Source organism: Diplotaxodon limnothrissa, linkage group LG8 (assembly GCF_057381915.1).
Source record: "Diplotaxodon limnothrissa isolate DT_005_m linkage group LG8, D_limnothrissa_male_GT1.1, whole genome shotgun sequence".
Lineage (NCBI taxonomy): Eukaryota > Metazoa > Chordata > Actinopteri > Cichliformes > Cichlidae > Diplotaxodon > Diplotaxodon limnothrissa.
Window position 1 is genome coordinate 17,101,462 of NC_140603.1, and position 101,268 is coordinate 17,202,729.

At 40.2% G+C, this 101,268-nt stretch overlaps 6 protein-coding genes across 8 annotated transcripts; 5 read left to right on the forward strand and 1 right to left on the reverse strand.

Moving 5' to 3' along the window:
- Positions 1-33,958: 33,958 nt before the first annotated feature.
- On the forward strand, positions 33,959-41,284 carry slc4a1b (solute carrier family 4 member 1b (Diego blood group)). The gene is made up of 16 exons (XM_085360726.1): positions 33,959-34,151; positions 34,578-34,713; positions 35,540-35,609; positions 35,736-35,778; positions 36,620-36,804; positions 37,445-37,649; positions 37,794-37,997; positions 38,086-38,234; positions 38,364-38,558; positions 38,968-39,216; positions 39,352-39,441; positions 39,765-39,931; positions 40,029-40,270; positions 40,392-40,561; positions 40,938-41,111; positions 41,204-41,284. The coding sequence occupies exons 1-16, from the start codon at positions 33,959-33,961 to the stop codon at positions 41,282-41,284; spliced, it is 2,553 nt and encodes an 850-aa protein (XP_085216852.1).
- A 1,251-nt stretch (positions 41,285-42,535) lies between these two features.
- Positions 42,536-50,542, forward strand: LOC146626676 (nucleolar transcription factor 1-like). Its single transcript, XM_085360727.1, has 15 exons — positions 42,536-42,747; positions 42,860-43,035; positions 43,193-43,270; positions 46,840-46,995; positions 47,088-47,152; positions 47,262-47,369; positions 47,865-48,003; positions 48,131-48,172; positions 48,262-48,330; positions 48,801-48,856; positions 48,955-49,144; positions 49,226-49,273; positions 49,351-49,422; positions 49,706-49,774; positions 49,871-50,542. Exons 1-15 carry the CDS (start codon positions 42,714-42,716, stop codon positions 49,919-49,921), a joined length of 1,353 nt encoding a protein of 450 aa, XP_085216853.1. The 5' UTR covers positions 42,536-42,713; the 3' UTR covers positions 49,922-50,542.
- A 1,612-nt stretch (positions 50,543-52,154) lies between these two features.
- On the forward strand, positions 52,155-58,000 carry atxn7l3b (ataxin 7 like 3b). Its single transcript, XM_085360729.1, has 9 exons — positions 52,155-52,204; positions 52,825-52,873; positions 52,959-53,082; positions 53,219-53,351; positions 53,487-53,658; positions 55,261-55,361; positions 55,464-55,486; positions 55,616-55,661; positions 57,702-58,000. Exons 3-9 carry the CDS (start codon positions 53,032-53,034, stop codon positions 57,779-57,781), a joined length of 606 nt encoding a protein of 201 aa, XP_085216855.1. The 5' UTR covers positions 52,155-52,204; positions 52,825-52,873; positions 52,959-53,031; the 3' UTR covers positions 57,782-58,000.
- Positions 58,001-60,935: 2,935 nt separating this feature from the next.
- Positions 60,936-71,128, forward strand: smarcd2 (SWI/SNF related BAF chromatin remodeling complex subunit D2). The gene is made up of 13 exons (XM_085360728.1): positions 60,936-61,359; positions 63,744-63,943; positions 66,144-66,186; positions 66,271-66,393; positions 66,992-67,111; positions 67,793-67,888; positions 68,313-68,414; positions 68,513-68,674; positions 68,897-68,994; positions 69,210-69,345; positions 69,448-69,570; positions 70,120-70,221; positions 70,426-71,128. The coding sequence occupies exons 1-13, from the start codon at positions 61,207-61,209 to the stop codon at positions 70,477-70,479; spliced, it is 1,512 nt and encodes a 503-aa protein (XP_085216854.1). The 5' UTR covers positions 60,936-61,206; the 3' UTR covers positions 70,480-71,128.
- A 1,451-nt stretch (positions 71,129-72,579) lies between these two features.
- psmc5 (proteasome 26S subunit, ATPase 5) lies at positions 72,580-77,073 on the forward strand. Of its 2 annotated transcripts, none has more exons than XM_085360730.1 (12): positions 72,580-72,608; positions 74,454-74,528; positions 74,608-74,677; positions 74,768-74,865; positions 74,952-75,008; positions 75,161-75,391; positions 75,624-75,750; positions 75,844-76,034; positions 76,379-76,477; positions 76,555-76,665; positions 76,752-76,838; positions 76,916-77,073. In XM_085360730.1, the coding sequence occupies exons 1-12, from the start codon at positions 72,585-72,587 to the stop codon at positions 76,967-76,969; spliced, it is 1,224 nt and encodes a 407-aa protein (XP_085216856.1). In that variant the 5' UTR covers positions 72,580-72,584; the 3' UTR covers positions 76,970-77,073. The 2 variants fall into 2 exon arrangements, with proteins under 2 accessions (XP_085216856.1, XP_085216858.1); XM_085360732.1 differs by having other exon boundaries at positions 72,585-72,608; positions 74,457-74,528.
- A 505-nt stretch (positions 77,074-77,578) lies between these two features.
- Positions 77,579-89,587, reverse strand: LOC146626680 (MAGUK p55 subfamily member 3-like). Of its 2 annotated transcripts, none has more exons than XM_085360734.1 (19): positions 89,551-89,587; positions 89,138-89,256; positions 88,223-88,300; positions 88,047-88,127; positions 87,463-87,600; positions 85,939-86,020; positions 85,439-85,524; positions 85,265-85,339; positions 84,372-84,568; positions 84,202-84,266; positions 83,700-83,717; positions 83,373-83,414; positions 81,576-81,641; positions 81,196-81,354; positions 80,058-80,138; positions 79,202-79,295; positions 78,964-79,072; positions 78,282-78,401; positions 77,579-77,758 (listed from the first exon to the last, which is right to left on the reverse strand). In XM_085360734.1, the coding sequence occupies exons 1-19, from the start codon at positions 89,585-89,587 to the stop codon at positions 77,579-77,581; spliced, it is 1,827 nt and encodes a 608-aa protein (XP_085216860.1). The 2 variants fall into 2 exon arrangements, with proteins under 2 accessions (XP_085216860.1, XP_085216859.1); XM_085360733.1 differs by having other exon boundaries at positions 81,576-81,630; positions 83,356-83,414.
- Positions 89,588-101,268: the final 11,681 nt, after the last annotated feature.

The following is a 101,268-nucleotide window of genomic DNA, read 5'->3' on the forward strand; positions in this document are numbered from 1 at the left end:
TGAGATGAAGAATAAGTTACATGGATTTGTATCTTGCTATGCTTTTATACATGTTTTATTTATCTGTTTATCAGTTTTTAACTTTTTCAGGTGCTTTAGGTGATATTTCCAGAAATACAACTTACTGTTGGTTAACTGTGAATCAGTTGCTGTTAAAAATTTGGATATTATTTAATTGTTTGATATAAATACTAAAATGAGTAAACAGCTTCAAAATGAACCACAGGGTGAAATACAGTGGGATGCAAAAGTTTGGGCAACCTTGTTAATAGTCATTATTTTCCTGTATAAATTGTTGGTTGTTACAATAAAAAAATGTCAGTTAAATATATCATATAGGAGACACATACAGTTATATTTGAGAAGTGAAATGAAGTTTATTGGATTTACAGAAAGTGTGCAATAATTGTTTAAACAAAATCAGGCAGCTGCATAAATTTGGGCACCACAAAAAAAGAAATGAAATCAATATTTAGTAGATCCGCCTTTTGCAGAAATTACAGCCTCTAAATGCTTCCTGTAGGTTCCAATGAGAGTCTGGATTGTGGTTGACGGTATTTTGGACCATTCCTCTTTACAAAACATCTCTAGTTCATTCAGGTTTGATGGCTTCCGAGCATGGACAGCTCTCTTTAACTCACACCACAGATTTTCAATAATATTCAGGCCTGGGGACTGAGATGGCCGTTCCAGAACGTTGTACTTGTTCCTCTGCATGAATGCCTTAGTGGATTTTGAGCAGTGTTTCGGGTCGTTGTCTTGTTGAAAGATCCAGCCCCGGTGCAGCTTCAGCTTTGTCACTGATTCCTGGACATTGGTCTCCAGAATCTGCTGATACTGAGTAGAATCCATGTGTCCCTCAACTTTGACAAGATTCCCAGTCCCTGCACTGGCCACACAGCCCCACAGCATGATGGAACCACCACCATATTTTACTGTAGGTAGCAGGTGTTTTTCTTGGAATGCTGTGTTCTTTTTCCTCCATGTATAACGCCCCTTGTTATGCTCAAATAGCTCAATTTTAGTTTCATCAGTCCACAGCACCTTATTCCAGAATGAAGCTGGCTTGTCCAAATGTGCTTTAGCAAACCTCAAGCGACTCTGTTTGCACTGTGAGCAGAGAAAAGGCTTCCTCTGCATCACTCTCACGTACAGCATCTCCTTGTGTAAAGTGTGCCGAATGCTTGAACGATGCACAGTGACTCCATCTGCTGCAAGATGATGTTGTAGGTCTTTGGTGCTGGTCTGTGGGTTGACTCTGACTGTTCTCACCATTCGTTGCTTCTGTCTATCTGAGATTTTTCTTGGTCTGCCACTTCGAGCCTTAACTTGACTGAGCCTGTGGTCTTCAATTTTCTCAATATGATCCTAACTGTGGAAACAGACAGCTTAAATCTCTGAGACAACTTTCTGTGTCCTTCCCCTAAACCATGATGGTGAACAATCTTTGTCTTCAGGTCATTTGAGAGTTGTTTTGAGACCCCCATGTTGCTACTCTTCAGAGAAAATTAAAAGAGGAGGGAAACTTACAACTAACCCCCTTAAATACTCTTTCTTATTATTGGATTCACCTGTGTATGTAGGTCAGGGGTCACTGAGCTTACCAAGCCAATTTGAGTTCCAATAATTAGTTCTAAAGGTTTTGGAATCAATAAAATGACAACAGTGCCCAAATTTATGCAGCTGCCTGATTTTGTTTAAACAATTATTGCACACTTTCTGTAAATCCAATAAACTTCATTTCACTTCTCAAATATCACTGTTTGTCTCCTATATGATATATTTAACTGACATCTTTTATTGTAACAACCAACGATTTATACAGGAAAATAATGACTATTAAAAGGTTGCCCAAACTTTTGATCCCACTGTAAAAGGGCAAAGAGTTGGATCCAGAATTGTTTTGCTAATCAAATCCTTGAAGTCAAATGAGTTCTTGAAGTGAAATGTTCAAGGAGAAAAACGTGGGATTCAATATAATATTCATATAATATATAACAATTGCAAATAGGGCTCAGGAAGTCTTTGGATTTGATGTTTACAGAACCCTGACTTATTTACATAACATTCATTAATTCATAAAAAAAGGAGGATCTGATTAATATTTTCAATCACTGTAAGTGTGTGAAGCTTGCTGAAATGCCCTGAACGTTTAAAAAGTGGAATGAAAAGTTTAGCTCCAACATCAGCAAGGAGGTCTTGAATAAGGAGTCCTTTGTCTGCCACGTCTTGGTCTCCTGGCTCCAGCCAGGGAAGCACTCCACTGATGCTTGTCATCTCCTTATCAGAGATGCAGACAGTATACAGAGGTGAGATGAATTCCAACCCACTGGGAGAAACACCCATCAGCCCTTTCAGAGTCATCCTGATCTTGCAATTGGAGAATGTTTGTGACTTTAAGGTCAGAGAAGAGGATGTCTCCTGTGCGATCGCCAGGCAGTCTAGCATGACAGTCACATTCTGGCAGCATCTCTGGAATTTGAGGGGCATAGTGGCCTTGACCTTTTCCCTGCCGATCCAGATAGGAAGGAAGGACAGCATGATGAATGAATAGATAATTGGTCCAGGTGATGGCAATTTGGCATTGCTCACAATAAACATGTCAGCAGCTCCATGAACACCCCTCAAAGAGTCCATCAGAAACTCATCTATTAATGGCGTGGCGTGAGGGTTCTAGGCAGGCTTCCTCACCAGTTTTCTTTGTTTAGTCTAGCCCACTGTCAATAAGCAGATGGACTCCTAAAACCTCCCGAAGACACTGTCAGATGGAAATTTAGTGTAGAATCCTGTTAGGTCATCAGATGACCGATATCTGCGGAAGAGGACAGGAGATGGCAGGGCTTCTTCTTCCAACCTGGCTTCCAGGTCTTGGATGTAGTCCACAGCCTCATCCAGGGCACCTGTAGAGATAAAAAGACTAAAGAAAATAAGGTGATCGTCTTGACATATTTATTACTGCTTATCTACACATCCCATAACAATAATGATATGCAAAACATCTCTAACAACATCACTGCAGATTCCGGTTTCTGTTTTCCACAGCTAGAAAACCACAACAGCCTAACTCTATTACAATACCATGTGCTGATGAACCTGTTGATACACTGAACAAAAATATAAACGCAACACTTTTGTTTTTGCTCCCATTCCCCATGGGATGGACGTAGAGACCTAAAATTCATTCCAGATACACAATATAACCATCCCTCCCAAACAGTGGTCACAAATCAGTCCAAATGTGTGGTAGTGGGCACATCTGCTATATTGAGATAATCCATCCCACCTCACAGGTGTGCCACATCAGGATGCTGATCTGACATCATGAGTAGTGCACAGGTGTACCTCAGACTGCCCACAACAAAAGGCCACCCTGGAATGTGCAGTTTTTTGCGCTATTGGGGGTCTGGGGACCCAGAACCGGTCAGTATCTGGTGTGACCACCATTTGCCTCATGCAGTGCAACACATCGTCGCATGGAGTCTATCAGATTGTCAATTGTGGCCTGTGGAATGTTGGTCCACTCCACTTCAATGGCTGTGCGAGGTTGTTGGATATTCGTGGGAACTGGTACACGCTGTCGTATACGCCGGTCAAGCACATCCCGAACATGCTCAATGGGTGACATGTCCGGTGAGTATGCTGGCCATGCAAGAACTGGGACATTCTCAGCTGCCATCTGCCCTGAACAATGTGAACCATGATTCATCCGTGAAGCGCACACCTCCCCAACGTGCCAGACGCCATCGAATGTGAGCATTTGCCCACACAAGTCTGTTACGGCGACGAGCTGGAGTCAGGTCAAGACCCCGATGAGGACGACGGGCATGCAGTTGAGCGTCCCTCAGACGGTTTCTGACAGTTTGTGCAGAAATTGTTTGGTTGTGCAAACCAATTGTTCCAGCAGCTGTCTGGGTGGCTGGTCTCAGACGATCTTGGAGGTGAACCTGCTGGATGTGGAGGTCCTGGGCTGGTGTGGTTACACGAGGTCTGCGGTTGTGAGGCCGGTTGGATGTGCTGCCATATTCTCTGAAACGCCTGTGGAGACGGCTTATGGTTGAGAAATGAACATTCAATGCACGGGCGACAGATCTGGTTGACATTCCTGCTGTCAGCATGCCAATTGCACGCTCCCTCATTGCTTGTGGCATCTGTGGCATTTTGCTGTGAGACAAAACTGCACATTCCAGGGTGGCCTTTTGTTGTGGGCAGTCTGAGGTACACCTGTGCACTACTCATGATGTCAGATCAGCATCCTGATGTGGCACACCTGTGAGGTGGGATGGATTATCTCAATATAGCAGATGTGCCCACTACCACACATTTGGACTGATTTGTGACCACTGTTTGGGAGGGATGGTTATATTGTGTATCTGGAATGAATTTTAGGTCTCTACGTCCATCCCATGGGGAATGGGAGCAAAAACAAAAGTGTTGCGTTTATATTTTTGTTCAGTGTATATTTACAGTACTTGTCAAGTTGACCTCACTAAAACATATGTATCTAGTGACTGAACTCTGTGACTGAAAAACAAAAGACAAGCACATTGCTACATTTATAATTTCTGTGACCAGGTTATGTAACAGAGATCATACTTTCAATGTATAACTTACACAAAGAACAACAATAATTCATATCAAGCGTAAACCCATCCAATGTCTTTTTAACTGGGTATATACCCATTTCGTAGTTTGTTTGTTTTTTTTGTTTTTTTTTTGTCTCGCCTGTCCCATTTGGTTCTTTAGCCATCAGAATTGTTGTCTGAAGACCAACAAGGATACCCAATGGATTTACTTTGCCAAATGGATCATCGTGGCATTGCCGTATTGGTCCATTTGGTCGATCTTTGTTTTTATTATTTATTATATTTTATTTTCAGATGTTACAGACGGGACAGACATGAGTGAGAGATAGGAAAGGGAGAAAGAAAGAGGAAGGAAAGGAAAAACAGAAGGGGAGAGGGACAGTGAGAAAGGGGGGGAGAAAAAAAATAAAAATCTCCTGGATCACCTGTTGAGAGAAGAATAGAAAACAAGCAAAAAAAGGCAAAAAAAAAACAAAAAAACAAAGCAACATACTAAACACAACACCATCGCATTAATCTAGCTAAGTGTAAACAGCAGTAAATACTAAATATTCAATGTTGTTGTGCAGCACGCAGGACAGATGTGCTTCGAAGTAGCAGCCAAGAAAGGTGTAATTTGGGTCTACGAGCAGTGAACACCCATGTGCATACCTGTGTGGATCAGCGCGCTTGTATTCCAAAGGTTTCTCCATGTAACGATCTGCTAGGGAGTGTGGGGGGGCCACAGCCCCGTCCTCCAGGGTGTGAAGCAGGTATGGAGGAGATCAAAACTCCAGACATCCAGAGGCCCCCAGAACACAAGAAACCATGGAAGACCAACAGAGGGGCAGCCGCGCCACTGTTCCAGTAAGAGCTGAGGAGAGTCCCAGATGAGGGTTCACTCAGCAGCCGCGGACCAGAAGCCAGGGGGAGTTGCAGTGACGCGCCCGTGAGCTCCGCCGGCCGCCAGCTGCGCCTGAGTGACCGAGCCCCAGGCCGAGAGGCCGGGGGCACCCCACCCCCGAAGGGGCCCGAGCGAGCCCCAGGCTCCAGGCCCCGATAAGCGGCCGCCAAGGAGTGAGCCGGTGTGTACCTGGACGCCCACCCCCAGACACAAGGAACCACCAACGCACCGACACCTGAGGGAGTCCGCCACCGGCAGGGGAAGTGGTGGTAGGTGGAGATAGGCCTCCAAACCTTGGAGGGCCTGAGGTGTCCCCAGAGAGGTGGCGTCTGATACCCAACCTGACATATAGACACAGACATACAGGCACACACAGACACAAACATCCATTCCCCCCCTCATGCTCTCATATGCACTCACTCCACACTCAACCAACATGGAGACAGACATAAAGAGACGCTGTACACACGATCACACTCCCCAAGCGTACTCTACAAACCGGGTCTAGGTACCCTTGCCCCTGGAGGGGGGAACTTCACCCAGACCCAGGTGGTGTTACCCTTTTCCCTGCGGTGGGGAGAGGCAGACCACCCCGACTCCGTAGCAGCAGGGAGGCCCCACACTCCAGACCGCAGTCGGACGGCCAACTCCACCTACCCCTCCCGCTCCAGCAGGCCGCAGAGAATGGGGGTGGGAGAAGACTCCAAACCTCCCTCCACCCGCTCATTGTAGTGTTGATGCATGTGTGTTCTAAGGTGCAATTAAAACCCAGGAGGGCATGGAGCTACCTGCCAAGGAGCAGCAGGTAAGCGCATAGTCCCTCCTGATAGCCCTCAATGTCTAAGTGTATTTAAAATTGAGAGGTGGGCAACGACGCCAGGGGTGAGGTGTACACCCTGATGGTAATTTGGACTCCGTGATTGTGCCCAACCCCAAGATCCTATATGTATGTGTAATGAGAGTGTGAATAATGTGAATGTCTAAGTTGTGGGATAAAATTGAGGCAGAGGCAGCCAGAAGGAGACAGAGGGGGGCTAGCCTCCTCTGCACCCTGGTGACATACCCCTACTCCAAGGCCCTGCATGTGTGGGTGGTTGTGGTGGAGCGGGAAGAGAGAGGCAGCTGGAGATGGGGAGGGAAGGAAGGGAGGGGCAGGTAACCCCTCCCTGGGGCCAGCTCCCCCGCTGACCCCAGTAGGCACTCCCACACTCCGCGACCCGCCAGGGAAAGGGGGCCCAGGCCCATCCAGACCGGGGCCCAGTGCAGCAGCGCCTCCCGGCCCCACAGAGCCCGGGACAGTCCACCCAACCCCACCACAGAGAAAACTGCACCCACCCCACCATCCACTCATCTTCCAGACTACATAAGACAGTAAACGCCCAGGCTGAGATCTTCCTCCACCTCTCCTGTATCTCCCCCTCCTGCAGAGAGAGTTCCTGAAGAGAGGAAAGCTCCTGCAAGATGTGACCATCTCCCCCACCAGTTGAAGAGCCCCCCAGGCGGTTCGACGCACCGGCGGCACCCTGCTCCAGGGCCGGGCCCCCATGCACCCACCCGCCCACAACCCCGGCAACACACCAACCAGGATACAAGCCCCCGAGGCCCGGCCCGGGCCCCAGCCCAGAGACGGAGCGCCCCCAGAACCTCACGCCCATCCCGGACCCACCCAGGGCCAGCCAGGCTACCAGGTCAGTAACCCACGTCCGTCAGCACAGACCCTCCCCTAGCCCCGCTGCACGCAGCCGCGAGGAAACAGTCACCTGAGAGCCAACAGAGCCCCCAACCGGACATGACCGCTACCCCGGGTTGAGCCCCCCAAGGAAGATGCCTCCGGGGAACCCCCCGACGCCCTAAGCCTGTCCCTACCCCCACACCAATCACAACAGTGAAGGTGGGACCAAATTATGACCCCCCACCCCCACTAGGTGATGGAGCTGATAAAAGGAGTCCAGAGCAATTGATCTGATGTGGTGGCAGAGGCTGTATCAAGACTAATGTAATCTAATAGATAATTTCTATATTGGTTAGAATTAAGATTATTTTTATTTTTCCAGTTCATGAGGACTGTTTTCTTGGCTATGCATAGGGCAGTGAAAATCATATGGGCTATATTCTTTTCTGAAGTGACATTATCTAAGCTGCCCAGTAAACACACTAAGGGGGAGGTTGGAATGTTACATTTCAGACACTTTGATAAGTCTTCACATATCTCGCGCCAAAACTTTTGCACTGGTGGACAGAACCAAAGAGCGTGGATGTAATTGTCTGGTGTATTGCCTTGACAGTGTGAGCAGTTGTTGGAAGATGTAAAGCCCATCTTGAACATCCGATGACCTGTATAGTGCACTCTATGTAGTATTTTGTATTGTATTAATTGCAGACTGGGATTTTTAATTAATTTAAAGGTTTTTAAGCAAATCTGAGACCAGAAGTTTTGGTCTAAGCTGACTGATAAATCTGCTTCCCACTTTGCAATAGGAAGGGATATTGATTCATCTAATTTAGAAAGTGTTCTGTATATTTTAGATAATAATTTGGGGGATTTAAGAGTAAGAAAATGTGCCGCACTTAGTGGTGTTTGTAATTCAACTTGACTGAGGTTAAATTTCTTTTTTACTATGGATTTAATTTGTTGATATTCTAAAAAGCTTGTCTTGTTGATCCCATATTGTGCAACTAGTCTGTCAAATGGAATAAATTCTGTTCCCTCTAATATATGTTCTAAGTATTTAATTCCTTTACAACTCCATTCTGGGAAATTAATCATATTATTGTTTTGTAATATGTCAGGGTTATTCCAGATAGGTGTACGTTTGCATGGGATTGATGAAGACTCCGTTATTTTTAGAAACTCCCACCATGCTGTCAGAGAAAAGCTGATGTTGATACTTTTAAAGCATTCATGTCTTTTGACGTTTGAGCTAATAAATGGTAGGTCTGAAATCTCTAGATCCTTGCATAGTGCCTGTTCAACATCTAGCCAGGGCTCAACTAAGAAGGTATGTTTTAACCATTCTGAGATGAACTGAAGCCTGTTGGCTAAGAAGTATTGGTGAAAATTAGGCAGATCTAATCCTCCTCTATCCTTGGTTCTTTGTAGCGTTTTTAAGCTGATACGCGGGGATTTATCTTTCCAAAGGAATTTGGAAATATGTGAATCCAGAGATCTGAACCAATCTTGTGATGGTTTGTTAGGGATCATCAAAAATAAGTAATTTATTTTTGGCAAGATCATCATTTTTATAGTGGCGACCCTTCCCATGAGTGATATGGGTAAAGATTTCCATCTAGTCAGATCGCCTTCTACTTTCTTTAGAAGTGGGATGTGGTTTAATTTAGTTAAGTCTGAAAGCTTAGGAGAGACATTAATACCTAAATATTTAATATTTCCGGATTGCAGTGGGGCAGAGGAAGAGTTATGGAAGGAGCAGTTAATGGGGAGAACTGTAGATTTTGGCCAGTTAATTGAATAATCTGAAACTCTTGAAAACCAGTTTATTAAAGTAATTACCTCAGAGAGGTTGGTTTGTGTGTTTTGCAGAAAAAGCAACACATCGTCCGCATAGAGACTGATTTTATGTTCTATGTTCTTACATTTTATGCCCTTAATTGTTGTAGCCTGTCTAAATGCTGCTGCTAGAGGTTCGATAAAAATTGCAAAAAGTGAAGGGGAGAGTGGGCATCCCTGTCTGGTGCCCCTCAGGAGATAGAAGCTGGAGGATGTCTGGTCATTTGTTCTGATACGAGCTGTTGGGGAATTGTATAATATTCTTATCCAGTTTATGAAAGAGTTTCCAAAACCAAATTTGTGTAAAGTTGCGAATAAAAATTTCCAGTTAACTCTGTCAAATGCTTTTTCTGCATCTAGAGATAATATTATGGTTTCGATGTTTTTATCGTATGAGTAGTCTATTAAATTAAGTAATCTACGAGTGTTTGTTGAGGAGTGCCGACCTTTTATGAAACCAGTTTGGTCAGGATGAATTAAGAGGGGGGTCATTTTCTCTAATCTCTTTGAGAGAGCTTTGCAGATTATTTTAAGGTCTACATTTAAAAGAGAAATTGGACGATAGCTTGAGGGAAATAAAGGGTCTTTGCCTGGTTTTAGCAGGAGACTAATGTTGGCAGAATTCATATTTGGTGGTAGTCTGCCATTTTCCTCGATTTCCTGCAACATGCCGTGGAATACTGGTGCCAAAATTATCCAGAATTCTTTGTAGAATTCTGCAGGGAAGCCGTCTGGACCTGGAGCCTTATTATTGGGCATACTTATCAGGGCTTCCTGGAGTTCACTTGGCGTCAGTGGCGAATCCAGTTCCATTGCTTGACTATCTAGTAATTTTGGAAGAGTTACGTTGTCAAGAAACAGATCAATTTCATTTTTAGATGGGTTTATTTGTGGTGAGTATAAAGTTTCATAGAAATCCCTAAAAATGTTGTTTATTCTTCCAGGATCATATATTATGTTCCCCGATAAATCTTTAGCAGCACATATAGTTGTTTTTTCTTTATTTATTTTTAGCTGGTTAGCTAGAAATCGACCTGATTTGTTACTGTGTTCAAAATTCTGCAAGCGAAGTCTTTGTATAAGGAATTGTGTTTTTTTATTAATAATTTCATTTAATTCTAGTTTTGTTTTGCATATTTTGTTCAATGTTTCCTGATCTTGGTCGCACACGTAGGCTTCTTCTAGTGATTTGATGTTTTTTTCTAATTCCTGAATATTTTTGTTTTCTTCTTTCTTTTTGTGTGATGAGAAAGAAATTATTTTACCTCTCATCACAGCTTTCCCTGCTTCCCATAGAACAGAAGCAGATATTCTGGGAGTGTCATTAAAGTCTAAATATGAAGTCCATTCCTTTTTAAAATATTTAATAAAGTCTTCATCTTTAAGTAGTGATATATTAAATCTCCAGTTTTTTCTTGGCGTAGTGTTATTCTTGTGCATTAGTGTTAAAGATACAGGAGCATGATCGCTGACAGCTATAGGATGAATCTCAGTGTCTGAAATGTCACACAGCAGTGAGCTGCTGACCAAAAAATAATCCAGACGAGAGTAAGAGTGATGAACATGCGAGAAAAAAGTATATTCCTTACTGGTGGGGTGAAGAGAGCGCCATGCATCGCAAAGACCAAAGTCGCTCATATACTGTTTGATTATATTTGTGGACTGCCAATTGCGCTGAGTTCCTGTTGTGTTGAGCCTATCCATGTCTTCATTTAGTCCAAGGTTGAGGTCACCGCCAAGAATGAGTGTGCAATCAAGGTGTTCAGAGAGTGCACTAAAAAATCCGTGGAAGAATGAGGGTTCATCAACATTTGGACCGTATATACTTACAATACATAGTTTTTTGTTCAATATTGATAGTTTAATAATTAGAAATCTACCCTCTGGATCTATAACTGTATCGAGTACTGTAAAATTAACATTTTTATGTATTAAAATTGCTACTCCCCGTTGTCTAGAATTATAACAGGCTGCAAACACGTTAGGAAACTCAGGTGTTTTAAGTTCGTTTAAACCTGTGACAGGTTTGTGAGTTTCTTGTAATAAAACAACATCTGCCTGTAGTTTTTTAAGCTGGTTAAATATTTTTAACCTCTTTCCTCTGGAGCCAGCTCCATTTACATTCCATGTGACAAACCTCAGCATGCCCATAATTGTGTGTGTATGTCTAATGAAGTATGCTGGGTGTTTCGTTTAGACAGGTGGAGAGAATGTGGAAACATCCCTTGTTTGTAAATAGAAAGAGAAAAAGAAGTGTGGTGAGAGGCTCCATAAGTCTGACTATGTGTGTGAATATTCACTAATATGAACAAGCGTGGCTTGCTTATGTGTCCTGCAAGTCTGTGCGTGCTGTGAGGCTGTTGTGAATGTGCTGCCGTTGAGCTGATGTGTTTGCGTGATCGTGGTGTGAAAATATGGAGAAATAGAGGGTGTTGTTTGTAGGTGAGTGGGGAAGTAGGTGATCACAGCAGTGAAAGACAAGAGAAAGAAAGAAACCACATGAACTGTGAGCAACAACAACAAAAAAGAAACGAAACGGAAACATTCCAATTAAAGCAATGACGGAGGGTGGCGGTGTTATATCTGCTATGACATCATATTGATATTACTAGGTTAAACCCATGTTAAAAGAGAAAGTGTGAATGAATAAGAAAAGAGTGTAGCGGGTTCTTATCTGGAGTGCAGTCAATACAACCACGGTGTGGTGCCGGGGTCGCGGTAGAGCTGTCCGTCCACGTAGAGCCGGTCCACGGCGATGACAGCACGGGAGCCTTTCTGGGTGAAGCTACGTCGAACTGGGAACAGGACCTTGCGTCGTTCCAGGATCTCTTTGGGGAACTGGTCGTTCACGCTGAAGTCCGTTCCTTTCAGCTCTCTGCCGCGACTCTTCACCTGTTCCTTCTGTTTGAATTGACCGAATTTGGCCACAATAGGCCGTGGTCTCCCGGTCCGCGACCGCACGCCCCCCAAGCGATGTACTCTATCGAAGTTGATGTTCTTTACGGTGTCCTCCGGCATTTCGTAGTATTTTAAAAGAAACCTTCATAACATTATTGGTTAAGCAGAATTTTCCTCTATGTAGCCAAAATGTATCACTAATTAGAATGTTGGCTATTGTGCCTCAAAAAACTTACAGCACACGTCTTGACAGAGCCTCAAACACCACTGCATATACTTTGATTATAACAGGTATGTTAATCTTGGATAAACCTGGATAAACTTAAAGATTTCCCTCGGCGCCAAAGAAATGTTTAAGTAGCACAATATCATTTTCAACTCGATTTTAATAATAAAGTGACTTGTTCTTATAAAGTATATTTCCATTATTATATACATTAATAACTTTTTGGAGAGAAGTTAGGTTTGCATGCAAGCTTCCAAGCCAAAAGAGCTTGTTTATGAGAACTAGATAACTTTAAAGGTTTTTTTTTTAATCTTGTAACTACATTCAGGTAAAAATAAATCAATCAATTAAAAATTACAAAAAGATTGTTTGAAAAGGTATTCCAAATCGTGCCTTTGTCATTGAATAAGTTGGTAAACCACTTCACCTCAAAGGAATTATTTAAAATTAAAAATTTCAAATGATCGATTCAAATATTGATAGTATCGATATCAATGCTGGTATCAGTATCAGATCGATACAAACGCATCTGGATCAATTTTTTTGCTTCTGTCGTCAAAGTCCAGTATGAATCCCACTGAACTGTGTTTAATACATATTTATTATCATTTTTTAAATGAAAAAATGTACCTCAAACAAGCACTATGAAAAAAACTTTGTTGTCTGTCACATCAACTCTTTATAGCCTATAGCACACTAAAACAGCAGAAGCTGACCCAAAGTCCTTTAAAGACAGGCACATTTCCAAAAACACAGTAACGAAAGCTGAAAGGTATTTCTTTTACTGGTAAGGTATTTTTAATGTGGATAGTAAAATCACAACACTGTCATTTTATGGTCATTAAAATGTGTTCAGAATTTGGTAAATGTAGGATGACTTAGCTCGTACATTTCATGACACACTGCTCTTCCACATAAGCTTCTACATAAGCTCCCCTAAAAGATACTTAAAAGTATTAGTATCAGTATTGGTATTGGCAATACAGCCCTTAATTTATTTGGTATCCAATCGACACCAAAATCTGCTGTATGACACAGAACTAGTTGCTATATGACAGGAAGTCCCGTTGCCAAATTTCAGCGACCCCTGATGTGAGAGTGTGGAAATAACAGGATGGTGGCCGCTGTAGGACAAACAACTGTTGCCGCCGTTGATCTGAAGAGCGTGTAGGCTGCAAGTCTGCAGTTCACCTCTGCTGTCAATATGTTTCCACATCTATTTACTCTGAAGGAGGGTGTAAAACTTTGTAAAAGGAAAGGATGAACCAGTGAAGCTCACTTCTGTCGGATGACGGCGACACTGAGGTGAGTTTTTAAGGATATCTTTATCCTTACCCACTTTTCAGAGGGTAAGACTGCTTTGTTTGCTTTGGGGGGGTTTTGTTTTGCTTTTTGTGGAGGATTTTTTTTGTGTGTGTGATATTTTTGCTGCTGTTAGTGAAGTGGACTGTTGGACTCGGATGCTATGTGAGAATTTAATCAAAGTGTTTGTCAGAAGAAAATTGTGATTTTTAGAACCTAACATATCTGTCATAATGTCCGCTAATAACCACAGTCTAAAAACTTAATGCTTTACACATCACGTGTTATTTTTCTTAAAAGTAATGCAGTACTTTGCGTAATTCGTTACACTGCTCGTTGCATTACTTTCACACTTCGCAATGAATTGACACGCATTGTCTCGCAATTACTAGTTAACAGTATTAACCTTAGGCTACAGTGCCAGTGTCAACACAAATCTCTAGCTAGCTAGATGCTTGCAGAGAGCAGCAGTATAATGCAGCTGTTTCTGTCTTGGAGGCAGTTTTCAGTTTGTCCTTTCATGCAATTAAAATAACTGTAATGTAAGCTCCACCATTTCCCTCCTTCATCTGCACATGGACTGAAATCAGCTGATTGTAGGTAGCATGCAGGAAACAAAAAGGCACATTTATTTGTTTGTTTGTTTTCTTTCCTCCACCCCTGTGCAGATAACTGAAGAACCTTTGTAACTCATACAGTTAACAGTGATGTAATTACCGAACATAGCAGAGTAACGTTAGCTTACTGTGTTATTGACAAATGTAACGGGATTACAGTAACATCTTGCTTTGACACGCTTTACACCAGCAGTTACACCAGCTTATAACCAGCTGTTGTTGTTTAGCCGGTTCATTGTCAGCTGTCTGGAGACAGGAGTCATATGTCTAATCTGCTGACAGTAATTAATTCTGACAATATCGGGAATAAATGAGCGTGTTTATTCAGGTTTTCATGTGTTTAATGGCTTCAGTTCAGGAGATGAGGCTTGAAGTAAGAAGGAAGAGGGTGAGGTGAAAATGAAGGAGGAGACAGAGCAGTGGTGGAGGAAGAGAAAAATATAATGAGAAGAGATAATGAAGATATATATGTACATATGGTCATATATGATTTGAAAGATGTATGAGCTTTAAATTGAAAGTAACCTATAAGGTGTGCTAAGGCTTGTCTGTAATAACATAAATAAAATGTGATTAGGCACAATTACAAGCACAATCATGTCAGGAGAAAAAGAAAACATAAACAAGTAGAGCAGGACAATATGACCAAAAATATTTATCACGATATGCATTTGAAAATTTGCGATAACGATATAACTGACGATATAATTGACACTAGACAAAATACTTTACAACTCCACATAGGGCTGTTCGATATAAGATATATATCGGATGACGATATAAAAACGTCTATTGTTTCATTTTACGCTATCGTTTGTTTTGTGGTGTTGCAAAATAAACTGTTTACGGCAATATTTTTTCATCGTTTTGATGGTCACTGTAGTGGCTATATTAATTTCTTAAAGTTCTCTGTTTGTCTTATATTTAATATAACCACACTACAGACGGACAAGCGCCTGTTTTTATGCATTGTTGTTAGCAACAACAATGGTAAAACCATCACGTGTCCGCTTGTTTATTTTCTACATAAACCTTTCACAATAAAGCTCAAGATCCTGTTGAGACTTTTCAAAATAAACAGAATCACATGAAAGAGTATGCAGAGTATTTACCGATGAGAAGCAAAAAAGAGCCGTCAGGTGCTAAAAAATAAACCTTAGACTCAAACGTTAGAACAGGCTTTTCCAAAACTGCAGCACGCTGTGTAATAAATACTCGCAAAGAAAACGGCGGCTGTTACAACCTATGTCTAAAAATGTGTAGTTTCCTGCATCGGTAAAACACTCGACACCAGATACACGACGCCCAGCTGGAAACACTTCAGCTGCCCGAGATTTACAGAATTTACAGATAATGTTAAATTTTTGTGATTTATATCGTTATCGGACGATAGATGTTTTATATCGGGATATGAGATTTTGGTCATATCGCACAGCCCTAACTCCACGACTTTATTAGTGCAAAAAAACCCCCCAAAAACATCAATGTGTTTTCACTTAAACAAGCAGCTGTTTTTTATGTGCATTAAAGTTATATAAAAATGTAACAGTGCAAATGCAAATTCCTTGCTGACAGTTTAACCAAAAGGCATTTCCAGTGGAAATTGGCCAAAATATCCTCAGTAATGCTCCGGGCTGTGCTCCGACAATCCATCAAGCCGATTTTCAGAAAAATCAAAGGATTGATTTTAAGTGTGCCGTATTTTCCAAAAAACACGGTAATAACGACGGCCCGCTAGCACGCGCTACCAAAAATAGTGCTTTGTTGTGTATCTGACGGACGAAAGCTAAACCAGTTCCACACCACTGAAGTTGCAGCATTTTTACAAACCAATTCTGGTTCATCCGTTTCATTCAACGATCCACTTTCGCTCTTCTCATTCTCTGTTGCCGGCATGCTTTTTCCGCCATGTGCGTATGAAAACAAAGGCACTGCACATGCGCGTTTTACCCATATTCTATTGCGATATTTCATTTTCTTATCATTGCCCGACCCAGTGTGTGAATGTGTGTGTGAATGGGTGGATGACTGGATATGTAAAGCGCTTTGGGGTCCGTAGGGACTAGTAAAGCGCTATATAAATACAGGCCATTTACCATTATACCGGTATTACTGTGAACGGTATGATATGGCCCAGCCCTATAAACAAGTATCTTAAATTAACTCGATTAACTTTAGAAGGGTTTATTTTATATGTACAGCTAGTACGTATTAAGGCATTCTTCTTTTCCCAGTCAGAATGGAACAATTTTTTTTTAAATCATTTTTAAATGCAACAGAAGCTTTAGCAACCTTAAAAAATCCTGGATTGAAAACAAGAAACTTAAATAATTTTCAAATTCCTTTCTCCATCCAGTTTTTGTAAAAAAAAAAAAAAAAAGCATTCATTTGTCAGAAGGCACAATTGCACACTCGTCTATATAACCCTGCTTTATGGTTTTGTAATAAACTCTAATTCAGTGCATAAAAAATTAAAAAATTAGCCTTTGACAGGAAGAATCTAAAAGACCCTGCACAGTTCTCGAAATGTCTTTGGACGGATGAAGCCAACATTAACTTACTAACTTGTTATCTTATGGCATGAGTATGCATGGCTGCCAGTGAAACAGGCTCAACAGTGTTTAATGATGATATGACTGAAGTAACTGCATGAATTCTGAAGTGCACGAGGCTGTACTCTCTGCTCAGATTCAGTCAAATGCTGAAGAACAGATGAACTGTGATCATGGTGCAAATGCATAATTACCCAAAGCAAACTGCTTGCAAAGTGATGTGCGATACCACTGATTTCCTTTCCGATCCGATACCAAGTAAAATTCAGGGTGGTATCGGCGATACTGATCCGATACCGATACTCTGTACAAAAACTTAATGTTTCATTGCATTTCATAATACAATATATAATTGTATTATGTAATTGTAATAATAACATAACCATATTGCTTCATAATGATTAGAGGACATCAGACAACTTTTTTTATTGCTTAATAATGCAGAATAATCATATAGAAATAAAAAAAACTGACGTTGTGCGCTATTTGAGCATGTTGCCTGCCTGCAGCACAAAAGGACTCTGCGAGAGACGTCTGTCTCGCCCTAACAGCACCTGTCCCTGTCCTCCTCTTCAGTTTGCCTCAACATAAGCTTATCATATTCTGTGATGTGATTTACTCCGAGGTGTTTGACGAGGTCAGTGGTGTTGCCACAACAACGTGACCACACAGGACTCTGTTTGCGCTCAGCCATTGTTGTGAGTGTGCACGCCAGGGGCTGCAACACATTTATACAGCCGTATTCTGCATATGACTATGAAAGGCGTAAGAGGAAGTAGTTCCTTCCAAATTAGACGATCCGAATTGTATAGTTTCTTTCCACTGCGTTCATTTTAATGGAAAAACTACAAATTTACCCCAGAGTACTAAAATATCGATATTATAATATGAGAATCGATTCTAGAACATAAATTGCTGGTATCGGAAGAATCGATATTTCAGTATCGATCCGCACACCACTAGGAAATACAGCATTAGTGATATCCATTGGTTCTAGACTTCAGGTAATCATTGACTGTGAAGGGATTTCATTCAAGTATTGAAAATCAATCATTATGTTTAAAATTCTGCTAGTCTGTGAAATTTATTTTGACCCTCTGGAAATAGGTAGCTGTGCATAAAAATGGTCTTAACTCCTAAACAGCTAATGCAAGATATACAATGGCATGTAAAAGAAACTGGCTGAATACATTAGGCTATGGTAATAAAATTACTTCCACCTCTCTAAATGTATTTTACAGGTAAACTACTTCATTGGAAATTTCAATCGTGTTTTTGACCAAGAATAAATAAGCTATTAAGAAAGTCAGTTTCTGCCTTTGTTTCCTTCTAATGCCCTATAGGTTCTCCCTGGAAAATATGTGCAAACAAGTACAAGATTGTGAGATTACTCAACATAAGCAAAAGCTGGTTAGGGTGTCTGATAAGAACCGTGCAAAACTCAACAGTGTTACTCAACCCCTTTAAAGAAATGGCACTAATCACTATTTACACAACTGTGTATTATGAAAAAATAAGCTTTTCTCACTTGGTGTAGGGATTATCTCTAGAACTGCTATTTCACTGACAGCTAAGAAGATCTGCAAGAGCTGCAAGATCAAACTTCCCCAAAATGTATGGAAACACATATGCAGACTTTCAGAAGGAATGTTTGGATCAGATAGGGTTCAGCGTGTTTGGCTTGGAGCTGAACCATCACTGTAAATGCTCTTTGTGTAACATAGTGTGAGCTGATAAGCGGCTGCAAAGGAGTTGACATTTATAGATTGGTCTGTAAATGCTTGTCTACGCAAATAATGAATAAAAATACAACTCCGTGTCTAAAGACAATCATCCCAAACACACTTAAACAGTTACACAAGAGAAAAGTATAAAATATTTATTGACCTAGCACATATCTTAGTGTGAATCCATTAATAGTAGTTTTATTTTAAGCTGAAGGTTGAGAAACAGAAATAGACTCACATCTGTCCTCAGATTTGTGCGAGACCAATACACGGTTGAGTATAATGGATATAATTACTTTGATCTTTGACCTTTTGACCCATTCTGTTTTGAAACTCTTTATGTGAAAACTATAACCATTGTTTGCTCAATAATCAGTGTGTTTCTTTATGCTACACCTCAGATACACCAAAGAAGAACACTTGACAGTAGTTAGCACCAGAGAGTTAAAATGATCTGAAATTTAAATTTGGATCCCTGTACACTCAGTGCTAAGCAACTGACAAAAAAAACAAACAACTGACAACTGTTCATAAAATGAAATATATTGAGAAAAGGCTGCCATGTTAACTATTATAAGGACACAGGTTTTTGGCTGTTTTGGGGCTGAGTTTTTCCAGCCTTGCCTGGAGCCGTGGAAAAAAGATCACAATGTTTGGTTGTGTTTGGCTGACTTTTAAGCTTTGTGACAGTTAATGCGATCGGGTTTATTCTTCACGCTATCAAAGATGTTTTAGGTTTTATTTCAGTGTTTTATTTTCACAGTCTAACTGTGCTAATCTTAAAAAAACAAAAATCTAAAAGGTAACAGTGTAACATTTATTACGTTATTGGAGGCAAATTCTGACCAATCACAACTCACATTGACCAATACCTTTTAAATCTGAGCAAACAAGCAGCAGTTCAGAGGTGACTCAGCGGAGGATAAAAGAACTGTCCTTAACTTTATTATCAACATTTACTGTACTGTGGATGTCAGATATTGTGACTGAAGTTTTGGTTACCCAGAACCTGCTTGCCTCTCTCCTGGTGTTAATGGAATAGTTGCACCAGATGTGGCATTCAGAATTTAAAACAAGGTAAGAAAAGAAATCTCATTTATCATAAGCATTGTCAAGAAATACATCACATGTAATGATGTGCTTTCTTGCGTTTTTTGGGTTGTTGTTTTTTTTTTTTTTTTTTGTTATACAGTTTTGTGACTACTTGAGTTTCTGGCTGTTCAGGTTACACTGAAGATGAAGGCATTTCATGCAGCAATTTTTTAGCAGTCATTTTCTGTTGAAAGTAGTAGTAGGAGTTTTGGTAGAGTAATAGAAAAAACCAGAGAACAGACAAGAGTTGGAGATTCAAATTTTTACATATTTTAGTTTCTCATTGAAAGCAAAGGTTGTTTCAATTGCGATGATTTAATGAATTTCAAACGCAGTGTGCTATTCTCTCTCTCACTGTATCGCTCTCTCTCTTCTTATGTAAGTCAGTATAGCTTTCTCTTTCTCCCATCTATATGACAGTAATCATCTGAATTAGAGATGGCACGATACCACTTTTTTATGTCCGATACCGATACCGATATCATAAATTTGGATATCTGCCGATACCGATATGAATCCGATATAGTGTTTTTTTAATCAACAAAACTGTTTTTTAAAATATCTTGCTGCATTTTGCAAGTCTGCAAGTTCATACTCAAGTTTAAAACAACAACTACACTAAAGCTGTTCTGTTATACCTGTATACAAAAAAAATATTTCATAGTTCAGCAATACTGATCAATCTAATAAACTTAAACCTACACCATCCTCCCTATTCTGGTATTTTAAAGAGTACTTAGTGTAAATATTAAGCAACCTAACTAATAGGGTTCCAACTCCCAGCAACAACAAAAATAAATAAATAAAAAATAAGGAACCACCCCTCACACGCCACCTCATGATGCTTAATCGACGTAATCAACCTTAATTTGATGCAGTGTGAAAGAAAATGCACAGAAATCAATTATTTTTCAAGAAATATTAAATAGATTCAACATCTTTCTTCAACAAAATTGCAGACTGCACAGATGGTACCTTCCCAAAGTAAAAAGTACTATAGCTTACTAGGGTATATATATTAGACTTAATAGTCACTATATACAGTAATTGATTTCTATTCATTTTACATCAAATTAAAACTTTGGGTGTCAGATAATTATTTATTAAAAGCTCGACATTTTAAATGAGAATAAGAAAGAAAAGTATTTCTTTGTGCCCCCTTTTCCCTGTTCATGCCCTATCGGCCCCCCTGGCTAAACTTTGCTAGATCCGCCCCTGCACAGTTACCAGCCGTCAGCTACGTAGAAAAAGATCCTCGAGTAGAAAGTAATATTAAATAAATTCTAACAACAGCTTATCAAGCTTAAACGTGCTGCTGTTGTTCAGCCGCTGGTTTCCTCTTTCTGGTGCAAAGTGGACCAAAAACAAACAAGAGAGACGGACTCGCACAGAAAAGCCGATCAGCTGATCATTTAAGCAGTTTCACGATTGAAGTAGGAGCCGGAGAGCGAGAGGCAGTCGCTCGTTAAGCTTAATGCAGGAATGCTTTACAAACATTCAGAGATGGACTTACACACTTGCTTTACTTCTCTCGGGATAACTTTGTCGGAGATGAAATGCTGGGTTGCTAGCGAAGCTCCACATGCTATCCAGACCACCGACAGGTCCCGCATGCCACAGCCGCTCTATCACGTGATGCATACTGCTCCTACGTGCTAACTTCTGAGGTGAGTTACGGCGTGTTGCAAGTTTTGTGAGGTGCTTTCGTGATATTTAATGGATCGGATTACATTTTTTATTTTTCTCCGATATCCGATCCAGTAATTTAGGTCAGTATCTGACCGATACCGATACGTAATATCGGATCGGTCCATCTCTAATCTGAATATGACAATATTTATTAGGGGTGCAACGATACGGTTCGATACTTTGGTGTCACGGTTCGATATTTTTTCGATACAAAAGAATGTTCATGCCTTTTTAATTTGTCATTTGTTAAAATTATAAATATATATTTTAACTCAAAAGTACAGTTTTTAAATTTAATGTTGCTGAAACAAGAAAAAAAATTTTTTTTAAATCTATCTGATTGAGGAATCACTCATCTTTGGATGCGTGGGGCTGGACGACGTCAACACGTTAACGAGCTATTGCCACTAACGCACTAGTTCCCACCAATGTAATTGAGCATTGCGTGGCATATCCGACATACTGTTTTACTTTTGTCCATGACGTGCTTACCTTCAGGGTCATGCTTCACATGAAAACCTAAATAGTTCCAAACGCCAGATGTGAATGAGGGTGGGGGAGGTTCAATTTCGGGTAGTGTTGAGGCAGTTGCCATGTTGCAACGAGCTTAACTTCTGTCTCGCTAGCTTGCCCCCACACACACACACATCTGCACTCGACAGTGCAGCCTAGGCGGAGTAGTCGAACGCAGATCCACTGAGCTCTCAACACAGACAGCATCGTCAGAAGAAAAGTTGATAAAATAAATTAAAAATTTTGTATTGTTTGATACATATGCGTACCGAACCGAAAGCACTGTCCCGTTTAGCACAGAAAGCCTCCTTTATGAAAGGAGAGGAGCAAATACCGTCCTATAAGGCGATTTATTGTGATGTTACAGTTCCAGGGTGATCTACTAACTGTATGCTATCCTTTGTGTACAAAGATGTGGGTAGAAATTTACCAAAATTATCCAGTGTAAGCTCAGGTTTCACGCATGTGTTTTTCTCTGAAAACAGTAATCCGGTTGAGATAAATTAATTGTGTTACAGATTCAGCAGTGACGGTAACTTGCTTTGTGCACACTGCTGAAAAAAAGACAGCTCGGCTCTGATGATTTCTGCTCTTTTTTATGACAATCCCAGTATTACTTATGACCAATAAGCGGAGCTTACCTCTCATCCAGACTGAGTGAAGAGTTTTAGGACAGAGACAGTTTGGGCAGCCTTAAGCCATCCACCCAAAATACTGAGTAAGCACTTCTTGTTTCTTGATTTTTTTCAGGACTAGATTTGTAAAAATGCAGTAAATTGTGTCCCTCAGATTTTATAATTCACATTTTCGTGAGTCGTGTAAACATTTTTCTCCTGAAAGGAAAGCTCCTACAAATACATATGCTGAGATGCTAAGGCCAGCAGCAAAAATACTCCCGTTCACAACTTTCAGTCACAAACACTGTGCCTATTTAAGTAAGCTTATAAACATCAAAAGATGGCTTTACTCTGCCGCAGACACAAGTAGTAGTAAATTTGAGAAAAAATGCTTTTTCTCTAAAATTCCAACCTTGGTGTATTAAGATGCATTCTGTAATCTTTCTTCTGCACACACTGGTTTCAACATATAAGGAGACTAGTGTTAGGTGATTCTGATTCTCAACGGACTGCTGTTCTCTTTATCTTCCTTATCATTGCTCCTTCTCACATTTCTTTGACCTTGATAAAAAGGTCACCAAGGTCAAAGAAGAGGTTAGGAAAAGGAGACAGGAGGTGCTTTTGGAACAGAGCCCACGATCACAGTCAAAAATGTTGGTTTGAAACAGCTGATTAAAGTGAGTGACCCTCGTTACCAACTCCATGGCCATACGCATTTGTCTCTACACGTGTCATGGCAGAGAGACCGTTGAACACTTGTGGGTTTTTTTCAGTATGAGCCTTTCAGTATGGCATTTTATCTCATAACATATTGGTTGCTCTGAGCTCAAGTAATCAGCATATTATATTTGAGTATTTGCCAAAGTGATATATTATGTGTTTACTGTGTTTGGATATTACATGTTGCACATCATCAGAGCACCTGTGGTGAGAAATAGTGAAGTGTTGCAGGTCACAGTGACCCCTTAATGATAGTAAATGAGGGCTGAAAAATTCCAGTTTTGTCCAGAATCTGCACCCCTACAGGGTTGAGATCGTGGAGTGGAAATTTACAGAGAGGATGAGGGGCTTTTTTGTATAAAAGCGAGAGCCCCCAAGGGTTCGGGGCAGTTTGTCTTTTGTTGTCGAGGAACACTTTGCTTTTTGTCTATGCTTTTTTTATAAGTTCATCGTTTCAATATTTTAACCTGTGACTGAACCTCCATGTCCAGAGGGAATTTTTTGTTGTTGTTTTTTGGGGAGTTGGACATAGAGATCATTTAAAAATATTGAGCAGAGTGTAAATCCTCAGTTGAGTTCCTCAGAAATCCTCAGTTATGCAGATATTTTTAAAAGAAAGTGTGCCCTGACTTGTATACCATTAACATTGCAGTTTGGGGTCTTTGTTTTAAATGTAGCCAAACAAATCTGCTTGTTTGATTATGTAATCCACTTCATGGTTTTGGAAGAAAAAAATATATCCAATGTGTGTCACCAATTTAAACTTTAAATGTAGCATCCCTGGGTGATGGTTAACCAAAGTTAACTAGTAACTACTCAAGTCAAAGTTTGCCAGGTAACATAATCTATATGTATGTAATATAATTTAATCTACAATTCACACATCTGAATTTACAGTAGTGGTTCCAGTCGCTACAATTATACATGAGGAAGGTTCAAAGAATCTCCTGTTTTAAAGATTTCTGCTTAAATGTGCTTAGTGATATGTACACAGAGAAATGAGTTCTGGTTGCACATGAACCTGAAGAACCTCAGCGATTTTATCACAGTCACTTTCAATAATCCTTTAAAGAATGCTGCCCCCTGCTGTGCTAAAGATGATTATTCTCCATGGGACTGTTCCCATTCAGTGGAGTCAGTTTTAACTTTAAGGAAGTGTTCCTGAAGTATTAAAGCACTTGCCATACATATAATCCAGTTTATTATTACCCCTCATAAAAGGCTGAGGATGTGTATTTGTCCCGCTGGGTGAGCAGGTGGGCAACGTAGGAGTTTGAAATTGATACCATTAGTGTATCTACTAAAAATTACAGTGACCTCGAGTCCCCTCAAGTTGTGCTCATTGACAAAAACTAATTTAGACTGATGGCAACGTCCTAGCAGTCTGTCTGTATTTATAAATAAGACAGCATTTATCGTTATTATTGTCATTTTTATTTTATGTAGATGCACGGAGCCTGCTGTCCTATTTGTACCTGTGTGACTGAGCCATTAGCTTGCTCTGCATTAGGAAGTCCAGTGTTGGATGGTTTCACAGATGAATTAATTCAACAGTGCAGTGGCACGCTGTTTAGCACTGTTGATTGTTTGCTTGGGTCATCCCCGGGTACTCCGGTTTCCTCCCACAGTCCAAAGACATGCAGTTAGTGGGAATAAGTTAATTGGAAACACTAAATTGCCCATAGGTGGGAATGTGAGCACGAATGGTTGTCTATGTGTTAGCCCTGTGACAGACTGGCGACCTGTCCAGGGTGTACCCTGCCTCTCGCCCTAAGACAGCTGGGTAGGCGCCAGCCCCCCCCCCCCCCCCCCCTTCCCCCCCCGCGACATATAAGCAGAAGTGAATGGATGGATTAATTCAGTGTATTTTCCTATTATCTCAGGATGGTGGTGCATGGGATAGCCCTCTTGATCATAGTATTCCCAAAGTATTTTAACAACATGTCTATATGTGGTGTCCCTGTATTGATATTGCATTACTATGTTGTATCATTTTTTTGTCTCCTGCCCCTACTTTTTTGAAGTAGTGCCAGTTATTTTCTTAACCTAAAGTTAGTTAATTTAATAGGACACACTGAATGAAGTTTGTAAGTAACAATATATAAGAACAAATGCCTCTTCTTTTGCATTTTTACTTTCAGACACTGTCAGACTCCACCTGACCATCTGCTGATCATCTGTTGTCTCCTGTCATCAGTCTGCTGCCTACACATATGCTGCTCAGCTTTAGCGTGTAGAAAGCAGAAAGCTGTTTTTCTGATGCTTTTGGCCAGAATGTTGTCTGGCTAAAGTCTTTCCTTCCTGCTTCCTACTTGCTTCCTCATCTGACCGAGCGTGGCTGATGTCTTGCCTGCCCACCTATTATCAGCTGTAAGATCATTGTTAAAACAGTGAACTTCCTTTTAACGCTTTAAATGCTCATTGAAAAGAATTTGGGCATTTCTTGTCTTTTTCCATCCTTGCATGATGACTTTTCCACCCTGTGACCACTTTCTGTGATGGTACTTTATAGTAGAAACAGTGCTCAAGGGCTGTGCTATACTTCTGTTATCACTTGTCAGCATTATAAAGAATGCGAAATGTGGAAAGCAGTACAAGTAAAGAAACTGTCTTTTTTTTTTTAAAGATTACAGTATAAGCAAGGTGCCATAAAGTATCCAAGCATATCGGCTAATAAAAGGTTTCCTTAATATTAGAATTGTTTACTAAATTTTCGTTCATTTTTTAACTATAACTTTATATAAAAGATGGATGTAGCCACCATCATGTCACCTATTTATTTCTGAACTCTGAAGTGTTATGGTAACAGATAAAACTACTGTATATATAATAATATTTATGGAATGAATTTATTCAGCTGTACCATGATCTGGATGCTGGCATGCTGCCAAACACACAGTAAGGATTTCCCTCCCTGAGTTTGTTTAGCATAGTCTCAGTTGCCCTGCACACATACCAAGCATATTAGTGACAGCTGTAGCAACTGGGCTGGAATCACTTCTGCTGGTATTGAATTGCTGATTTGGTGAATTTTTAAATGGGATTTTGCTACCAGCATTTTTGCACCATTTCTGTATCTATTTGCACGTCAAAGTGCATTGTTTGGTCATTGTTTTACAAACCTCAAATACGACAGAAAGAGTAGAAGACCATCTGGGACTCCACCAACTGCTCTTAGAACTGAAGAAACTTCTTGGATGAGAGATGAAAAGTCTTCAAGAAACTTTAAAAAGTCCAGATGCTTTTCTTTCCAAGCTCCTTAGAGTACGATGACCTGAGAGCCTCCACAGTCCTATAACCAGCCCAACTGGTAGTCAGTGTGGGCCAAAGTAGCTTAGCCCCAGTTAGCGCTCCCTTGGCTGGTCCTCTCGAGCAGCCAGGAAATCAGGCTGCATTGGGTGACCTCCAGTACTCCACCAACCTTAACTAGGAAACTTTTTGGGGAAACCTGGTCTTGTTAGGAGATGTTAGATAGAGAAGCTCTCTTTTTTCCTGAAATCTGGCTGAATTTATTAAACACCCCAAAACATGACTATCCAGACTTGGGACCAGTTGCAATCTTATATGTTTCTCTGCATTTTTTTATCGATTATATCTTATTAATATTGTAGCATCTGCACTGCGTATGACCCTGGATTCTGTGTTTTCTCTGAAAAAGAAGGCAGTACATTACAGATGCTTGATTGCTTGACTCCCTGGTAACTCACAAACTTCCACCTTGAAGTAGATAATGGATAGGCTGAAGAAGAATTGGTGTTACACTTTTGGCCTAAAAAAATAGTTTGTTATTCTACAAAAGCCCTCAGTAAAGCTAGGACATCTTACTATTCGTGACAAATTAACTTCAGCACTGTAGCCAGGCTGAGAAAAAGTCCAATTTTTAATGAGCTAAGTCTGTTAACCTTAACTAGCAATGACTTTAGGAATTTCTTCCCAGATGAAACTGTAATAATTAGAGAAAAAATTATTTACAGCTATCCCACAGATGTGCCTTAAAGTACAGCAACTTTAATAACTGATATTTGATTGATGTTTACTTGGACCCCTTCACTTCGATCAGCCTCTCTGAGTTAATGTCTTCATCTAAACCCTAGGTCACCAATAGACAGAGTGCGGGCTGGATCTGCATCTAGATGTTTCTCCATTCTAACAGATCTATTACTAGATTTTGATGGACTGTTTCTAATTTACTCTGCACAGCATTTCTTGTATTTACGGTAAGGTTATTTTAATCTGTGCAGCCTTTTCCTTTGTCTTTGGTGGTCAATGTATATACAAAGGCAACACACAGACGAGTCACATGCTTTGTAACTCATCCCACATAACATTACTTAGCAAATCAAATGCTTTATTCAGGGCATGTGTGAAAACAGAAAACTCATGGGGGAAACACATAGGGAGAAAATAATATTCAAAGTTGAGATGGTTTACAGAAATGGGGTGATTCAAACAACACCTTTATTAAAATTAAGCAAATCTAAAATCGAAGCCTTATTTTACTTGAAATGAGAAAATAAATAATTTTTAAAATTTATTTTCTTACTAACTGAAAATGAATAATAAACATTGTTGAAATACTATTGAATTGTAATTTATTTCAATTACTTGAGAGCCAGATGTTGACTGTACTGTGGTAGCACTGTGCTCCACTTGCTTGAATCATATCAATCTTATGAATTCCAATTTTTGTATGTAAATGGTGAATCTTTCTCACACACAAAGGTTTGTCATGGAGTTCCACAGGGTTCCATGCTGGGAACAATACTTTTCACATTATTCACCCTTTATCAGGCCGGTTGCGGCAGATTGCTCCTTCCCTGAGCCTAGTTCTGACAAAGGTTTCTTCCTGTTAAAAGGGAGTTTTTCCTTCCTACTGTTGCCAAGTGCTTGCTCATAAGAGATTGTGTGATTGCTGAGTTTCTTTCTAATCGAAGCTTGTTCTGTTATGAATTGGTACTATATAAATAAAATTTAATTAAACTGTACTGATTGAACACTAGCTGCATTAGTTGGCTACCTTTCATTCATAAATGAGATATTTACATGAGGGTAAAAAACTCCCTTTGTGTGTCCTTCACAACCGACAACTACTTTCAGCTACTCCCTTATTTCCCAGGGGTTTCAATGGCACATGATACCACATGTTGATTTTTTTTTTTCTAAACGCCCTTCCTGACACAACCGTTCCATTTATCCAGGCTTGGGACCAGCAATGAAAATTATGACCTCTGAGGCTGGGCTTGTGTCTCCTTCTGGTCTTGAACTGGATGTTTTCCACCTTTAAGGCAAATGTGTTAACCACAACACTACAGAAAAGGCTAAAAAAAAAGCAGTCTCTGCTTTGTAATTTAATATTGCATGAAAACTCAAAAGCCTGTGCTTGCATCAACTGTTATGTATAGTGTATACATGTATTAATGTCTATCAAGTATTCACACCGATGCCTTTCTTGGAGACTGATGTCACTGCTAAACATTTCTTGGAGGAATGAAATGTTATGTTAACGGATATAATGAAGGATATCAGCCAGGTTGCATTTACACTTTCATACAAAGTATGACACATTTGTGCAGATGAAACTGCTTAACAGCACATAAATGCAACCATAATAACAATAATAATCCAATAATGCTATATAGTAGTATACATTGCTAATTCCTAGTTTTCTTGCTTTTGCAAAGAGTAATTTGATAGATTTACATCCATATTGGTTTTTAGAATTACATTAGGAGATTGCTGCTGTTGCAGAATTACACTTTAGTGAATGTCAGTTTTGCTTGATGCATGAAACAGAAAAGATAGTAAAACATACATTAAAAAAATTATTTTGCTTATAGATTCTTTATACTTGTAATGGGAGATACATCAGAGGATTTGGGATGCAGAGGCCTCTGAGCTTCTGTTCAGGACAAACACATGCAGACACTATTAAATATATCAGCGTGCAGAGAAACAATGCTTTCAGATTTGCATATAGGAAGAGGACTTCTCGTATTTCGTCACTCATGTTGGTGACTGACAACCCAGTGTCAAGAAAAAAATAGTCTCAATGGATTCCAGACAGTTACATAATGAGGTACAGTGACAGAAACAAGATGCAGGATGATAACATTTACCGTCAACAGAAGGTATGCAAATATTTCTTTTCTTTACATTAAAGTTTATTAAACACAGCACACCTCTGTTATGATATGCTTTACAACTTGATTATTATGTTATTAAAAAACTAACAAGCATAAGCTTCCAGGAATTGCCCTGTGCAGAACCACTCATTTTTTTTACATAATCCAGCCGAGTCATTAAAGTGAGCTCAAGAAACATAAATCTTTCAAAAAGCAGAAAGTTGCATTACAGGAAATGTAATATCACACTTTTTTAAAGATTAAAACAATTTGGGGAATAAGAATTAGTCTCTAACGACTTCTTAAAATCACCCTCTAATGACTAGAAGAGTTAAATGTCACCTAATGTTTGCAGTTAATGAGTGGAATTGTTTTGAATTTGTTGTTTGTGTGTCTAGTTCAGAAGAAAAGTCAGCCCAAAATGACAGTCGGGCAGCAGTTTCCGCTATATATGCAATCATAAATGTGATTAATACACCTCAGTTTTATGCTGATCGTCTTAAGGTGGGAGGAAGAAAAGCAGATGAAAGCCAGCTTTAAGCAAATGTTTTACTCCAGCAAGACTGAAGGTGACCAGGCCCAGCAGAGAAGTCTAAGCCCTTGTTGTCCTCTAAACACAGACATTAAATATGATAAGATGCGGGCTGGATAATGACACAGTTTGACTAGTTTTCTTCCATACCAAGCCACTGTATTCACTATCAATATTATGGGTGAGACCGGAACACATTGCTCTGCTGGATTTGCGCTTCGAGAGAATTAGAGTGCACGTGTCCATGTGTGTGTGCATGCATGTATTAGTCCCACCCATTATCGAGAAGCATGCACACACACATCGGCACCGAAGAAGCTTTAAATAGGTGGTGCGTATGAAGTCACAATTTTTTTGCCATTCTGGGGTCAGTCACTTGCCACTGCTGTCAGTTTAAGCAGTGACTGCAGGAGGTAAGTGTCAGCTTTTCTGCTACAGCTATGAATGGTATTTGTCCAAAAATTAAGTTAAGCTGTTGCTTTGAAGCATGAAAATATGGGAATGGAGCACTTCATTGAAGTTGCACACTTAATGTTGTTGTGATGTGTGTTAGAGTCACTGCTGCAGTGGAATAATCTTTATTGGTTAATTGAAGAAATTTAACAGTCATTGCAAAACAGAATGTGGCAATATCAGTCATGTTGTGTAAAACAACAAGTCACTTTTTATGGAATACATGCCCAGATGATTAAGTATGCACAAACAATAAGATAAGAATGCTTTTCTCATCTGCAATTTTAATGATCTTTGAGACACTTGCAAAGATGCAGATTTTTTTTTTGCAAAAAAATGGTGCAGCAATTTATATAAAAGTGTCAAAATAAATGGAGATACTATATATAAAGCCAAAACAGAAATATATGATTCCAGAGCTTGAGAGTGTATAATTGGTATGACCATATTTATTCGTCAGCACAGCCTGAACACTCTTAGAGAAGCGTTCTTGTCATTTCTTTGAGTAGTCTCCAGGAATAGTTCTCCAGGTTTATAATGGACATTTAAGGCGCTTCTTTAGATGTCTTTATGCAAGATGATCCCACACTGCTTCATCTTTAGCTTCAGACTCTTGGGAGGCCAATCCATGACTGGTAGTGTACCACTATGTGTGTTTTCTATCCAGGTATGCTTTTAATACATTGGCAGGCAGTGTGTTTGTGTCATTGTCATGCTAAAAACATGAAGCTGCTGCCAATCAAAATGGAACAAAAGCTGACATTTCTGCTTTTATAATTTCATCAATTTTGACAAGAGCTCAACACCACTGGCTGAAATGTAGCAGCAAACCATGACAGAGGCTCCACTGTGTTTTGCAGATGCTGTGGACACTCACTGCTTTATCTAGCTCCTGAACTTCTCTGTACATCCTTAAAATGATTTGAACAAAAGAATATTCATCATTGCATAGATAGGGCATGACTTTTCAATACTGTTCACCTGCTGTAGGTTTTTTTTGTCTTTTTTTTTGTCTTCCGTGTGTCAAGTTTCTTTAAGGGCACACTGTACACCATGCCAAGATATGGGAATAACCGTTTTGGTGCCAAAATACAATTTTAGTTCTGTCAGACTGCATTATCTTTAGATTTTTTTATTTTATAATTTTTTTTTTGTAGATTTAGGAAATTGGAGGAAATTTCATGTTTTTGCGACAGGCCACCGGTAACAAAACGCCTAAAGACACAATTTCATATTGGTTCTTTGCTAAGTTTTCTGTTATGTGTAGACACAACACGGGTTCATTCCATGAGTCGCTCAAGACCAATTTCAAAAATTTATAAGAAAGTCTGGCAACTTGGAAGCAAAATTAAAAAAAAAAAGAGGAGTGACTCATGACTTTCACAGAATACTGTATATTTGCAGAAAAATGCACCTGTTATGCACCTACAGCTACCCATCTAACATTTGCTCCTTGTACATATAAAGAATCTGCACATAAACACTTAATGATTCACATATATGCACACACATACACACAAGGTTGAACAGGTGACGCTACACTTTGATTCAGCCTCATACTTATCTTAACTTCTACCTCTGCCTCTGTAACCCTACTGTTACAGCCAGACCTTAAACTTGACTGTCTTCACTGTTAAATGCATTGATTTACATTCTGGTGACTAGCATTTTGTCCTCAAAAGAAAAGAGAGGATGCACAATGTTACTTATTTAGCACACCACATATTTTGTTTTATAAGTACACACCCATGCACTTTAAACACTGTCTAGTCAGGCTAAGCTGAATTCTGCCCTTTTGCTCAGTTCTGTTTTGTAAATAATGTATTTTCCGTCTTTTCCAGCTGCCTAGAACTGAAACATTGACAGTAACCTCATTGCAAAGTGTCAGGTAAGGGTCACCCCCCCCCCCCACACACACACACACACACACACACACTGTATACCCACTCTAGATGCTCGACATGTATTGACACTCGAAACATGGGTGTCCAGTCGTGTACACACCGGAAACTCATTTTGACTCAGAGGTCTGGAGCCTGGCGGTTGTTGAGGCGAGAAAACCGTGTTTACCTTTTAGACATGAAAGTGTCAGCTGGACATCACCTTCCCACATTTTCATGATCCGTGTCCACTTCCCTCGCAATATTAAAATAAAAATAATAAAAATCGGGAAAAAAGCTGTAAAGCCTTTATGTCTTTACTCAGCTGAGTAACAGTGTGATTTATCAAGACAAAACAAGGTGTTGTTCTATTTAGGATTATCATTCAGTAGAACTTCTGTGTTTGAACTCCTGTTTGAACTGTAACAGCTGTAACAGTCAGCAGTCGCCTCATTGTTCTGACACACACATAAAAAAATTTGACTACACTACACACTAACTACACAAGATTTGCGCTAAACTTTGCAAATCTCTCACATCTCAAAACACCACCGTCACTCCTAAAACTTCCCCCTTCCTAAACAACTAAATGCAATGTTGCCATATTTTTTTGATTGGTCGACATGGTACTTTTTTCGACCAATAGGAAAGGGTGGGGTTTTTTTGGTTTTGTTTTTGCTCACAGGCGGAGAGCGCTTTCAAGCGTTTTCCTTATAAAACGCCGTTTTTACCGTTTCTTCCCACAGTAAATATAAACAACGATAGTATTCAGGAAGAAAACCGAACATTGCAGATATTTTTATCATAACTCTGGTTTTACGTGGCCTATCAACACAATTTAAAAACTTATATAAAGTCCACACTTTTTCTGTCAATTGTTCCGTCTGTCCTGCTCACATCTCCAATGGTTGTACACGTTGTGTGGCTTCACTCCACATCAGCCACGCCGCTTTGCTAGCTAAAGCACCGGTGTCGGCACATAAGGACGCTGTCATAGCCTGTCAACGACATTGATTAGCTGCGTATATACGAATGTGAATCGCATTATTGGCTGGACTATGGGATAAGGTGGCATCGTTCTAATCCCATAGGGGAGCAGCCAGTCACTTACTCACTAACACTACAAAACAGAATTGTTAAAGTTTTAATTTTAATTTCAATTCAGGTTAGATTTTATTTTTTGTGCGCAACGCAGATTTTCTGTGCGCAGAGACCGTGCCAGCAGTGCGCAATTGCGCACGTGCGCAGCTTAGAGGGAACATTGCTCCTAAGCCTTCTGAACCTACGCCCATGTATGTGCAATGACCTTAGTTAGACCTTTGCTTACTGCTATATTGCTCTTTTAACTACACTATTCATTGATGCAGTAACAGTAAGTAAAACATTAACTCAACCAAATTAAAATAAATAATGATGATGATGTTGAAATTAGCCTTCTTACAGTGGCAGTCACTGGAAAACAACACTCATAATGTCTTTAATGTTTTTGTTTTGTAATGAAGCATGACCAGGATTTATCTGATTCTGCCTGAAGAGAGTAAAGCACACTTGGGAATCATATGGCATGAAAAATATTGTTTTCTTAACCTTGAAGTAAAATTTGCAAATAAAGGTTTTTTATTATTTATTCGTTTTGGTTTGTTTAAAATCATTTTTGGAACTGTATGTAAAGTCAAAAAATGAATGAGGTAAGATTTTAAAACCTGGAATTAAAAAAGGCAAGCAGTAACAAGTCATAGTAGCTGGAAACAATCACCTCGGATAAACCATCTTTTATTTATTTTTTTTACTATTACTATTTGCTACAAAAAGACATGTCCTAAATTTGTAGACGACTTTAAATGTAAGAGATTACTGAAACCACAGTTGTGCAGTTGTAGGCCTACACCTCATGCTCACATGTTGCACTGCAAGGAGGGGGGTGGGGGTGAGGGAGTGGGGGTGGGGGTGGGGGTGGTGAGCAGCTCTATATCATCCACCTGCCTTGTCTAAAATTCACTTGCCTCACAGACACAAATTATCCTTGCACCTTTGTCCTGTGCTTATGTTACTCTCTGTCTACAAGAAGCTGAAGGAACAAATGAAGGAGCAGGAGCAGCAGGGCTACTGGCAGGAGAAGGGCCGATGGGTGGGTTATGAGGAGAGCTTTGACCCTCAAGCGCAGGTGTGGGTGCCCACTCCCATCTCTTGCCTCACCTTCAGGAGCCTTATCCAGCTCAGACACACCATGAGCCCAGGTCAGTGAGCAAAACATGAGCATTTACAGGTTTTTTTTTTACACTATTTATAATTATTTTCAATTTTCTGAAGTGCTTTACTTTTATAGGATTTAAAGGTACTGATATTTTATGTAAATCCATGCTGTGTCACACTCCTCCCTGTTACAGTGTGATCAAAGGAAAACTGTGCTGCAGTCTATACTTATATTCCAGTTTACTAAATGCTTTGCTGATTTAGATTGTTGTTGCAAAATATCATTATCAAAAAAGCTATTTTAGATTAGCATCTGTAAAATTCAGTCTTAGCCAACCTGACACATATAGCTTTAGTTCTAGTGCTTCTTTAGTGGCTTTTACTTCTAAAGTCCCTTCTTAAACCACAGCAGCAGTTCTTTCCCTTTTATTGAACATGACCACATATGTTTCTAAATTGTGTTTGCCAAGGTGTGACCATTTTAGACTGTGAGGAGAAGACCCTGGATACCATCACAGAGAAGATGGTCAGTGAGATGGTTAACAAGAAGGAAATCAGGTCAGGAGATCGGGAAGGAGTGCTGAACTCTCTGCTGCAAAACCACAGGTATCGTCTGAGACACCATCCACAAATACAAACACAAATACAAATGAAATACACTCAGGCATTCAGCCGGCTATTATCCAAGACTCCAAAAGGAAAAGACTGCATTAGCTTGCTCAGAGTGGTTGACACTATTGTAGCTGTTGTGGAATCCAAACTATAATTATGAATCATCATCCCTGACCATCAAACCCTTTTGTCTGCCTGTTGAATCCTTTATTATACACAGACAATGGACACTGTCATAACTGTTTTGTGCGGTGCAGTCTGAGAGTTAAATCACAAAGATAACAAAATAAGCATAACAAACCCTCTGATTGTGAGAACACCCACTGGGTAACAAGTCAGAAAGCTTGTGGTCCCAACCTCAAAATAGGTCTGGACCATAGCTTTATTCATTTAAAGCTATGGATTGTTGTTTTTATACTTTGATATTTTTTGTGCAGAATAAACAAAATACAATGTGAAAAAAACGTTCTTGATATCCATAAGTCAACACAGTTAGGTTATTATGTCAAAATTTCAACTTAAGGACTCATTTATTACATTTCTAGCAATTTCTCTTAAAGTTTTTCAAATATTGAATAGGTCATTTTGTGCATTTGAAAACTCCTGTTTTTTCTAAATAAACTTAACAATATTACAAAAAAAGTTTCAATCAAATATGACATTTCTACCACTTTTCAGTCTTGTTTTCTTTTCTTGTTTTTTGTAAACTATTCAATGAACAGAGAACTACCAATGAATAGTTTACTGTTTGTAGTTTGCCGCTGTAGTTTCAGTTATGGGTCACAGAGACAATGACAGTGACGTGCTGCTCTCATTTCAGCCAAACAACTGACCCAGAAAGCCAAATGTTGACTGGGACTGACCTGCAAAAGTTTTCTGTCAAGGAGAGAGTAAGTTGTCCCACTGGTATTATCATTTATTTAAGCATAACTGACAAAAGCAGCATGTTTAAAAGTTGGTTCTGTTGCACAAAGTCTTGAATAGAAAAGTCTTTTTTCCTTTCTGCCTTACCTTAGACTGATGAATCTGAGCATGTTGAGGCCTCCATGGTGCTAGTGGGTAAGCTGCTTTTTTCATGTTTGATGTGGAGTACAGTGTTGGTGTTTACATTCTGATTGCTGCACACGTGTACCTAATGCAAAAAGTGTCAAATTACAACAACAGCAACCTCAAGGCGCAACAATATTAGGGAGAAATCCACAAAAATCAGACAAACACCTATGAGCAAGCAACCGGCAAGAGTGAGAAGGAAGAACTCTCTTTTAAGAGGGAGGAACCTCCAGCACAACCAAGCAGTTAATGCACACATGCATAGACTGTGACCTTTGGCCCGCCCCCATAGTTCAGTATCCCTGGCAGTGACATTGTGGATGGTAAACAAATGGATAAAGAAATGGTATTCTGAATGGCAGGTTCAGCTTTAAAGCTTTTCCAGATGGACCAAGGTTATTTGAGTTGATCTGAACTAAGTTACCACCATAGTACATTGAGTCTCAAGCACACAGCTGATGCAGAGAGCCTTCCTCCCCCACACCAAAGGAAAAGCATGCTGGATAGCTTTCAGCTGAGAATCTAAATTGAAAAAAAAAAAAAAACTTTCAACAGTGAATAAGTACATGGGTGGCTTTAGCTTGCAGGCAGTTAGATTGTGTGGGAGTACATGGTTAAGTACACTTTTGGTGTATTTTATGACCATGCAGCATCTCTGAGGTTCTTCTGGAGAATATTCTGGGCCTTAGTATAAACATAAATGTGAATAAAGAAAATGGATTTGTCCATAAGAATATAAGAAACATGAAAAATGTCCTGTTAAGGTACATTTAGAACAGATGAAAAAAAAATCTGTGATTAATATGCAGTTAAACGCAAGTTAACTAATGCAGGGTCCTCTTTTGACCAGGAACCCTGGATTTTCTGGAGAAGCCCACAGCTGTCTTTGTGCGTCTGAAGGAAGCAGTAGCACTGGACTCAGCGTTGGAAGCCCCAGAGCCTGTACGCTTTGTCTTTCTTCTGATTGGCCCCAGCAGCAGCGACATGGACTACTATGAGACTGGGCGTGCTATGGCAGCACTAATGGCTAATAAAGTGAGTTGACTGAGGCTTTTAAAAGACAAAAAATACTACTCAGTGCAAAAACAGCATTCAAGTCTTCGCTCTCTGTTCAGGCTCTTTCAGCAAAAGAGAAAGTAGCAAGGGTTAATGTGGCTTAACGGTGACATTACTGAGAAGAAAGCAGAAAGCTTAAGAAATATTTTTCCTCTTTTGTGACTTTTTTTTACTCACATTTGTGCTCTAAAGCAATTTCATTCCAATCTAGGTTTTTTTGTTGCAACTGTAACAGGCAATTACCAGTGGTATCATTTTTCAGGAAACGTATTACTCCGTCACATCAAAGGACATCGACAATTATCTTTTTTTCTTTAATTATACCGAGGCACATCCAGAGGCAATTGCCTATGGATGGCTTTATCTTGTTTTAGATTGTTTCCACTGCCCCCAAGTGGCAAAAGGAGTTATTGCAGGTTGCAAGTCCAAGTTCAAAATGCAATTTAAATGAGCCAACACTAAATAAAGTTAATTGAACAAAGGTTTTAATATTTTTTTCTATTTATTTATCATCCCGTGAAATAATATTTGATTAACAGTTTCTATTGGAAAATTCATTTTTAAGAAAGAATCCTGCAATCTTCAGATTTCATATCTGTCTCTGCTCAATCTGTGCTAGGTGTTTAATCAGACAGCCCTTCAGGCAAAGAGTGCTCGAGAGCTGATCAACGCTGTGTCCAAGTTCATGGACTGCAGCATCGTGATCCCACCCACCGAGATCAAGAGTGAGGCGATGCTCAGCTCAGTCATCAACTTTCAGAAGAAACTGCTACAGGACAAACTGCAAAGCTATGACCTCGTCAACAACGCCAAAGTTTGCAGTGGTGAGTCATACGCATTTACCATGTTGGCTGACATTTTAACTAATAAGATAAACAGATTATTTGCTTGCCAGCTTTTAGTTTCTTATTTGGATAACTATTTGGGATCTGATAGTGGCTTAAGCTCAGATTTCACATTTTCCCCAGATTCAATCGTTTCCAGACCTCCTATTGAAGATCCCCTTTCTCGTACTGGTCGACCGTTTGGGGGGATGATTCGAGACATAAAAAGGCGCTACCAGTACTACAAGAGTGACATCACCGATGCTCTAAACGCACAGGTCCTTGCTGCCATCATTTTCATCTACTTTGCTGCCCTGTCTCCTGCCATCACATTTGGAGGCCTCCTGGGTGTGTATGACTGTGGTACCATTTTTTTTTCTTCTGTTTTTTGTATTTTTGGAGATCCTATAAATTGTTTTTTTATCTTTGCCTGTAGCTTATAAGGTGGACAACATGATGGGTGTGCCAGAGCTCCTCATTTCCACCAGCATTCAGGGAATTATATTCTGCTTTGTTGCCGCGCAGCCCGTCCTGGTTATTGGGTTTTCTGGTCCACTGTTGGTATTTGAGGAGGCCTTCTATGCAGTGAGTTAAAAAGCCTTTTTATTAACCCTAACAAACATTACAACTCCATTATTGTCTTTTTTTAATTCAATTAATATTTTTTCATTCATTAATACTACATTCAAATCATCATTCATTTCCATCATTCAGTTCTGCAAGTCCCAGGGCATTGAGTATATTGTTGGGAGAGTTTGGGTGGGAGCGTGGCTGGTCGTCATTGTGGTGATCATTGTGGCCCTTGAGGGCAGCTTCCTGGTTCGCTTCATTTCACGATTCACCCAGGAAATCTTCTCCATCCTCATCTCCCTCATTTTCATCTATGAAACTTTTGCCAAACTTGGGAGGGTAAACAATCTTTATTCATTACACACACACACACACACACACACCAATCAGCCACAATTTTAAAACTTCAAGCCAAATATTGCGCAAGTTACTCTCATTCCACAAAAATAGCTCTGACTTACCGGGGCAAAGAAACAAGACCTCTGGGGACCCTGTGGTGTCTGGCACTGGGTGTTTGGCATCAGGTCCTTTTGGTCTTATTGGTTGTAGGCCTAGAGTATTGGATTTAACACATGACTTTTTACATCATTGGTGCAGTGCTGTTCAACTGATCTTTCAGTGGTTTTATTTATTGTGGCTAAAAAGTGTGTGTCACATGTTGTAATAAAATCTGAAACATTTCTCATCTGCGATTTATTTGTTGAACATAAGCCGTCATTTTCACCTATGCTCTTGAACTTTTCTTTAGATCTTCAAGGCGCATCCACTAATTCTAAATTACGAACACGTGAATGCAAGTGCCGAGTATCCCTGGCACCCAAAGGTCGAAGAGATTGTCACGTATGACAATTCTACCGGCAACAAAACTCTAATTGTCAACACCATCAAGCCATCTTACCCCAACACAGCCCTGCTCTCTATGTGCCTCATGATGGGCTGTTTCTTTATTGCTTACTTCCTGCGTCAGTTCAAGAACGGGACATTCCTTCCTGGAAAGGTGAGCTCATGCCCAGAAGGTTTCACTCCATTTATGAGGTCACCTTTACTTTAAAATAATAGGATTAAAAGAAACCAAATGAAATGAAATGAAATTCAAATAGTAGACTTGATGTCGGTGATGTGTGTTTAACAGATCAGGCGTTTGATCGGTGACTTTGGTGTTCCTATTGCCATTGTCCTCATGACGCTTGTGGACTACAACGTTCAGGATACGTACACTCAGGTTAGCGTGTGACTCCAAACTACAAAGGCACACTCATAAACATGAAGCAATAATTTAAAGTAAAATGCATCGAAATATATGAAAATCAAAGGTTTATTTGTTCAAATGATTCATCTTTACGGAAAAGAAGCTTGGTATAAACTCAATGTTTACCAATTAACTAAATTTAATTTGACCAGATTCCATTAAATTAAATGTTTACATTGTAACAAAATTACATGGAAAATTTAAAGTGGATTTAGGAAGCAGCTCGAACCATTAACTTTTTTATACATGTTGCAGTGTAACATATTTGAAAATGTTGTTGTTTTTTTTCTTTATAGAAACTAATCGTTCCCAGAGGTCTGACGGTGTCCAATCCTGAAAAAAGAGGCTGGCTCATCAATCCTTTCGGAGAGCACAAACCTTTCCCTGTGTGGCTGATGTTTGCTTCCTGCATCCCAGCCGTGCTTGTGTTTATTCTCATCTTTCTGGAGTCTCAGATCACAACGTGAGTCATCGTTGGTCTTATTAGCTGACACGAACCATAGAAAAAGTGACAATTCATGACTTTAATGAGCGTCTCCCTTCTTTATGGCTCTAAACAGTCTGATAGTGAGTAAACCTGAGAGGAAGATGGTCAAAGGCTCCGGGTTTCACTTTGACTTGCTGGTTTTAGTTGGCATGGGAGGCCTCAGCGCGATATTCGGTGTGCCGTGGCTCAGCGCTGCCACAGTGCGGTCTGTCACACATGCCAACGCTCTCACTGTCATGAGCAAAGGACCAAAACCGGTGATAGAGAAAGTGATGGAGCAGAGAATAAGCGGCATTGTGGTGGCCTTGCTTGTTGGTAGGTGCTGTCTAATCACCCAGTTCTGTCTACAAAAGCATTGCTAGACTTATACTTTGCATTCAAACTGATGTGTGTGTACGATCCTTTATCATTTATCTGAATGTATGCTTGTATCAAGGTCTGTCAGTTCTCATGGAGCCCATCCTAAAGATGATTCCCATGGCAGCCTTGTTTGGGATCTTCCTCTACATGGGAATCACGTCGTTAAATGGCATTCAGCTGTGGGATCGTGTGCAGCTTCTTCTCATTCCAAAGAAATACCATCCTAATGAACCCTATGCTACCAGAGTAAGCTTCTCATCACTGCATGATACATGAGGTCCATGGCGCTAGCATAAGCGGGGCAAACAGAAGGTTTCTCATGGGGAAAATAATGAAGTTGTGGTTTTGCAAGACTAAACACAATGAGATGTTACTGTGTTACCTATTATATTTATTAATTTTTACCCAGCTTGAGACTGTAGTGATAAAATCATGTTCTGTGTAAAACTGCTGGGAGGTATTTGCCAGATGCACATTTATATACCTAAGGCTATTTCTATGATTTAAATTTTATTATGCTTTTAATTTGTCCTTGAACTAGGCATGTGTTGGCAGGTTTCCAAAGCTACTTAAAATCGTCAGTTACTTGTGTTTGGCTGACGTCTGTCTGTCTTGGTTACAGGTGAGCACAGGACGAATGCACCTGTACACGGCCATCCAGGTTGTGTGTCTAGGAGTTTTGTGGCTTGTGAAGTCCAGTCAGATGTCTCTGGCGCTTCCCTTCATTCTCATCCTCACCATTCCTCTGCGCATGCTTATGACCGGGCATCTCTTCACCGAACTGGAAATGAAATGCGTAAGCTGAACGCTGTGGAAAGTTCAGACCTTTTTAGATGGTATGTGTGTTGCAGTGTGTTTAAAACGGTTCTTTCTGTGCTTGTGTTTCAGTTGGATGCTGATGATGCCAAAGTGACATTTGAGGAGGAGCCTGGGAAGGACGTGTACTGTGAATCTCAGATGCCATTGTAGATGTTTTTCATGACAGACTTTTTTAATGAATGGATATTTATTTTATAAGTGGCTTAATTTTTTTTCTCTTAGCGCAAAAATACTTAAAATGTTGGGGGTTTTCCACATACCTGTAAAACTGTTAAAGCCAACTGCTAAACTGTAAATTTAGCTGTTGTAAACTGCCACTCAGGTAAATCATTTGCATAACTGAACCTGGAAATATTCTCATTTACATGTTTTTACAAAAAAAGAGAAAAAAAGGATGTGCAAGATGTCAGAGAAGCAATTCTACATGTGCCTTTTGTCCAGAAGCAGAGAGCTTGAAAGCTGAGTGTAAAATTGTAGGTATAAAAGCTATAAAAGTTTGTTTTTTTTCCCAAACAACTGCACACTGAATGTAAAAAATGGACGCTTAAGTTATTATCTAAGAGCTAAAATCTGTATGAATATTGTGTAATATATGATGATAAATGATGTGTATACACTGTTGCTGGAATGATAGAAGAGCTTATGCTGGAAAGAAAAAAGGAGTGTGTGGCAATACGAGGAGAGATATAATATTGTGTATAAAGTAATTATATTGTGTGTTCGGCTTTCTTCTTTTCATATCTCTGTAATTAAAAAACGATCTTCTGTAAAAAAAAAACCTCTCCGCTTTCATTTTTACTAAGTGTTATTAACTTTTGCTGGAGACAGTTCTCTTTAGATTCTCTGAATTCCAGATAAACACTTTGTCCGAGACACCAGAAAAGGAGGCGTCGCCAATTCTCCAAGTACTGCTGTGTATTAATATTTATTTATATTAGTGTTAGCGGCTCAAGTTTGGGATGTTTGTGTTTTAGCTGTAGCGGAAGGAGATACAACCCCAATTCAAGAAAATCTGAAAATTGTGTAAAATGTAACTGGAAAAACAGAATGCAGTGATTTGCAAATCTTATTAGTGGTACTAAGAAGAAACAGCTGAAAGAACATTTTGTAGTTTATTTGATTTATAAGCTACAAAATGGTTTAGGGTAACTCATTTTTTGTGATCGTATAAAATGACACAAAAAAAAAAAAGAGTTCCCATTAATCTACCGTCTGATCAACAATCCACCAGATAAAGGCAGTGTTGCGCCAATTTGTGCAATTATTCGTGAAGACGACGAAGAAGAAGGGCGGGGAAACCCGTAGAAGAAGAAGAATGTCACTTTTCATTGGCTAGTTGGCACGCGTTTACTTCCTGCCCAACAGAGCAGCGTGTGTTTTACGCCTTGTTTCGTACTGTTGGGTGAGCAGCAGCAGTAAAGTAAAAACTTTTTAACTTAAGCTAGATCAGTCTGATAGCTTAGCGAACTAGCTAACTTTGCCACGCAGAATAACGTGGTTTAGTTTAAATGTCTGGGTAGTTTGTGTGCAGCCGGTACATCCAAGGACTTGTGTGAATGAAACAAGCTCTGTTTGAAACATGAGCCTCGCTGGAAAGAATGCAGAAGAGTCTGGTGGGTATATGCAGTTTTCTTCCCAGCATGAGAGTGCCTTTGCAAGCTCACATCTCGTTAATGGCCGTTGGATCCTTTGTCGTGGTTGACTGTGCTTTCTGTACGTGTGCAGGATGGTGCAAGAAAAACCTCCAGAAACTTCTCGCTGCAATGAAAGCCAACATCCTGGATGACAAGAAAGAGCTCAGTTATACCCATGGAGAGAGAACTCTAGACTGGGAGAAAGTGGCCTTCCCTCCTTTTTCTCCGGAGGAATGCAAACAAAAGTGGAAAGAGGTTATTCAGAAGGTGGGTCAAATTCACATTTACTAGTTCAGTATCCCTAACTATTCTTTAGCAGATGTTCAAATCTTCAGTTTCACTTCAGCATTGCCTGTTTCACTGCTAAGAGCCAGACTTGAGCAAATATATGATTTACACTGTACATATCCTTGTTGTTTCTCAGATGCGGAAGGTTCGCAACCTCACAGAGCTCATTGTGGAAGCTGAAAGTGTCCTTTCTGATCCCCTCAATAACGCAAAGGTAGGTACTAGAGATGGCACGATACCACTTTAAGTCCGATACCGATATCATAAATTTGGATATCTGCCGATACCGATATGAATCCGATATAGTGTGTTTTTTAATCAATAAAACTGTTTTTGTTTTAATATCGTGCTGCATTTTGTATAAGTTCATACTCAAGTTTAAATAAACAACAACAGTAATGCTATTCTGTTATACCTGTATGTAAAAAATACACTGCACCCAAAATATTTCATAGTTCAGCAATACTGATCAATCTAATGACCTTAAACCTACTCCATCCTTCCTATTCTGGTATTTTAAAGAGTACTTAGTAGAAATATTAAGCAACTTAACTAATAGGGTTGCAAACTCCCAGCGAAAAAAAATAGGGAACCACCCTCCACCTCATGATGCTTAAAACACTTAAACTCCCAGAGAGCAGCCATTTGGCTTTTCTACCTATAAAACCTGGAGAGCAGCCAAATGGCTGGTAGGCTTTTAGCTAAGCTTTAGCTTCAGCCAAGTGGAAGCTAAATTGGGTAGTCATTCATATGTATATTAGGTTGTTACCTGGGAATTCTGGAGGGAGGGGAGTGGGGGTGTGTGATTGAGGGGCTGGGGGAGCTGCTAAAAGCTGTGCACTTCCTTTTATGTTTCATCTTGATGCATTCTCAATCATCCAGGGAAATAAATCTCCAAAAGTCACCAACTTGGAGTGTTTCAGTTTGCCATCTTAGGGAGAAATCAACACACCGTCTAAGAAGTTTTTGCGCAAGTGAAAGCGATGTGAAAAAAATTGTCCGTGGTAACATTTCTGCCCTTGTCTAGGAATGGTTCCATCAGCCTCATTACTACATTTTCAGAAAGTCTCTCCCCAGTGGGACGATTGGGGTCCTTGCCAAGATATGGGAAGACATTGCAAATGTACTTGGATTTTAGGTCGCAAGCCACCCAAAACTTGATCCCAAACTTGTCAGGTTTACTTGCAATATACTGCAGGAAACAGCACCGAGTCTTTGATGGGAAAAGCTGTTCATCAACGGTGATATGTAGACCAGGGTTGTAGCACGTGATGCAGTTGGTGACAAATGATCCCCACACACTGGAAATTGCAGCGAACATGATTGACATGGCAGCACTGAATGCACATGTGCTGTATCAAGCATGCACCGGGACGAAGGAAAGACGGGTGGACTTCCTGGTGGAGCTTGCAAGAGAGTTGGCTCACTCTCATGTAGCTGCGAAGAAGGCAAGAAAAGAACAGTTGCTTTGGACACAACCCTCCACACCTAGCCCTGGAAAAAGAGCCATGTGTCAGGTCAAACACAAATGCAAGAACAATCATGCCACTGTGCGATGTGTTCACTGCTACAGATACACATGTGGTAAATGCAGACTACAGATACCATGGCAGTGCCAGGATTGTGAGTGATTGCTGAAAATGTTGAAATGTACTCACTCACTTTTTATAATTATTTGTAAAAATGTGTACAAATGGTTGGTTTTTTGTACTGTTTTTATCAATAAATCTCAGCAACAAAGGACATACACCCATGTGTGTTGATTCTCCCTAAGATGGCAAACTGAAACACTCCAAGTTGGTGACTTTTGGAGATTTATTTCCCTGGATGATTGAGAATGCATCAAGATGAAACACAAAAGGAAGTTCACAGCTTTTAGCAGCTCCCCCACCCCCTCAATCACACACCCCCACTCCCCTCCCTCCAGAATTCCCAGGTAACAACCTAATATACATATGAATGACTAGCCAATTTAGCTTTCGACGTAATCAACTTTAATTTGATGCAGTGTGGGGAAAAAATGCACAGAAATAAATTATTTTTCAAGAATAATTAAATAGATTCAACATCTTTCTTCAACAGAATTGCACACTGCACAGATGGTATCTTCCCAAAGGAAAAAGTACTATAGCTTACTAGGGTATATTAGACTTAATAGTTACTATATACAGTAATGGACTGATATACATTTTACATCAGATTAAAACTCTGGGTGTAAGATTCGGATAATTATTTATTAAAAGCTAGACATTTTAAATGAGAATAAGAAAGAAAAGTATGTCTTTGTGCCCCCTTTTCCCTGTTCATGCCCTATCGGCCCCCCTGGCTAAACTTTGCTAGATCCGCCCCTACACAATTACCAGCTGTCAGCTACATAGAAAAAGATCCTGGTGTAGAAAGTAATATTAAATAAATTCTAACAACAGCTTATCAAACTTAAACGTGCTGCTGTTGTTCAGCCGCTGGTTTCCTCTTTCTGGTGCAAAGTGGGCCAAAAACAAACAAGAGAGACGGACTCGAGACAGAAATGCCGATCAGCTGATCATTAATCAGTTTCACGATTAATAGCAGCAGGACAGGGAGGGAGAGAAAAGAGGAAGTCGCTCCATATATCGGTTGTTAAGCTTAACGTGGGAATGCTTTACAAACATTTAGAGATGAACTTACACACTTGCTTTACTTCTCTCTGGGATCACTTCCTCGGAGATGAAATGCTGGTACACACAGCCGCTCTATCACGTGAGCACACTGCTCCGACGTGCTACGGTTATGAGCCGAGTTACGCTGTGTCGCAAGTTTTGTGAGGTGCTTTTTTGATATTTAATGGATCGGATTACATTTTTTATTTCTCTCCGATATCCGATCCAGTAATTTACGTCAGTATCGGACCGATACGTAATATCGGATCGGTCCATCTCTAGTAGGTACAGAATCATAACAATTTCTATACCTCCAGTTTGTGAATAAAAATGGCCTGTGGAAAGCTGTCTTTTAAATGTCATGTGAATCGCTTTATTTACAAAAAAAAATAAATTTTTTTTATCAAAAGCGCCTCCTCAGTCTTACGCAGGACCAAAATCCAAAAGTAATGGGCTGCTTTAAAGCTCTCAGTGAATTCCAGTGTGGTTCTGTGATAGGATGCCACCCATGCAACAAGTGCAGTTGTGAAATTTTGTCGCTATTATTTATTTATTTTTTTTGCAGAGTCACTCTCTAGACATCTCCAAACTTCTTATTCAGATTAGATCAAAAAAAGAGGGTAGAGAGCTTTGAAGAGTGCATTTCCATGGCTTAGCAGCTGCATCCAAGCCTCACACCACCAAGTGCAATCATTTTTCTCTGTGTGACAATCTGATGGATGAGTCTGGGTTAGGCGTTCAGTGTGGGGTTGTTCTCTGGCCCTTAATCTCAGTGACAGAAAAGTTTAGTGCTTTAGCATACCAAAGCAATTTGCACAATTTCATGGTCCCAGCTTTTTAAGAACAGTTTGGGGACGTCCCCTTCCTGTTCCAAAAAGACTGTTTCAGCCAAATAGACCGTTTGTACCATTTTAATTTTTTACCTAGTAAAAGATTATGCTTGAAATGTTTACACAGCAAGCCATGTATGTGTACTGCAGAACAACAGCTGACTGTTATAGCATTGGAACATGCCATGGCTCTGGGCAGTATCTCCTTGGCCACATGGATTACACACTGCTGGTCAGGTGCATAGCGTTAAATGTGTATTCCTTTGTTGCTTGTACTTGCCCTCTACTGAGTATTCACATTTCCGAAAAATTAGCTCCATCCAGAGTACCCGAAGAGACCCATGCCCGTAAATACCTGGTATTACAAGGAAGTCTTTTCCAAGATTAAGAAGAAGAATCCAGGGATGAGCTGTGCAGGTTTGATGAAAATCGCAAGCAAAGAATTCAGTCTGCTCCCCGACAAAAAGAAGGTAAAGTATATCAGGAGCTGTCACTACAACACTGCCTGTTCCCATCGTCAGAAAAGCTCACATTTTAAGTCATGAATTATTTACTTTTTCAGGCATTTTATCTGGAGAAATACAGGAACGCATATAAAGAATTCACGAATAAGAGGGTGGAGTTGAGGTAAAAGACAAACATACGTTCCCAGCTGTGTATGTGTGGGATTGGCCCAGTAGCCTGCCTGTACAAGAAGAAGGGGGGGGAAAGCCAAACAAATGTTTTTGTCTTTCAGGGAAAAATATGGCAAATCCCTTCAGAAGAGCAAAAGGAAGAAGGTGGTCCCTGAAAGCACCAGTGAGTCAGAGGAGGACTTTGAGGGTCTGCCTGTCAAGCCACCTATGTAAGCCATACATACACACACTTGGCTTGGCAACTGTCATGTTCATTTTATTTATAGCCTATGGCACATTTAATCAGTTCTCTCCATTACATAAGCTGTCTTTTATAGGTTAAGTTTTGATATGTGTATTTGTTTCTGCAACACAGGCCCTTTATTTACTTGGTATTGATACCAGAAATTGGTGTATTGCATAGCTCTGGTTTTCTATTCAAATTTTATGTTTGTGTTCAGTGCGTATGTTTAGCGTATTAAGAATAAAGATTATACATGGGCACAGTAATGGTGCATTAGTTTAAGACAATATTTTGTTGTTGGTGTTCTAAGTGTTGAGTTTCTTGAACAAACATGCTGGAAAACTGCATTTCTGACTGCCTGTGTGATTGTGCGGCCTGTGTTTAATGCTAACTTTGATTTAATGTAGTTTAAAATCACATCTAGTCTTCTGTGAAGAGGCTACTGAGCATGTTTGTTTGTTTTCTGTGTGTATATCTGTAGAAGTGGCTACAATTTATTCTGCAAAGAGCTGATTGGTAGTATGAGTGTCCCAACAAGAGCCTACATAAAAGAGTGGTCCCAGAGGTGGCGAAATTTAAGTGAAAAGGAGAGAAAAGCCTACAACACACGCTCCAAAGAGGTATAGCAGCATAAATTACTTTTTTTATTTTGTGATGCAAAACAAAGTTTTGAAATCAAGGTGATCTTGTTGGGTTATGTTAATAATGTCTTGAAGCAGAGTTGAACATGTAGTTCATTCATTTCAGCTGAAGATGCGGTATGAAAGTGAGATGCATACGTATCTAATGGTAAGTTCTAAGATCATAGGTGCAGCATTGCTAACAAATCTCACGGGCTTTGTGTGAATGCTGACTTTATGTTGTATTCTCATCTTCAGAGTTTAGATGAGGAGAAGCGGAACAAGGTCCTCCGCAAAACAAAGATCAGTTTGCCTACAAAGCGTAAGGTGAGAGGACTGTTCATTGCAAGTAAATGGAAAATTAGTTTAATCTGGAAGGGCGTTTGGACCACATGCTTTGCTCTTTATTATAAATAATAACAAATGTACAGACATGTGCAAAAGTGTTGGTTCCTTTCCACTGGGAAGAAAAAGCAAAAGACCAAAGGGGCAGGAGAGCTAGCTGAGTATGGCTTGGTCCTGTGTTCAGCACTGATGCAAGAATATTCATGGTTCAAATCCACTACCAGAATGAAGGAATGACACATTGTCCTGTTAAGGTGCCAACACTTTGCCACTTTCATTTAACAGAACAAACATTTTTCTTTGATACTTTTGGGGAATTTGGAATTTGTCACCTTTTCAGCTATCTGTTGGCAATTGCCTCTAAGAGCTTTCTGTTTTCTGAGCTCTCTTTTCATTCATGTAAGTATTAACTGCGTGGCATTGAAATCAACACGTTTGTTATAAATCTGCAGATTTTCAAAAGGAAAACCAAGGAGAAAATACCCGGCGAGCCCAAGATGCCATCCATGTGAGCATAGTTGTCAAACTCACTCACCTTCAAGGATTAATTTTAACTCGACAAATGAAATCCTGAAAGACAATTTTTAATTTTATTTATTTTTATAGGTCTGTCAACGTGGCTTTCTGCCAGGATCAGATGAAAATTCTAAAAGAAAAAATCCCAAATGCAAAAGACCGCTTTGCTGCGGCCAACAAAAAATGGCATGAACTCTCCATAAAGGACAAGTCCCGGTACCAATTAAAAGTAAATGAAAAGCTGAGGAAATACTCCATCGAGCTGCAGGAGTGGTTTAAGGTAGGAAAATATTTATTTATAATTTTCATTTTTTTTTAAAGTTTTAATTAGTATTTAAATTTTCACACTTTTGTTTTAAAGACACTGACTCCAGATGAGCAGAATGAGTATCAAAAACAGAACCCTCGTGTGAGTACCTCAAAATTCAGTCTCCTGTTTTTGTCTTTTGTTTTCTAATATAATAACATTCCTATCCATTATTGCAGAAATTAAAATATCTTGAGGACACCTTACCGAAATATTCTGACAAGGACGAACTATTTTTGAAGCAGCCATCAGTAAGTCTGAATATTTATACAGCAAACGCCAAGTAATACACCCACATGTTCAAGTTCATGCTCGTGATATGAATGCAGTCAAGTTATTCACAGGGTTTACTTATGACTCACATTTTTACATCATGCTTGAAGAGCTTCAGGTAAATGTCGGAGAAGTCAATGTAATATAGCAATGTATATTCAGGGGGAATGAGAATAAGTGATAATGGGAATAGTATAATTTGTATGATGAAGAAAATGTTCTTTAAGCTGCACTCTTCTAATTTTTTTGTATGTCACGCAGGACTCAGAAGACGAAATCATCGAGAGCAGCAGTGATGATGAAGACGACAACATACTGGACTTTGATGAGGTTTGTGAAATATTAGACCCTTTTTTCCTTCATGTTCCTTGTTATTAAAAATGATTCAGTCCATCTAAATATGAAATGTCCCCCGTTAATCTGCAGGATGATGACGAGGAGGAGGAAGAAGATGATATAATGTTTGACATGTATTAATTGGTGATGAGATGGACAGCTGAAAAACCAAATGCAGAAAATTCAGATGCTGTTCTGAATTTGAAGAGAGGGAAAAGCCCTCGAGTGGGTGACAAAAACCTCACAACCTCACATTCTTCACCGTCTAAGGGTTTGTTCTGACTTCCACACTGAAGCAAGATGGTTTATATTTACATGGACGCTGCAGCGATGCTTGGAATTTTAATCTGTCTGTTGTGTTGTGAATCATTTTTTGCAAGTTAATGCATTCAAATGATGAAACACACAAAACACACTGGGGTGTTTTCAGATTCCTTACAGAAGGAAGTTTTGCCAGTTTGCAGCCTTCTTGGCAATGCCTCCTGGCACTTACGTGTCCAATTATTTAACTTTACTCTCAGTGAACACTGGGGAGTAAAAACGCCGTGCATATCGTCGATCCATAAATTTCATTTGGGAATGTTGCCTGTCTGTGATGGGGCTAATACAGATGTATTCACGCCGACTGCCAGTTTAAAATCACTAGTTCGCCTACCGTGTGTCTTTGGACTGTGGGAGAAATCTGGAGGTGATCCTTGCTGACCACGGAGGAGTCGAGCCTAAACATTCATGTTGTGATGTACTGTGCCAACCACTGGGCCACTGAGCTGCCTTGTGTCTCTAAATGTATAGTCTGATTAAAAACAGCTTAAATCGTTTCACTAGCTTTTTTTTTTTTTTTTCTTCACCCGTGGAAGTTCTGGTACTACTTCCACCTTTTTTGCAGTTACATACTGATTTTTCCTGCAGGTTTGAATTCAGGATTCAGAGTCTCAAATCTGTGTCTCCTGTAATTTCTGGTCTGTTTTATAGTCCATTTGAATGCTGTTTATGCTGCACACAGAGGTGGTGCTGAAAGAAAGATAAATATACTGACAGCACCTATATTTAGCTATTTTTGTAATGTGATGATACGTGTGTGTGTCATGTGGTTTCATAGAGAAGCCATTGTGAATTAGGGTGGCTAGATCCCTACAAAAGAAATGTGGGACCAAAACAGACAATTATATTTGCAAAGTTAATAAAATAAGAATAAATGGAAGCTGAAGATTATTATTATTATTATTATTAGTAGTAGTAGTAGTAGTAGTAGTATGTTCTTGATAGTCTGTATTTGCCTGTATCCTGTTAATCCAGCAATTATACTGTCTGGTAACAATCTTTGGATTTCAGTCGGGATGGATCCATAGGTTGGTATGAAATGGGGGAAAAATAACTAGCAAAAAAAGGACAAAAGGTATTTCTTACTAAAATGAAAACAGGCTTATCTTCATTTGACTATTAAAGAAAAAAGGGGGGGGGACGTCCCAGTTAAGAAGGTTCATCTTGTTATCAAACATGACTGGGAGGTTTATTATCAGTAGACACCTATTTGAGATAAAATGGTGTGATTTTCTGGATTTTTGATGGCCTTTATTTTTTTTTTATTACGTCCCACGTGTTTTTGCGATAAATGCTGTAAGTCTGCCTAAAGATTTGTTTAATCTTGGCTGTAAAATTCAAATAACCGGGCAAAAACTAGGAGGGGTGGTGGGGAAAAAAGTGAAATAAAGGCACAGTGTAGCTCTTTGGTAAGCGGCGTGGGGGAAACACAGTCACATGCTGCCCTGGGAGGTAAACACTCGGTTGTAGTGATGTGTCGCGAACGAAATGGCTCTTAGAGCCGGATCTTTGACGTGCAGGATGCGAGCCGTGGGTTGTTGTTTTTTTTTCTTTTTCTTTCTCTGACCCTCTCTCTCACACTTTTTTCCGCTTCAGGTAAACAATCTTTTTTTTTTTTAATTATTTGAATATATATCAGTGTTTGTGTATAAATACACAAATACACATATGCTTTCAATTGTGTAATTTGAGTGATCTATGGTAGCTCTGTCTTGGAAGTTCAGTTAACGCTAGAAATGTGTTTTGGAATTTGTACCTGCTTTGGAATTTGTATGTGCTTTGTCGCTAGAGGCCACTACATATATTTTTATATAAACATATATAAATAAACCACTTTTTTTACATTAGTAATTCATTTTGTGCATAATTTTATATTATTGTTAATAATAAATTAATTAAAGCAACAAATAAACTTGAAGACCTGGCTCTTTTTAGTGAGTTTAGGCGAAAGAGCCGGTTCTCTAAAAAGAGTCGGAAATCCCATCACTACTCTGTTGGAGTTGGTTTAGAAGAGCAGAGGAAGCAATCGCTGGTGGGAACTCGTGTAGCGATCGATTGCTCCTGCCTGATCTCTGATGTAAAGATGGGTGCCTGCCGAAACAGGTAAATAAACACAATTAATAGGGGATTTGGGTTGAGGCTGCTTTATTATCCGTCGGTGAGCTTTATGTGAGGGTTGGGGCGTCGCTTTGTCCCTTCACTCCCACCCTTGCTGGGTGTTTGTACGGGGAGTTGAAAGGCGCACAGCCGCAGTGCAGCAGCGGTGTCGGGGTTCGGGGAAGAGCCTCGTTGTTACTCTGTTTCTCCAGCGTCGAAGAAAAAAACAGCAACATAATAAAATAACACAGCCAGTCACAACTAAATGTGTTGCATAGCTTCTAATTAATGTGACAGGATTAGCATGTTTGGCTAGTAGCTGTGCGTGTTGTGTAGTTGTGCTGTTGAGGGGGGTCGTGAGTACGATACCGCCTCTCCTTTAACCTCTTGGCATTTTCAATTCATCTCGCAAGCAGCCCATTCACAGCCAAGCTCTTTGTTTTCTTCTCCAAGGTTGGGGCTAAGCTACTTTCGTTACACGGTAATACTCGGAGCACCGCTGTAGCGTCACGTTTTCCTTCTTTCGTCTGTTGTTGTTGTTTGTTTGTTTGGTTTTTTGAGTTGTTGCAGTGCTTAAAAGGGGAAAAACACCCACCAACGCCAAGTTAATGTCATTTTTTCCCCAGGTTTTAAAACGTTGGGAAGTGACTCCCTGGCAGTGTTCAACGTGCAGTTGTAAGTCCACGCATCTCACCCACAGACTGATTTGCATTCATTGTTTGCCACCGTGTTGCTTACTTGTGTATCCCTCCCGCTGCAGCCCTGTTTTGGCCAATGCTTGCTGAGCTACAGCATGACCACAGCAGTGTCTGCTCATCTGGTAGTTCTGGCAAATGAAAATGGAGGAGGTTTCAGTGTCCAGCCTGGACAACAGCAAGCTGGAGGTACAATGGCGTGGAAGCCTTCTGGTAGACTTGGAAATGCACATTGTATCTGCAGACACGTGTGGCTGAATTGCTTCAGAACAAAAACACAATAAAGCAATCAGGCAACACTGTGTGTCTTTCTCTTCCCTGCCAGGCCCTAGCTCAGGACATCCTGTCTGACCTAGTGGAGGATGCTTGCCTGGGACTTTGCTTTGAGGTCCACCGGGCAGTAAAGCAGGGCTATTTTTTCCTGGATGACACGGACCAAGAAAGTATGAGGGACTTCGGTGAGCACAGACTTTTTTCTTTTTTCTTTCTTTTCTTCTTCAGCCAAGTAAAGCTGAGTTGTTTCTTCAATATCAGCCAGTGTACACCAGAGAATAATTAACGTATAAATCAAATGACTTTATTTCGACTTCCAGAAATTGTGGACCAGCCAGGACTGGATGTGTTTGGCCAAGTGTACAACCAGTGGAAAAACAAGGAGTGTGTATGTCCCAACTGTAGCCGGAGTATTGCTGCCTCACGCTTTGCTCCACACCTGGAGAAATGTCTGGGGATGGGACGTAACAGCAGCCGTATAGCCAACCGCAGGTATGGGCATTAAAAAAGCAGCCAACACAGCTGATTTGAGACTCTGTGTGAGTAGAGGCTGTGGTAATCTCAAATGTTTTCACCGTGTTGTCTTATGAATCTGAAAACCAAGGTGTTTGACTATGGCTTCCAAGGAGCCACATGTTCTTGGCATTTTTTTAAGTGGTTTTGAGAGATGGTTCATATATTTGAAACTCCAGGCTTTCTGAAGGTCTTTCAAAGGTTTTCTTTGTACATTGGCTGCTTTAACTAGACCATTTTTAAAGGAATGTTAGTTTTGTTTGCTAAGTTACTTAACACTGACCTGTGAATCATTCAAGCATATAAAAGGTGCCGAACTCAAGGACAGAACCAGTGTTGTGTCTACACATAAAAGACAACTTGGCAATGAACTAATTTTAATTTCTTACTTTTTGCAACCGGGAACCTGTAACAACAATTTGCAGTTTGTTCCAGTTTTACTTTTTGAATCTACAAAAACACCAAAGAAAACACAGTTTGACAAACCAAAATTTATTTATTTTTTTGGCACAAACACAGTGATTCCCACAGCGCTATTATCCAAAAACTTGGGATATCTTGGGGTGATGTGCATTGTGTCAAAGAAACTGGACAAGTGGAGGACAAAAGAAGTAGTGGCAGACCTTTAAAAAAAAAAAAAAAAAACTATGTACACCAAAGAGATGAAACAGGACCTGTTCATCCAAGCCTCTTCAGAAATGAACTCAGTGGAAGGCTGTCTGTCAAGAAGACATTCTTAATGAAGGGAAACAGAGAGGAAAGGCTGAGACATGCAAAATTACACAAGAACTGGACTGAAAATCCACTGAAACACGTCTGATGGAGTAATATATACATAAGTGAAATTGTGAGTATGCGCTGTGGAGGTCAAGAAAGAGGCACAGCAGTGAGTTTCTACAGCCATCTGTGAAACACATTGGAGGCCCTGTCACCACTGTGGGGAAAAAAAAAACCCAGATATTGATTCATCATGCAATAATATCTGGAAAATAATTGGCAACAGCAAGCCAATGATCCCAATCACACTGCTAGTGCAGGTAAAGCATACCCGGATATAAAAACACACAACGGAACACCATACCGGTAAGTCATGGATTGGCCTTCCCAGAGCCAGGACCTCAATGTCGAGGCAGTGTGCGATCATCTTGAGAGAGAACAGAACAAAAAGGCATATCATAAACTTGAAACTCATTAGAATTGCCCATATTCTCTATATATACCTTATATACTCTGTTTCCATGTTTCATTAAATCACCGCACCTATCCCTCATCTTCCTAGCAAAATAAACATAAATGGAAAGGGGGGGCTCAAGACTTTTGCACAGTATTCTATATAAGCTAAATATGCTGCAGGCGTTATGCTGCCTGCAGCATAGTGAATAATGATAATCTTATGAACTCCAGAAACAAGAAAACAAAAAAAATCAGTTTCAGCCTGAAGTCGGTTTGTTTCATAATCAAACTGTTATTTGCAGTGAATAATGCTGACTCACTCTGTGTGTGTGTGTGTGTGTGTGTGTGTGTGTGTGTGTGTGTGTGTGCGCGCGCGCGCGCAATACCTTGCTTGTTCCTCTTTTACAGAATAGTCACTGGTAACAACACCAACAACAAGTCAGAGAGTGACCAAGAGGATAATGATGACGTCAATGATAACGACTGGTCTTATGGGGCAGAAAAGAAAGGTGACGCTCTCGTAGTCTTGGGCTGCGCATGCGTGAAATTTAAATGTGACTAATATTTGTTAACTCTGAGTTAAATCTCTAAAACAAATCTTTCTTTTACAGCCAAGAAAAGGAAATCTGATAAGGTACTTTTTTTTTTCATCAAACCTTATACTTTAACTAAACAAACATGTTGGGCATTGCTGCTTTAATAGCCCCAGCATTTGTCTGCATGTAAAAACTCAAAAATAAAATATTTTGTCTTTCCACCTCAGAATCCAAACTCACCAAGAAGATCCAAATCATTCAAGCATAAGAACAGTGAGTGAAAACAAGATTTTAACTTCCTGCTGGAGCTTGTCTGTATGTAATCAGATCTTAAAACAGTGCAGCTTTGCTATATGCTATCATATGTATACTATTAGTTAAATTACCCACAGATCACTTTATAACAGTGGATACCAGAGTGAAGCATAGCAGAGTCAGCATATAGAATCATTTTCACATTACAGTGTATGAAACATGTTTTGTTCTGTCCTTATATTGGTCTGGCTGAAGGTATTATGTTTCCAGGTTACGCCTATCTGTCAGTACAGTCCATACTGTAGTGGTTTACACATTCGCCTAACAAATGAAAACTCCTCAGCCCGATCGCAGGAGGAGACACAAATCCCTTTGAGGTTGCATCAAAAAGAAAAAAGAAATCTGCCAAACCAAGCATGCAGAGCTGCCCGCTTGGCAACCCTTTAAAAATAAGGGAGCAGCCAAAAGTAGCTGCTGCTTCTACCAGTCTATCCCCATGTAAGTGATTTCAAGGGCAAAATTACACAAGAATTCCCTAATAATCTATGTCTAATAGAATAAAGTGAAGTGGTGAATTTTATTGTCCCAAATGTCAACTACGTGGTAACGTCAGCTGATTTTATTAGCCACTATTAATGAGTGTAATTCAACAGGAAACTATGACCATATATTTGGTCGCATAATGAAGTGTTAAAGGTGTTTGGCTTCAGACTGTGGTGGCTATAAAGATATCCTGTTTTGCTTTCTCTATATGTGTCACATCCCTGACTTCATAAGATTTCTACCACACCAAAGTATGATGCGGTAGAACGTTTGGTTCTGTAGAATAAAGAAACTTCACAGTGTAGCAACATGAGGTTCTTATATAGCGCTTTTCTACTCTGAACATTCAAAGCTCTTTATACAACTTGTACATTTACCCAATCACACCCAAGCACTTTCTAAGTTGTTAATTGCTCCCTATCTAACATTCATACACATTCACACTCTGATGGACGTGTGATGCCATGTTTTATTAATGTTGGGTTAGTATCTTGCCCAAGGATATTTGGCATGCAGACTAGAGCAGACTGGGATCTAACCTTCCAGTTAGTAGCCGACCTGCTCTACCACCTGAGCTACAGCTACCCCCAGGCACCTACTGGTATAAACCAAGTGTACAACTAAAAAGAAATATTTAAAAAAAAAAACTTAACAATTTCTGCTAGCTAGCATATTATAAAAATAATTCAAAATACACTCACTGGCCACTTTATTAAATACATCTTTCTTGTGCTGGGTTGGAACCCCATTTGTGCACAGAAGTGCCCTCATGTTTCATGGCACAGGGTCAACGCAGTGCTGGAAACATTCCTCAGAGATTCTGGTCCACATTGATAATGGCCAAATTGTGCCAAGGAGATATTTCCCCACACTCTTACACTGCCACCAGAAGTCTGAACAGTTGAGACAAGGTAGAATGGATCAATGGTTTCTTGTTTTTGTTTTTTTTACGCATGTTGCAGCAAAAACTAAGCCTCACCATACCAGGCAATGTTTTTCCAACCTTCTATTGTCCAAATTTGGTCAGGAAATGTGTCTTAGGTTCCTGTTCTTAGCTAACAGGAAGGGCATCCGCTGTGGTCTTCTGCTTCGAGGCTAAACATGTGCGTTCAGAGATGCTCTTCTGTGTACCTTAACTGTATTGTGGTTATTACCATACTCCAGATGTCTGGCATCAATGAGGCACTTTCACCCATAGGACTGCTGCTCATTGGATATTTTCTGTTTTCTTTAAACCACACTTAAATCATCTTTTTTTCCTATTCTGAGGCTCAATTTTAATTTCAGCAGGCTGTCTTGAGCATCTCTACATATCTAAATGCACTGAGTTGCTGCCATGTGATTGGCTGGTTAGATATCTGCCTTAATGAGCAGTTGAACAGCTGTACTTAATAAATTGTCTGGTGCACATATAATTTAGAACCAGTAATAGTGTAGTGATTGAGACACTAAACACCAGTTGAAATCAATTATGTGTCTGGATTGAATAAATAAATGGCGCGTGTGTTCCTCTAGGCATGATGGGTCCCAGACGTCGCATGGACAACCAGGAGAGCCCACGCATGCTGATGAAAGACGAGGCATTCTCTCAATAACACAAACACACATTCTCTCACCATCGTGTGTGCGGAGATGCACACAGAGACACGCTCACGGGACGACCAACAACACTTCACCTTTGGTTCTTTATGTTGTGAAATGAATGGACGTTGATGGTTAAAGGCAACGTTTGTGGTGTTTGCTGCTCTGCAGAAGCAGTTCAGAACTCCCAACCTTATACTTGACAAATTTATTTTTATTCAGAAAATCATTGTACCAACACTTGTTTTGTTTTGTTTTTAATAATTTTATGTAGTTATCATTTTCGACTGATACTTGTCACCAAATATGATTTCACTGCACAGATGTAAACTGCAGTGTAATTCATTCAGAGACGGTGTACGCTTACAGTATTTTCTTTTCATAAAATACAGAAATGATTACACAGTGGATGTCCTTATATTACCTCACATTTTATAATCTCATTCTTTGAAAAAAAACAATAATGTCAAAGACAATCCTTGCTAATGGTTTGTCTTATTTTCACCTTTCACTGTCTGAATTTCTCAAACAGAATTTAAAGACAAGCATCTCTGTCGTTCACCTGTGGAAACTTGTTTCACAATGTTCAGGACACGAACTCCTTAAGTGTAGAAGCAGGTATTTGGTGCAGAAAGCAGGTTTCTTCATTTTTCTTTTTTTTTTTTCTTTTTTGGTGGGATAGAGTTGCTTGTTTTCTAGCATTGAAATATGTCTTTGTATCATGTGTTTACATTGTAAAGGGTTACATGTGTCCTTGGTGTGATGTGATAGTGTAAATATTCTAATAGTTGAATTGCTGCTATCATGGCTCAGTTTGTTTCATCTGTCTAGCAAAATAAATGATTTGTTATCTGTCCTGTGTTTTCACATTCATTTTAACAAAAGTATAAAATGTATAAAACGGCAACCAAGTACATGGAATTAATGTCTAACTGATCAACAGGGGGTGCTGTTGATCAGATGATGTACACATGCTTCTGTTGCTAGATGTGGGGCTAAATATTATCTTGGTTAGTGTGGTTGTAGGTCATATTCTCAGAAAACTGTCATGTTGTAAACACAGCCATGTTCATACAGTTCAAGCTTCTTATTCAGAGTTCATTGTGCCAAGGGGGAGCTGATAATGTTGTTTTGTGTAGCCTTCCTAAACTCTGCAGTACAGGCATTAATGTAGCCCATAGGTTAAAAGATTTTGATGAGCAATAGTTCTCAAGGCTTTCTGAAAGTCTTTCAAAGTTTTTCTTTAAATGTGGGCTGCTTTGTCACTCATATTCATATTCAGTCCTTGTACCTGACCATCTTTGGGAGAATGTTTTTTTCTCTTTAAATTCAAGCATAAAAGGGGGCATTTAACTCACGGGAGGAACCAGTTTTATGTCTGCATATACCAGATAGCTTAGCACAGGACCAGTTTTAAAGTGGCACTTTTTTAGACACAAATAATTCCAAAGATAACACAGTTTGAGTATGTTACAGCAACAAGCTGGTTTCTAAAGAGCTACTAGCTGAAGACTTGGCATAATTTGGTATTAGGTGCAAGAAAAACTGGACAAATAGAGGGGGGGGGGAGTGCCAAGCCTAAAACAAATATCTACAACAGATGAACAGTAAACAGAAAAAATCCACAAAAACTGACAGAGGATCTATGTACCGTTTACTGAAGGCTCATCAGAAGTAACCTCAGAGGAAGGTTGGCCATCAACAAGCCATTCTTAAGGAAGGGAAATGGAGAGAAATGGCTGAGGTATGCAAAACTTCACAAGAATTGGACAGTACAGAGGAGGTTAGGGGAGTGGTAGAACAGTGGGTGTCTACAGTCATCTGTATAACATGGTGGAGGCTCTCTCGAGGTTTGGGGCTGTGTTTCAGCAAATGGTGTTGGGGATCGCTTTAAAATTAATGGAAAAGTACCATCATATTTAGATCCACCATGCAATGCAATCTGAGAAGTGTCTGACTGGCAGTGACATCATTTTTTAGCAGGAAGGTAATCCCAAACAAAGAAGAGCTTTGAATGTCCCTCAAGAAGACTGGAGGGACATATAGCTAAGAGAACTATTCCTGAAGAGCATTTAAGTTGCTTAAGAGAGTTCATGCTGTGCTGATGAATAAATGTAGCCATACCATGTTGGCTTTCAAGCTCGCTAGAATTGTACAGCCTCTGTTTTTTTTCCCTTTTCTTTTATCCTGCATTTCCCTATATGTCTCAGTAAATTGCCTACTCCCAGTATGAACCTTCCAGATCCCTCAGGTCATCTGGATCCAGCTTTTTATCAGTTCCCAGAGTCAGAACCAGACATGGAGAAGCTGCATTCAGCTTTTATGCTCCATATATCTGGAACAAACTCCCAGAAAGCCTCAGATCAGCTGAAACACTCAGTTTATTTAAATCCAGGTTGAAGACTCCTGTTCTCAGCTGCATTTGAATAAAGCACCAAATTCGCAATGTTTTACTAAATTTCAAAACGTACATTTTAACTACTGATTTTATCTACTGTTCCTTTATTTTTTTCCCCATTTTAAATCATGCTTTTTAGTTGTTTTTGTTTTTTAATGTCTCTGTAAAACACTTTGAATCACCTTGCTGTTGAATTGTGCTATATAAATAAACTTGCCTTGCCTTACTCCGTCATTTCCCCCAGGAAAATATAAGGATGGGCGGCATAAGACTTCTAGATTCAGCACATTACTGTTTACCAAAAATTTGTGTTCAGGAGGCAGAGTATTACTCCAGGTTATAGTTTGGCACTACTGAGAAAAGTCTCGAACTTCTGATCAAGAAACAAAATTACACTATTACAAAACCAAGCGCAAGTTTCTGTAAGTCACATTTGAAATCAAGCATTGAAAATAAAACATAATTGAAAATATATACTTTTACAAAATACAAAAGAAATAAAGACTTCGGACTAGCATGTGTTTAAAGGTGTTCGAAAAGAAAAAAATTGAGATTATTGCGCGCTGAAATTTGGAACTTCATAATTTCCGATGTTTGTGAACGCAGCATGTAGTTGAGAGTACTTGGTTTTGCTTTAGAGTGCAGACAAGCTATCTGCTCAAGATACTCAGTTTGTCTTTAGTACGACGTTATCATGTTTTTCATTCGCCTCACGGTGTAATAGCTGTTAGTTATCGTTTATGTGGCGTCGTTCAGTCGTAAAGGCGCGAGTGGGAGATGACAAGCCCCCACTTGGTGTGTTCACAAAACGAGCAGTCACTAGGTAGAAGCAAATCCCGGAACTTGAAACGGTAGGAAGTGAGCTAACGTTAGCTAGCTTTTTGTTGACAGTGTGCTTGCTGTCAAACCAGAAACCGACCTAAGCAGAAGTACCCGGAGTTAGTTAGCTACCTACTTGGAGACTTCAGCCTGTCGCACTTTTATTTGGGCCGAATTTGGTTTGAAGTTCCCGTCACTTTTAACCACTTGTGGCTCTAGAAGATGGCATCGAGGGGAAGCTTCACGGGTCCTCCGATGAATCCGAGTATGAGCCCCATGAACGTTGGGCTTGCCGCGGGCATGAGGATGCAAGGAATGCCCCAGCCTCCGGGGGGATATCCCAGAAGCATGAGCAGCGTTCCCCAATACCCCCAGGTTGGTTCTGCTTGATTTCTCCGTGTCGAATAAAGAAACTGAGTGAAAGGTGAGGGTGACGGTATTTGTCCGATCACCCCCATGTCTGTTTAAGCTTTTCGTTACTTTTTTTAAAATTCGTGTTTAAATAAAAGTAGCTAATTGAAATAGTCGCCAGAGAGACATGGAAATAAAAACAAACAAACATAAAGCTCATTATATATCACCGCGTGGACACTACTTCCGCCTTCGAAGTGGGTGTAATTATTTATTAATTACCGCAATAATTAAGTGTAACCTTTTTTTTTTCTTTTATGGCATTTAAAGTGGTTCACAAAAGTAGTGGGACGTTTAATTCAAATTGATATCGTTTAGCGTTTTGTGCGCGTGTGAAAAAGAAAATCACGTGGTTGCCCGCTTCGCCTCCTGTCAGTTAGCGTGAAAGCAAAAGTTTATCAGCACCATCTGCCCAGAGGCAAGCCTGCATATATCGTGCCAGTATTGTCACCATCTGCAGCTTCCCCTGTAGTTAACAGACACCATCGCAGTTCCCCCCGTTTTGACAGTTGGAGCCATTTGGGTTTAGACTTTGTTTTTATGTTTACAAACTGGACAAAGTGTGAGAATTCTCACAATTTGTTGATACATTATTTACAGTACTGATGTGTTACATATAAAGACCTAATTAAAAAGAAAAAAAATCTAGTCAGTAACAGGTCTTAAAATAAGTACACCCTCAGATGTGTAACAAAATACGCCATATTACACTGTGTTATTATTTATATAAAAAAAACCTGAGCCGAAATGCAGAAGCAGTGTGTGAAAAACTAAGCACGCCTCAAGATTCAGGAGCTTGTTCAACTGCTTTTAGCAGCAACAGTGTGAAGTAATCATTTTCTGTATGACTTTATCAGCCCTTCACATCAGGAGGAATTTTGGTGCACTCTTCTTTACAACATTGCTTCAGTTCATCGGCATTTGCAGGCATTTGTTTATGCTCAGCTCTCTTAAGATCCTGCCAAAGCATTTTACGCGTTGAGGAGTTTGTGTGATTACACCGCGTTGATTCTTGTCTTCTTCAGCTATTTTGTTGTAGATTTGTTTGTGTGCTTGTGATCATTGCACTCAAGCTTTAGCTGTCAAGTATATGGCCTTGCATTTGACTTCATCACCGTGCTTGACAGCTGGTATGAGGTGTTTGTGCTGTTATGCTGTGTTTAGTTTTCACAAAATGTAGTGCTGAGCATTATGGCCAAATATCCCCAGTTTGGTCTCACTTGTCCAAAGAACATTGCGCCAGAGGTTTTGTGGTTTGTTCAAATGTGAGAGCCTTTCTTCTGGAAGCCGTTCCAAACAAGCTGTACTTGTTTATTTTTTTCCTAATTGTGCTGCCATGAACTTTAACATTTAGCATGCTAACTGAGGCCTGAGAAGTAGCTCTTGCAATGCTTGAACTTGGAGCGAATTTGCTGGGACGTTCACTCCTGGGAAGATTGGCAACTGTCATGAATGCTTTCCATTTGTAGAAAATAGTTCTCACTCTAGACAGATGGATTCATATTGTTTGTAAATGACCTTATAAGGTTTTCCAGATTGATGGGCAGCAGTTGCTTCTCAAGGATTATCATTGATGTCTTTGTGTTAACACACCTGAATCCTCCAAACCAGCAAACTGTCAAAACCTCTGCTGTTACAGAAGTGTTCACACTTCCTGAAACTAATAAATTGATGAAATGCATTTGATTAGCAGCATCTGGCTTTTACTTTACTGCTTCTGCATTTCTATTTATTATTTTTGTTTAACACTAAATAAAACCACAGTGTATTATGTCATGTGTTGTATTTCATCTGAGGTTATATTTAGCAAATTATAAAGCTTACTAAGCACCTGATTTCTTTTCATTATATCCTGATATGTGAAACCTTAAAGTTGAAAGAGGTTGTGCTTTGTGTAGATGGAGATAAACACTGCAGTACCATAACAGTATTTATATGCACAACTTCATAATTAAACCTCAGAGCTTAAAAACATAAATGCACTGTTTCTGCAGGTGGGGTTATGTTTTTGGCATGTTTTTAACGGGGATATTATGACTCATGATATTTGTGGTACAACCAAAAGCAAACAGTGTAAGTGACAGTACTGTATGTCACTGAGCATTCTTTTTACCCACCCGATCCAAAAAGCTAGAATTTGATATAAGTTGATCATACAATATGAAATTTATTTGCAAACAGCTTCACACATCATTGGTTTTCATTATTATTATTTTAAATAGGTACTTTTTTGTATCTCTTTAATAAATCAGATCCTTGATTTCCTTTAGTCCTAGATGAAATATTAAATTTTTTGTGTAGATATGGAGAAATTGTTCTGTGAAATCAGTTTCCCTCCTTTTCTCTAGCGCCCTGGGATGCCATCCAGCAGAGTGGGGGGCCCCATGGGGTCAATGGGGGGTCAGCTGCCTGGTCCCTCTTATGGTAGCAGTAGCATTCCCATGCGGGCAGGCATGGGACCCCCAAGCATGGACGCCTCTAGGAAACGGTTTCTTCATCATCAGCACCACCAACAGCAACAAGAGGCGCTGGGAGGCCTCAGACGAGGGTAAGAGAGGAGACGGGACAAAATGTAGGGGATGGTACTGCCAGTGTTTGGACCTCACTGCCATCTAAAATAACTAGCTATTACTCCTTCATGACTTTAAAACAATTAAATCTATTATTGATTATTCATTAAGTAAATGAAATCCAAAAATGTTTTCTTTTTTTCCTCTTATCATTAACTCTTTACCACTTGAAAGCTGCTAGTAGTGACCTGCTGAAACTCTTTTCAGAACTGCTGCTTATAGATGAAAATCACTGGGTTTGCTACACAAGTGATGGAGTGTTAGTGAGGGTGGTCTCTGCCTATGTAGCGACCCTTAGAAAAACCCAGAAACTGTTCTAATGGTTGTCAAAGCACATCTTTATTGATAAATACTGAGGTTTGTGATTACGGGTGCTGGGGAGGTCATCAGATGTCGCCTTTATAGGGGAAAGAGTTAAATCACTTGTTCAAAGAATTAAAACTGTTACCAGGTATTTTTTTCCAGTAACTTAGAAATGATATAAAATAGGTTCAGCTCTAAAGTTTTTGCCAAGCCTAATTTTAATATCAAGCAACAGCAACCATTTTTCTTTTTAGCACTTGACTGCTTGTCACATGTCCCCCTTTTTTATTGAGAAACTTTTGTGCTCATTTCCAGCTCCATATTGTTGGTCTTGTACTTTTCTAGAGTAGCTCTGGATGATTTACAGTTTAATCTTACTCATCTTATACTGTGCATACTGGCTCCATGGGTGTAGTGGTTTACACATTCCCCTTACAAGATTCCTGCTTCTATATGGGGAGGAGATGCACAAATGCACCCTCAGGGGTCACAAACTTGTGCATTCCTAGTTCCTGGCCCAACACTGGATAGATGTGAGGGCTGTGTCAGGAATGGCATCTGTGCCAAAGCAAACACGCAGATCCATCCACCCCTTAAAGAGCATCCAAAAAGTACCTCATCTTATACTTTGCTTTAGTCCTTCAGCTGGAAACTGAAAGGTCTGTATAAACACTAGTCTGTTTCTAACACCTCTCTCAAAGCCAACTTTCTGATAATTGGCTGTCCCTTGTAACAGAAGTGGCTCATAGCCAGAGCTGTGTGGCTGAGATGACTATAATAAAGGTATCTGCTCTTGCTGACATCATAGGGAGAAAAAAAGGTAAATACAGGTTTTCAAAAGCCAGGTTCAACCCCACTGCCAAGTCCAACATTAACATTCGTTTTAGGATTATTTGTGACTTAATGACTCCAGGAAAGAGTTCACTAGAATAAAGTAATTTTTGTGTGAAAATAAGAGTACTGATATGAATCTGAGTGTACAGGAAAACACGGTCACTATAGGGAGTTTTCCATTAATATTTTCTCTGACAAAATGCGTGGAGTCATCCAGCTATAAAAATGCAGTAAATCTTTTTTACTTTTTCCCCTTTTGTGGTTTATTTACATTGTCTCAACAGAACGTTTCATTCATGATTTGTTCTCCCGTCTGTTTGTAAAGTGGCTGTACTGTTAAAAGCACGGCTCAGATCACACAGACACGAGGATACCAGCGTCTCATGACTGGCCTTTGCTTTCAAAGCAGCAGACACAAGTGGGTATTTTTGACTTCAGACTGCTCCGTGACGCCACGCTCATAAATGCGGCCATCCATAATGCTTCGTCCACAATGATTCTGTTGTGTTTTTAAGGTTAATTTCATAAAAAAAAGTCAGTATCTTAGCATAATCTCAGTCTAGGAAGATTAGTGAGTCATGGTGCCACCATCCTAAATTCTCATTTAATCACATGGAAATTAAATTCAGTCATTGCCAAGGTGAAGTGTATAATTAAGGAAACGAAATCAATTTAATGAAGTCGGTAAGTAAAAACCTGAAGCACTCTTTCAGGGGACTTGATTAACATATCGCATTGGCCAAGATTATATTATCGCACTGTGAAGTCTTCCAATTACCGGTAATCGGGTTAAATGAAAGGGATCTTTTATTTGATCCTATATCATGTGTTGGTGTGTGGCCAGTTTCTGTGAAATTGGTTGACTGAAGTCATACTTATGAGGCCGAAAGCAAAATGATGACACACACACTGGAAAACAACAGCTCAGTTTGAGATATTCTTAGAAATCCGCTCCTTCACATCGTAGAGACTGTTAAAGCGGTCATTTAATGTCTTCTTTCCAAACTGAATAATTTTCCTTGTTTTTTCTCTATGATTCAGAGCAAAAAGGCGCAAGATGGCTGACAAGGTTCTGCCACAGAGGGTAGGAAAACCTCGACCCCCTTGAATCACACTGCTGTCCCAGTTGGCTGTATTTCCTCAATCTTCACCTGCTACTGTCTTCTAGATCCGAGATCTGGTCCCGGAGTCCCAGGCCTACATGGACCTCCTGGCCTTTGAGAGGAAGCTGGACCAGACCATCGCTCGAAAGCGTATGGAGATTCAGGAAGCCATCAAAAAGCCCATTATGGTATGTGTCCTTGATCCATTGTCATGCAGTTAAAAGTATACCTTGAGAAGATTATTTTTAGGCTTTGTCCACTGAAACAAATGAGAAGTCAGTAAAACATGATCTCAGCTGTAATCCGAGTTCCTGCGGAGCACAGTGTAAGCAGTTTCCACAGAACAGCAGGACAGTTGGTTCCCACACTGAAATCCGACCTTTGTGTTTTCTTGCTACAATTTTAACTGTTAGCGTTAACCTTAGTGGCAGAAACACTCGGTCTGCTGAGATGTGTCACAACAAAAACAACTCTAGCAGCAGGAAAATCTGCATTAGCAGTAAATTAATCCAACTGTGACACGGCCACAGAGAAGAGCAAACGGTGTGACTGGTGTGAAGTTAAAACGGTCACAACTTTTTCCTGTGAATCCCTCGTTAGGTTGCAGTGTTTTCCGGTCTTAATAATGTGAACTTATACATAAGGATGAAGTTACTGTAAACACCCTTAATAGCCTGAAATGAAGCGTTTGTCTTTGTTGGAGAGTGAATTTGGCAAGTGAGCTTGAGAGGCTCAATTGTTGCCAGAATTCCTGATACATCTGCTTGTCCCTCTGAAATTACACAGCAAAAGCGCAAGCTCAGGATCTACATTTCCAACACGTACACTCCCAGCAAACCCGAGGGTGAGGAGGCGGAGAAGGTGTCCTCCTGGGAGCTGAGAGTCGAGGGCAAACTCCTGGAGGAAGTAAGTTTAAAAAAAACAAAACACATTCGAGTGTTCTCGCTATTGTCCCGGTGTGGTCTGACTGCAAGTATTTCAGTCTCTCTCATTGTGTTTCTTCAAACTTGAGTTGGCCAGTGTTCTTGGCTCAGACTACGCAGCCAGATGTGTGTTTACAGCTTTTCTCATTCCACCCCACAACTGCTGACACACACACACACTCAGGATCTCATTTGAAATACGGAATTGAAACCACTGGCCGTTGCATACCATGAGCTGACTAGCCTCCCTTCCCGACATCAATTCTAGCTCGACTCATTGTGTCATCTGGGGCCACATGAAGGAGAAGGAGGTCTTTTTTTCTTTTTTTTCTTTTTTTTTTGTCTGTTAAAATTTCTCCTCAGTCTCATGGGTTTAGGCATGTGGAGGAGTATTGCATGGAGCAACAGAAAAAGGGATGTGAGGGAAAGGAGTGAAGGGGTCGTGTTGAGCAAACAGACTCTGACAGGGCTGGGGAGCGGGCAGACAAGGGGGGGGGGGTGAAGACAGCTTTTTCTAGTCTACAGTTTTGCGCTTCACCACCACCCCCAATGCGGTCAGAGCTAAACAATGCAGCTGCACACTGACACAGCACAATAAGAATACACTGCTTTCTTGCTGCTCCGTCCTTCTGACACTTTTGTTTCGTGCTTTCTGTCTTCCCAGGCTGGCAAGCAGAAGAGGAAGTTTTCATCTTTCTTCAAAAGCCTGGTGATTGAGCTTGATAAGGAGCTCTACGGGCCTGATAACCACTTAGTAGAGGTATGACATAAACCTTGGTTGCAGTTCCATTCAGAACATCGTAGGCACAATGACACCAGAAGTTCAGAGAGTGATAATAGTTCGCCAGCACCGACCTTGTTTAGCTGTGGTCAAGAAGCTGAGCTCAGATTGAAACACTAGAAGTTTGGAGCCAATCCTTCTTTCTTTTTTTTGACTGTAGGCGGGCTTATTGTGTGTGAACTCATCCCACACATAAACCAGATTCTCTCTTCTTCTTTTTTTTTAAACTGAAAAATTGTGGTTAACAGTGGTGAAAGTGAGAATTTCCAGTCTTAGGGATCTGCCGATGGAACGGTTTATTTAACCTGGCACTGAGTCATTATTGTTGTAAAGTAGTTTTGTAAATTTCATGTTAATAAAATCTGCTTATCTGCTTTAAAAAAATCACGTCTTCATCTTCCAGTGGCACAGAATGCCCACCACTCAGGAGACGGATGGTTTCCAGGTCAAAAGGCCAGGAGACGTGAATGTTAAATGCACCCTTCTGCTCATGCTCGACCACCAGGTGCCACTTACTTTCTCAACCGTCACTAAATTTTTTCCTGATGATATTTCTTTTTTTCCACCAACATTTGCTTTGTCCCGATGCTTTTCTTTGATCAGCCCCCTCAGTACAAACTGGATCCACGGTTGGCTCGCCTTCTGGGTGTACACACACAGACACGAGCCAGCATCATGCAAGCTCTCTGGCTTTACATCAAGAACAACAAGCTGCAGGACAGTCATGAGAAAGAGTACATCAACTGCAACCGCTATTTCAGACAGGTAATGGCAAATGGCTAGAAATGGCTCGTGGCGCTTTGATATTTTGGCACTGAAACATCATTTTGCATGTATTTAATTTCACAGCTAAATGATTTGCATTCAAGCAATTATGATTTTTGTGAGGTGTTGTTTTGTAGCCCTTTGCAAGACCTCAAATAGGAAAAAAAGTTTTTCCCCTTATGTTGTCTAACTTGCCCTGTTCTTTAACTAAATCCTGTCCAGATCTTCGGCTGTCCACGCATGAGGTTCTCTGAGATTCCCATGAAACTGGCGGGCCTGCTGCAGCACCCTGACCCCATTATTATCAATCACGTCATTAGGTAGGGGAGCCTGGATCATGTTACCTCTTTCTGTCTGAAAAAAGAGCTACATCAGCCTCTCAGTGAATATTAGAAAGCCCTGTGTGTGAGGCTCATACTGAACGATAGTTTCCTTAGCTTTATGCTTTGGCCTGTTATTTCTTAGTGTGCTTACACAAGTGTGCTGTCAGCATCACTCCTTCTCTCCAAACTGTCATTGTGTCTCCCCCGAGCAGCGTGGATCCCAACGATCAGAAGAAGACCGCATGCTATGACATTGACGTGGAAGTGGACGACCCACTTAAGGGTCAAATGAACAGCTTCCTGTCTTCTACAACCAACCAGCAAGAAATCGCTGCCCTCGAGATGAAGGTAAGGCTTCATCTGCACTTCATCAGAGTCGTGGAGGGGGAAAGAAATTGCATACTCCATTTAATTCTGAAAATGTGCTGCTGGTGTTTGTATTCGCTACAGATTCATGAAACCATTGAGTACATTAACCAGCTGAAGACCGAGAGAGATTTCATGCTGAGCTTCAGCAATAATCCACAGGAGTTCATCAAGGATTGGCTGAAGTCTCAGTCCAGGGATCTGAAGGTAGACGCTATGCCCCAGCTTCTAAAATGCTCATACGTGCTTGTCTACACAACAGCAAAACATGTTATAGTTTAGTAACACGATATTTGTATCATCTTCACTCACTTTGAGCTTTTCTCATATTTGTACAGTTGCCTGCAAAGCTTTCCCTGTATTTAATTAAAAAAAGCTGCAGTTATTTTGTGAGCAGTGGTAGTATGTTTCCAGCTTTCATAGACAATTAACTGCTGGGCACACAAAGGCACCATTGGTTCACAGGACTGTGTCCAAACATAGCATTGGTATTCAGTTGAAAGAAAAACACCAGTTAGCTGTTTGTGCTGCATTCCTCATCTGGAGAGACATTAGCACCTGGATTAAGATGTAGGCCTTTAGGAACCAGACTCAGTGAATCATTGATCCATCAGACTCTCAGTACTACTACAGTCACTTGGCAGTGCATGAATCAGTCTTTACAGTACCGTCTTAGCATGTGGGAATAGAAACCCCTTTTCTTTAATCATTCAATTTTGGTTCCCTGTGTTCAGTGATGCATTTCTGTTCTTTCAGTTGATGACAGATGTGACTGGAAACCCAGAAGAGGAGAGGAGGACCGAGTTCTACCATGAGCCCTGGGTGCCAGAGGCAGTGGGCAGATATGTTTACTCCAAAGTAAGTAGACAGTGAATAATACACTTTTTAGTGCTAACTAGTGTTAGCTTATACATGTCAAGATGTGGTAAGTCAAAACATTACAACAAAATAAAATTAGAAAGATAACTCAAAATTTCAAAACCAATGTGTGATGTCACAGCGTCCATTTTTTCTATACAGTTTGTGGTTTTGCCATTGAGTCTAACCTCTTCTTTGCTATAGGTGCAGCAGAGAAGACAAGAGCTGGAGCAGGTGTTGGGTATCCGACTCACCTAAGTACAATTCTAAAGGAGGCACAGCCACCTTAGGTTTACTCATGAGTTGTTAATGTTCCACTCAGCTGAAACTGGAAAGAATTCTTTCACCTTCAAATGTTCAGAAAGCCATCGTCACTGACGCAAAGTTCGGGGACCAAAGTGATGCTTATATGACCTTTAATAATATCTTTGCCTTGTAGTATCTGATATATTGAGCCTGTTTAAATAACCTTTATCCTTTTTTATTTTTGTAATATGTTTTGTCTCTGGTACAAAATGCTGTTTAAGCACTGGTGCTGTTTAGGTGTTTTCACTGTCACTTTGAGTGCTGTTTTGAAAGAGGTATGTGTTTACCCTTACATTGAAAAGCCATAATTTTTAGATAAGAGTAATGCCTGATCTTCCTGGAGGCATGGTAGAAGTAAGCATTTCATTCCAGTGTGTATAATACGTTTAATGCTTTTGCAGCATTTTTGAAAGTTGAAATGAAACATTCTGATTTTGTGAATGTTTACATGCCGTTTTTATTTGTTAGTGGGGTGATTCGAGGGGAAGAGGAGCTGAGGCTCTTTAGATTGGACGGATCCATACCTTCAAAGAAAGTTAACTGCTATTAATAATTTGATAGGAATGTAACTGCAGTATGTCAGCTAAAAAAGGGGAAAAAAAGCGCCAAAATATTGTGTACAGTTTATAGTTTCATGAGTTAAAGCTTTGCTGTTTTGTTGACTTTTTGTACATCAGTCTTAAAGTTCTTGAAACATTCCTTTTTGACAGATATCATTGTGCCAAAATGTCTTTGGTGAAGAAGGCACATAAAATTTAAGATGAGGTAAAAACGTTGTGTACAAATGTTATTTTTGTACAGCTTCTCTTTGTTAAATGTTTGCATGTTGTGTATCAATCAAAAGCCTTTATCTTTTATACATTTGGAGTATTTTTTACAATAAATATACTTACAAATGTTCACGTACTGTGTGTTCTTTAACAACATTCAGCCTGTTACAGAGGGGTAAGAATTTATATAGAATATTGTCCGTTGTAATAATGTCGTCTACCGCACACCCTCGATTGCATGCTTAGAGAGCTGCAGATATGCCGTGAGGTGCATGTTGGGGCTGGTTGCAAAGCTTAGGTGCCTCTGAGAGCAGCCGTTTCAACAGGTATGTCTGGTCTTACTCAAACAGCTTCTGTTTACCACTCCTCAAATAACAGCCAACCCTAAAACACCCTTCACTAACAGAGCTCTGTCTCGGCTTGTATTGTGACACTGGTTCAAAGAAAAGGCCAGACTAACGTTTAAAACTGAATTAGATTCTTTGATCGTTTTTGCATGTGTTTACTGACTTAATTATGCTTTGAATATGGTCTCTTATTTTCAATTTAATTACATTTTATTTATCTAGCACCAAATCACAACAAGGGCCAGCTGAAGGTGCTTTATATCGTAAGGTGGACCCAATATTAACAGACACAATTCCTTAGTATTCCAAGAATTCATATTGGTTACATAGAAATGATTTTTAAAGTTAAAGAGAATATTGGATTTTTTTTTCTCCACCCACTACACCCTGCCTGCACCGTCTCTTTCACCTCTCCTATGCAGTTTGCTTTGGATGTTTGATCCCAGGCATTTAAATGCCTGTACCTTCACTACCTCACATCTTTACTGTCACACTAGCCTGCCCTTTATTCACAGACGTATTCTTCGCCTCGCTTCTACCATCTTCATTCCTTTCCTCCCCAGTCTTCTACCTCCTCCCTGCTCTCACTATAGATTACACCGTCATCTGTGAACATGATAGTCCATGGATTCGCCTGAGTGAACTCATCTGTTAATCTTTCCATCACCACTGCAAACATTAAGGGTCTCAGAGCAGATTCCTGATGTAATCCCACCCCCACCTTGAACCCATCTGCCACTCCTACTGCGCACCTCACCACCGTCTCGCTGTCCTCACACGTCCTGGAATTATTTTTTTAACGGTGTAGTTTTTTAAAATGGACTGTAGGTGGCGGTGTCTGCATTTGTATATATTATACATCAAAGAAATACCACGAAGACGCTGTACCGGAAATAGCGCCTGGTCTGCAGTGGCTTTAACCGGATGTAGAAATTTCAAGATGGAGGTGGACGGAATTGATCATGTAGGTGTATTTTTTTTCCTGCCGCTTTGTTGCTTTTATGACTGCCATGCGAAGGAAACGTTTCTGTTTTGCTGTGGGTCTAATAGATTATTCAAAATCGGTTGTTTGAGGGAAGGATGCGGGACTTCAGTGTAAAAACGGAAACGTCACTTCATTGAAAGCAGCGATTGTGCCGGTTTGCTGTCTCATTGTAGCTAACCCAGCTAGCTTCTCACGATGACTGGCAGCGAGGTGCGGACAGTTTATTCTATTCTTAGCTTTTTTGACCACACAGGGGTGCTTATTTCAGCATATTATGAGAGAGATATATCTGAGTTTATTATATGGGAAACGCCAAGCGTTACTTTATTAATATACGTGCACGTCTGTACGTAAGCTAACTGATGTTAGTTTGCTAATGAACTGTAATTGTTGGGAGAAAGTTAGCATCACACACTTTAACGCTTATTGTTACATAGGTTGTTTTTTTTTTGTTTGTGTTTTTAATTCCTTGCCTAAAAGATATTTCCTGTGTTGGTGCTACAGGTTAGGCCTAATGGCTAATGTAAACAGTGGTCAATTTCAACCAGTTCAGTCCACCAATTTAATCAATGAAAATTGGACAAATGTGCATTTCTATTCTTCTTCTATAATATTAGATAATGGCAAGCTCGACATACACTATTTACTGATAAATGTTGTGTACTTTGCATTGTCCAACATAAGATCCTCTCATCGGGCATGTACGTTGGACTTTTCGGGACCACAAAAAGCTAATGTAGATGATTTATATGCTGCTGGGTTAATCTAAAATAATGTTCGCGGGAAAATTTTTACAGTTCTTCAGTATTTTTACAGCATAAGTCTGTGGGCTGCTATATAATTGGTATCTTAATCTTTAATTTTAAATGTAGTGGCGTAAATGCTATAGTAAGAAAAAGAGACGTAGTTTGCATCCTTCAGGAGATATCTGCCTAACTAAAACTGTATGCATAGAGGCTGCTTCATATTGAGGGTATACAGAGTACACAGTGACGTCTCTGCATTGCGTTTTGGCTGGAGCCTATTCCAGCTGTCATAGGGCCAGTGGCAGGGTACATCATGGACAGGTCGCCAGTCTTTTGCAGGGCTAATTCATATATACAACTATTCGTGCTCACATTCACACCGTCACCAATTAATCTTACACCACCTTGGACTGGATTCAAACCCAGAACCTTCCTGCTGTGATACAGCAGTGTTAACCACCATACCACACTTGATGGACGACTTTTAAGTTGGAAATGGGGACTAAAGGAAAAGCACTTCTCATCAGTGAGAATTCATTTGACCCAGTTTGCTGTTTTTTTGCTATCAAAATCATCATCACTAACACAAATTGGCAGGCAGCATAGCAATCAACTGGCCAACATACTTTCTTATCTTAAAACAAGAATGAAACAAAATTGATGGCTTATGAACGCAGTCATTGATTAATGCATATTTAACCTCCTAAGACCCGAACTCTTCCACAGCATGCATTTTTAATTTCTTTTTGATATTTGGGCTGATTGGGACCCGATGGATGTAAAAATAAAGAATTACCAGAATTTTTTTTTTTTTTACCTAATTTTTGTTTCTAAGAAAAATGAGAGCCACATATGAGGATATTCCTTTTAAAATTTCAATAGAACAGTGGCAGTATTATGTCCTCGTAAGTGGATATCAGGCCCTTGTGGAGCAAAATTGACTATTTTGGTCTAAATAACCCAAAATGTGATGTCCACATATGTGGATGCCAGGTCCTAGGAGATTAAATATGCCATATTTAAATGTTCAAGAGCTCACTGTGAAGAAGTTGCACCATGTTGCAATGTGTTTCTTTAGCAGATGGAGATGGGGGAGAGTAAAGGTGGATCAGGTCTGCGGCAGTACTACTTATCTAAGATAGAAGAGTTGCAGGTGAGGAAATGAAAAATCATTTTTGTTTTTGTTGCTTTTTAACGCATGCCTGACCTTTTTTTTTTTTTTTACTTCATAGTTGACTGTGAACGAGAAGAGTCAGAATCTCAGACGTCTGCAGGCACAGAGAAATGAGCTCAATGCCAAAGGTATGGTGCTTCATCTTCCTGCCACATTACTGGGAATTGTGTCATTCTGATGTACACAGTCAGACATTTCCTTTGTTACTTTGGTCTCAGTGCGTCTCCTTCGTGAGGAGCTGCAGCTACTACAGGAACAGGGATCCTACGTGGGAGAGGTGGTGAGGGTCATGGACAAAAAGAAAGTGCTAGTTAAGGTATGCTGTGTACATTCACCATGCAGCATCCTTCTTTTTGAATCAGTCGTGGACAGTTTAAATTTATGTCTGTTCATCATTTTCAGGTGCATCCAGAGGGAAAGTTTGTGGTGGATGTGGACAAAAACATTGACATCAATGATGTGAGTATTATAAAAGCTGAGTCCATTTGTAATATTTACTGTAAAGTATGATGGAGCTAAACAAAAAAAAATGCATTTTACTCATTAAAATAAGTACGAGGAATCAGGAAACCTAAACTGTTCTGTTATTATTTCTGTCAAATTGCCACTAGGTGACTCCAAACTGTCGTGTAGCTCTGCGTAACGACAGCTACACCTTGCACAAGATCCTTCCTAACAAGGTGGACCCTCTGGTGTCCCTCATGATGGTGGAGAAGGTGCCGGACTCCACCTATGAAATGATCGGCGGCCTGGATAAGCAGATCAAGGAGATCAAAGAAGTGATTGAGCTGCCCGTCAAACACCCTGAGCTGTTCGAGGCTTTAGGCATTGCCCAGCCCAAGGTGGGTATTTGACAAGAGAGCCGATGGTACGAATTTCAGAAGTTTCTCTTAGGGTTTTATATTTATATCTTTGACACATTTTCTCGTCTTGTTGCCTGCCCATCATTCATTTCAGTCCTAAAACATGAAAAGCAAAGAGAGGGGGGGAAAAGATAATTTGATTAAATTGGTTAACTAAAGCTACACTTGTTGCATCTGTGTAGGTGGTTCAGATTTTCCTTTGTGCTTGCAGGGTGTGCTGCTCTATGGCCCCCCAGGTACAGGGAAGACCCTCCTTGCCAGAGCTGTGGCCCATCACACTGACTGCACCTTCATCAGGGTGTCTGGATCAGAGCTGGTCCAGAAATTTATCGGAGAGGGTGCGTACCTTTTCTTTCCTGTACACTGGGATCGAATTGATCCCCATGTTTTTAATAACTGGTTTTGGTTGATCTCTCCCTGGCTTTCCGCAGGTGCCCGTATGGTGCGAGAACTCTTTGTCATGGCAAGAGAGCATGCTCCGTCCATCATCTTCATGGATGAGATAGACTCCATCGGCTCATCTCGGCTGGAGGGAGGCTCAGGCGGGGACAGTGAGGTGCAGAGGACGATGCTGGAGCTGCTCAATCAGCTGGATGGCTTCGAGGCAACCAAGAACATCAAGGTACTGCAGAGGATCACTGTGTAGTCTCATATCCTTACTATGAACACTGAGGTGTAGTGTTATGTGCACAGGACAGCCTCTTAATACATGCGTCACTGATGACATTTCGGCTTGCTGTATAGGTTCTTTATTCATAAATGACATTTTGTGGTACAACTGGTATTTATTTATATACCAGCATCACCTAAAGTTGCTGATGACTACAGAAGACCTTTATAATATTTTGAAACAAGTAATGCTGCATTTGTTAAATAAATGCTCATGAGTGCCAAACATGGGAGTTAAAGTATTAAATAACCCCAATTATTCAAATATACTTAATAGTATGTCGTCCATCTCTGCAGGTCATCATGGCCACTAACCGTATTGACATCTTGGACTCAGCTCTGCTCCGGCCAGGCAGGATTGACAGGAAGATCGAGTTTCCGCCTCCCAATGAAGAGGTAGTTAATCGTTTAGCGTGTTTACTCAAACATGCTGAGTTTTTTGTATCTAAGCACACTTAATTATGCGCCCACAGGCCCGTCTGGATATCCTGAAGATCCACTCCAGGAAGATGAATCTGACTCGCGGCATTAACCTGAGGAAGATTGCAGAGTTGATGCCCGGAGCTTCTGGTGCTGAGGTTAAGGTAAGAATTAACCTGCTAAATGGAAGCTGCGTTAGATGAGGAACTACATCATTAAATTTCCCCTACTGCATTTGTGTATTATATAGGGCGTCTGCACAGAGGCAGGGATGTATGCTCTGAGAGAACGGAGAGTGCACGTCACTCAGGAGGACTTTGAGATGGCGGTGGCAAAGGTCAGTACAACCTAAAGCTAATTTTTGAATGCAGTGTTCACGTCTTGCACTATACTAACGCAGTTTTACTTTATCAGGTCATGCAGAAAGACAGTGAGAAGAACATGTCCATCAAGAAGCTTTGGAAGTAAAAGGCCTTGTGTATTCTAGCACACAATGCAACCACATATGTATATTTCCCTTTTGTTTATGGTTTATAATTGTTTCATGAGTGTGATCAGTCAGTAAAATAGTTTCCCCAATAAACAGAGTTGGTCTTGTTTTATTTCTCAAGCAAATGTAGACAAATTCAACCCACTTCACTAAACTCAAACTTTTGTCAAAGCAAAATCAGTCATATGGTCTTCAGATTTCTGCTTTACAGTTAACATATTCAATATGGCACTTCACATTATAGCTGCTGTTATAATAGGGGGCTTACATAGCTGACCACACTGAGTGCAGATGTTTTTGACAATAAGTTGCTGTAGGAACTTTGTCCTGCATGCTTGTACTACATACCTTTCTCATAAAGCCACTGCACTATCAGGATATACGGTATGTACACCAGCACTGACTACTGTGGTCATTCTATGCTGACCACTCTGCAACAGGCCTGTTGGATGTTCTTTTACAGTGACTCACATACTCATTTGTGGAATGGTTACACGGCAGTAAAACACTGGATCAGTCCAAATGCTCAGCACCTTCAGAGGCACGCCACAGTTCTGTCCTCTTTTTCTATTTGGAAGGTCAGCTGGCTAGCGCCTCACCCAGGACGCAGGCACCCACTGTGGCTCCATCTGTACTTTTTCCAATACAACCTGGAGCTCTGCTAAGGCACTAGCTGGATCTTCCTTTACCAACACGTAGTCGACCCAGTGGCCGTAGCATTCGTCCATTTGCTCTGCCGACTGCTTCATTTCCTGCAAGTCATCGTCCTGAGAGGAAGAGAGACAAGTGTTTAGCTGCTAATACACTCTGCTAGAGAACAGCCGAAGTTAAACTAATGACCATATGTAATTTCTCTATTCTTACTCAGTACCTCAGAGCTGACATGCAGATATTGTCAAAATGTGACTTTTTGAACGTGGCACGATTTTTGGTACCAGCATACCATACTATGACACAGCTCATTCACTTCACTGTATTCAAATGACCTTCACAGACACCAACATATTTGGCTGTGTGTTTGTACAACTAAGTAACTTTAACTTTTTAAGCAGTTTATATTAAACATAAAATACTCACACACTGAGTTTAAATGCATGCCATGTGAAGAAAAGCTTTATTTACAGAGGTTCAATCAGCCTTTTGATATGGTTCCTTTCTCAACAAAACAAACAATGCAAGATTACCTTAACCTGAACTAAGCCTTTTTAAGCTTCATTTATATTCCACCATCAATTAATAAGCCCAGAAAGTGTACTGCACGTCTGGCAGGTTTGATGTGGGATCACTCACCGTGACCGCTACGCTGAGTGAGGAAGAGGAGCCAAACTGCTTTCCCTGACCATCACCGATGCGAGGCCTTACAAAGATGACATATGGTTTGAACTCAGCGGTGCGGAGAGTCTTCAATGCCTGAATGTGATAAGACCAATCAGCCATTTACAAACTCCCATATAAAAATCCCACAGAGCTTTTTCTATGCTGAGAAGATATACTGCACAAACAGAAGACCATATAAAGTCAAATCAATGTCTAAGTATAAAAGACTGCACAATTATCAGAGAGGATATTCTTTTTGAAGCAAACAGAAACAGCCTGTGAGCCACTAAAAATGTTAAAATAAACACATTTTTGATGATTTATTATTGGTTTTATGTTGGCAGACAGTTGCACAAAATAAGGTGAAAAGTCAGTTTGCCTGATATGCATTTCTATCTCCTGTATAGGCTCCGGAAAGCTTCACAGGTCTGGACGCAGGCAACAGATCAATCCAATTTCATTTGAAAATACCATAATATGAAATGTATTCCAATATTGCACATATTACACATGTATATGGCACGATGTGGCCAATACTGTCTTTACTTCTTTTAAAGAAGAAGGCACTTTTACATTGACACAGAGGAAATTCGATTTAAATGAGAAGTGTATTTGGTTGGCAGTGCCACCTACCATAATTTTTAAAAACACTTACCTCTGGCTGCACATCCACCAGACAGACCTTGTTCTGATCCAAAACTCTGTGAATGGAGTCCAAACTGGTGCCATAGAGATTCTCTTTATACTCGCCGTACTCAATAAACCTGCAGAAACACATCATCACCACTAACAAGTTAATTAAATTAACTAAAATGCTGAAACGCTTCAATTAACCCTTTTGTGTTCTAAAATTTTTTTGCACTTCATCAGAAAACATTGTTCCCAGCACTCACTTGCCATTCTGGATGTCTGCCTCAAAAGCAGCTTTACTGATGAAGTGGTACTCCACTCCTTCTCTCTCATGACTCTTCCTGGCTCGAGTGGTGTCTTCAGGGCGCCGTTGGTCAGCAGAAAGCGCAAGTTGGAAAATAAGACACAAGATACTGGATGCTTGTATGTTTCTGGATATCTCATTAAGCTCGATACTGATTACATTAAAAAGCAGTGCGTTTACTGTAAAATCAACTTGCAAAGAGATACTTGTCTCAGTCGGTACCAATCCTATTTTTTATGTTTTGCCAGTGAGTTATTAAAAGGTGAACATCTTTCCAACTACACCAAAGTCTGCAACTCCCTGTCACAGACATCAACAAGCTCCATGTATGACTCGTTTATTTTGGCGTGTTTTAAAGTCTCTCGTACTGAATCGTCACAGTAGTTAAACTGGGGAAAACAGCAGCTATGATGGTGACGTTAAATGATTCACCGTCTCACAGTCTGCCTGTGCAGAGATTAGATGCACACACCTCCCTTGAATTAGGCAGTGGGTTGCTAGGTTGGTGCGACAGACGGGTTTGGAAGCATTGAAGGAACAGCTGTTGTGAAATGGCGTCATAACTAACAAAACTGAATTGGAATGGTATGTGGTGTGTGGATTGTTTGTTTAATAATCTGGAAACTCGTGTAATATTTTGAGGGTCACGCAAATTATGGGAGTTTCCTGAGAGAAATGTAAAGGTTGAGTGCGTTTGCAGGTACGAAGTGCCAAAGAACAAAGTGCCTTATACTCACTCGAAAGCTCTTTTACTTCACTCTTATGAATTCAGTGCAAACACTTACAGTCAATTAGAAAAGATAAACAACACTTACGAGGCACAGCCAAACCGTACCGCCGCAGATTCTCAGCAATCACCTTCTGTTTGAGCTCAGCGATCCGTGCTCCAAGTGAACCTATGACCATACAAACAGCATAGCTAGTTTATATAAGATGATCATGAACTTGGAACATGTGTGTATAGATCTGGCCAAAAGTTCACTCATTGTGGGCATGAATAACATGGTAGTTTGGAGTTTTTAATGATTTCTTTGAAATGTTCTTTTTCCAGGATGAAATGATTGTACAGCATACATCTGTAATCTCTTAAAGAAAATCCCAAGAAGTTTGTGCACAAGTTTGAATCTTTTTGGATTTTCTCACAGGGCAAAATTTATACATTGATATACACACTAATATTTGGATTTTTAAATTTGAAAGGCTAAAGTTGATTTAAATTGGCTGGTTTTGAGCGTACTTTCAATGGGGTTAAGGTCGTGTTTTTTTCGACGGCCGGTTCACAATCATATTAGCCTGCTTTATCCATTCCAAAACATCCAGTTGTGCCCAAGTTTCAGTTGTCTAGCTGTTTTTCTGATTCTAATTCGAAGGTAGTCTTCCTCCATGATTCCATACGCTTTGTGTAACGTACCAACATTACAAACAAACAGCCCCAGAGCATGATGCTACCTCCACCAGTGTTCTCAGGTTTGAAAACCTCAGCATTACTTGTCCAAACATACCAACGGTCATTACTGCCATAAAGCTCAATATTGGTCTCATCTAACCATGAAACTCTTGTCCATAAGGCATTTGCTTTATCCATAAAGTCCACAAAGAGTTTGATGAAGTCAATTTTGGAACAGAGGCTTCGTCCTTGGTCGGCGCTCTCAGTTCATAGTGATGTAAAACTCACTCCACTGTGACGCTGCTATTCCAGCAGTTTCCACTTCATGACAGGTTTGACTCCTGGTGGTTCCTGAACATCCTAAAGAATTTTGAGGATGACTTCACCGTGTCAAGTTAAAATACTATTTTAACATTGTAAACACAGATTTGAGTTTATGCACATATAGAACAGTTAAATTAAAATCCCAAAAGTACCATGACATTCATAACCCGTGATGCCTGTATCTGAATTTCTCATCACAACTGTAGTTTCATCGCTGTTAAAATTCACTCCAATTGACGAACCTATGAGTGTTATAAGGCGAGGTCTCTCTCCAGGACGTGGAAAATATTGTGCGACTTCCTCGTAAATCAGGAACTCTGTGTGATTGGCGTCAGGAGTGTGCGCTTCACCAGGAGAACCCTGGCGATCTTTCCTGTAGCGGAAACTTCTGCGTAGGCTAGCTGTTAGAGACATGAAGGTAGCCTTAGGGTACATATGCTACTGCACTGATCCACACTTATACAAATCCAATAAATACACCAAAATCCTGCCCATGTATTGCAGATCGCTCTGCCACTTTGATATTAAGAAACAGGTTTGAGGTAGCTGAAAATCGCATGTCAAAACAGTATCACACAAGACACACACAGTGGACAACAACATTAGATATCAGTAAGAGTACCTGAGTAAAAATCCCATGAGAAAGCATGGCCACAGAAGGCAGGGGCTGCCTTACTCTTGGGAGAAACTACAACTTATATTAGACCATTGAGTAAAGCAACTTAAGTTTTATTTTATTATTTCTTTTCAAACAGAATAAAACGATCAGAAGCCATGCATGCTGTGTCTAACTTCTTAAAGCACAGGGTAATCACTGTCAGCATGACGCATGATGACGGGCCATTTGCAGCACATTGAGATGGCATGAGGCGCCACACGAACACTGAGAAGCTCGATGGCTGTAGCACACAGGGCAAAAAGCCTGCCAGTCTAATCATACCCTGACAGGCTATATTTATATTAAAATTTGTTTGTTTTTACAGAGGAAAAAAAAAATCTAAGCTCATGGTGGCACTACAGAAACTTGAGTTCCTAAAGTTGTTTACATCCTATCCTAAGCGGAACATGGGGATGTGCAGTAAACCCGATGGCAATCCATCAGGAAGTTGCTGAGGTGTTTCATTTAAAAACCACAAAAAATGGTTATAGTACTGGGTGACCAGGTTTCCCCATTCATGTGTTACTGCTCATCAATCATTTTCTTCTCTGGCTCCAATTTCCAAAAGTCAACACTGCCCAAGTGCAGTTTCACATGTCACTGTATTACCATCAATGCCACACTCAATGAGAAACTCACTTCAGTTATTGGCACAATATGATGGAAAAGACCACGAAAAAACAAAAAACACATAAAAACTGCGTAACTACAACTACAATTACACTACAGTGATATGAGAGACTGAAACACTGAGCTTTTATGCAGTTTCTGGTTACTGTTCAGTTCTGCACAGACAAGAATATGATGTTAAGTACCACAGTACAAGTGAGAATCAGTAGAAATGTTTGCTCAAAAAATGCTGATCCCTGCTGATAATCAAAGAAAAGTTGGGTAGTTTTAGTTCATTAGGTGAACTAAAAAGGATCAATTAGAAAAGTGGAATAAACAACTTTAAGACTCCACTATTGGACCATAAAAATGATATTCTTTATGGTGAAACAAAGTTTTTAAATAGGACTCAATGCAATCTGTGAAAAAACTAAATACACCCCATAATTCAGTACATCGACTCTTCTTTTTCAGCCATTCTGCTGTAGTTTTGCTGCTGGACTTCAGTGTCCTGTTGTGTGACCAAATTTGTGCCAAGCTTTCGCTGCTGGACAGACAGCCTCACATTTGACTCTGGAATACACACGGAGGAGTTTATGGTCGACTCAATGACTGCAATGAGTTTGATACATGAACATTTTACACTACCTCTCAGCATTAGTATCCCATATTATCTCATACAAACATACCCTTTTGCCCCATGTTTAGTTTGTTGGAAACTGGTCACCCTAGTTGCCACTACAGGAATGTCTAAATGAAATCACACTACATTAAGGCAGCTATAGAGATAATTCAGCTCTAGCGGACAGATGGGTGTGGACATGGTTTAGGGGAGGAAGGAAAAAAAAAGAAAAAAAAAAAGAAGGTCAAAATGGTGTGAACAAACACCCACTGAAGCACAGTCACATCCTGGAAGCCTGGCCAACCTACTGGTGAGAATTTCTTGTGTAGTGGTCACACACGTGGACTGTTTTCTGTTTGACGGTTATCTGGCCTAACCCTCAATAATCAATGAAGCAACCAAAGCAATCCAGTCTCACACAATCTGAGGAATAATATACACACTCGAAAAGAAAAAGCTTAGCACACAGACTGAGCGAAAGATGTGATGTTGCAGTGATTAACATAAACTCACTGATTGTGCTTGCTCACCTATGTCCTTTCCATTCACAGCACTCTTATTGTCACAGTCTTCTGTTGGATGGCAATCGGGAAGAGAAGACAGGGTAAGAGGAGGGAGGAGGTGTTGGGGGTACTTTAACGTGAGAACACAGCAGGTTAGGAGAGGATTTGTGGCAATTAAAGAAACTGTAAAGGCAAAACATGACACAGTGTGGATGGGGAGGAGGAAAGTGACCAAAATTTGTGTTTCAGATGGGTCGATGAGAATTTCATACAGAAATTCAGGCAAGAAAAACATGGAGCCAGTCCAAACTGGGGATGAGAGATGGTTGCTAAAATGAGGGGTTTTCTACATACCTCTATCGGCCCGTTCATCTGAAGTTAGCAAAGCAAGGAATAATACACAGTATCACTGTAGAGTGTGACATAGACTATTCAGCGACCCCTAGTGTACATTCAGCTCTCTCAAATTCACAATGCAGTCTCATAACTGTCACTGTATCCATGCTTGGAGATCCTCAACCATCTTCTTTCTCTACTGGAAAGACTTTAATTTTTTTTTTAAATTAAGAATAACTGGATAATCAGATTTTTAAAGGAGAGAAACCATTTTACTACTGCATCTTTTTGTAGATGCAAGAAAAGGACTTGCATCATTTCATCTTTTAAATTGGATTTAGGAAATTAAAGTGATGGATTATGCATTTCCCCCCCTCAGAGATTAATCTTTGATCCCCTCCTTCTCTTTATAATCTCTCTTTTAGGACCTCCTTGGATAGATTAGACCCACAACAGAAGATGTGTGTTGAGATCTAAGAGTCTAAAACATTTGCGCTTGTATATAGTAAGTAATGCTTACATGTGGGAGCTTTTGGGGAAATGGGAGCAGATACGGAACCCATTTTCATCCTGTATCTCAGTCGCCTGGGAAGAAAAACAAACATTTTCAAAAATGTATTACTGATTTAAAAAAAAAAAAAAAAAAAGGCAGCTTTTTAACATCTGATACACAGACTTGATGCAAGCTACCTCTCCTGAAACTGCACTGAAGGGATGAGGGCAGCACGCAGGTTACAGTCGCCCACCCTCTTGGCCTGCCACCAGGTGGGGTCTTCCTGGCTAACAACCTGAAGAACGTCACCCCGTTTAAAGGGGAGTCCTGCCTCTTGGCACGGGGTTGCTTTGTCCTCAAAAGGTGTGTAATCAAATAAAGCTCGGATGTAGACCTTTAAAAAGAAGGAGGAATATTCTGTTAAAAACTTTATCATCTCTGTATTTATTTAACTTTATTCATTATATACAGAAAAGTGTAAGATACTTTGGTGAATACACATATAGCGCTGTGCAAAAGTCTTGAGCCACTTGTCAGTGTGTCTACACCTAACAGACGACTAAGCCAATAACAATTTTAAACTGTATCTTTAGACACTTTGTTACTATCAGCCTGACACAGATCCAAGATCCAGCTGAGATCTGACACAGGCTGAAGCAACAACTGGTCGCTGAAGCCTCATCAGGCTTTTATTCCAAGGAAAGAAAGCTGAAAATGGACTGGAGAAAAAGAAAATCTGTGGCAACAGGTCATATGGAGTAATGAACCCTAATTACATTTTTGATTCCAATCGTTATCAGTTTGCACAAAAGAGACCAGGAGAGATACAACAGTGAGTGGAGGCTCTGTCATGGTTTGGGGTATTTATTTTATTTTTTAAATGAGGGGTGGATCATGACATTTATTTTTTTTTTTCCACAGTTCTGTAATTCTGCAAGTTGCACAATCAAACATTTGCTCATACGCAACACTAAAGGGCAAGGTAAAGAAAAGTAAAGTGGATACATGTGAATAAACCTTGATGAAGGGCTGAGTGGTTGTGACCGTCCATAAGAAAAGCCTGCGTACTCACGCAGCAAGCATTCCTAACCTTGCTTTCTTTCATTTTATCGTCATCTGCAACAGCTGGGATGATTTTCAGTGTGATGGAGCCTTGTGATTGGGACTAAAAAAAAAAAAAACAACAACAACAGAGCACCACAATGATCGGCTGCCAGCTACAAGAATCATAGTATCTGAACTAGTCCGATTCCACATTTATTACCAGTATCTGACTAATTTCATCTGGCCTTTTGTGGGTTATCAGGTTTCCGTTGACCTCTCGAAGCTCATCCCCTACATGCACCAGACCTGGAAACACAAGCACAGCACGCAGGGGGAATACAGCTAAAGAAATGCCCAATTCTTAGAATACAAACCTGAAATGTGAACAAAAGACGATTTTGTGTTGCCAGTATGTCGATAACATTACTATGGCAACATCCAGACGCAAACCTAGTTTATATTCTCAAAATATGCAATCTCGTGGCACTAATCTCATGGATTTGATTTCTGTTACAGTTCACAGGGTTACGCAATGTAATCTACTGACATCTCTCTCAGTATATCAGTAGTGCTAAGAAGGTCCCACTGGGTAGCGTTAGCATCCACGGTAATAGAGATATTATAATACAATAGTGCTGTTCCATTACGCATTTGATTTTCCACATAAAAAATATCTGGCATTTAAAGTTCAGTAGAAATGTTTTGCAAACTCAGTCTCACCACTCCGGTCAGCTGCGCCTCCCCTCATGATTCGGGCCACAATTACAGCTCCTGTTGCTTCATCTCTCCGAATAGTCGCTCCCTGTTTATACAAGCATGCACATTAATAAATAAGATGTATTCATAGCAAATCTCATCCCAAAGTCACTAAACTGGCCTAATCCTCCGACTGGAGGAAGAGGCTCCCAATTTGCAGCTAGTTGTAATTGGAAAGATCAATAACTGACTGAAGCTAAATGTCAAAATGGTACGTGAATGAAGAGTCTGATACCCCATCATCAATATTGCCTACTTGTTTGTGCTTCTACTTAAAGTTCATGCAATTTAATGACATTTAAATGCTGTAATTACAGGTTTTCTAATTGCTGCATCAAGCAAAAAATTTGCAGCCCACTTTAGCTTCAATCACTGTTTGCTACTCTGGGTTACATTTTTAGCTTTAAGTAAATCATGTGTTAGTTTGACACTTTAGAAAATGTGATGTACTTATTTCCTTTCCTACTGAGAGCTGGATGAAGAGATAAACACTAATCTCATGTCTGTGTACTCACAGCATGAAGGTGCAGTCAGCAGACAGTTAGCTTAGCTTAACAGTCTTAAATCTGGAAACAGCCAAGCTAACAGTTCCTCCCCTATGGACCAAGTGGTCTGTGAGGCTTTGACAAAACTTCTGAAGGTTATATTTTACACTCAGCCAAAGTCTAATCTACAGCTAGCTGCTTGTTGATATAAAAAGTAGGATCGCATTAGCCGTATATATTTTTTCTGTGGATTTCGTAGACACTCATTCATACTTCAGATTTATCCAAGACTGTTCATTGAAGTTCATTAAAGTAAAATTCTTGAGGACAGGATGAGGTTTAAGTTGTACAGTGTAACATTCTTGCATTTACGTAGCACTTTGTTCTTCTTACCGACAAATCAAAGTATTAGTAAGTTATACAACTTATATAAGAGACAGCTGTTGGTTTAATACCCCACTACAACAACTTCCTTAAAAATAGTCTGCTTTGATGATTTTTTTTCTGCTATACTGCAGAGCGTCATTTGCAGCACATCGCCCTCTTTTACCAACGTTTGAAAACCTCTGGACGGAGAAGGAGGCAACCAGTTTAAGAGTCAATAAATATCTGAAAATGACCCGGCTCTGTAATGTCTTCTACAGCCTCCTGTACACAGGTTCTAACTTGTGAATGAAGCAGTGGGTGCCGGCAGGTTGGGGTTGATCTTTTCCACATACGAGTATGACTGCTCCTCTTTATCGATGCCCTTAATAAAGTTGTTTCAAACTCCAATTGAACAGGTTCAAATAAAGATGTTGATTTCACCTTCATAGGAAAATCTAATATCAATCATCAGCACATATTTGATACTCAGTAGGAATATTTCTTTGCTTTTTTGTGCGCGTTTCTTATAATCTGATTTACTGAATCTGTTTCATTTCTCTTTTATTTCATTAGCAGTAGTTTTCAAAAAGCAGGTACTAGTTTAATGAAAAGCCAAACTGCACCCTTAGACACTTACCAGTGGCTCCTTGTTCTTCACCAGCCGAACGATCTTCACAGACTCTTCCTCCAGGTCATCGTCCAGATCGTCTGGGAGTGGTGGCAGCACAGGGTCAAATTTTTTTTGAGCCACTGTGTCATGAGCCGATAGCACTGCCTGAATCACAAGCCAAGATTTAGGAGCTTGATCAACAGAGATAAAAGGATCCAGAAAAGAAGGTTACAGCACGTAGGAAACATACCCGATTTCTGGGGAAAAGAAAACTGAGGGAATAAAATGAACGTTCTGATTCCACAGCTATCATCAATTCCCAGAATGCTTCCCAGACAGCCAATAACCTGAGCATAATCACTTGATCAGAGTAATTAGGCAGTCTTGTGTGTGTCTAGGGGATGGGGAAGGGGTGCAGACAGCTCTGACGGTGGTGTTATGTAATAAATGTGGAAAAATCAGAGGTGTGCAGGGCAAAAATACTGTGAAGCAGCATTATTAAAGAGATCAAACCTCAGAAGGAAAGAGAGCAAGGGAGAGGTATGGTCTAGCATTTAACAGCTTCTTTACGCAGGCTGAAAAAGGCTGAGTGTGTGTGTGCGCGTGTACACCTTGAGATGAGGAGTGCTCAAGAGGAGCAACAGTTCTTGCTCATCATCCTCCAGTGGCCCATTCTGAAGCTCTTCTGCTAGCTGGTGATTGAAATCAGAAAATTACTGCTTTAAGTATTTCAAAGTATTCTTCTAGTCACCAGAGAAAATATATATTCACTTCTAATTGCACTTACATCCTCTGCCAAACAGGAGGCACTGTGCAGGACTGGAGTGGGGCTGTGTTTCTCATACTGCTTCAGTTTTTCATGGATCTGGATGTAAAGCAAGAAGCAACAAAACCACAAATGCAGATCATTAATTTTTAATGAAAAACAACAACAACAACAACAACAACAACAAAAACCCATCATATATGATGTGTACCGTTTTATAACCAGCCACTATGTTAGGTAAAGTTGTTCAACTGTTTGTTAACACAAATATCCAATCAGCCAATCACATAGCAGCAGCTCAATGCAGACATGTAGACAAGGTCAAGACAACCCGCTCAGGTCCAAACTGAGCATCACATCGAGAAGGAAATGCGATTTAAGTGACTTTGAACAGGGCATGATTGTTTGTGTCAGACAGGCTGGTCTGAGTATTTCTACTGATCTACCGGGATTTTCCCACACAACCATCTCTAGGGTTTACAGGGAATAGTCAGAAAAAGAGAAAATATCCACTGAGAGGCAGTTCACTGGGTGAAAATGACTTGTTGATGTCAGAGGAGAAGAATCAAACTGCTTCAAGCTGACAGGAAGGAAAAAGTAAGTCACGCAACCACTCATTTAATGGTTCAGTTTTTATATAGCTCTCTTTTGACTATACTTGAGCACTCAAAGTGCTTTACACAACATGTCTGATTCACCTATTCACACACTTTCAGAGGTTTTTCTGTGCTTTGTGTCCAACATCCAATTGTAGATGGACGGTTTTGGAACAACTCATGGTTCAGCGGTGACCCATGAGTAGATGTCATCTACACCGTAGCAATTAAACTTAATGTGCATGTACAGTAATCCAGCATGTGTGAAAAAAATAAAATAAAATAAAATGTCTGAATCACAAATACAGTAGTCACTTCTACTCTGATGTATCCACTATACCTTCATGAGGTATCCAATGCTTTTCTCGCTGAAGACATCTTTGAGGAAGACCAGGTCTTCTTTGTGGTTGGCATCAGGGTGAAGCTGAGACGTGAGCAGAGCCAGGATCTCATGCAGCCCTTGAGTATTTAAAAAAAAGAAAAAGAAATCATGCTGTATATTTATGACTGAGTCAAAGAACAATTTCTATCTAGAAATGCATCGTACATAATAACCACCTTCATCAACAAAGAGACTGTATGGATTCTCTCTTTAGCTCACCGATGTTTATAATAATATGCTTTTCCATATCACCCCCCTTTCAAATTCCAACAGTTTATCCACATTAATGTAATAATGCTTTATTCCAGCACATAATTTATTCATAACTACATAAAAAGCTTCAGACCATGAACGAGCCTGAACACATATACCTGTGCTTGCAGATACGATGGGCATGGCTTCAATCATTCAGAGGCGGCAGGAGGCTGCGGAGAGGTTGGAGGGGGAGAGAGGAAACAGTTCTCTCAAATAATTCCCTCTTCTGTTTTGTTTTGTTCCTCACATGAGGCCAAGACAGAATCACAGAGAACAACCTGGGATGAAAACAAAGAACACAACATACGGCCATATCAGTGAGGACGCCTCAGAGCGCCATTAAGAAACCCAGGACTCATTGTGAGATTTGTCTCTGTGCACTGCAACTTCATGTACTATTTCTGCATCCAGCACCTGATATTTGGCAGTCATGTGCATGTGACTAAACGCACTGGTTCTGGATCTTTTACTGTGTTATTATCAGAATGTCATTATTTTTAACTCACTGTAAGATTAAACAAGAGAAAACAAACAAACAGATATGCTTCTTTTAAAAAACGTCCCTGGCAACAAACGTCTGGTTGATTGTGAAGCTTACAGAGAGGACAGCGAACTCCACGCAGCACATAATTGGTCATTTAAAACCAATACCCAAATCTGAATACATTTTTCAAAGGGCAGTCCTGCTTTGACAGTGATGAATGGACCCATTACTGCACTCAAGTTCCAGTATAATTAATATTTGCTCTCATTACCGAGGCATAAAGCATTAATTTCATTTCAAACTGTGCGACTGCTCATTTGAAGAGAAGCAAGGTCAGATAATGATACCAGGCACTTTTGTCCAATAGGATTCTTTACCTTGTCACCATGACAACACTATAGTATCAGTGACTGATAAGCTTTTTGCAGTTAAACAGAGCTGTTTCACATTGAGTAATGAAAGTCTTTAATAATGTTGCATTCAGGTCTTTTGTATATTAGAATACTTTTGTCACAATCATTCATGTGCAATCATCATACATGGCTTCCCTTCTCACTGCCAGATACATTTTTAACCACACTCCTCATTAACTGCCAATGAACACATGTGGCTGAAGTGGTGCAAGCTTCACCTGCAAAACCAGCTATTTTTGGATAATCCTGATCAAGGTTGCAGACTAAACAGAATACGTGTTTAGATGGAGAGCTTCTACTTTATTTGCAGGGCATTCAGAAAATTGTCCTTGGGCTGAATATCCTGGCTGTCACAGGCCAAGAAAGAACACACTCTGGAGGCTGCCAATCTATCAACCAGCCGCACTCACATTCACATCTACAGCCAGTGTGGAATAATCTAACATGCATGTCTTTGGAATGGGGGATGAAGCTAAAGCACCTCAAGAGAACTCACTCAAACGCTGGCAGAACATGGATGGATTCGAACCCAGGACCCTCTAGTTGTGAGGTGATGGTGCTAACCACGCCACCTGCTGTCCTGGATAAAGTAGAAGAAAATGAATGAAGCCTTATGTTTAAATGTTTAGATTGGTCCTCATTGACTGATTTTGAAGTGTAAGTAAAGAGTTAAGATGTCATTAATGAATCTTGTTTTAGAGAGCCCAGTAGCTTAGATTTGGCCCAATGTTCATCCTCCAACAGGACAGTTACCAACACAGCTGAGAAACTGCAAGCTATGGGCATTCAATTTGAAATAGCATTGCAGATGTGACATTCAAGTGCCAGATCTCAGTTGTAATGCATCCCTCTTTTCTCACATTTATCCAGTTCAGGATTGTGGGGTGCTAGAACCTATCCAGGCTGTCATAGTGCACCCTGGACAGATCAATTTATCACAGGACTCTGTAGGAGAGGATGAACTTTTAAGATATAGGCCCAGAGTTGTTATTTTTTATTGTTTTATTCCGAGAAAAAACTCTAACCAAGTCTGATCAAACTGGCTGTTTGTTTCCAACAAGATGCCCAAGTTAAGTTTGACAGTTACTTCACAGGCCAGGTAAATCATAATGTTCAGTAGGTAATAAAAACAGATTTTTAAGATCAAAATTAATACACAGACATATTGGCAGATGTGTTTTTTCCTCTTTCTGACACACAAAACAAACAGATTTCTCTAAAATTTGTTGTGTTTCATCATTTACTCTGCCCAAGCCTGCTCAGATCAGCTGGTTGTTGCCAATAAGGAGGTTGTATAGTGCCCTCTGGTGGACAAACTATGCAATGGCACAGATGACATGACTGAAGGGTGTTTCTCTTTGCTTTTAAATTACTGGCTGTTATAAATACTGGTAATGAATGACCAGAGAGTGGCCATGCAATCCCTAAAGCAGCTTGCTGTGAGCACATTCTGCCTTTAGCTTGACCGTCAGGGGGATGAATCCTGCTGAGTCAGATGAGGTTACAGACTTGACAGGTAATCCTTTTGAGAGACTTAAAAAACAATAGTTCTGCGAAACAACCATTCCTTTTTAGTTTTTCCACTTCATTTTTCAACCTGCATCCTGACCTTTTTGTTTTTGATGTTTTCCAGGAGTTTGCGGCAGAGAGTCAGGGGGGGGGAAGTCCAGTCATTAATTCTGACAATGAAAGCAGTTTTCATTACCACGGTCATGTTCTAGTTTTCCTTAAAAGGAAAAATAAAAAATCGATTATTTTAGAAAACCAGCCTTTGATACCCAGAAAACTCTCCCTTAATCTAAAAATCAATCTCACCTGACTCACATCCAATCACGAACCCTCGCATTCTTGTCACTTAAAAGGGCAAAAACTGTCGATATAAACCTAATGATGGTCAACCACGACCATGCTGGTAAAACCTTTAATACAAGAAGAAAACTGTATGTCTCTTAATACTGGACTATGCCTTTTCCTCTAGAGCTGTTGGCATCTGTTATTTATTTTAATTAACAGTCCCTATATTAGTGCAGCAGGTGGAGCAGCTATTCCCACAGACCAGCTGCTACATACCTGCTCACCCTCATAACTGCTCCTGGAATTGCTGGCTATGTAGGTGGGAGGCTAAATCTCCCCTCTGAGCTTAGCTCACAGCTGTGGGAGAGACTCATAAAATACCAGGTGAGCAGAGCGCACAGTGTGTATGCAGAGTCTTCACAGTCTCATCCTACACACATTCCTTCATTACCGACAGTGCTGAGAGGCCATGCAGCCGATTCTGTTACAATCAACTCATTCCCATCACATAAACGTATATGAGTAAACCAGCATCTCTATGGAGATGAATAAGGATGTTAGTTAAACAAAGGGCTGTCTTTTTTTAAATCTCTGCACATTTTCTTCACAGCTTGAAAGAATCTCTGCCAGCTCTCCACATGTATAAAAGACATTTCTTTGTTGTATAATGCATATTTTCCCATCTACACTGGACTAAAATTTATTCCAGTCATCCAAAGCAGTGTTTAGAAAAATGTCAACCAAGCACGACACAAACTTTCACCTCTCCGCATCACTTTACACCACAGACCGTACAAGAGACAGAGCCCAAACTTCAAAGTCAACCTTTGGATAAGTCTAAATCTAACTCTGGGTTTTCTGTACTACAAAGGTGGTTCACTTCTTACCACGGTAAATCACCATGGTAACTCATGCACTGAACTCAACCTGCCCTGCAGCAGGTTATGTTTCAGATTAGAGATCAGAGGTGTGAAATCACTGCCTACTGACCAATCGATTCTCCAGAAACAGCGTGACCATCTTGAGAAGATTCCTGAGACCTCTGTCGGAGGATAGGAGGGAATTTTCCAGTAGTGTCTAAAGTCTTCATGTTATCCTGATGAGCAGGATAGGACAGATTCTTGGATGCAACTTTATTCCTTAACCCCCCCCCTCCTGTCACCAGTAAAACAAACAAAAACATTGTATTATTATATAAACATTAATATATGATCCTGCACCTACCTTATCTATAACATTTAATATAACATTAAATGTCTAAATAGATCCAGTTTAGTTTCAGAGCTCTGATGTGCAGCCGTCATGTTAGAAATCAACAGCAGAACTGCTAAAAACAATTTCACAACAGGATTAATACAGGATCTGAAAAACAGTGCACCTGTTTCTACTTGCTGATCTTCAATTAAATTCACATGTAGACCAAGCCTGTATTTAATAAATTCTGAGTATATTCTTAAAGAATATACTCATTGCTTGCTCTCAGACTGTTAAACACCAATTAACTTAATAAAATACTCTTATCATCAGATTTCCCTTAATGATTCAGCTGTGATTCTGATACGCCTGTTATTTTCACAGTTAGCCTCTTATCTGGCTTTGCTTGTAGGCTTCAAATAGACTAAAATTCTGTAATACAGCAGGTCTTTTCCAGTCTTGCTGACCAAAGCACTTAAAGGTCGAGCATTCATACAGAGATTTGATTCTAAACTAATGTTCAGTACCTTTTCCTTTCACACACACTGTTTGTCTGGAGCATCTGTGTTGCTTTCAATCTGCGTTATGCGTTTCTTCTTGTGTAAAATCAGCCACTGTGATTGGTTAACTGCTGCCAATGTCTTCCCTTTCACATGAACCTGCTCATAGCTAGAATGAGAAACCCTGCGTTAATTTAGCATGTGGATAAGCAGCTTTGTGTGACCGTTTACATTGGTATAAGTGAATCCAGATAATGGAAAGATACCCTGGCTATGTCGAATGTGCTTTGTGGCATGCGGCCCAGGTCTGAAAAGTAAGCTAATTCAAAGCTCAACTTGCTTTCTTTATGACAGCCAGCAGAACAAAAACTGCCTTTTCTGCTAATAAAGAAGCCTAACGCCACACTTATCTTAATATAAGAAAAAGTAGCATAGTTTCTGTTATTTATTTGCTTTCCTGTTACTTTGATGCAGTATGAATGGAGGAAAAGCTGTACAACTTTAGAAAATACAGTTAAGTCTAAAATTTATGCTCTACTTCACTTCTATTCCACTACTTATTCCAGAAGCTGAAAAACAAGTCGATGACTTTGTGCAACATTAGAAAAACATCATCAGAAGTCTATTGGGCCACATTTAAAACAAAAAGAATCTTTTTTTTTAAGGTAGAAGAACACTTCTCCGACTTCAATCCCCAACGTATGTGGAGAGGACTCCAGACCATTACAGACTACAGGACCATCGCACCCTTCCCCACATCCTCTGATGTCTCCTTCCTCAACGAGCTCAACTTTTATGCTTGTTTTGCGCAAGGGAATCCAACAACTGCAACTAAAGCAGAGGGGACTCCGGACCACCAACCACTGACTCTCTCCCTCACCGATGTAGGAGCGGTGCTGAGCAGGATTGATGTCCACAAGGCTGCAGGTCCTGATGGCATCCCCAGGCGTGTTCTCAGAGCGTGTTCTGGGGAGCTTGCAGGAGCGCTGACAGATATATTCAACCTGTCCTTGGTCCACGCTGTAGTACCGGCCTGTTTCAAATCTACCTCCACCTCCGTCCCGATTCCCAAAAACTCCAAACCATCAAGCCTCCATGACTACCACCCAGTAGCCTTCACCCCCATCACTACAAAGTGCTTAAATCGGCTGGTCCTAGCACACTTCAAATCCTGTCTCCCCCTCACCCTGGACCCCCACCAATTCGCATACCGTCAAAACAGGAGCACAGGGGATGCAGTCTCCATCGCACTGCACTGTCCTCTCACACCTGGACAATAAAAACACTTACGCCAGGATACCGTTTATAGACTTCAGTTCAGCGTTCAATACAATCCTCCCCTCACAACTCATCAGGAAACTGACAAACCTAGGCATCAGTGGGAACTGATGTGTAAATGGTTACTGGACTTCCTGACCAGCCGGCCCCAACATGTCCAGCTGGATAACCGCTGCTCATCTACCATCACAATTAACACCTTTGTACCACAAGGCTGTGTGATGAGCTCTTTCCTCTACTCCCTCTTCACCCATGACAGCAGACCTGCCGATGGTTCCAACACAATCATTAAGTTTGCAGATGACACCACGGTGATTGGCCTCATCAGTGACAACGATGAGGCCGCCTACAGAGAGGAGGTGGATCGTCTGGCTGAGTGCTGCGACACCAACAACCTGCTGCTCAACACTGAGAAGACCAAGGAGCTCATCGTGGACTACAGGAGGAATGCTGACCCACATCCACCCATCCACATTAAGGGGACGGCTGTGGAGCGTGTGAGCAGCTTCAAGTTCCTGGGAGTCCACATCTCCGAGGATCTCATCTGGACGACCAACTGCTCCAAGCTGGTCAAGAAGGCTCACCAGCGCCTCTTCTTCTTGAGGACTCTGAGGAAGAACCACCTGTCCTCAGACATCCTGGTGAACTTCTACCGCTGCACCATCGAGAGCATTCTGACCAACTGTATAACAGTCTGGTACAGGAACTGCTCTGCCTCGGACCGGAAGGCATTGCAGAGGGTCGTGAAAACCGCCCAGCGCATTGCCGGAGCACCACATCCTGCCATAAATGACATCTACAGGAAGCAGTGTCTGAAAAGAGCTCGGAAAATCATCAAAGACCCCAGTCACCCATCACATGGCCTCTTCAACCTCCTGCCCTCTGGGAGGCGCTACAGGAGCCTCTGGACTAAGACCACCAGGTACCGGAACAGCTTCTTCCCCACAGCTGTCAGACTCCTGAACTCTGCCTCCTGACATCTGACCCACATTAAACTCATGGACTGAACATACACACACCCACAACCACCCATAACTGAACACACACACACACACACACACACACACACACACACACACACGGCCAACTGTACCATCATACAGACAATAATAAGATAGACCGAACCACCACTCACAACTGCTAGCACTTTATATAACCTATGTAGAAATTAGTCACATATCTCACTGATCTAAACTGCACTACTGTAAATTCTGTACAGACAATCGTTCTGTAAAATAATAATTATAGTTCTACAACTGTTTATAACTTGTATAGTTTCATATTTCTATCCTGTTCATAATTTGTACACTCACTACAGCCTGTACATACTTACAATTATAGCATATTCATAACATAACTTCATACTATGTACATTATAACATACCCATCATAGACCCATATTTTGTACCCTCATACCTATAATAGACCCATTTTTTTAATATATATTTTGTAATATATCTATATTATTGCTAAAGCACTTTCTGGATGGATGCAAACTGCATTCCATTGCCTTGTACTTGTGACATGTGCAATGACACTAAAGTTGAATTCTATTCTATTCTATTTTTCCTTTCAGCAGCAACATTTCCTTCGAGTTGGAAATGACAAAGTAATCCTGCAGCAGTTTCTTGTGGTTTTGAAGGCTGGCAAATCAACCCGCCTCACATCGACAAACACACCCCTGACGTTCGACAACAAAAGACAGAACCGCCTGATCAGCACAATGACAGTGAAGCAAGCCATCAAGCTCTCCTCCAATTTCATTACGGTTAAGATGCAGGACTGAGATCTATCACGCTCGGGAATTTGCCTCGTTACTGCAGATTATAATTACACAAATCACTTACAGCTATTGGGGGATCATTTCTACTTCTGGTAGAGTTTTTAAAAACAATAACCAATTGTTTTTTGTCATCTTGAGTCTCATATTCTGACAAATTAACAATAGTCTTGGGTTCATTATTTGTCACGTTCTGTCAATTCTTTGTCACATTCCCCCCTGATAGGCTGATGAAAACATACTCGCTGCCAAGGAAATGTCTTTTTTGGAAAATGTTGATTGAAGACAGGATGGCGCTATGCCAGAGTGGCAATTAGAATGAACCGCCACAGCACAAACAATCCTTCATTTGGCTGGTGACAAGTGCCCAAGGCAGCCAGGCTGGGGCTATATTTGAAGTGTTTAAAATATAAGATTTAATTGGACTGCTGAGTGTTGTTGAAAACAATCTGCTTTGAAAAGCGTTAGTAAATATTGTAAAGTGAGCCTCTTATTTTGCTGTGATCAGCTGAAAATGAATGGCATTACTAATGGTAACCACGGTGCATTTTCTACCACAGTAACACACTCAATCACACAATGGTCACCTGTGTTTGGGAGTAACTTTAGGTTTAATGTCTCAAAACAAATAAAAAAAAAAAAGAAAAAAAAAAAAGGATATTTTAATCTGCCACATAGGCCACAGTAAGTCATTATTGCTCATATGAGAGAGGTGGTCTAGCTCTGGCTAAAGATAAACGCACTGGAGACTTTGTTTGTTACACCTTACTATTACTGGGCTGAAACCCCTTCACTTTCAGAAATCCTCATAGGTGCTGGAAATATTCCTCTGAGATTCTGATCCGAATTGACAAGATAACATCACACAGCTGCTGCAAATTTGTTGGACACACATCTATGACGTGAATCACCGCTTCTACTACATCTGTTGGTTCAGATTTGGTGACTGTGGAGGCCATTTGAGTGCAGTGAACTCAATTTCATGATCCAGAAGCCATCAGAAGACACGTACACTGTGGTCCCAAATAGATGGCATGGTCAGCAATGTTTAAATGATGTGCGGGTGCTTAACTGTTGCTCCAAGGCAGGCTGGATCCATGCTTTCATGTTTATGCCAAATTCTGACCCTGACCAATTCAGTGTTGCAGCAGAAATCATTGTCAGACCAGGCAGTGTTGTCCAATCACCATTGCCTAATTTTGACGAGCTTTGATGGCCCTGGTGTGGTCTTCTGCTGCAGTAATTTGTCTGCTTCAAGGTTTGACGTGTTTAGAGATGCTCTTCTGCATACCATGGTTTTAACAAGTGAGTATTTGAATTACTGTTGCCATCAGCTCAAAGCAGTCTGCCCATTCTTCCCCGTCCTCTAGCATCAACGATACATTTTCACCCAGACAACTGCTGATAACTGGATTTGGGTTGTTTTTTTTTTTTAATCCTAGTAAAAGTAGAAAGTGATCCAAGTTCTCAAATAGAAAGATATTAAAGTACCAGCCCATTTACAAGAGATGTGATATCGCTCCCTATCTGAGTAAATCTCCAAGTATCCAGAAGAGTGCAAATACACAGCACCTAAGCTGAAGCACTGCTCAAGCCTGACATGCCCCTAGATCACTCCTATGATTGTCCCTCATTCAGGGTTGAGCCATAGCAGGTTGGCAGCAGACTGGAGCAGTTGGGCAGATACCCTAATCGGCCGTCATTGTTTGTTTTCCCCGTAATGAAACTTGACATGGGAATTTCCAAGTCAATTAGATGGGATTTAAAAAAAAAAACAAAAAAAACAATGAACAAGGAAAACATTATCTGCACAAAATGTAGACCGTGTTTAAGATGCATTTGAAACTTTCCCCAAAAACAAGAATTGCATTTTAAATGGCACTCACCATGCATCGAACTGCACGGACACAACGTCGGATTAGTTTGCCGGACTGAGCAGTGCCACCAGCAGCTTTCTTCCCTCCCAGGTTAACATCCATACGCCTATACTGTGGTTAAGTGTTTTTGTACCACTGTACTCTGACACAGCTCATGTACAACTGTTCATTTTGTGGATCAATAAACTGCAGAACACTCACATGCCTGCACAGCCCAACTCTGTCCTATGCATCTGTCGTTTGATGGTTCAAAACACAGTGTCCTGCTTAATTTGATGACCAACTTAATAATTAACCTTAATACATCACCTCACTTCCTCTGGGGTTTCCCGCTTTTCTTCAGGCCTATGCTCCACTGAACTCTCTCTCTTCAGTTATGAAAGGCTGGCGAGAGCTTAAAGCCGACATCTTTCTGTGCCTTTCATTCACTGACTGTCTTCTAAATACGAAGGGTTCACACTGGCCATATGGTGGTATAATCTAGCCTCTTTGATTGAAGTTGGCAGTGCTGACAGCTGTGTGCATCGCAGAGGATTTTGGTGAATACAATGAAGCACTGAAAAGGAAAATTCAACAGCAGCAGGGATGTTTCAGGGAAAAAAAAAACCCAAAACAATTAACCTAAATTAATTAACAGTATTTTGATGGGTTCTAGTTTCTAAAGCTGTTTTACTCCATTTTATGTCTCTCCATACAGAGCTTTGGCTTCTTTATTCAAAATAGTCCCTTGGAAGCAACATGCTATGTATTTGCACTTATTTTCTGACACTTCAAACAAAAAGCTGCTGAAACAAATTCTGTGATTTAAATTAAATTAGGTTTAAAACAAAAATGCCTTTGAGCAGGTGACTATATGCCACATGGTTGAAATACAGAGGCTTGGGTTCTCTGGCTCGGTTTCTCCTCCTTCCTGTCTAATCTTCACAGCTACAGTGTCCAATAAAAGAAAAATGCCCAAAAATTATCTTTACAAAAGTGAAACCCAGAGGAGCTAATTCAAATAGCCTTCAGGCCGAGGAGCAGAGCTGAGGATGGTGCGTTTCTGTTTTTTAGGCCACCCCCTCGCCATAAGTCAATTTTAGCTAAATTTATAATAAAGGTTTGAAACTGTCAAGTTATAAATGGGAAAAAGCCTCAAAAAGCCCTTTTTATGTTAGATTTTTGATATCTACATTTATTTAGTGGGGTTTAAGATGATCAGCAACAATATGAATCAACACCTGGCAGCCTGGAAACTTAACATAAACAGCCATCTTTGCTGAACACAAACTTCAAACCAATAAACTACCAAGACATGATACAATTCAATTCCATTATATTTATACAGCACCACATCATAACAACAGTCACTTCAAGGCTCTATACATGCACTGTTGGTGATCAGTGCCATTAGACTAAGCAGTTTTCCTGTCTTCCAATCATCCTGCTCAGTAACAGTTGAGTAAAGACAGGTGACTGCGCTGAATTCTTTCAGAGACAGAATTGTAAATAGTTGCAGCAAACAGACTGTCCAGAAACTGAGCATGCAAACCCTCAACTTAACTCAACCCCCTGACTTTCAACTGCACACCTGCTCAGTAGGCAGCAACCAGTCTCCAAACAATCACAGTCCAACTCACACTGACGCAGTCACTCTCATATGGGTTTCTGAAAGTTTGCAAATAATTTCAGACTAAACGGGGCTTCCAAACACTCTGCAATCAATCTTGGCTAAATTGAAATCCTGTTTTTGCAGCAGATGACTTAACTAGTTGCAAACTGCTTGAACCCTGGTTTTACTTTCATTTAAAAACTTAAAGGTTGCCGAGCACCTGTGTCATTTTGCAGTTAAGTCACCAATCTGCACCAACTATGTCACTATTTATGTTGGAATTTCTGCTTCAAATCTAACAAAATCTGGTTGGAATAAGCGTACACAGATAATATGAAGTTCTGTGCATGTAGATGGCAACACATTTGCAGCAGATGACAACAGATTTCCACAGATTTATCACAAACAAATTGCATGTAATTTCCAAGTTGACACATTCAATCACAGATTGATGTAATAGTAACTACATCTTATTGCCATTTTATCTCCCTAAAGTTGTTTTGAAAACACCTCCTGACTGGGAGCGGTCGCAGACCTGATTTCCATTTTCTAACACACCATTTGAAAGAGAGTGAGATTGGAAGTTCATTGCACAGAGTCAGAACAAATCATTGTTTACCCCGACTGTAGCAGATACTAAACTATCAAACATTGAATACAAATGTTTTCCAAAATGTCAATGTTTAGCTTGTGAGTTTTGTCCAACCACACCAGTTGAGTCCTTGCTCATCTGATTTGTATTTACATGGATGGTTCACGCTGCTACTGAACTAAAACACCAGAACAACCTCCAGCTGAGTAGTGGAGTTACTTCATTATGCTGCCATTGTGCTAGGAGAGCTTAACCTCATGTCTCTGTCCTCTCCACTCACACACAAACATGTATGCATGCCACCTGCTTGCCAGAATCATTTGCCATTGGA

What these genes read in the sequence shown, in the direction of transcription:
- slc4a1b (XM_085360726.1), top strand. Translation starts at nt 33,959, where the DNA reads ATGTTACTCTCTGTCTACAAGAAGCTGAAGGAACAAATGAAGGAGCAG. An exon ending in TCTCTGCTGCAAAACCACAG is followed by an intron (nt 34,714 to 35,539) that starts GTATCGTCTGAG and finishes CTCTCATTTCAG; the next exon opens with CCAAACAACTGACCCAGAAA. An exon ending in CAACGCCAAAGTTTGCAGTG is followed by an intron (nt 37,650 to 37,793) that starts GTGAGTCATACG and finishes CATTTTCCCCAG; the next exon opens with ATTCAATCGTTTCCAGACCT.
- LOC146626676 (XM_085360727.1), top strand. Translation starts at nt 42,714, where the DNA reads ATGAGCCTCGCTGGAAAGAATGCAGAAGAGTCTG. An exon ending in AGATGCATACGTATCTAATG is followed by an intron (nt 48,173 to 48,261) that starts GTAAGTTCTAAG and finishes TCTCATCTTCAG; the next exon opens with AGTTTAGATGAGGAGAAGCG. An exon ending in ATCAAAAACAGAACCCTCGT is followed by an intron (nt 49,274 to 49,350) that starts GTGAGTACCTCA and finishes CCATTATTGCAG; the next exon opens with AAATTAAAATATCTTGAGGA.
- atxn7l3b (XM_085360729.1), top strand. Translation starts at nt 53,032, where the DNA reads ATGAAAATGGAGGAGGTTTCAGTGTCCAGCCTGGACAACAGCAAGCTG. An exon ending in TGGACAACAGCAAGCTGGAG is followed by an intron (nt 53,083 to 53,218) that starts GTACAATGGCGT and finishes CTTCCCTGCCAG; the next exon opens with GCCCTAGCTCAGGACATCCT. An exon ending in AGAAAAGGAAATCTGATAAG is followed by an intron (nt 55,487 to 55,615) that starts GTACTTTTTTTT and finishes TTTCCACCTCAG; the next exon opens with AATCCAAACTCACCAAGAAG.
- smarcd2 (XM_085360728.1), top strand. Translation starts at nt 61,207, where the DNA reads ATGGCATCGAGGGGAAGCTTCACGGGTCCTCCGATGAATCCGAGTATG. An exon ending in AGGGCAAACTCCTGGAGGAA is followed by an intron (nt 67,112 to 67,792) that starts GTAAGTTTAAAA and finishes CTGTCTTCCCAG; the next exon opens with GCTGGCAAGCAGAAGAGGAA. An exon ending in CTGATAACCACTTAGTAGAG is followed by an intron (nt 67,889 to 68,312) that starts GTATGACATAAA and finishes TTCATCTTCCAG; the next exon opens with TGGCACAGAATGCCCACCAC.
- psmc5 (XM_085360730.1), top strand. Translation starts at nt 72,585, where the DNA reads ATGGAGGTGGACGGAATTGATCAT. An exon ending in CTAAGATAGAAGAGTTGCAG is followed by an intron (nt 74,529 to 74,607) that starts GTGAGGAAATGA and finishes TTTACTTCATAG; the next exon opens with TTGACTGTGAACGAGAAGAG. An exon ending in AGGCAACCAAGAACATCAAG is followed by an intron (nt 76,035 to 76,378) that starts GTACTGCAGAGG and finishes CCATCTCTGCAG; the next exon opens with GTCATCATGGCCACTAACCG.
- LOC146626680 (XM_085360733.1), bottom strand. Translation starts at nt 89,587, where the DNA reads ATGATTGAAGCCATGCCCATCGTATCTGCAAGCACAG. An exon ending in AGGCGCAGCTGACCGGAGTG is followed by an intron (nt 85,525 to 85,938) that starts GTGAGACTGAGT and finishes TTGTGTTTCCAG; the next exon opens with GTCTGGTGCATGTAGGGGAT. An exon ending in TAGGTGAGCAAGCACAATCA is followed by an intron (nt 81,631 to 83,355) that starts GTGAGTTTATGT and finishes GTTTCTCCCAAG; the next exon opens with AGTAAGGCAGCCCCTGCCTT.